The 137,921-nt window shown below is 52.2% G+C and overlaps 6 protein-coding genes and 1 long non-coding RNA gene across 47 annotated transcripts; 1 reads left to right on the forward strand and 6 right to left on the reverse strand.

Moving 5' to 3' along the window:
• Nucleotides 1–1,301: 1,301 nt before the first annotated feature.
• Nucleotides 1,302–12,279, reverse strand: UQCRC1 (ubiquinol-cytochrome c reductase core protein 1). 4 transcript variants are annotated; one of them, XM_031009181.3, is made up of 13 exons: nt 11,901–12,279; nt 11,511–11,651; nt 8,105–8,191; nt 6,959–7,088; nt 6,541–6,739; nt 5,869–5,948; nt 3,655–3,770; nt 3,276–3,419; nt 2,981–3,141; nt 2,779–2,864; nt 2,360–2,448; nt 1,933–2,008; nt 1,302–1,490 (listed from the first exon to the last, which is right to left on the reverse strand). In XM_031009181.3, exons 1-13 carry the CDS (start codon nt 11,967–11,969, stop codon nt 1,426–1,428), a joined length of 1,443 nt encoding a protein of 480 aa, XP_030865041.1. In that variant the 5' UTR covers nt 11,970–12,279; the 3' UTR covers nt 1,302–1,425. The 4 variants fall into 4 exon arrangements, with proteins under 4 accessions (XP_030865041.1, XP_030865040.1, XP_063559832.1 ...); XM_031009180.3 differs by having other exon boundaries at nt 3,655–3,773; nt 11,901–12,278; XM_063703762.1 differs by lacking the exon at nt 11,511–11,651 and having other exon boundaries at nt 11,901–12,043.
• A 10,603-nt stretch (nt 12,280–22,882) lies between these two features.
• On the reverse strand, nt 22,883–24,421 carry TMEM89 (transmembrane protein 89). Its single transcript, XM_004034093.4, has 2 exons — nt 23,509–24,421; nt 22,883–23,073 (listed from the first exon to the last, which is right to left on the reverse strand). The coding sequence occupies exons 1-2, from the start codon at nt 23,800–23,802 to the stop codon at nt 22,897–22,899; spliced, it is 471 nt and encodes a 156-aa protein (XP_004034141.1). The 5' UTR covers nt 23,803–24,421; the 3' UTR covers nt 22,883–22,896.
• A 3,403-nt stretch (nt 24,422–27,824) lies between these two features.
• On the reverse strand, nt 27,825–40,260 carry SLC26A6 (solute carrier family 26 member 6). 18 transcript variants are annotated; one of them, XM_055382388.2, is made up of 22 exons: nt 36,509–40,260; nt 36,355–36,412; nt 35,580–35,738; nt 35,354–35,493; nt 35,077–35,187; nt 34,343–34,494; nt 33,980–34,144; nt 33,749–33,901; nt 33,324–33,406; nt 33,093–33,240; nt 32,707–32,820; nt 32,538–32,615; nt 32,166–32,261; nt 31,976–32,082; nt 31,746–31,815; nt 30,726–30,818; nt 30,538–30,645; nt 30,050–30,142; nt 28,979–29,158; nt 28,734–28,788; nt 28,321–28,457; nt 27,825–28,102 (listed from the first exon to the last, which is right to left on the reverse strand). In XM_055382388.2, exons 3-22 carry the CDS (start codon nt 35,696–35,698, stop codon nt 28,088–28,090), a joined length of 2,217 nt encoding a protein of 738 aa, XP_055238363.1. In that variant the 5' UTR covers nt 35,699–35,738; nt 36,355–36,412; nt 36,509–40,260; the 3' UTR covers nt 27,825–28,087. The 18 variants fall into 18 exon arrangements, with proteins under 18 accessions (XP_055238363.1, XP_063559834.1, XP_063559833.1 ...); XM_063703764.1 differs by having other exon boundaries at nt 37,450–37,468; XM_063703763.1 differs by lacking the exon at nt 36,355–36,412 and having other exon boundaries at nt 36,852–40,260.
• Nucleotides 38,542–65,506, reverse strand: CELSR3 (cadherin EGF LAG seven-pass G-type receptor 3). 5 transcript variants are annotated; one of them, XM_055382341.2, is made up of 36 exons: nt 60,602–65,506; nt 58,406–59,056; nt 57,848–58,073; nt 57,444–57,559; nt 57,014–57,102; nt 56,752–56,909; nt 55,997–56,160; nt 55,573–55,698; nt 55,314–55,483; nt 54,694–54,807; nt 54,129–54,245; nt 53,569–53,740; nt 53,269–53,410; nt 53,051–53,171; nt 52,584–52,767; nt 52,172–52,273; nt 51,939–51,953; nt 50,795–50,889; nt 50,393–50,602; nt 49,940–50,135; nt 49,516–49,671; nt 48,824–48,989; nt 48,151–48,318; nt 47,803–47,929; nt 47,504–47,710; nt 47,096–47,270; nt 46,780–46,892; nt 46,282–46,361; nt 45,620–45,746; nt 45,033–45,149; nt 44,802–44,950; nt 44,424–44,533; nt 43,917–44,075; nt 43,390–43,590; nt 41,738–42,623; nt 38,542–40,288 (listed from the first exon to the last, which is right to left on the reverse strand). In XM_055382341.2, the coding sequence occupies exons 1-36, from the start codon at nt 64,710–64,712 to the stop codon at nt 40,261–40,263; spliced, it is 10,248 nt and encodes a 3,415-aa protein (XP_055238316.2). In that variant the 5' UTR covers nt 64,713–65,506; the 3' UTR covers nt 38,542–40,260. The 5 variants fall into 5 exon arrangements, with proteins under 5 accessions (XP_055238316.2, XP_018878855.3, XP_018878854.3 ...); XM_019023310.3 differs by having other exon boundaries at nt 45,620–45,743; nt 54,694–54,879; XM_019023309.3 differs by having other exon boundaries at nt 54,694–54,879.
• Nucleotides 65,507–65,833: 327 nt separating this feature from the next.
• Nucleotides 65,834–74,417, forward strand: LOC129532565 (uncharacterized). Its single transcript, XR_008678330.2, has 5 exons — nt 65,834–65,980; nt 66,343–66,506; nt 67,336–67,419; nt 70,788–70,834; nt 74,303–74,417. It is a non-coding gene; the product is annotated as an uncharacterized lncRNA (long non-coding RNA).
• A 1,120-nt stretch (nt 74,418–75,537) lies between these two features.
• NCKIPSD (NCK interacting protein with SH3 domain) lies at nt 75,538–88,245 on the reverse strand. 8 transcript variants are annotated; one of them, XM_004034094.4, is made up of 13 exons: nt 87,955–88,245; nt 85,190–85,299; nt 84,635–84,839; nt 84,332–84,422; nt 83,591–84,084; nt 82,363–82,533; nt 82,105–82,191; nt 81,879–82,017; nt 81,682–81,762; nt 81,360–81,488; nt 81,182–81,274; nt 80,869–81,041; nt 75,538–76,441 (listed from the first exon to the last, which is right to left on the reverse strand). In XM_004034094.4, exons 1-13 carry the CDS (start codon nt 88,123–88,125, stop codon nt 76,238–76,240), a joined length of 2,148 nt encoding a protein of 715 aa, XP_004034142.1. In that variant the 5' UTR covers nt 88,126–88,245; the 3' UTR covers nt 75,538–76,237. The 8 variants fall into 8 exon arrangements, with proteins under 8 accessions (XP_004034142.1, XP_004034143.1, XP_055238373.1 ...); XM_004034095.5 differs by having other exon boundaries at nt 84,332–84,443; nt 87,955–88,241; XM_055382398.2 differs by having other exon boundaries at nt 80,869–80,930; nt 87,955–88,227.
• A 2,088-nt stretch (nt 88,246–90,333) lies between these two features.
• IP6K2 (inositol hexakisphosphate kinase 2) lies at nt 90,334–120,049 on the reverse strand. Of its 10 annotated transcripts, none has more exons than XM_055382422.2 (7): nt 119,906–119,985; nt 102,113–102,215; nt 97,442–97,770; nt 95,307–95,532; nt 93,635–93,810; nt 91,868–92,043; nt 90,334–91,104 (listed from the first exon to the last, which is right to left on the reverse strand). In XM_055382422.2, exons 3-7 carry the CDS (start codon nt 97,641–97,643, stop codon nt 90,604–90,606), a joined length of 1,281 nt encoding a protein of 426 aa, XP_055238397.1. In that variant the 5' UTR covers nt 97,644–97,770; nt 102,113–102,215; nt 119,906–119,985; the 3' UTR covers nt 90,334–90,603. The 10 variants fall into 10 exon arrangements, with proteins under 10 accessions (XP_055238397.1, XP_055238396.1, XP_063559851.1 ...); XM_055382421.2 differs by having other exon boundaries at nt 97,442–97,773; XM_063703781.1 differs by lacking the exons at nt 102,113–102,215; nt 119,906–119,985 and adding exons at nt 95,623–96,592; nt 97,046–97,176 and having other exon boundaries at nt 97,442–97,567.
• Between the last annotated feature and the right edge of the window lie 17,872 nt (nt 120,050–137,921).

Raw genomic sequence — 137,921 nt, forward strand, 5'->3', positions numbered from 1 at the left:
GCAAGGTCCCTTAGAACCAGACCACTCCCAGCAACTCAAGCTCTTGTGTCCAGCACACCTGTAGCCTCTAAGGGCCAGGCTGGGCTTAGAAATGAAGCCCCATCCTCCAGAAGCTCAAACTTGGCAACAGACTTGGCACTTGTTCCCCTGTCTGGATGTTGGACCTCCATGAGCACCCAGGGTTGGGCCTGTCAGGGTTGTGCGCTGCCCAGCATCTTCTCTCCAGCCGTTCACAAAGTAGAATGATCTGCGCAGTGCCCCAGTCCCGGGCCGTAGAAGGTGCTTAACAAATGTCTCCGAATTGGCAACATATGGCAACCAATGGTGAGGGAAAGGCAGTGGGGCAGGGTGATAGTGATACAAGGGTTCCTTGGGCTACTTCCAAGCTAGGATGCTGGGGGGACTTCTGAACAGCCCTCTTCTAAAAGACCTTGTCCCAGTACCCTGCTTGTGACTGCCAGGCAGCGACTTCCTCAAAGGAAAATTGGGCCCCTCGCTTTCAACTTCCCCCTGGGATCCCAGAGAACCTGACTGTGGAAGCACTGGGGGGTGCAGGAGGAGCAGCCTACCTGCGTACCCACCATGGGGACCAGAGCTGAAAGAGATAACAGAGGGACTAGGTAGCTAAGAGCTGTACCAGGTCCTGGCTGCCTCAGGAAAATGGGGAGGGGATTGTCAGGCCAGCAGCTCTGGACTTGCCTGGGACAGATGTAGTAGAGGGAGGGGGCTCGGGCCCCACTGAGCTCAGGGCTATTCTTGGAGCCTGAGTCAGCGGAGGCAAAGGATTCCTGCCCTGCTTGTCCAGGCAGCAGTTAGAAACCAAATGGGAACACTATGCCCCAGGCTATCCTCCTCCCAGAATGCAGAGTAAACACACACAAGAGGCATCCTTGGAGACACCCCTTGGCCCCTTCTGGTCCACCAGGGACCACCAGGGGGTGACTTGGCACAAGATCCACAGTGAGGGGTTTCCCACCTGAGCCTGCAGGGATTCCAGGCTGGGACTCCTACAGGGGCAATGGCTGGGTTTACACTTCCTATGGACTCCCACAGCCCAATCTTGGGACCAGCTGGCTGAGGAACTCCCCTAAGTGGCTGAGTGGAAACATCTGGGCTCAGCTCCCTGTAGGCATCAAAGACTTCCGGCCTCTGCTGCAACCCCCACGCTTGCCCCTGGCTGAGGACACATCAGCCTGTGGGAAGGCAGGAGGCTCCAGGAGCTGCAGAACTAGAGGGAAGTCCTTGCTCCCCATCTACTGCCCCATGGACTCCATGCCAATGCCAAAAGAGGGATGACACACTTCTCAGCAGAGGATTTTATTGGTGGTCACCTGTGGCACAGGTTAGAGGAGCCGAAGTGCTGTGTTTGTGGTGGGGGGGACCACGAACCCCGGCCCCGCCCTCTTGCTTACACAGGCTTCCTGCCTAGAAGCGCAGCCAGAACATGCCGCTACGGATCCGGTTGTAGTCTGGGAGCTGCTCAATGGGGCCTGTGGGGATAGGGTGGAGCGTCAGGGTGGGGTACCTGGCCTGCACAGGGACACCTGGCCCTGTGCCGCACCCAGCTCGGAGATGCTGCCCAGAGCAGCACAAGACAGGCTTTGAGTGGAAAGAGGGGAGAGAACATTCCCCCAGGGGTGCTGAGCCTGTCCCTTCATGTTCTGGCCCTTGAAGCCCCACCCCACATGGAGGTGCCCGTTACCTGACGGGTGCAGGGTATTGATGAAGGCACCTTGGCAGGCAGTCAAGGAACTGCCGGGACAGGTTTTCTGAGCAAGAACTCCCTGGCAGCCAGGGGACTGGGGAGAGCTGCTTGGGGCCTTAACTGGCTGCTCTGTAAGCTGAGCAGCAGTGCGGGAGCAGAGGTGGAATGGGAGGCCAAGAGAATGGCCTGAGGAAATAAACAAAGAGCAGACCCCCTAGGCCACTTACCATATCCAGCCACTGCTGGGCACTGGTCATAGATGTACTTGGAGCAGATCTCACGCACCACACTGGCATCCACCTCCTGCAGGGTGAGGCAGAGGGCATACTGGCTAATGGGCACCTAGCCACCACCTCAGCCAGTCTGCATCATCCAACTAGCAGAGATCTCCCACAGGCAGCATGCAGCTGTCCCCAGCCCAAAAGGAGAAAGGCTGAAGGGATCCCTGCTATAGACTTCCATGGGCCCCGCCCATCTCCACAGCCATCAGCACCTCTGCCCTGCCCTCCCACTATGCTACCCCTGCAGGTGACAGCTGCCTAGACACCAGGGATGCCTACAGGAGCAGGCTCCGCTGTGCCAGGCCCCAACCCTACACCTCCCAGGTGTCTGCCAGGCCAAGACTCCAGAACCTCTCCCAGGGGTCCATGTTACCGCAATCCGGCTTTCCCATTCAGCCAGGGGGATGCGGCGGCCATAGGTCAGGAGGCTGCGTCCAATGTCCTCACACACAGGAGTAGTGCCTTTAAGGGTGAGAGAAGGCTCAGAGGTCCACCCAGCCCAATCCTGGACCCACAGGTACACAAACAATCTCCAGCCTCAGGTTGACAAGGACCTCCCTGACCTCATGCTGACTCAGATCACAGCCCTCTCTTCTATGGTCACCTATTATGGTAGTGATGGGCTGTGGACCTGTCTCACACCTGCCTGCATCTCCAAGGGTGGGGTGATGGGGCATGGCGTGGTCTTCAAAGTTTTCCTTTCTAACCTTGGTTAGTTAGGAGCGGTGGCCACCTTGGCGCTGTTGCTGGCAAGATGCACTCTACCCCTCCCCGCTGAGCTGTAGGACTCACCATCTAGATGAGATACCAGGGCATTTCTGAGGATGTTTTTGCCCCGGGCCACTTCACTCTCCGTGGCACTGGTACACAGGCGCATCCTAAAGTGGGGGGGGGGGGGGGTGGTATTCATTCTGAGCCAGTGTGTCATCTCTCAGCCTCCCACTGTGCTGGTTAAAGCCGCCATCCCACCTAGGAATACCAGGCTGCCACTTACCACTGCCCTTGCAGGACGAACATCATGTCATCGATTTTCATTCGGTCACAGACAAAGTGTGCACCCAGCAAGCCCGTCTCTGCATAGCAAATGCTGAAGGTCTGGAAACTCTGGCATAGCTTGTTGGCCACAGCACCTGAAGCCAGTGGGCTGGACAGGTGCTGCCAGGGGGATAGGTGGTCAGCACCCACCCTCTTGTCTTCAACCCACACTGTGACCCCCACGCACAGGAGCACACAGCCCCAGCACCCTCTCTTCCCTGAAGGCGAGGTTCCATGCTCGCTCTGGCACTCACCACGCCACCACCATAAGTGCAGTCATAGTGGCCGATGATGGCATTGGCCACTTGCAAGGCCACATTGTCCGGGCTGGCCCAGCCAGGACCCTCTACTGCAATGGCCACGTGGGCAAAAGGTAGAGCATCGTCACGGTAGCGGATCTGAAATAGTACATGACAAGGCTGAGGGACAGCCAGACTGCCAGGGGAACAGAAAAGGTGGCAGGTGTGGGTAGAGGGTATATGTGTGTGTGAACATGTGTGCCTGTGATGCAGCAGCCACAGAACCCCTTCCCAACTGCTGAGGTATCTCTGGAGTCACCAGGATAACCATGCACATGGGGGTCCTCTCACAGGCCCCCAGCTGAGCACTACTCCTGCCCAACAGGCAGCACACCTCACTGCCAGTGAAGCGGCACGGAGTAAGAGTGGGCACAGCGTCCTCTGCGTACGTCCACGGGATGCCACCGAGGTGCTTCTGGGCGAGGTCTAACAGTTGCTGGTGCTCCACTCCTGCTGAGAAAGACAGTGGCATTACTGACCAGCCAGGGCCCAAGGCACAGCGTGGGGCGATTCACAGACAGGCAGAGGACCCCCATGTTCTGTCTTAGTGGGAGAAACCAGGAGTATGTGATATTAGAACAGGGTGAGGAAAGAAGGTCCTCCTCAGACAGACCCTGCCTTGTGGACAGGACAGGCACCTCAGGGCCAAAGAGCTCCCATGGCCTCAGTCCCAGGAGAGCAGCAGCGTTCAGAGTTTCAAAATGGGCTGCCATGTGATCCAAGTGTGGGTTCTCACTTGAGAAGATGCATTCCACCTACATCAAGGACAAGACTGGTATTCCTGGGCACAAAGCCACCCGGCCTGCCTTTTCCCTCTAGCTCTCCCTCAAGTATTTCTGGCTGCTGGCCCTGCAGGGGGTGGCAAGTGAGGGGGCAGAAAGAGGTGCTATTACAGGGCTGTGATTAGCTCTTGGGTCCCCTGAGAGCTGGGGACATTTGCAAATAATGTTACAAACGTATAGCCTAGGACTCCTTGGATCTTGCCTCCTCACCTCCACAAGAGGAGGGCTCTGTGGTGCCACCAGTTGCAATGGCCTTTTTTTTTTTTTTTTTGAGACGGAGTCTTGCTCTGTTGCCCAGGCTGGAGCACAGTGGTGCGATCTCAGCTCACTGCAAGCTCCACCTCCCGGGTTCACGCCATTCTCCTGCCTCAGCCTCCCGAGTAGCTGGGACTATAGGTGCCCGCCACCACGCCTGGCTAATTTTTTTGTATTTTCAGTAGAGACAGGGTTTCACTGTGTTAGCCAGGATGGCCTCGAGCTCCTGATCTTGTGATCCGCCCGCCTCGGCCTCCCAAAGTGCTGGGATTACAGGCGTGAGCCACCGCGCCCGGCCTGCGTTGGCCTTTCATTCCTTCCTTCCATGAGCTCAAGCCCTGCTAGTCTGACACACACGTCAGATTGCTCTTGCCCCCAGGTTCCCCAGCTCCAAAGCCCCTGGTCATGCTCTTCCTATTGGTCTTTTCTGCACACTCAGCTGCCAAGGTCATAGGCTGGGAAGCATTTTTTTTTTTTTTTTTTTTTTTGAGATGGAGTCTCACTCTGTTGTGCAGGCCGGAGTGCAGTGGTACAATCTCAGCTCGCTGCAACCTCTGTCCCCCGGGTTCAAGGGATTCTCCTGCCTCAGCCTTCCAAGTAGCTGGGATTATAGGCAACTGCCACCAAGCCTGGCTAATTTTTGTATTTTTACTAGAGACGGGGTTTTGTCATGTTGGCTGGGCTGGTCTCGAACTCCTTACCTCAGGTGATTCACCCACCTCGGCCTTCCAAAGTGCTAGGATTACAGGCATGAGCCACCACGACCAGCCAAGATGGGAAGCACCTTGACCTCAGTTCCTTACCCATGTCCAGACCCCAACCAGGTTCCATCTATAAAACCACCTGGAGTCCATCTACTGCTCCCCCTTGCTCCTGCCATCTCCTGCCCAGTCCCTGCTACAGCCCCTCTCTAGCCAGCCTACCTGCACTGTGAACCCACACAGCAGCAGAGCAAACCTTAGACCATGACACTGCTCTTCCGCTGCGCTCAGTTCCCCACACCCCACCTAAATAACACTCACCACCTTTCAGGCTTCTGTTCAAACTATAGGTGCTTTAAAAAGCCCCTCCCCCAAACTCCAACTCTGAGTCCCCAGTGAAATCTCCCCCACCCTTCTGTGCCTTCCTTTCAAGGCACTTCTTGGTTTGTTATCAGGCATGTATCAACACACAACTAATGGCTGGCTCTCCCAAGGGCAAGGCCACAAGGAACAAGGCCAGGGGCTTACATCCCCTACCAGCCCATGAACTCAGTATCCTAGAACCAGGTGGGGCTAAGACAGACCTGTACCAGAGGGACAGCATCCTGTGTAACCAGTCCCAGTGGTGGCAGCAGGGTAGAATCCTATCCCACCTCAGAGAGCACAGGAGGAAGGTCATTCCCCTCAAGGTTAGGGTGGGAGCAGAGTCCCCTGGGGTGAAAGGTCCCCTATGGTGGGAACCAGGACCTCGGCTTTGATAACCAAGGCTGGGACCCCACTACCCAGGACTTCAGCGAGTCCATCACTCACCTCCAGCCGCTGCCAGCACCATTCGAGGGGCCTTGTAATGTGTGCTGAGGTACTCGGTCAAGTCTGCACGAGACAGCTTCCTACAAGACATATGGTCAGTGTGTCAACACCTCTACCACACTGGAGTGAGTTGGGGTGCATGCATGAATGGGACTGAGGAGGCAGACTAGAAGAGGCATGGTTTCTCCGAAGAGTGGGCCCTAGCACACCCCCCGACCCCCTTCCCCTATCTCTGCCACCCACCCCTCCAGGGCCCAGAGGGCAACCCTCGTCTGCCCTTGCCTCATGCCTGACTTCAGGACAGGCTCATAGTCTTCTCTGAGAAGGCATGAGCCAACACTGTGGGACTCTCAAAGGGCAGCATCAAAGCTCCCGGAGCCATCCACAAAGGAGACAAGAGACCACATGGAGGTGACACCCAGACACTTCGCCCTTGGACTGTCAGGACATGCACCAAAACATACCTTAAAACAAAGCCCAAAATTCAAGTGAAGCCCAAAAAGCCATTAAAAAAGACTCACTGGACCACATGGATATAGAAACTGTCTCCAGTTGCATAACTCAGGAAAATAACCCCGACAGACAGCTAGCCAACTAAAAATGTGACCTGGAAAGGGTCTGGCCAGGCCAGAATGGGGCAAGCATCCCACCACAAGGCCAGCCAACTCTCACCTGACATTCTCACTGGGCCCCTCCACAGCCTGGGCTAGAGGCGTGCCCTGGAATGCTGTGGCATGCAGGTAGTTGAAGACCACATCTCGCATAGATGCGTCATTCTCCTGCATCTCCCGCAGGATCACATCACGTTCCTTCTCAATCTGTGAGTCTTCCAGACTACAGTTCTGCACAATGTCACCCAGGAGCTCCACAGCTAGATGCAAGGAGGACATGTTTAGGTGCCAGGTGGACCACTGCAGACCAACGACAGCATAAAATCCCCAGGCCTGGCATCTCCTGCTGCCCACCCCTAGTTGCCCAGCTGCAAAGCCATACGCTAAGGGTAATATGATTCTGTGGTCAGCCAGGGGCTCCTAGGTAGCTGTCCTTTGCTCCCCTGCCCTCTGTCCCCGCCTCTTCCTCCAGGTGTTACCTTTCGGCAGATCCTTGGACAGCGCCTTGATGTAGTAAGCTGTGTGCTCCCGGGTGCTGTAGGCATTAAGATGGGCCCCCATGCTCTCCACCTCCTTCTCCAGGGCACTGCCAGGCCGATTCTTTGTTCCCTGGAACCAGATATCAACCGGAACAATCAGGAGCTACACAGGAACCCAAGAACCCTGTCCTCAGAGGCTAAACACCCAGCAGGACCACTGGTCCACAGGTACCTCCCTCAGCATAGACTCTGGGGACACAGATCCCAGAGTCTGTTTACCAAGCACTAAGCAGGCCTTGTGGTGACCAAAACCATGGCATCATGCACCAACAGAACAGAGATAGCCAGGGCCAGGACTGAAGGGCATGGCCAGAGCAAGTGTTGCCTAAAGCTCCTGTAACAGCTTACCAACAAGCTGTGGAGTCATTACCAGTACACCTCCCCCTTCCTTATTGACAGCCATGGTCATGTAAGCCCACACCTGTGTTCAAGTGATAGAACCCACTCCTCCCATGCCATTCCCATGACTGTATGTTTGTGAATACATGCTAGTGGCCTCTGTGGGACCCAATCCTAGTCCTGTGTGTTGAGAACAGTGGTGCTATCTCTTGGTGTGCACACACACATTAATTCTGCACACATACCTGTGACATTGCAGCTGGCTAGGTTGCCTACTATGGCTCCATGGCCCTGCCCACCCCATAATCCTTCTCCATGTTTTTCATTCCTTTAAAAAACATGGGTCTTTACAACCAAGGGATGCCCAGATATTCCACCAGAGCAGAACATTTCATAAGCAAGCATGCATGCCCATGTCTGTGGGTTTGTTAAAATGCACGTGCATATCTACGTGTGTTCCACAGGCCTCCTGTATGAATACAAATAACACAGGCCTGGCTTCTCTGGTGAAAAGTGGGGCTCCTGTGGTTCCTTGGGTCCTCTTGGCTCTGAGGGCCTCATGCAGGGGCTCATCAGATACATGCCCACTCAGGAGAGGTTAAGCTCATGTGGCTCCTTTTAGGAAAGCCAGCCAGACATCAGCCCCGCAACTGAGGCCCATAATCAGGCTAATTTTTCTGACCTTCATCCTCAAGAGGGACAACAGGCAGCCCTAAGCCCAGAGGAGACAGACTTTAAAAGCCTCACCTTGAAAGCCAGATGCTCCAAGAAGTAGCCTGCCCCATTATTCTTCTCAGTCTCAAAACGGCTGCCAACATCAATCCACACTCCCACCTGGTCAAAAAGCCACCAACAAAGGTTACAAACAAACCACTCCCCAGCCCCCTACTCACACCCCACCTGAGTGACTCAGTACAAGCCCCAGGCAGGGACTTATGAATCCTGGAGTCAGGGAGAGCTGCCCCAGCAGGAACCCTGTGCTTGGGGACACAGTCATGCCTGGAAAACAGAGGGGCAGTCGAATGACTCGTCACACCGCATCATTGCTCTCCTGATTGGCTATCAAGGACCCCCAGGGACACTTCTAACTGTGCACATTTACCTGGTCTCACCAGCATACAAATCCTTAAATTCACTCTCACTTTTCAGTTAATTATTTGTTTTTGTCTAAGCATACAACGTATCATTTGCAAACAACAACTTATTTTTTCCTTTCTAAAAATTACACGCTGCCTTTGTTCTGGCAATGATTTTACCCTTTCATCATTAAGGAAGGGACTATTGGTTTAGACTGTATATTTTATCACACTAAATATTGTTCCTATAATATCTCTTTTGTTGTTGTTTTTAATCAGCTCTGAACACCAAATACAGTGTTGCCTTGGCACCCAATAAGGTAATATTAATTTTCTTGACAGCCTCCTGGTTGCTGTGAAACACGCACCACAGGCCGGGCACGGTGGCTTATACCTGTAATCCCAGCACTTTGGGAGGCTGAGGCAGGTGGATCACGAGGTCAGCAGTTCGAGACCAGCCTGGCCAATATGGTGAAACCCTGTCTCTACTAAAAATACAAAAATTAGCCAGGTGTGGTGGCACGTGCCTGTAGTCCTAGCTACTTGGGAGGCTGAGGCAGAAGAATTGCTTGAACCCAAGAGGCAGAGGATGTAGTGAGCCAAGATCGTGCCACTGCACTCCAGCCTGGGTGACAGAGAGACTCCATCTCAACAACAAAAAAAAAAATGTAAAAGAAACACGTACCACTCACCCCACTTGGTCACACGGTCTAGTCTTTTAATTTACTATTTGTTCACAGCTGATTTAAGTTTTTCACATCTACTTTCCTAAGTACTTTTTTTTTTTTTTTGACATGGAGTCTCACTCTGTCACGAGACAAGTGCAGTGGTGTGATGTCAGCTCACTCAACCTCTGCTTCCTGGGTTCAAGTGATTCTCCCGCCTCAGCCTCCTGAGTAGCTGGAACTACAGGCGTGCACCACCACGCCCAGCTAATTTTTGTTTTTGTGTGTGTGTTTTTTTTTTTTTTTGAGACGGAGTCTCGCTCTGTCACCCAGGCTGGAGTGCAGTGGTGCGATCTTGGCTCACTGCAAGCTCTGCCTCCCAGGTTCATGGCATTCTCCTGCCTCAGCCTCCCGAGTAGCTGGAACTACAGGTGCCCACCACCACGCCCGGCTAATTTTTTGTATTTTTAGTAGAGACGGGGTTTCACCGTGTTAGCCAGGATGGTCTCAATCTCCTGACCTTGTGATTCGCCCGCCTCGGCCTCCCAAAGTGCTGGGATTACAGGCGTGAGCCACCGCGTATAGCCTAATTTTTGTATTTTTAGTAGAGGCAGGGTTTCACCATGTTGGCCAGGATGGTCTCAATCTCTTCACCTCGTGATCCGCCTGCCTCGGTCTCCCAAAGTGCTGGGATTATAGGCATGAGCCACTGTGCCCAGCCAAGACTTTTTTTTATGGTATAAATTTATGGGGTACAAGCACAATTTTTAGAAATTTCTATCCACACCTGAAACTCCATTTTTTTTTTTTTTTTTAAGACAGAGGGCCTTGCCCTGTCACCCAGGCCAGAGTACAGTGACATAATCATGGCTCACTGCAACCTCTTATTCCTGGGCTCAATCGATCCTCCTGCTTTGGCCTCTCAAAGTCCTGGAATTACTGGTTGTAAGCCACTGTGCCCCGCCCACAAGTGTAATGTCATTACATGCACAGAATGCACAAGTAGTCAAATCAGGGATTCTGAATTATCCATCACCAGAATAACACACCTTATACCCATTAAGTAATTTCTTCTTTTTTTTTTTTTTTTTGAGATGGACTCTCGCTCTGTCACCCAGGCTGGAGTGCAGTGGGTCAATCTCGGCTCACTGCAATCTCTGCCTCCCGGGTTCAAGCGATTCTCTTGCCTCAGTCTCCCCAGGAGCTGGGATTATAGGCGTGTGCTGCCATGCGTGGCTAATTTTTGTATTTTTAGTAGAGATGGGGCTTCACTATGTTTGCCAGGCTGGTCTTGAACTCCTGACCTCAGCTGATCCGCCTGCCTTGGTCTCCCAAAGTGCTGAGATTACAGGTGTGAGCCTCCAGGCCCGGACCCATTAAGTAGTTTCTCATCATCCACCCCTTCATCCTTCCAAGTCTTCACTGTCCATCATTTCACTCTCTCCATCTGTACGTACGTATTTTTTAGCTCCCACTGATAAGCGAGAACATGTGATATTTGCTTTCCTAAGAGACGTCAATGCATATACCATATATCACACAATCTTAGATGAACATGTATTTCACATCTAACATCTTGGAATGCAAGAGGCATTTTACAATCTATAGTATCCTTTGATTAAAATTGGCAAGATTCTTGAGATTCTTTCTCTGGCACTGGAGCACAGACAGCTCCTTACAATCTAGCACATTTTAGAGTTCATGTGATATAGCATTCTTTACTATAACAAGTGACATATAACAAGGAAGTTGCAGGCCACCTTTTCCTATGCTTAGTAACAATTTAAATCGCAGGACATTGTTTCTGGAAAACTAAAAGGATGTGTCAATAAAAACATCTGGCCCTGGGGCTGGGGGCTGAAACGAGGAGGAGATAATTATTTCTTGGGAATCTTCTCACCTATTCATATATCTATCTGTGACTCAAGATTTCTTGAGTCAATTTAGAGAATCTGTATTTTTTGGAAAATCACACATTTCATTGTAGTGTTAAAATGCATTTCTTCCTAAAATGTATTTCTGGTCTAGCCTGGAGATTATGACCTTGGGCAGTGAGGCTGACAGACCTGGACTTCTGCAAGTCACCTAAGGTGTCTGAATCCCATTTTCCGCATTATAAGAGGAGACATGATCACTTCCCTTATATGGGCTCCTTAACAAAAGGCTGGAAAAGAATTTGGCCTCCTACTTGATGGGCATTATATGCTAAATAATGTTGGCTTATAGTGAAGATTGTCCCGTGAAGCCAAGGCGTGGCTAGGGTAGGGAATGGGGCCATTCTCGGGGTGAGTGGTCCTGGGTCCGAACCCAAACCACAAACTGGAAGACTCGAGCCCAACGTCACACCCCAACCAGGGAAAAGACGGCAGGCCCAACCTGGAGGCCCTCTCCCCAAAAGCGTCCCCAACTCACCGTGCAAGTGGGCTGAGAGGACTGCTCGGAGGCCACACGCAGGCCGTTGTCCAGCAGGCTAACCTGCGTCTCCGGCACGAACTGGAGCGCCTGAGCGAAGGTTGCCGTACTCCGCAAGGCTGGCGTCCGCAGCACGGCCGGCTGTGTAAGGGAACAGCTGCGAGTGAGGACTCGGTCAGGGGATCGCTCCCCACCTCCCAGGTCCTCAGGAGCACCCCCGAACCCCGCCCCTAGGCAAGCGGCGAGATACCTTTCCCCGCCCTCCGCCGTGACCTTCCCACGGCCCTGACCCCGCGTCCTCCCCACCTCGACCTGCAACTGCTAACAGCCCACACCCGTCCGCTTCCCGAAGCCCTGTCCCGAAGCCCAGCGCTCTCGCCACCACCTCACCGAGCGGCGGGCGCGCAATAGCACTTGTGCCCCGGCGGTAGCGGCCCGACAGACCACAGAAGCCGCCATCTTCCAGCTGCTGTCGGCCCTGTTGCGCCGCGCAAGCGTAGAGTGGGCGCGTTGGCGGTCGCGGCGCAGGCGCAGTACCGTACGGTTGGTGCTCGGCCGCCTCCTGGCGGGAACCGGGACAGTCTATTGTGCTGGCCTGGCTTTGGCTGGCTGGCTCTGACCGCGCTGCCGCCAGTCCCTGCGCACATCAGTCCACCTGCCGTCCATCAGCCCGAGCAGGTCCGCCCGCCGTGCAGTCCATCTCCCCATTCCACGCGTGGAAGTCAGAGTGCATTATGTTTCTCACCAGCCGCGCTGCGTACTCTGAGGTCTGGCGGGCGGGGAGTTGCAGCCACAGCGTGTCCGCAGGTTCGAGCCCAGGGCTAAAGTACCAGCGTGGAAACTTACCTGGGACCACAAGGCGGTGCTGAAAGTCAGTATTTTTTTCTCTTTATTTTTTATTTTCTGAGACAGGGTCTCGCTCTGTCGCCCAGGCTGGAGTGCAATGGCGCGATCTCGGCTCACTGCAACCTCCGCCTCCCGGCTTCAAGCGATTCTCCTGCCTCAGCCTCCCGAGTAGCTGGGATTATGCCCGGTAATTTTTGTTTCTTTAGAAGAGACAAGGTTTCTCCATGTTGGCCAGTTTTGCGCCCTGCCAGTTTTCTCTTTAAAAGAACTAAGTAGAGGCCGGGAGCGGTGGCTCACTCCTGTAATCCCAACACTTTGGGAGGCCGAGGCAGGTGGATCACTTGAGGCGAGGAGTCCAAGACCAGCCTGGCCAACATGGTGAAACCTTTCCTTTTCTGTAAGAGGAAAAAGAATTCTGGCTGGGTGCAGTGGCTCATGCCTGTAATCCCAGCACTTTGGGAGGCCGAGGGGGGCGGATCACCTGAGGTCGGGAATTTGAGACCAGCCTGACCGACATAGAGAAACCCCGTCTCTACTAAAAATACAAAAGTAGACGGGCGTGGTGGCGCATGCCTGTAATCCCAGCTACTCGAGAGGCTGACGCACGAGAATCACTTGAACCCGGGAGGCGGAGGTTGCGGTGAGCCGAGATCGCGCCATTTCCAGCCTGGGCAACAAGAGCGAAACTCCGTCTCAAAAAAAAAAAAAAAAAAGACTTCTAAGGTATGCTTTGTTATGTCAACTAAAGAAAAAAAAATCAAGCTTTTAAATATTTAAAGTTAGTTCTATTCAGAAGTCTTACCAAGAATTGCAACCCGGGAGAGCCTTTCAGGGAGTTTCTGCTAGACTGCTCCAAAGCAGTGTTTCCGACAGTTTATACACTGGTGGTGGCGGCTCTCCATGTGCTCAGAAATTACATCAAATGTGCTCAGAAGTTACATTAGAGCTTAAATCTCATCAAGGTTTGGGTGCAAGAGTACATCTGTTTATAGGTCACAGAAGCATAATCATTAATCCTGTCAGACAGTATCTTAAGTACAGGAAGAGGCAAGGGCTAGGATCATTGCATTTTTTACCATGTTGGCCAGGCTGGTATCAAACTCCTGGCCTCAAGCAATCCACCCACCTCAGCCTCCCAAAGTGCTAGGATTACAGGGGTGAGCCACCACACCTTACCCAAAAACTACTCTTATACTTAAAATAAAACTATCTTTATAAAAATCATGCCAGATGCCATGACCACAGGCTCTCACACCACACCCAGCTAATTTTTTTTTATTTTTTGTGGAGACGGGGGTCTCATTATGTTGCCCAGGCTGATCTTAAACTCCTGAGCTCAAGTGATCCTCCTACCTCAGCCTCCCAAAGTGCTGGGATTACAGTCATGAGCCACCGTGCCAGGCTGACTTTATTTCTTATAAAGGGTTACAACCTGCAGGCTGGGAGGTGGGCCTCTGGTCAAAACCAGAGACAGACCCTTCAAAAGAGGCAGGAGCTTTATGTCGAATGGCTTGGCTAAACATACATATTCGGCCGGGCACGGTGGCTCACACCTGTAATCCCAACCTTTGGGAGGCCGAGGTGGGCGGATCACAAGGTCAGGAGATTGAGACCATCCTGGCTAACATGGTGAAACCCGGTCTCTACTAAAAATACAAAAAATCTGCCAGGCATGATGGCATGTGCCTATAATCCCAGCTACTCGGGAAGCTGAGGCAGAAGAATCGCTTGAACCTGGGAGGCGGAGGTTGTAGTGAGCCGAGATCGCGCCACTGCACTCCAGCCTGGGTGACAGAGCGAGACTCTGTCTCAAAAAAGAAAAAACAAAAACAAAAAATACCATATTCAACAGGTTACAGGAAGAGCTATAGATACTCATGAAGGGGGTCCTAATGCAAGTATACTGAATAAACGTGTGTTGTATATGACCCATGTTCACTTTGGGGTGGAGACTTAACGTTGAAATACATTACAGGCCGGGCGTGGTGGCTCACGCCTATAATCCCAGTGCTTTGGGAAGCCGAGGTGGGTGGCTCACGAGGTCAGAAGATCAAGACCATCCTGGCTAACACAGTAAAATCCCGTCTCTACTAAAAATACAAAAATTAGCTGGGCGTGGTGGCGTATGCCTGTAGTCCCAGCTATTCAGGAGGGTGAGGAAGGAGAATCACTTGAAACCGGGAAGTGGAGGTTGCAGTGAGCCAAGATCGCACCACTGCACTCCAGCCTGGGCTACAGAGGGAGACTCCATCTCAAAAAAATAAATAAATAAGAAAAGAAATACAATTAGCCCTATATGTCAAAATGAAGGATACGAAAGCACTCAGTGCACAGGTTCCATAAACCAACTGAAGCCAGTCCCTGGTCAGTGGTCTCTTATTAGGAAAAAGTCACCAAAATCCATCTCTTGTCCAATCAAAGCTATAGTTATGGCTTGTGGGGTCAATGTCTGGTGATGGATGAACTGCAATTGTTTCTATATTGCTTATCTCAAGGCCAGTGCTTGTTTAGCTGCTGGAGAAAAAGAAAAACCTTGCAGCAGTTAGAACACAGTTTATTCTTTGGTGAACGGCTTAACTCTTGCCTGGCATGGCCTTAATGTCTTGTTTATACTTTGGTATCTTATTGCTACAAAGAGTTCATTATCTCAGTCTTATGATCTCTATTTTTTTCTTTCTTTTTTGAGACAGAGTCTCATTCTGTCACCCAGGCTGGAGTGCAGTGGCAGGATCTCTGCTCACTGCAACCTCCACCTCCCAGGTTCAAGCAATTCTCCTGCCTCGGCCTCCCGAGTAGCTGGAACTGCAGGCACATGCCAACATCGCTAATTTTTGACGGAGTCTCATTCTGTCACCCAGGCTGAAGTGCAGTGGCGTGATCTTGGCTCACTGCACCCTCAGCCTTCTGGATTCAAGCGATTCTCCTGCCTCAGCCTTCCAAGTAGCTGGGATGCCACACGCCACCATGCCCTGGCTCAAGTGATCCTTCTACCTCAAGCTCCTGAGTAGCTGGGACCACAGGTGCACACCATCATACCCAGCTAACTTTTATATTTTTTGTAGAGACAGGATTTCACTATGTGGCCCAGGCTGGCCTCGAACTCCAGGCTCAAGTGAGCCTCCTGCCTTGGCCTCCCAAAGTGCTGGGACTACAGGTGTGAGCCACCACCCCTGGACATGATCTCTATTTTTTTTTTTTTTTTTGAGATGGAGTCTCGCTCTGTTGCCAGGCTGGAGTGCAGTGGCATGATCTCGGCTCACTGCAACATCCGCCTCCTGGGTTCAAGCGATTCTCCTGCCTCAGGCTCCCAAGTAGCTGGGACTAAGGCATGTGCCACCACACCCAGCTAATTTTTGTAGTTTTAGTAGAGACGGGATTTCACCATGTTGGCCAGGATGGTCTCGATCTCTTGACCTCGTGATCTGCCAAAGTGCTGGGATTATAGACATGAGCTACCACACCCGACCTTTTTTATTTTTGAGACCGAGTTTCGCTCTTGTTGCCCAGGTTGGAGTGCAATGGCGCAATCTTAGCAGCAACCTCCGCCTCCCGGGTTCAAGCGATGCTCATGCCTCAGTCTCCCGAGTAGCTGGGACTACAGGCATGTGCCATCACGCCTAGCTAATTTTGTAATTTTAGTAGAGATGGGGTTTCTCCATGTTAGTCAGGCTGGTCTCAAACTCCCAACCTCAGGTGATCGACCCACCTTGGCCTCCCAAAGTGCTGGGATTACAGGTGTGAGCCACCGCACCCGGCCTGCCTGCTTCCTTTCCTTCCTTCCTTCCTTCCCTCCATCCTTCCTTTCCTTCCTTCCTTCCTCCCTTCCTTTCTCTCTCTCTCTTTCTTTTTTTTTTTTGAGAGGGTCTGGCTTTCTGTCACTTAGGCTGGAATGCAGTGGTGTATTCATGGCTCACTGCAGCCTCAACCTTCCAGCTCAAGCCATCCTCCCACTCCAGCCTCCTGAGTAGCTGGAACTATATAGGCATGCACCATCACACCCAGCTAATTTTTAAAACATTTTTCTAGAGATGGGGTCTCACTATATTCCCCAGTCTGGTCTTGAACTCCTAGGCTCAAGTGATGCTCCCACCTCAGCCTCCCAAATGAAATATTTCTAAACCCAGTCACCTAGCCTCCCTCCCTATACCCACTGCTACCCTGGGCTAAGAAGGGAAGGCCATTGAAGTAGGAGACAACTAGGAAGTGTGATGCTGGTTGGGAACGATGCGTTTCAAGGGGTTGGTCAAAACAGGAAATATTACTAAAAGGTTAAGTGCAAGCAGTGATCATTGCAATAATTTTGCAACAGTGTTTGGTGACTCATTGATTCTCTGGAATTTACTTGGTATATGGAGTGAGGTAAGGTCAAAATATCCTCTCTTCCCCTAAAAGGCAAACTAAATTTTGTAACACCATTTCTTGATGAGGCCCTGTTTCCCTACCCATCTCTGATGTTCCCTCTGTCATCCCATAGATTCTCAAACTTGTACCAGGTCCATGCAGGCTGTGTTCTGTAGGGAGGGCTCTGGCACTCAACTTACCCTTCTTACTGTGTTTGATACATTCACCTATTTATTCTTCTAGATGTTTCTTTTTATTTTTTAAATTTACTTTTAATTTTTTTAAATAGAGATGGGATTTTGCCACATTACCCAGCTTGGTCTCGAACTCCTGGGCTCAAGTGATTCTCCTGCCTTGGTCTCACAAAGTGCTGGGATTACAGGCATGAGCCACTGCACGCAGCTTTTTTTTTTTTTTTTTTTTTTTTTGAGACGGAGTTTGCTCTTGTTGCTCAGGTTGGAGTCCAGTGGTGTGATCTCGGCTCACTGCAACCTCCACCTCCTGGTTCAAGCAATTCTCATGCCTCAGCCTCCCGAGTAGCTGGGATTACAGGGGCCTGTCTCCATGCACAGATAGTTTTTGTATTTTTAGTAGAGACAAGGTTTCACCATCTTGACCAGGCTGGTCTTGAACTCCTGACCTCAGGTGATCCGCCCACCTCGGCCTCTCAAAGTCCTGGGATTACAGGCGTGAGCCACCACGCCTGCCTGTTCTATTCATTATTGAAAGTGGGGGGTTGAAATATGAACTATAATTGTAGAGCTGACTACTTTCAATTCTGCTAATTTTTGTTTCATTATTTTTGGGGCTCCGTTAGGCACATAGATGTTTCTAATTGTCATATTGCCTTGTTTTGAAACTTTTATTAGGTGGGTGGATCACCTCAGGTCAGGAGTTCGAGACCAGCCTGACCAACATGGATAAACCCCGTCTCTACTAAAAATACAAAATTAGTAGGGCATGGTGGCGCATGCCTGTAATCCCAACTACTCAGGAGGCTGAGGCAGGAGAATCGCTTGAACCCGGGAGGCAGAGGTTGTGGTGATCCAAGATCATGCCATTGCACTCCAGCCTGGGCAACAAGAGCGAAACTCTGTCTCAAAAAAAAAAAAAAAAAAAAAGGCTGGGCGCAGTGGCTTACGCCTGTAATCCCAGCACTTTGGGAGGCCAAGGCAGGAAGATCACGAGGTCAGGAGACAGAGACCATCCTGGCTAACACAGTGAAACCCCGTCTCTACTAAAAATACAAAAAAACTTAGCTGGGTGTGGTGGCGGACACCTGTAGTCCCAGCTACTCAGGAGGCCGAGGCTGGAGAATGGCATGAACCCAGGAGGCAGAGGTTGCAGTGAGCCGAGATTGCACCACTGCACTCCTGCCTAGGCGACAAAGTGAGACTCCGTCTCAAAAAAAAAAAAAAAAGCAATTTTTATCAATAGATAACGTCCTTCTTTGTCTCTTGTAACCTTTTTGATTTAGAGGCTACTATACCTGACAATAATAAAGCCACCCTGGCTCTCTTCTGGTTGCTATTTGCATGAAGTATTTTTTTTTCTTTTTATTTTTCTTTTTTTCTTTCTTGAGACAGAGAGTCTCACTCTGTTGCCCCAGGCTAGAGTGCAGTGGTGTGATCATGACTCACTGCAGCTTTGACCTTCCTGAGATCAGGTGATCCTCCCACCTCAGCCTCCGGGGTAGCTGGGACTAAAGGTGCACACCACCATGCCCAGCTAATATTTTGTGTTTTTTGTAGAAATGGGGTTTTGCCTTGTTGCCCAGGCTGGTCACAAACTCTTTAAGCAATCCACCTGTCTCAGCCTCCCAAAGTGCTGGGATTACAGGTGTAAGCCACCATGCCTGGCCATAAAATATTTCTTCCATCCTTTTACTTCCGGTGTTTTTATGTTCTTATATCTGAAGTGAGTCTCTGATAGACAACATATAGATTAACCTTTTTTTAAAACCAATCTGAAAATTCATTTATTAATAGGAGAGTTTAATCTATTTATATTTAATGAGATTACTGACAAATGATTTGCTTTCAGGTTCAGAATTTGTTTGGTCCCTTTAAAATTTTTCTCTGTATTAATTTTTTTTTTTTTTTTTGAGACAGAGTCTCGCTCTTTCACCCAGGCCACAGTGCAGTGGCACTCTCGGCTCACTGCAAGGTCTGCCTCCCCAGTTCACACCATTCTCCTGCCTCAGCCTCCCGAGTAGCGGGACTACAGGTGCCCGCCACTGTGCCCGGCTAATTTTTTGTATTTTTAGTAGAGACGGGGTTTCACTGTGTTAGCCAGGATGGTCTTGATCTCCTGACCTCGTGATCCACCCACCTAGGCCTCCCAAAGTGCTGGGATTACAGGCATGAGCCACCGTGCCCGGCCCTCTTTATTAGTATTCTTTATGTTCAGACGTAATTTTCCTAATTTCCTTTAGTTCTTTGTCCATGGCTTCCCTTAGTTCATTGAACATACTAAGACAGTTGATTTATTGTTTTTGATTAATAATTCCAATGCCTGGGCCTTCCTGAGGGATACTTCCCATCACAATCTCTTTTTCAGCCAGGTGCAGTGGCTCATGCCTATGATCTCAGAACTTTGGGAGGCTGAGGTGGGAGAGTCATTTGAGTCCAGGAGTTTGAGACCAGGAGTTTGAGACCAGGGCAACATAGTGAGACCCTGTCTCTCTTTTGACTCCAGCCCACTTCCCCTCACTTGGAGGACATCAGAGAGGCTGTGGCATTTTCGGGGTCCAGCCAAAGGGAAGGTAGGTTGAAGATGGTCCCAGGTTGGGTTCTCTAGGAATCCAACTCCAAGAGGAAGATCAGAGCACAAGACATTTACAAGAGTCCCTTGAGACGAGCACCTCAGGGAAGGAGGGAAAGGGTTGGGCAAGGAAGAAGTCTGGCTATAGGGGCTCTGCCACAGCCAGAGTGGACCTGTCTGCTGGCCGTCCCCCGAGTGGCTGGCAGCAGCTGGCCTTTGTGTGGCACATCTCTGAGTCTACCACAGGGACACACTGGGTGTTATAAGTAAAATGTTTATTCAGAAACAGAATGCTGTTCTTCAGTACCGCAAGGAAAAATTAGCATTGAGACAAAAAGTTTTCTCAGCAAGGCAAATTTACTTTCTGCAGAAAGGGTGCTCCTTGCAGATGAAACAATGGTGAGAGCACACTTGAACAAAGGAGGGAAGCAATTTTTATTCTTTATGCAGCTTGTCCTTGCTACTGTGTCCTGCCTCCATTGGCTGGAGATGGACTGCACAATCTAAGCTAAACTTGACTGGCTAATAACTTAAAATTTTCTTTTATAGGTAAAGGCAAGGGAGAACAAAGGAAAAGAGGAAATTGCTTACGAAAGGACTTAGAAGGACTTAGAAAAGTAATAACATTTCTTTTTTTCTTTTTTTTCTTTTTTGAGATGGAGTCTCACTCTGTCGCCCAGGCTGGAGTGCAATGGCATGATCTCGGCTCACTGCAAGCTCTGCCATGGGTTCACGCTATTCTCCTGCCTCAGCTTCCGGAGTAGCTGGGACTACAGGCACCCACCACCATGCCTGGCTAATCTTTTTTGCATTTTTGGTAGAGGCGGGGTTTCACTGTGTTAACCAGGATGGTCTTGATCTCCTGACCTCGTGATCTGCCCGCCTCAGCCTCCCAAAGTGCTGGGATAACAGGCGTGAGTCACTGCACCCGGCCAAAAGTAATAACATTTTGAAATAAGGAAGGCACATAGGCTGCAAGCTGGAATGTGCCTGTGAGCATGTCCAGCACAAATATTTTGGTTAAAGTACAAGGACACAGAATGTACTTATTTCTTTATATCTAATAGCTACATAAGATAGGGCTTAACAAAGAGTTATTAGCACAAAGTGAGGAGGCTTAAAGGAAGTTAGTCTTTAAAAGAAACTATTATTTGTAACACATAATTTATTCTTTAACAAGAAGGGAAACTTTGAAGAGGAACTTTTTTTTTTTTTACTTTCTACACCAGGTTAAGAGGGACATATTTATGTGGTTTGCTCCACCCTTGTGTAAAGTTAGTTTATTGGTCTTGTTCTAGAATAAACTAGGAATGTGGCTCGTAGGAAAATCCTGCTGGGTAAGGACAGAAGTGCAAAGTCCTATTGCCTTAAGGACATGCCCCACGGCACCCAGTGCTGGGAAAACTGTGAGCCATGGAAGGAAAACAAGGTTTGAAATGCGTGGAGCCAGAACCTCATCTGTGGAAAATTCTTCCAAATTTCATAGTTCCTATATGAAAGAAGGCTGATGACAGTTTCTCAAATTTTACAACAATCCAGATCATTTGTATGGCACCATCAACAACAGATTAGGAAGTTTAACTTTCCTAAACTACCAATAATTAAAACACAAATTTCAACCATGTTAGGAGGAAGACTGAACTATCTTTTCTCTGTATGGAAAATATCTCCCCCAAAAATCACAAAATCCTTGTCCTCTGTAGAGGCCTTCAGAGTAAGAAGCCAGACCACATAGGGGACCAAAGTATTAGAAATATGTCAGGAAGTTGCCACAAGTTATGTTATTTTTCTGGATTTAGTATTGTAGTATTTGTCAATTTAAAAAAAAAAGTTTTCAAAAAAAAGTTTCATCATTTCTTTTCTCATTATTTTAATTCACTTCCATTTTTGAATTCGTAACGTTGTTGCCTTTTTCTAAAACAGGAACCTGGGACAGGCACTGTGGCTCATACCTGTCATCCCAGCACTTTGAGAGGCTGAGGCAAGAGGATCAGTTGAAGCCAGCCTGGGCAAGATAGACTCTATCTCTACAAATATATATATATTTTTTAATTAACTGGGTATGGTGATGTATGCCTGTAGTCTCAGCTACTTGGGAGGCCAAGGCAGGAGGATTGCTTGAGTTCGTCAAAAAAACAAAAAGAAACAATTTTTAAAAAGGGGAAAAAGAAAGAGAAAGGGAGTAAAGAAGTGAGGGTCCCTTCTTTTCCAGGGTCCTTAGAGCAAGGGCCGCTGAGGCACTAGAGCACGTTTGAGACTGCCATAGAAACAAAGGCAGCTAGGGCGGCCTGCCTGACCCCAGGTTGGGGCTGCTGGAGCCAAGAATCTGGGGAGGGGCTGTTATTGGAGACAGAGCAGTGGCCTCTCAAGGGAGGGCCTTGCAGAGCCTGGGAAGAAGGAAACCAGAGCCAGCTGCTGTTTGATGGCAGGACTAAAGTCACCTCCCTGAGGTGGTGACAAGGATGGGTGAAGCCAAAGGGTGTGCGACTCCACAGTGATGGGGGCTTGGGGCTCTCAGTCCCCCATCAGAGATCCTCAGCATCTGGTTCCAGCTTCACCACTGCCCCCACCCCTCTTCTCAGCTGACCAGGTCCCTCCTCAGCTCACCCTGTGCACTGGAGAGGCCCAGTACCCTCACTCAGCACTTGAGGCCCTTTATCATGTGCACTGCCCACCTTGCCCATGTGCAGAGTACCAAACACAGCACGTGGCTTTTGCTCAGAACCAGACCGCCACCTGGATTTCCCTTCCTCACACCCGTTTCCCCTCAGGGCTCAGCCAGGTTGTCGGCTCCTCTGGGCAACCCTTCCTGAGCCACCCAAGTCTGTCCCGATGGTAAGTCCTCTCCCATCACACAGGGAGTCCCCAGGTACTGGTCAGGCCAGAGGAGCAGTTTTTGTTTGTTTTGAGACAAGTTCTTGCTCTGTCACCCAGGCTGGAGTACAGTGGCACAATCTTGGCTCACTGCAACCACTGCCTGCCAGGCTGAAGCCATCCTCCCACCTCAGCTTCCTGAGTAGTTGGTACTACAGGCACACACCACTATGTGTGTGCTCAGCTAATTTTTGTTTGTTTGTATTTTTTGTAGGGATGGGGTTGCCATGTTGCCCAGGCTGGTCTCGAACTCTTGAGCTCAAATGATCCTCCCACCTCGGCCCCTCAAAGCGCTGGGATTACAGGTGTGAGCCACCACGCCCAGCCCAGAGGAGCAGTTGTGTCTCCAGGAGGGATCCTTAGGGAGGAAAGGTCAGTTGGTGAGGGCAATGGAGCAGTGTGAGCCAGCCTGTGCCCCACCTGCCCGCCCGTCCTAGACACCAAGTCAGCTGACTCTAAAAGCTGAAAAGGGACACACAGTCGAGACAGGCCTGGAAAGAGCAGACCTGGCCCAGGACCTCAGGCCGTCAGGCAAAGAGAGGCACATGTTCAGTCACCCACTCTAGGTGGAAGTCCCCTTTATTTGGATTTGCCGCTGGGTGGCTAGATGACATAGGTGGCCTTCGATGTGGACCAGGAGGGCATCCAGCATGTGCAGGACCCCACGGAGCAGGGTGTGGTCTGAGATTGGGGCCCGTCGTTTCCAGGGTCCGCAGGGCTCAGTGGTCACCTGCGGATGCTGAGAACAGGACCAAGAGGCAGGAGTGAGAATGGTGGGCAGAGAGGGAGATGCGACAAGGGGCAGTGATGGAGCTGGGGAGCAGGGAGTAGGGTGTGGGGCAGTGCCCAGATGGGATGGGAGGGAGACTCAGGGTGATAGAGGATCACCAAGGGTCTGTTGTGGGCTACAGTGGTCATGGGGCCCACAGGGGCTGGATGAGAGCAGGGGTACTAAAGGGGAGAGTTGGGGGCAGGGTGCTGGCTGTGGGTGGTGGACATGGGTTCCACGAAGGTGTGTGGACACAGGGACAATGGGCTGTGAGCTGGGGGTGGGGGTGTGGGAGGTCCACAGGCCAGTGTGGACCCATGGGGCAGGGTTGGGTGGAAGACGGGCTCACTGAGCGTACGTATATTGAGGCAGGGGCTGTGGGGGAGAAAGAAGAGCTGTGCTCACCTCACCCTTGGTGGCCTGTGAGCGCCGCCGCCCCTGCAGTATCTTGCGGCAGATCATCAGCATCGTGGTGGTGATCATGACCGCAGCCACGGGGTAGATGCGGCTTGCTCCAGGGCCCAGCCAGTAGCCAGGACAGCTCAGGCCACCCCTACAGCCCTCCACACTCTTTGGCTGACACCCCCAGGGCTGCAAGTCCAGCCCCACCTGGTACCAGAGGGGTCTCGACCAGGCGTGGGTGGAGGCAGACATCACCAGCAGGAGCAGCAAAGGCAGCGAGGCCAGCACATGCAGCATGGCCGCCGCTAGTGCCAGAGCCGGAACCCGGGCACCTGGCAACGGGCAAACGCCCCTCCCCCGGGAAGAGGCCTGGCTCTAAGGCAGCAGGTTCCAGCCAGGCCCATGGCCTTTCATGAGCAGCCTGGCCAGAAACTGGCTGTGGTCCAGGGCTTGAGGACAACGGCAGACCTGGGTTCTGGGTCCTGCTGTCCCAGCGGGCCTGGCTGGCCCCAAACTGAGGGAGCACCTCCTTTTGAAGCTGGGCCCTAGGCTGGGTGTAGTGGCACACACCTAGAATCCCAGCACTTTGGGAGGTTGAGGCAGGTGGATGGCTTGAGCCCAGAAGTTTGAGACCAGCCTGGGCATCACGGCAAAATCCCATCTCCATAAAAAATACAAATAATTAGCTGGGTATAGTGGCACATGCCTGTTGTCCCAGCTACCCAGGAGGCTGAAGTGGGAGGATCACCTAAGCCTGGGAGGTCAAGACTGCAATGAGCTGTGATTGCACCAGTGCACTCCAGCCTGGGCAACAGAGTGAGATTTTTTCTCAAAAAAGATAAAAAAAGAAACTAAGTCCCAAACAGTTAAAGAAACCAGTAACTAACAGAAATTCTTTTTTTTTTTTTTTTTTTTTGAGACGGAGTCTTGCTCTGTCGCCCAGGCTGGAGTGCAGTGGCACGATCTCCGCTCACCGCAAGCTCTGCCTCCCGGGTTCATGCCATTTTCCTGCCTCAGCCTCCTGAGTAGCTGGGACTACAGGCGCCCGCCACCTTGCCCGGCTAATTTTTTGTATTTTTAGTAGAGACGGGGTTTCACCGTGTTAGCCAGGATGGTCTCAATCTTCTGACCTCGTGATCCACCTGCCTTGGCCTCCCAAAGTGCTGGGATTACAGGCGTGAGCCACCGCGCCCGGCAATTTTTCTATTTTTAGTAGAGACAGGGTTTCACCATGTTGGCCAGGCTGGTCTCGAACTCCTGGCCTCAGGTGATCCGCCCGCCTCGGCCTCCCAAAGTGCTGGGATTACAGGTGTGAGCCACCGCACCTGACCTTACAAACTTTTTTTTTTTTTTTAACTAGGCTGGGTGCCATGGCTCAGGCCTGTAATCCCAGCACTTTGGGAGGCCAAGGCAGATGGATCACCCGAGGTCGGGAGCTCGAGACCAGCCTGACCAACATGGAGACCTGCCTCTACTAAAATAGCCGGGCGTGGTGGTGCATGCCTGTAATCCCAGCTACTCAGCAGGCTAAGGCAGGGGAATCACTTGAACCTGGAAGGTGGAGGTTGTGGTGAGCCGAGATCACGCCATTGCATTCCAGCCTGGGCAACAACAGCAAAACTCCATCTCAAAATAAAGAAAAAGGCCGGCTGTGGTGGCTCACACTTCAGGAAGCTGAGGTGGGTGGATCACGACAGCAGGAAATCGAGACCATCCTGGCTAACATGGTGAAACCCCGTCTCTACTAAAAATACAAAAAAAGAAAAAAAAAATTAGCTGGGCGTGCTGGCACACCCCTGTAGTCCCAGCTACTTGGGAAGCTGAGGCAGGAGAATCACTTAAACCCGGGAGGCAGAGTTTGCAGTGAGCTGAGATCATGCCACTGCACTCTGGCCTGGGCGACAGAGCGAGACTCCAACTCAAAATACAGACAAACAAAAACTAGCTGGGGCTGGGTGCGGTGGCTCACCCCTGTAATCCCAACACTTTGGGAGGCCAAGGCAGGAGGATCACTTGAGGTCAGGAGTTCAAAACCAGCCTGGCCAACATGGTGAAACTTCGTCTCTACAAAAATACAAAAATTAGCTGGGCATGATGGTGGGTGCCTGTAATCCCAGCTCTTCAGGAGGCTGAGGTGGGAGAATCACTTGAACCCAGGAGGTGGAGGTTGCAGTGAGCCAAGATCATACCATTGCACTCCAGCCTGGGCGACAAAGCGAGACTCCGTCTTGGGTGGGGGGAGGTGGGGGAACTAGCTGGGTGTGGTGGCATGTACCTGTAGTCCCAGCTACTTAGGAGGCTGAGGCAGGAAGATGGCTTGAGCCCAGGAAGTCAATGCTGTAGTGAGTGGTGATCACAGCACTGCACTCCAGCCCGGGGAACAGAGCAAGAGCCGATTTAAAAAGAAAAAAAAAAAAAATCCACACGGCCCCTAAAACCTTTTGCTTTCCACCAGGGGCATCACCTCTCTAGGCTGACCAAACTCGCAGGTCCCCCACACCCAGCCTCAGCCCCACAGTCCACATCGCAGTTGGGTGAGTGCTCAAAGATGTGGGATCAAAATCCACAGGCAGCTCCCCCGCTGTCAGAACAAAGCCCAAAGTCTCCGCCTGGACTGTGAGGTCCCCCCATCCTCTCACCTCAGCTCATGCTGCCCCTGCCTCCCACAGGCCTGCCTCAATACCCCCACTGCCTCAATACCCCCACTGCCAGCACCACAGCTCCCCAGGCCTAGAAAGTCACCTTCTTATGGCGGGAATTTCAGTTCCAGGGTCACCTGCTGAGTCCCCCTCCCATGAGCATCTTGGGTAACATATGACCTCTTCTATCACGTATCCCTGCTTTATTTTCTTCAAAGCATTTCTAACTACCTGCAATTTCCTGTTTGAGGTCTAAACTGCCCTCTCCAACATATAAGCTTCATTCAAACAATATTTACTGAGCAGCTGCCAGGCACCATTTCTGATGCTAGGACGTGGTGTGACAGAGTAAATAAAAGCTCTATTTCCTGGGGCTGAACTTCTAGGCCATGAGGTTGGGGGGGGGGGGGGGGGGGCGGTGGTGGTGCCAGGCACCAACACAGACCATGACCATGATAAAACAGAGCCAGGCAAGGGTACCTCTGCGATTTGAAGGGCAGGGTGGCCTCTGTCCCTGCTCAGGATGGTGCCCAGACCCCCGCACAGAGCCTGGCACCTGCTCAGCACCTGATGAACAGCAGTGCTCACATGTTTGGAGCAGAGGACCTGAGCCCAGCATTGTTTTCGCATTTCCTGGCATTTCCTCATTTATTTATTTTTGGGACAGGGTCTTGCTCTGTCACACGAGCTGGAGTGCAGCTCCCTCCAGCATGATTTCAGCTCACTGCAACCTCCGCCTCTTGGGTTCAATTGATCCTCCCACCTCAGCCTTCCCAGTAGCTGGGATTACAGGCGTCCAGCACCATGCCCAGCTCATTTTTGTATTTTTAGTAGAGATGGGGTTTCACCTGCCTTGGGCCTCCCAAAGTGCTGGGATTATAGGCCCGGCATCTACTCATTTAATATTCACTGAGCAACCCCTGAAGCAAGAACTGTAGCAACTCACGCTCTACTGATGAACAGCACACTGAGGCCCAGACAGATCCTAAGACCCGGTCCCTCCCCTGCCATCACTGTCAGCTGACCCAACGCCCCACTGCCTGCTGGGTCACATGCCCAGATGTCGGCATTTAATGGCAGAAATCAACACACACTCCTTGGCTGACAGTGTTCTACCATGCCCAGGTGATCTGTCACCCATACAGGGGCATGATCTGGGCTCACTGCAACCTCTGCCTCCCAAGTTCAAGCGATTCTCATGCCTCAGCTTCCCGAGTAGCTGGGATTACAGGCATGTATCACCATGCCCGACTAACTTTTGTATTTTTAGTAGAGGCGGGATTTCACCATGTTGGCCAGGATGTTCTCAAACTCCTGATGTCAAGTGATCCACCTGCCTCTGCTTCCCAAAGTGCTGGCATTACAGGTGTGAACCACTGTGCCCGGCCCGGTCATGCTTATTCTTAAGCATAGAGCAGCAGTGCGGGGGAAGAGCTGCTCCTAGGTGTTCACTCTGTATCCTCCAGGGACTGCCCATTGGCACCCACGCTGCCCTGTACCTTCTCGGGTATTCCTGAGAGCAAATTATTCCTGAGAAGCTCCCCTGCTCTGTACCCTAACCTCCCGAGTCTTTCCTACACCTTCTGCCCCGTCTCACCTTCAGGGCACAGGAAGGGTCAGCAGCCACAGCTGTGGACCACCCACCACCAGGGCCCCACCAAGCCACAGCAGAGCCTGGAGTTGAGCAGAAAAATCTTTATTCCTGAGGCTAAAATATGCACCAGTTCCCTCCCTGTACCACGCCACTGCCAGCCTGACTGCATGCAGGCCCTGTCCCAGACCTGGAGCGCTGAACTTGGAGTCCCAGGACCTCCTTCCCTGAGTTGTGTGTGTGTACATGGAGGGGACTCCTGGGTAGCACCTGGAGACGGCCTAGGGGTGAGGGGCTTCTCAAGGGTGCCCTGCACCTCCAGAGGTGCAGTCTTGGGCAGGATGTAGCATGTTCAGAGTCTGGTGTCCTGAGCGGGCAGAGGAGGGGAGGCTCCAGTCAGTTTCCAAAGGACACAGACCAACCCCCACCCCTAGGAACAGCTTTATCCAAAGACAGCGGAGAAAGCACTGGGCCCACTGGGGACAGAGCCATGGCCACCAGGAAAGACTCCCTGGAGCTGGGGCCAGGGTGGGGACAAGCAATAGATTAACAAAAAAGAGCTCGGCAGGCCAGAGGTCGGCTCACCGAAACAGGGCTGTCGGGGACAGGCCTCGGGTGTTGGAGGGCAAAGGTGACAGCATCATGGACAGAGGCAAAGAGATGCTTCTTGGTGATGGATGCATCGAAGAAGTGCCCAGCCTCAAGCTGGCTGACCACAGGGCCTGTGGGCAAGAAGTAGGCCTCCCCTGACTCTCAGAACCTCTAGGAACTCAACTCCCGGGAGCCAACAGAATGCCCTGACCTCATCACCCCTGACCTCCACCCCTGAGGCTACAGCTGAATCCACATCACTTGTAACCCTGGACTCCTGTCTCCCAGGACACCTCTGACCTCCAGTTCCAGAGAAAGACTTTTTCCTTGTGCTACTTGGAAAACCCCTTGGCCAAAAGTATCCTACCCTCTTCCCAGGTCCCTCCTGCTGTTCCCACCCTACTCACTGTGGCAGGCCGCCATGTACACCTCCACCTCAATCTCCCGGAAGTCATGGAAAATCTGTAGCGGAAAAGGGGGCCAGCCTCAGAGGGAGGCTCAGGGACTTAGAGGGGGGCTCGGGCAGGCTTGGGGAGGGAGTTTAGAGGGGGAGCTTTGAGGGTTTGGGGAGTCAGAGGCTGGGAGTGCTCTCAGGGCAAATTACAGGGTCAGTGTGGAAGCTCGAGGGGCCTTCGCCTGCCCCCGTCCTTACATTCTTCAGGCTCTTGAGGCACACAGTGTCCACAAAGGAGAGGGCACCCAGGTCCAGGATGAGGCTGTGGAAGTCTGGCTGAGGCAGGCCCAGGGCCTTCAGTGTGGACCCATCTGGGGCCTTGGAGTCTTCTTGACCACTGGCTGTTGCATCTTCCATCTTATCTCCTGAGCTCACCTGCTGGGGAGCCAGACATGCTGCCAGGGCCACCCATGAGAGAGTGAAGGCAGGACTGGCTGCACACAGACATGCGGGAACACGCAAGGTCAGATGGGGAGCATGCATGGGACACGTAAGGACACAAACATGCGGGAGTCACATAGGTGTGCAAAGACAGGAATGACAGATGTGTGGGGACATGCAGGAGGGCACACCCAGATGTGCATATACTGCTCTCCTACCTCCTGGGCCGAGGCTGCACAGGGACACGAGAAGGGAGTCCCTGTCCCATTCTCATCAGCCAGGGCTGAGTGGGGAGGGGGCCCAGGAGCAGGCCAGAATAGACACAGGCATCCACATCAAACACATGCAGACACCTCGGCACCCTGCCCTGTCTGAGTCTCTAATTAAGTTTGGCATCCTCTTTGACTCCTCAATTTTTTTTTTTAGAGACGGGGTCTCGCTTCATTGCCCAGGCTGAATGCAGTGGTTATTCACAGGCACCATTAGAGTGCACTGCAGCCCCGAGCTCCTGGGCTCAAATGATTTTCCTGCCTTAGCCTCCCGAAGAGCTGGGACTACAGGCGCGTACCACCACGCCTGCCTTTGACCCCTTGATTTTCTCCCATATACCCAATCCCTTTCCTCTACCCATGAGCAGACTCTGGGGGAAGTCTTGTGGGATCTACAAATTCAAGGTCTTCATCTAGGCCTGAGAATCTAAGCCTAGATTCTGTGGCATATCACGACGCTCCCTGAAGAACATCTGATCCAGCCTCCCCACACCTCCTGCCATCGGTGCAACACCCTCGAGCCCACAGCTGCTGGGTCCATGGCATTCCTCATGAGACATGTGGATCCTGCATCTCTGCAGCTCACAGCTGTCACCTCCTTTCCCACCTCCAGTCTCACCATCATCTTGCAGTCCTCAACGTTGTTGCTCCTCATGTCTTCAAGGCTGGTGTTGACATTAATGGAAACTGAGGTGCCCTTGGAGGAGGCAGCCTACACCAGGGAAGACAGGGAATGGGAAACAGCTAGCCCGGCTGCCATGACAGCCATGTCACATAGGTCTGGTGATGCCCCCTGGTGCTGGGCAGGTGGGTGGGCCAGGACCAGAAGCTGTGGGACCTGCAGCAGCCAGGCTGAAGCTCCTGGAACAGCCATGAAAGGGAAGAGGACTGTGACGGTTCTCACTGTCACTGGTTCAGATGATGGGAGAGAAAATGCTGCCTAGAGCCCGGACCTGCTAGGGGAGTGAAGCAGGGTCCCTGGGAGCATGAGGGAGAAAGGGGAAGGGATGAGGAGTGAGGATGAGGGAGGAGTCAGGGGCCAGGAGAAAGGCTGGGGCAGGGAACAGGGGGCAGGAGATGGGGGTCACCAGACGAAAGGGGCCCTGCCTGTTTCTGAAGCTTCTCCTCTTTCTGCAGTTGCTTCAGCTTCAGCTGCTCCTGCTTCTTGAGCAGTTTCTTCTTCTGGGAGATGAGGAAGTCGACATCCACACCACACTGGAGGCAAACATCAGAGAAGGGTTGGTGAACTCTCTGGGAGCTGGGGCCTGACACCCATCCTGGGGACTCCGTCTCACCCTCTGCTTCAGCGCATCACTGTAGAACTCAGCATTGGCAAAGTACACGGTGGCCGAGGAGCGGAAGACCTTCACCCCCGGGACTTCCTTGGCCTGGGGATGAGGCAGAACTGGTGGTGGCTGAATCTCCTCTCTCCTGGCTGCATCCTGTTCTCCTGCCTTTCCTTCCCTAGTGTGCCCAGTGCCTGCCACCGCCCAGCCCTCTGCTCCCCAGGCTGCAGTCCAGGCCCTCCCAGGGGCTTAGGCCACAAGCCCGACGGTGTCATCCCCATCCCCCCACAGTGCCTCTCCCTCCCCACCTCTCCTGCCGCCACCCAGGCAGGCTTCACAGGCTCTTAACCTTTCTCTTGGGTTTCCAACCCCTGCCTTGTGTTCTGTTTTCTGCACCCAGACAGAGGTCCTCCTAGGCTGTCATATCAATCAGACCTTCCCCGCTCCCACCCCATTCAGGTCACAGCCTGGGTCTCTGCTGGGCTCCAGGCATGCATGGTAAGGGCTGGGCTGCCCCCTCATCCTCTCCCATGTCTCAGACCCCTTAATTCCTCCCCACACTGCCTAATTGCACTGTGCCCATGTTGCAGGGAACAGCCTTGTTTTATTCCAGAGCCCCCCACCTATGTTCCTAGCACTTGGCCCAAGACCTCTCAGGAGATAAATGGATGACTGAGGACTTAGTAACCCCACTGATCAGATCAGGAAATGCCTCCCTTCCAACCTGGCGCCCCAGGGAGCTGCCATTCCGGCTCTCTGACCCACGGCTGCTCTGCAGGTGGAGCTTGTGCTGTTGACTCCACGACAGACCCCTCCCCAGCCCCAGACCCATCTCTGTCCACTCTCCCTCTGTCTCTTCATACCTCTAGAGGGGGTCGTAGACCTAAACTCCTCCCTTGAAATCCCAAAGACCAAAGCCAGGGTATCCTCAGCCCCCAGTTCCCTGGCCAAGTGTGGAACGAATCCACAAAGGCTCATTCTTCCTCCGTCTCCCCATCCACACCACCTCGCTCAGCCCCTGACACTCACCTCTGAGTACTCTGCCACATCTCTGTAAATATCCGTGTCTGGCACCTGCCCCAGGACAGAGTAGTGGGGCCTGTGGAGGAGAGAGAGAATGCACGAAGAGGGGGCAGAAAAAGGGGATAACAGAGGGGTCCGAAGGAGCCTGAAGTCCCCAGAGATGTGGGGAAAGCTGCGGGGAGCCCTGTGGCACTCTCTCACTAGCTGGAATGAGGGGACCAACATGGCGGACTCACATCTGTGTCCGGACCACCACGAGCAGCAGGGAGAAGATGACCGCAACCACCAAGCCAAGGTCCAGGTTCAGCAAGATGGTGGCCGTGAAGGTCACCAGCCAGATAAGCTGAGAACAGAGGGCAGCGGTTGGAGGGTGGCGAGGAGCCATGGGGCTGCCCAGTCCCTGCCCTGGGCTCCCAGCGCACTCACCAGATCCGCCCGATTGGCCTTCCAGAGGGAGCGCATGTCGCTGAGCTGCCGCAGCATGCCCTTCAGGTTCACAATGATGATGGCTGCCAGGACCGCCTGGGGTGGGGACAGTGCCACCAGGGGCCATTGAGGGCACCCGATGCTGACAACCCTCCCCATCGAGGCAAAGCCAGACTAAGCCCAAGCACTCAGGCAGAACCCCAGACACAAACCCCCACCCAGCCCCTGACCCTTGTCTCCAAATCTCACCTTGAAGATCTCAGCCTTGAAAAACAACCTAACCTTGTGTCCCCACCCCTCGCCTGAACCTAGACTGGCTGATTTGAGCCCTGGCCTGGCCAAGACCTGAAGCCTGGCTGGGTGGGGGCTCACCTTGGGCAGGTCATGGAAGAGTTCCCCAAGTTTGACAATGATGAGGAGGATGAAAAGGGAAGAGATGGCTCCAGCAACCTGTTCGGGGAGGGGGTGAGCAGGGGAGAGACCTCCTTCCCCAGGCAAAGCAGTGTGCATGCCCACACCCATGCCCACACCCAAAGCCCACCTGCGAGTTGCCCCCGGTGCTCTCCTGTACCAGGCTCCGAGACATAGAGCAACTCACGGGGAAGCACTGGAAGATGCCTCCGATGAGGTTACTGAGGCCCAGGGCCACCAGCTCCTGACGGGGGACAGTACGGGTGTGAGGAGACTTCCTAGAAGTGGCTGGTCACTGTTCCACTGTATCTAGGCCTGTGCATCCCCAATCTCCATCCCCACCAAGTGGCCCCCAGAGACTGGATGCTGTCCCACACGTCCTGCTCTCCCACCCTCAGACCCCCACGTGGCCTCAGCACATCTGCTGTCTCCCCGTGTCCCACCTGTTCCTCCCCCACCCGTTGCTGGCACCTCCATACACTTGGATGCCTCCTACACATCCCGCATCACCCAGACCTGGTTGCTGTCCACCCGGTAGGCGTGCCTCAGGGCGAAGATCTTCCCCAGTGAGATGGCAATGGCGAACCCAACCACAGCGATGGTGAAGGCGCTGCCCACGAGCTTTGAGAACAGCTGGGTGTTGGGGGCCACTGGGGGCACCAGCCTGTGAGAGGTATCTGTGAGGCCAAAGCAAGGTCCTGGCCTGGCTGCCCAACCCTCCCTGACCTGATGGAGACCAGAGCTCACCCTGCAGGGATGTTGCCCACGACATCTACCTCAAATCTGTGCTTCAGACCCATGCCATAGGAGATGCCTGTGGCCCCGATGAGCTGTGGGAGAGGACAGAGTCAGGGAGGCAGGTGCTGGCATCATGGTCAGGGGGACACATAAACCACTGTGGGGTGAGGAGGGAGATACTGGGCAAAACCTTCTTCGGGGGTGGGAAAAAGTCAAGTAGGGTGAGAGACGGGCAACACCATTTCGGCTATGGGGAGATGCTGTCAGGGGCAGGAAGAAACCAACATAGGGGCTTTCTGCTGTGCCCCCCACAATACCCAAGAACCCTCCCAGCCCCCCTCCAGCTGGCCCTCAAATACAGGAGGCTGCCCATGTGGCAGGGACCCAGCCTGACCTGCCCTTCTCCCCTGCCCTCCACTCCCTGGCCCTCGAACCGTGAGCAGCTCCCCGGGTATCGGCATGGGCAGCTGCTGCTGCAGCTTGTCATTCAACAGCTTCACCACCACGAGCACCACCCCAGCCACAGCTGCAGTGACCACGGTGCCAACCTTGCTCTGGGGCAGCTTCCAGCAGACCTCCAGCACTGTCTGAGGAGAGGCCGGGTCACAGCCAGCACTCAAGGCCATGGGGCACACCTACCCCTCCCTCCCCCCACCCTCACTCACATAGATGAGGGACAGTGGCCCAGAGTGGCTGCTCAGATGGAGGCCAAACACATACTTGAGCTGTGAGACGAAGACCTGCACAGCTGCAGCTGTGGTATAGCCTCGGACAAGAGGCTCTGACAGGTAGGTGACCACGAAGCCGAAGTGGATCAGGCCCAGCCCCACCTGTGGGGCGGCCAGGGGCAGTCAGGAGAGGCAGGGGTCCTGGGGTTGCTGATGAGGAGCGCAGGGCAAGTGGGATGGGAGGGGGATGAGTAGACGGCAAGAGGAGGACGACGATGGTCAGACACTCAGGGGAGTACAGACAGGACAGTGGTGGGAGCAGAAGTGGTGGGGGGGCACATACTCCTGACTGTTCCACACCTGGAAGAGGCCAACCAGGACACTGAGTGTGGAGGCCACCTGTACCCGGGCAGCATCTCTGGCTGTCTCATTGATCATGGAGTCGTTCAAGGCCTGCGGGGCCAGGGATTCTGTCACACTGCCCACCATCACAGACATGACAGCAAAGGTCCCTGTAAGGACAGCACGGGGCAGGTCTGAAGGGGAGAGGACACTGCCCTGCCCTGGAGCCCTGGTCTTAAGAGAGAGGCCAGGAGACTTCCAGTTCTGGACAAATGTACTCAGATTATGGCTGCATGAACAGAGACAGTGCTGGCGGTTCAGGTTTGGCCAGGCCAGGAGTAAACCCTGAGCTCACAGGCCCTTAAGCATGGCTAGAAATGCTGGCCCTGTCTCATCTACCCTGTCCCACCTGTGTCTACTGGTCCAGGGACACAGAGGCTCTCTGTGGAGTAGGGAAGGGGTCAGGGCTTGCCTCAGGCTGCTCAGGCCTCTGCCAAGTTCCAGGCCCCTTGGCTTGGGCTGCCTCACCCACTCACATCTTCCTGGAGCCAGGGCTTTGAGGTCACCTGCCTCTGTGGTCCTACAGTCAGGGGTCTAGTCCTGCCTGGGGATGACTCGTGGGCTAGTCCAGGGATGCAGCACCAATGCTGCCCTCTTCCCCAGCCGCTCCTGCCCTGCTCAGTGCCCCCTCACCCTGCCCTCCATGATGGATGTGGGCATCCTCCTGGAAGGCTAGGCCTGCCTCCACTTACCCACGGAGATGTGCCGGGAAGTGCCAAACAGGAAGTAGATGAAGACAGGGTAGAAGGAGCTATAGAGGCCAAACACGGGGGGCAATCCAGCCAGGAGGGCGTAGGCCAAGCCTAGGGGTAGAATGGTAGCAGTGCGGGCCTGGAGAGCAGATCTTGAAACGATAAGGGAATCCCAGCCCTGGGTTAGGTGCCATAGTTCCAAGGTAGAGGCCATGGCCCCAGTTTTGGGCATCACAGACCACAGGGTTTCCAGGCCGACGCACTGAAGGTGGCTCACCCTGCGGAAGCTGCATGATGGCCACACTCAAGCCGGATAACAGGTCACCCAGGAGCCAGTCACGCACAGGATACCGGGGTAACCAGACCAAAACCGGGAGGTGTTGGAGCAGAAGGGCATAGGCCCGAGCACGGGAGCACCTAGGGACATGATATGAGGGGTAGGTGTCAGGAACAGGGGCTACCTGGGCCCCGCCAGCGCCCCCAGGCCCCAATCTTGGCCTTACTGCAACCAGGTCTGCCACTGGCGGGTCCTAGGTGCTGAGCCCCAGCGCCCCAGCTCCTCCAAATGCTCCTGGTTCAGCAGCGGCCGTTCCATGTGGTAGTCTCGCCTCCGCAGCTCCATTGCTTGTGTTGCAGACAGCAGTGCCTGTGTGTCCCTCGGTCTGGGGTGGCAAGACCAGAGAGACACAGTGAAGGCATCCCTGGCCCAACCTCCCCTACACCTCCACCTAGGACCAGAGAGTTACCTACCTGATTTTTCCAGGCCCTAAGATCAAGGTACAGTATTCCAGCCCCCAGCTGGCATCTGTGGGCCACATGTCCAAACTCAGACAGGGGCAGTACCTGAACTTTGGCTGGTGAGAAAGCCTCTTTCTAGGACAAAGTCCCCCAAGTAGGGACTGCAGGATGAGCACTATCTATACCTCCAGCAGAGATGTGGCAGCCCAGTGCTGAGTGTTCTACCAGTCCAGGTCCCAGGCTGCTCCCTCCCCCACCCAATCCCTCTCCCCTAGCCAATCCCTGTCCAGTCCCCAGGTCCTCCTCCAGCTGCCCCAGGAGCCCACTGCTGGCTGAGAGTACACTCAGGGAAGGGGTCCAGCAAACCAGGGGTCCAGCTCCTCAAGCAACTCCTTTCCCAAGCCTCAGGCCTCAGATGAGACCCTCCCCTCTAAGGGAAGGAAAGTGTTGGGGCCAAGCTTGCCCCTGGGCCTCCAGCCCCAGGGTCCAGGTTGTAGATGGCTCAGGCCTGTTATGGGGAAGCAAAGGACTGGCTCTCACCTGACAAGGAGCTTGCTCTTGGAGTGGCAATCTCTCACCTAGAGGGAGAGGCTCCCACCTGGAAAGGGAAGTACCCACTTGAAGTGGGGGAAAGAGCTCACCTGGGAATAGAAGCTTTCAAGGGGAATCTCTCCTAGAGGGATCTCTGACCTACCAGGGAATCTTTACCAGCCAGGCAAGTTCTGATATAGGGGGAATCTTCCCTCTGCCCAGAGGCACCTACTTGAAGTCAGAGAAAGATCTCACATGGGAAGAAAAGACCTAGAGGGAGAGGGTTCTCACCTGGGGGATACTCTCCCGTGGAGAAAGCTCTGACCTGGGGGGAGGCTCCCACGTGGAATGGGGAAAAGCTGTCACCTGGGAATAGATCTCACAGAAGGATCTTACCTGGGGGAAAACTCTAGCCTGTTGGGGAAGCTTTCACCAGTCAGGAAAGTTCTGATCTAGGAAAAGCCCTGACCTGGGGAGAGGATCCCATTTGAGGGACAGGAACTCACCTGGGAAGCGCCTCTAACCTGGCTGTACTGTTGGAGGAGTGTGGAGTGGGTGCAAGGAAGATCCTCAGAGACTCCTGGGACCGCTATCTCAAGGAGATCGTAGAGCCCCCTCTCCTTTCCTACGTGAGTCACTCAGGTCTTCTTAAAGGGCTCCCTCCCCCGACAACTTGGGACCCGCGTTTGGAGGGCGGAGCCTTGATCATTGGCCCCTCCCTGTAGGAAGGCAACTGGGGCCAGAAAGGCCGGAGCGCTCACTCCGGGGTCAGTGGAGCTGGGTGGACTCGGGACTCAGCTGAAAGCAGCTAGTCCACGGGCCGCTGCCAGGGACTCCCGGCCCCCACGCACCCCCGCCGGCACATCTCCTGGCCGGTCTCCTCCGCACGCAGCTGCCTCCCTGTGGCCCGGGATGGCCCTCGGGCGTCACACCAGCGGCTTTCCGCACAGCCCAAGGGACTGGGGTCGCGCCGGCTCCCGCCCCCACCCCTTGCTGCAGAGGGGCAGCCGCCTGCAGAAAATCGGCAGAGGTAAACCGAGGCGTCGCAAGCGGAGAATGCCTGCTCCAGCGAGGCGCTCGCGCGGGGCTGTGAGCTGAACTCACCCCGACGCATCCGCCAGCCCCATGGCTCGCAAGTTGTCCGGTGCGGGCTGCTCCTGCTGCTCGGGCTAGAGGCCGCTACGCTCCGGAAGGCGGCGCCGGGACCGGGTGAGGCCAGCTGCGCGCTCCCGGGGGCTAATCCCGGGGCAGGACGGGGAGGCTTGGGCCAATCAGCGCGCTGGGGCGGGGCCTAAGTGGCGCGCGCCGGGCGGGGAGAGACTGGAGAAGGAGGATTTAACCGCTTCCTCCCCGGCGACCTGGCCTATGAGGCCTCTCGCTGCTCGCCCGGCCCTCTGCCCGGAGCTGGATGGGACTGCAGAACTGGAACTAAGCACCCGCGCCGGGCTGGCCGTAGTCGCGCCCCCAGGCCCTGAGTAGGTTGGAGCTGATCCCAGGTCCTGGCTCGGCGGAAGGTACTCACGGAGTGGGAAAAGGAAACTCCACTGGCCGGTGACCCCAGCCTTTACTCGTAGGGGATCCAGGTCTGTGGGGCCTCTCTTGCCTTCAGCTGAGAGCGCCACCCGCAGGCTTTCTGAGACTACGCATCTCTTTGAGACCCGGAGCCGACGGTCCCCAAGTCCTCCCCTTTAACTCTGGCCACCCAGGCCAGAAATGGTTGGAGGATCCCCTCCGCTGCACTAAGCACAGCCCGGACGTAGCTCCCAGAAGGTTACTGCGCGGGCCGCCGAGGAGAATGGTGGGGGTCGGTGCTGTTGGGTGGGCGTCAGTGCTGTTGGGTGGGCAAGGCAGGAACTGCAAGAGCAGTTCCTCAGGTTGGTTTCACCGCAGGTGAGGGCAAAAAATGCCGGGTCAGGGCTGCAGACCCTGAAGAATTAGGAAGTCCTGTTGCCGTTGCCTTGACCAACGGGGAGGTTTCCCTTAGCACCTTATTTTCAGCACCTGTGCTCCAACATCAGGCCCCAATCACAAAGTGAGGGGCCAGATTTCAAGGTGAAAGAGAGCTGCCATGAAATGGGCTAAAAATAGCTGGATATTCTTGGGAGGGGCTCAGATTCCTCCCAAAGGTCAGTCTGGCTTGAATCATTCACAGCTTCCATCCTACCTCCCCAGCCCCCAACAGGAAAAGGCAACAACTGTTTTCTATAGAAGTTTATTCCCAAAACAGAGCGCGGCTTCACGGAACAATTTACACAGACAGGAAAGAGGGCCGCTGGGCTGGAGGAGGGGAACCCCAGAGAGGGGCATCTACGAAACCTAGGACATAGTAAAGACACCCTCCCACCCCCAGCAGGCCACTCAGCCCTTCAAGAGCTGGGGTCCTTCTGGGTAAGGAGAGTTTGGGTCCTGGCTGGTGGGATTTAGCTCCAGTCAGGGAAGTAGAATTTCTAATCTCCCAGGAAACTGCTTCCCAAGAGTATGCATGGGGTGGTGGGGAGGAGGTGTCTGCACAGCCACTCTCCCCAGTGGTTAGAGGACGCCTACTCTCAAGGTCTTCTGGGTCTGCTGTTAAACGGGACTCAAGGCTGACCTTCGGCCTGGGAGAGCTGGGGGTTAGAAAACCCCTCAAGATGGCCAGGTCAGGGTCCTCACAGGTGGGTCCTCCAAGTCCCTCTCCCACTTTCCCTACCTTTCACTTGTAAACAAAGGAAAAAAAAGTACCTACTGTAAACAAAGTGTAAAACTCAAAGTTTTGAGTTGTAAACAAAGTAAAAACATTTTTTGAATCTGGACTTGTAAACAGTAACAAAATTTTAAAGTCTTCAGTTCTGGACAGCAGACAAAATAGCAAAAGTAAGAGTTTTGTGAACAGGGTCGTAACAGTCATTTTTCCCTTTTTAAGGGAATAAAGGAGGAGTGGAACGGAGTCACTTCCTGCAGCCCAGGTGCCTAGGGCCACGGAGGATCCTGTAAACATAGGAGGCAGTGGCACCTACATTCTGGGTCTTGAGTTCACTTGTTTCTGCTCCCTTTGCTCACCTTCCCACCCTACCCTTCAGAATCAATTCAAGCAGGGGGCAGTGTCAGGGAATCAAATGGCACCACAGACAACTTTTGCTTGCTGCAGGGGCAGGTGAATGACCCCTCCACCGACCCTCTGCAGGAATGTCTGACTAGAGGCCCGAGCCCTTCCCCGTGGGAGACAGGGAAGCCTTGCTCTGTAAACACGACATCAGCTGCTCCACCAGCACCCCACAGCATCAGTCCTAGGTCATAAGGCAGTAAGTGGCAGGGACTCCACATAATAAACACACACATCCACCAGGAGGGGCGGTATGAGCGAGCCCCCATGAGGAAGTCAGAGGACCCCTGTTTCCAAGACCAACCCCCAGCCCCAGAAGTTTGGCCTTTGGAGCATTCAATAAAAAGCAAAGAACAATTCTGTACTTTGGGCCCCTGACGATACTCAGATCAACTTGGGGGTGGAATAGGGGGAGGAAGGCATGTGTCCCACCCATCTGAGTCCACCCCAGGAAGGAGAGAGAGATGAGCATAGGGTTTGCTCAGGACCCAAATGGGGTCAAACTGCATCTCTCCCTCTATCTCCCTCCCCCTCCCAGCCCAGCCTCAAACCCCCCAGGAGACAGAAAAGCTGAAAAATAACATAAGCATCTCTCTGGTTACAAAGGTACAAAACGTATAAAAGTCTCCCTCCAGTCCCCCGTCTCTGCACCTGTCACACGCATGCTCACAGATGCACATGGAGCCTCAGCCCTGCCACACCAGGTAGAGCTGGGGCACCCACCACTGGGGAGCAGGAGGCTGCCTTGGGATCTGCCCCCACTCCTGGAGTCTCTCCTGTTAGCCTAGATCCTCTGTCGCCCTCAGCTGTTCCTCGTCCACGCCGTCATCCCCTCAGGAGTGACCCTCACTTCTGGGAACTCTGGAGGCACATGAGGAAATCAGAGGTTGATGCCCAGAGGACTCCGAGTCAGGCGGCTCTGGACTCCCCCACCACATTTGGCCTGGCTGCTTCCCTTGCCTCCACCATTGCTCTCGCCTCTTAGCCCCCAGCCCCTTCATGCCCACTCCTGGGTTCTCAGAGTCCTCCATTCCGCGCCCCTAGACTCAGCAAGGCTCCTTGGCTGCCCAGGTGTTTTCTCTAAGTGCTTCAAGAGCACCTACTGTTTACAGATGCTATGCTGAGCACTTGACAGATATTATCTCATAGATTTCCACATCTCAAAGAGTTTGTTACTACAGACTTCTTTACAGATGAGGAAACTGAGGCCCAGAAAGGCTTGCCTCTGCCTAAAGTCACGCAGCTAGTAAGGTAAGACACAGAGCTCAAACTCAAACCTGTGCGACTCCAGAGCCTGGACCCCTGCTCAGTCCCTAGTCTACCTCCCAAACAGCCAGACCCCAAAGCTAGACTGCAGGGGAACCCAGGCCGTGGGTTAGCTCCCTCTGGTCCCCACCCCCCAGCAGCCCTCAGTGCCCAAGCCCCAGGATCCCCAAACCCCTGCTCTTTCCTCCTTCCTTTGTCCTCTCTCTGCCCTGGGTCCTGCTCAGTTCTGTTGATCCCCTGCCCCACCCCTAGGGCCCCCTTCCTCCCCAAGCCATCTCTTACCCCACAAACCCCCAGAGCCTGACCCAGCTGTTTCTCCTCCTTGAAATTCAACTCTCCTCTTGGCTTACAAGAGACTTGGAAGCTCCTGGTTCCTCCCCACTCCCACCAGTCCCTCTCGGACTCCTGTGTATCCAGCTATTTCCTGGGTCTGGGGTCTGTCCGCCATCCCCTTCCCCACAGATGCTTCACACATACCCGAGATGAACCAGGTTCCAACTCAGTTCCTGTGAGCCCGACCCCAAAGTGTCCACAGACAGGAGGAACTCAATATTGACTGAATACATCGATGAATGAATGATTTATCCTCAACAAAGCAAGCCCTTCAGCCTGGTATATCCTGGCACCACTTCCAGCCTCTCCTTGTCCTATATGACCCCCTAGGCGAACCTTCCCAAGCAAGGCCTCCTGCTCTCCTCCCTGCCCCTTGCATATTCCAGGTCATCTCCCACTTCTAGGCCTCAGCTCCTGCCCTCCTGTCTGCTAGCTCAACCCATTGGAAGGCACCTATTTCTCCTTAGCCTGGGAGGTGCTGGGAAGGCTGGCTGGCTCCAGTCACACAGCCAGCAAGTCCCTGCTAGTCACACCCCCATTTCTTGCCAGATTCCTGTCCCCAGCCTGTGGCCCTCTGGCTGTGCTGAGCCTGGGGTAGCCCACACCTGTCTGCCAGCCCTCATCCCCTTCTGTGGCAGAACACAGGGCAGGGCACACAGGAGGTTGCCCTAAGCTGATGAGGGTGCAAGTAGGTGGCTGGACCATACTTACTCTGAGTCTGGCGACAGCTCTGAGATGCTGTGAGATGTGGCAGAACGCGGCGTGGAGGGCCCAAGCACAGAGGCTGTGGCAGAAGGTGTGGCAGTGGTGTGAGGGCCCAAGGGTGTGCTTGAAGATTGCACAGAGGAAAGGGCCGAGGAGTTGAAAGAGGCAAGGATGGAGGAAAGAATGTCCAACTGTTCTGTGGAGGGGCCATGGCTGGGGCCACTGACCGGGTCCTCCCTAGCTCTGAGCAGCTGCGGGGGTGGCCCAAGGGCTTCTCGTGAGGGGTGCCGGCTAGGCACCTGGTCCAGCTGCTCCCGAGAGTTCGAGCTCCTAGACAGAGAGTCCAGCGGCCGGGATGGCAAGAGGGGGTCCCTTGAGAGTTGCCGCTGGGGAGACAGGGGCAGAGGTGGGGGCTGTGGGTCAAGGTCCCGGGTGCGGCGGGGCGGGGGCAGCGTGCTCAACCACTCTCGAGGTGCCCCTAAGTCAAGCGCATCCCGTGACCCGAAGCGGCCAGCCATGGCGCCAGGGTAGTCCCGAGGTGGCTGCCTCCGTGGCAGGGTGCTGCCCCGATCTCTGGGCTCCAGTCGGCCTGGTGCAGCGTCCATGCATTCCTGGGACCCTGGCCGGCTCAGGGGACGTAGAACAGGGGCAGGGGCTTCCTCTAGTCGCTCACGGCTCAGTTGCCGCCGGAGGAGCAGGTCCAGCTGTTCTCTAGAAGAGTAGCGGCTGGCTGGCTGTGAAAGGCTACCCGTGCCCCCGCCAGCATAGATGCGACCGTAAGAGGCAGCTGGCACAGCGCGGTGGCCCAAGGTGGCTGCACGGCACCAGGACAGCTCAGGGGCACCTCGGGTCTGTGGCACCAGTGGGTATTGCAACCGGTTCTTCAGGATGCCTGTGAGAGGAAGAAAATGGGGGGCAGGGTGTATGTGGGAGGGGGAGGGCAGGCAGGAATTGCTGAGTCTAGGGGTGTGGCAGCCCTTGGGATCCTTCCAACAAAGGGATGGGAGCAGGAACCCCTTGGGGAGCAGCAGAGGCAACCCTGGTGGTCCCAGAGAGGCAGCAGGACAGGGGTCAGAGTGGAAGGGCAGTCATCTTCCAGTTGTGGTCCCGGGGCAGGGGGAGGGCGGGCAGGTCTCATGGTGCAGGGGATGGGGCAAACTCCCTGAGGTCAGAAGAGGGGCAGCCCTCAGGTCCTGACAATGCAGGCCTGGCTGAAATGCAGGAACCCCCCGGGTTGGACAGGAGCAGTCCCCAGGGTCCCTGTGATGCAAGGGTGAGGGCAGAAACCTCTTCTCCGGGTCCCCATAAAAGCAGAGTAGGGGGCAGAAATCTTCCAGATCAGAGCAAGGGCTCTGGGATCTGGGTGGGGGGCAGGGGAAAGCAGCTCCTAGGGTCTCTGAAAAAACAGATGGGCTGGGGCAGGAGTGGTCGCCTGTGGTCCCCCTGTGGTGCTGGCCAGGGTAGAGGGGGACAGAGAATTCCCAGGTCAGGACAGGAGCAGTCCCTGAGGACCGTGAAGCAGGCTAGAGAAGCAGAAGCGCCCTAGGTCAGAGTAAGAAGAGCTCTCAGTTTGGGATGAGGAAGCTGCAATCCCTTGGCTCAGGGCATGAGCAGCCCCCAGCGTGTCTGCGGTGTGGGCCAGGGCTCAGGGACTGTACCTTTCCTCTGGCGCTGGGCCCGGCCCAGAGAAGTCTCATCCCCACTGGTCAGGGCTGGGTCTGGCTGGTTGTTGTTAGCTGCATCCTTGCTGGTGTCCAGCCCCAGGCGCCTTTCAGAGCCCCAAGTCTGCAGAGCACAGGGGGCTGCCTCACACTCCCCCAGGGCTGGCCAGTAGGACAGGAGGTCATTGCCATCCACATCTGTGGAGCCAGGGCAGGTTACAGGAGCTTCTGGGTTGATCCCAGTGACTCATGACCCCTGACCCTAATGACCCTTGAAACCCTGGCTGTTCTCATTGAGCAGAGGTGGGAACAGGAGGATATCTCCTCAGAGATCAATGGGTGGGGGTGACTGGTGAGCTCCCTCCCCTTAACTGGAGGTGGACAGAGACTAAAAGTTGGGGAACCTGATGACTGAGGGGTCAGAAAGACCAGGATGAACCCCAACCGCAGGAAAGATGGGGAGCTGGAGGGATAACAAATGGGGCATCCCTTGGTCACCCAAGGGGTCAGAGGGTGCCTGGCACCTTTGGGGTGGGTGAGGAGCCTCTCACTCTGGGCTGCCCGGCAGAGTGGCCGTTGGAAGCGCCCCCGCGTCCGGCCATTGTCCTCGCTTTCTGAAGATGGAATGGAGAGACTCCTCTCCTCCTCCAAGGACAGGTCACTGTCGGAGTCGGAGTCTGCGCCTGGAGTTGGGAAAGTCAGAAGTACTTTCAGAGGTAAGGGACTTGGAGATAAGGGAACTTGGAGTTGAGGGTCTAGAGGTGGGTACGGCAAGGGGGTTAGGGTTGGGGACGGGAACGGGGGCTTGAAGTGGAGGTAGAAGCAGAAGGGCTGGGACTTATCAGAGGGAAGGACGAATCAGGAGTGGACTGGGAGAACCAGGGCTGGAGAGGTAGGTGCCTCCTGAGGCAGGGACCTTGGGGGAGATCGTCCCACCCCAGTCAGCCACTGCTCCCAGTATGGGGTAGAAGAAAAGGGGATGGGGAGAGATCCTCTGCCTCCCTCCTCCCTGCCCCAGGCCCCAACTCCACCAGCATCTCGATGGAACATGGCCACGTCCAGGTCAGTGGGGCCAGCATGAGCCTGGAGGCTGTGGTCAGTGTGGTCAGCGGCTGAGCCATGTCGAACCAGGACATTGTCCCTGGAAAAGCAGGAGCCCCCCCACCATGAAAGAGGGATGTGATGGGGTGCCTTGGAGGCTGGAGTGTCTTTCAGTGCACAGCCAGCTGCGGGTGGAATGGCATCCCTGGGTGTGTGTGGTGGGAAGCATTTAGGGCAGAGGCAGAAGCAGGGCCCCAGATGGCCAAGATGGGTGGAGCCACCCGCCCTAGGACCTGGTCAGCCAAGCCCTGGTAAGGTGGGGCTGGACTAAGCTGAGTGTTCCCTCACAAGGAGGCTCTTCCTCTCACCTGAGGTAGCTGCGGCCCCGCTGGCTGTCCTGGTCCTGGGTCCGGCCGGAGCGGGTGCTGCTCACAGAGGAGACGGTGGAGGCGCCCAGAGTGATGCGGATGAGGCCACTCTCCTCAAAGAGAGCCGTGTTGTTGTAGGCCCCAGGTCCCTGGGGGTGGTGGGGACAGAGTGTGAGCCAACCCTGAAGCAGCCTAAAACTCTGGCTTCTCGGGGCCCCCATCCCGACTCACCATCCCAGGTGCTGGCCTTGCCTCCTCAGGCGCTGCCTTCCTGCCCAGACAGGCTGGCGTCCAGGCAGCCCGAGCATCTGCATTTAGGACACAGAAGAGCAGCAGCACCGCCAGGCCCTGTGGGTCAGCGAGGGTCAAAGCAGGGTCGGCAGGGATCAGTCAGGGACCAGTATAAGTCACTGTGGGTCAGCAGTGGGGTCAGTCACTGTAGGCTAGTGTGGGTCACTGAGGAGCCCATGCGGGACTCAGTAAGGGAGTTGGGGAAGTTCAGCAGGGGAGAGGTTGGAGCAGCAGGAGTGGCTGGAGTCTGTAAGGTCGGTGTGGATCAGCAAGGGGGCGGGAGCCTTGGTGTTGGTGAAGGTCGATCCAAGATCAGCACTCAGTCTGGGATCAGTGCCTAAGTTAGAGTCAGCTCCAGGCCTGGGGGCAGCAGCTAGGGCCAGTGTCTGGTCTGGGGTAGTACCCAGCCTGGCAAAGTTATCCAGTAAGAGTCAGCTCCAGGCCTAGGGTCAACGTCTGCCTAGGGATGGCCCCAGCCTACTGAAGGCCCACCTGGTTCTACGGCAAGGGAGGGGCACCAGAGTCACCTGGAGGCCGCAGAGTCCAGCATGGAGGTAGTGGAAGGCTAGGATGCTGTGGTTGACTGCCAGGAGCCCAAAGAGCCAGGAGGCACTGACCAGCAGAAGCAGCAGGAAGGAGCTGCGAAGGGTCCTGCTGTGGGGACATGGGAAGACACAGGAGGACATGCAAGGCTCATGTAGGACTCATGCAGGGAACACGGGAGGACACACAGGGGCCACACATGAAACGTGAAAAAAAGGAACTCACACGGGAACATGGAGGTCTCTGGAGGACACTGGGGGAGATGGGAGGTCCCACAAAGAAGCAGGAGAGCAGTCAAAGAGCCATGAGGACACGTGGGGAAAACACAGGGGTATGGGAGCCACAAGGGAGGGCATGGAAGACAGGTGGGAACACACAGGGCAGGGGGCAAAGTGAGCCACCCAGGCCATGGGAGACTCTGGGGGGACCCAGAGGACAAGGAGAGACAGCAGGGCAGAAGCACATGTGGGGCCACAGTATAGCGAGGGTGCCAGAGAGGGACCACAGATCAGGGCAGGTGTGACTTCATTCCTTCATCCAGAACTTGGAGCCCAACCTGCACCAGGGAAGATCTGGGGGCCCCAGACCCCACCCAGGAGGGGCCTGCCATCCTGAGAAGCCCCCTTCCTCCAGCCAGCCAACTCACAGTGCAGAGGTCTTCTTGGCCTCCCTCTGCCCTGTGGAGCAGGATGTGCGGGCAGCGAGGAGAAACATGGTCCCGTTCATCTGGACCCACGGCCAGACATGTGGGGCCGGGCAGGGCAGAGAGAGAGAGAGAGAGAGGCAATGAGAGACAGAGAGAGACTAAGATTCACGGAGAGAGGTAGAACCAGTGAGAAATTCACACATATACACCCACTCCAAAGGAGCTTAGCATCACAGAAAAAGAAATTGGGAACCAGAGAGGGACTGAGAGAGAGAAGCAGAGACAGAGGCAGGGACAGGCAACTGAATCTCTGACCCCGTGCCCCCATCTCCATGCCAGTTGAATGGGGGTGGCCACTGACCAGAGGACAGAAAAAATGAAGGCCGAGCCCAGGAAGCCTGCAGAATGCCACCTGACCGCCCTCAGCTGAGTCCACTGCACCTCCTCCCCCCATGAGGGAGGGAAGTACAGAGGGGGCACCAAGTCCAGGGCACTCACCACTATGACCAGGACAACAGGGCCAGCAAAGCTCCAGATAAGGGGCTCGTGGACTGAGATCCAGCAGAAGTCAGGGTTCCCATAGCCCTCAGGGTCCAGGCCCACAGCAAGGCCTTGGGAAGAGAAAGGGTAGGACTGAGGGTGTGTGTTCCAGAGCTGCTGACCAGCCCATGTATGGGAGAAAGCATGGGTGAGGGCAGAGCAGCAACCCCATGAATAGATGGCTTGGGGTTTGAGGTTGGGGGTCATGAGCAGGAGTGGGGACAGGGTCAGGGGTCAGGCCATGTGATTGGAGGTTGGGGGTCACAGCCCTCACCCAGCAGCACAGCAGGGACGCCCCAGCCCAGGGCATGGTAGAAGCGCATGGCGCCGCGGTCCACGTTGCGTGGCTCAACCTGCATGCGGTAGAGGTGCAGCCCCTGCACGAAGAGCCACGCGAAGGTGCTGAGGAAGAAGTAGTGCAGGAGGATGGCGACTGCAGTGCACACCAGCTGAGGGCAGGGGGGCGTGTCAGGACCTCTCCTGCCTCACCCACCTCTGACCCCTACCCCAGGCATCTGCTTCCCACCTCTCACCCCTAAACCACAATATCTTACCCCAGCATCCTGCTGAAAACCCTGGCCCCAACCTGAGCATCCCTGACCTCTGACCCTGAGTTTTGGCCCCAGGCCTCCTGGGCCAGTAGGGTCATCAGGACACAAGTTCCCTGGCCCTGATCCTGCACCTGATTGTGGGTCCTGTGAATCCCCAGCAGGAAGAGGAGCTCTGCCACCCCCAGGGCGGCTGCCACATTGGCATGGATCCCACGCACATTGGACTTGAGGCTGCGCAGGCTCAGCAGGACGGCTGCAGTCAGAACCAGCGCCGCCACAGACACAGCCACGACCACGTGGGTGAACACAGCCAGCAGCTCCAGGTCGCCCTCCAGCCTCTACAGAGACAGGAATGGTTGATGGGTTGTTGGGCAGAATCCCTGTGTCCCTTTGACCCCCCACTTCCTTGGGACACTGAACACAGCCCCACCTCACGGGGAGAGGCATCCATGAGGACCCCAAAGGTCCCTGTCCGGCTGCAGCGACACCGTGCATGGGACCCATTCCTGTGCACCAGCTCGCAGTCCCGTGCTGTCCACACACCATGCTGCTCCGCCCTGCAGCCACAGGGCAGTTAGACACAACTGTGACCCACTGTCAGGCAGGGGTTTGTGAGAGATCATGGGAAGGGCTGAGGGTGCCTGGAGTTGGGGTACAGCATTCCTCATGGTCCAGGTTGCACAACAGCACTAGTGGGGGCCCCAGGGGAAGGCTGGGACTATTAGTTGGCCTCCCAAGGGCTAACGGGACCAAGGGTTTCCAGAATGGGGGTCCTCACAGGCCAGGTGGGTCCCACTGCACACAGATCGCCTTGCTCCGATTTGCTGTCTGTAGCAGGCGAAACTCTAGGCTGATGGGGGACTCCAGGATTCCCCTTAGGAAGTTGCGTCCGTGGAACACAGCCACGCTGACCACCGGGGAGTTCATGACGGGGTTCTGAGGAAGCCTGGGGAGACACCCATCTGGGCTTACACACTGCTGACCTCCCCACGCTCAGCCTGCTTGCCTCACCCCATCTTCATGCCACTCTCCAGGGCTGACCCAGGGTCTGGGATGTCCCCAGAGTGGAAGCTGTTTCTAAGAATCCCTCCAGCTTCTGCCGGGCTGCTGAGGGGCTGAGCAACTCCAGGGGACCTGCAACTGTTTGCCTCTGATTGCCCTCCCTCCCACCCCCATCAGTCAGCCTGTCCTTGTCTGTCTCTGTCAGCCCTTTGGTCTGTCTGTACCTGGCTCATGGATCCCTCCTGTGTGTGGCTCTGTGTCTGTCAGCCTGTGGCTCTGTCACTCTGCACAACTCCAGAGAATAAGATTCACACAGAACCCGGCAAGGATGGGGCTCCCTGGAGCTGTGCTCCTCTCTGTGTGTTGTGAACCTATACATCTACCCACCAAAAAAGGGGCTGCCGGGCTGAGAAGTTCACAGGAAGCTCAGGGGTGAGGGGCCTGAGTACCTGGCACCTCGGCGTTCCGCCTGGAACTGGGCAGGGAGCAGTCCCCCCAAGGTGCGGTAAACAAGGAGAATGATAATGGAGATCCCAGGCTCTGGCTCTGGCGGCGCTGGTGGGGGGACCACACTTGAGGTGGTGGAGTTTTCTGTGCTGCTGCTTGTGGGTAGAACTGTCAGGAGAGAAGGAGGAGCTTCTGTCAGTGACCTTTGACCCAAAGCACCCACCAACCCAGCTCTGAACCCCATCAAGCATGGGGGTCTCTTCCCTGCAGGAGCAGAATTGGGGAGTTCAGGGAGCATGAACCCAGAAAGTAACAGTCAAGGCCTGGGAGGGGTCATTTGTGATGAGGGAGAGGGTCTGACAAAGTGAAGGTGTGGCAAGGTGGACAGTGGAGGGGAGATGTGGGAGGGAGGGTGGAGGGGAGATGTGGGAGGGTGGAGGGTGGAGGGGAGATGTGGGAGGGTGGAGGGGAGATGTGGGAGGGAGGGTGGAGGGGAGATGTGGGAGGGTGGAGGGTGGAGGGGAGATGTGGGAGGGTGGAGGGGAGATGTGGAAGGGAGGGTGGAGGGGAGATGTGGGAGGGTCTGACACTGAGGAGGTCTAGAAAGGGGAAAATTGGCAGGAGGGCAACATAGTATCTGGCTGGGGGGACAGAGAGACAGGACTTGGCCCAGGGGTCTCCCAGGGGCTCTCACCTTCAGATGGGGATGGCCGTGGGGACTGGGAAGGCAGCAGCACATGGGTGTGAGGATCCCAGGCATCCTGGCCTCGAAAGAGGTTGCTATGGTAGCGAGGGTAGCGACGGGCCCCCCGGGGAGAACTGGGGTGCTCCATGCGGTCAATGCTGAGCACTAACCAGGAGAAAGAAAGGGGAGGCCCATCATGGACCTCTTCCCCCTGCCAAGGGTTCTACTCCCTCTTACTCGCATCCCGCACCTGAGTCCCACAATCCGTTTTCCATGCTACCAGCTCGGAGCCTGTCCCTACAAAACGCTGAGGGCGGTGGCTGAGTCTCCTGCCATTAACGTTGGCATCGATAGCCACAGCCCCTCAGACCTTCAGGTATCTGCCCTTTCATGGCCCCCTGCTGTGCCCCACCCTACCCCACCCACAACGCACTGATATTAGGCGTCACCAGCCCCATGGGATTCAGGTATGTGAGTTCCATATTCCTTGCCAGTGTGGCTGCATACTCCTCCAGGTGCCTCACCAGCCCCGCGCTGCCTGGGGAGCCCCCAGGGGCCCGCTGCCCCAGTGCCGCCCACAAGTCCCCTGTCTCTGGGGCAAGCAGTGCAGAGCCGGCCCACAGAAGATTCTGGGAAGATAGAGATAGAATTGGGTTCAGCCAGGTGGTGAGGATGTATGAGGGGATAGGGCAGGCATGAGAGGTCTGGACAGGTGCTCAGAGGGGCTCCAACAGGCAAGGGGGTGGGGCTGGAGAGGACAAGGACAGAGGGAGAGCCCAGGACCTTCACTTCCCAAGAGGACAGCAGGAGCCTGAGCTGGGGATCCAGGGGCAGGAGGCTGGGAGCTGGGGGGCCAAGGCACTGAGAACATAGGGCACAGCCCCACCTCATTGAAGTGGGCATCCTGTGTGGCTGTCAGCCCGAAGCCCTGCTGATGGCTCTCGAAGGCCAGCAGGTGGGCCAGCAGGCGGGCAGTGACTCGAACATCTTGGCTAAAATAGTGGTCAGTGTGGCCAGTCACCTCCCGTAGCCGCTGAGCCAGCTTCTTGGCCTCCATGGTATCCAGTGCCGTCTTGTTCAGCTCTAGGCCATCCAGCTGCCAAGACAAGGAGATGGTTGCTCTGTGGTCCCTTAGGCCTTCCTCCAAAGCTTCACAGGGAGAAAGTCTTGCCAGATTAAAGGGCAACCAGGAAAGGCTCAGGAGTTCAAGGGCTAGGGTGTGGTATCTGGGGCCCACCACAGGCCAAGGAAAGTCTTAGGTTGCAGGAAAAGGTCTGGGCAGTCTCACCAGCAGACTGAGCTCTCGAAAGGCAGGGGAGGTACAGTTGAAGAGGTCGGGCTCCAGCCAACCCTGGGCCTCATCACACAGCCGCACAGCAGCACCTGGAGGCAGGCAACCCCTGGTCAGGCCTGGGGCCTGGATACCTTTGCTGAGGAGATAACCGCAGCACCCTCTCCTATGCTGGGGGAATCCCTGAGGCAGAAGTCAGAGTCATGAGCATACCCCTGGAGGTAGCGGCCCAAGCCCAGGTAGGCCCCAGCTGCTTGTCAGGCAATTACTGAGAGGGCTGTAGACCATTCTCAACCAGCAACCACACAAAGCCCAAGGGTGGGGCTGCACACACTCACCCACGTGGGCCAGGACTGGCTCATAGATGTGCCGGTTCACACAGACACACACCAATGCTCACCAATTACACACAGATGTATGGACCAGACCAGTACGCAGACACACAATGCTCTCTCGCACACACACAGACATGCCAACACAGAAGAGGGCTTCTAGGAACATCCAGTGAAAGTCAGGTGGGAGGATTCTCACACAAGTTTTAACTGCCCCAGTGGTTACTTTGCTGTCATTTCTCTCCCTCGTCTCTGGGGTTGGGATGGAGGTTGAATGAGAATTGACTTGGATCTTAAAAAAGTTTGTAGCTACCAACAAGAGAGAGCCTAACTTAATCACAGAATCCCCTCCCCGCAACAGGTTCACAGACACGTGCACAGGCACAGAGATACACACGTGAGCATGCGTACGCAAACAATCTCTGTCTAGCCACTGCAGAGACCTCAAGCAGCAGGGAGTGTTCTGAGGGGACCTCAGGCAGTGGGGAGGGGCCCCCAAGCAGCAGGAAGGAGCTATAGGGTCCTCAGACTGAGGAGGGATCTTTCGTGACCTCAGGCAGTGGGGAAAGTTCTATGGGGACCCCAGGAACTGAGGAGGGGTCAGCAGGGTCCTCAGGCAATGGGGAGGGTTCTCTGAGGATCTCAGGCATCAGAGAAGGGCCCCTGGGGTACTCAGATAGCCAGAAGGGGCCTGCAGGGATTTTAGGCAGCAGGGAGGGGTCTGCAGGGACCTCAGGCAGCAGGAGGGGTCTGCAAAAGCTCTGGCAGTGGGAGGGGGCAGTGCACCTGAGCAAACACGTACCCCTTACCTGCACCCCGCAATCCTGCCCAGAAGCCAAGAGAAACAGATGGAGGCTCAATGAGGGTGTAGGGAGGGGCCCAGAGCCCCTAATCGGTAGTGAGGGGCCCACATGGACTCCCACCCCACTTCCACCTCTTTGCAGGAACAAAGCCACCCAATTTAGGAAAAGAGATGGCTCTAGCAGTCAGAGTACAGGCCCACCCCCACCCTCAGTGATGTCCTTTCCCCCCACATACTCACCCAGGGCCCCCCGGGGACAGGGCACTGTGGCCAGGATGCCAAACTTTGTCTGGGGCCACCACACACCAGATCTCAGGGACTTAGGGCAGGCATCATAGAGCACTAGAGAGAGAAGAGGTGCTGAGCCAGGCAGTCAGGGTCCAGGGCAGGTGACAGCCACACCCACTGCCCCTCCACCACCCCCCACAAGGCCCACTGCCCGCCACTCCTGCTGGCTTCTCAGGAGCTGACCTGTCAGATTCTGTGACAGGTCAGCAAAGTACTTGGGGCAAAGGTAGGGTTCCCTGGGTGTAAGTGGTCTCCCTCAGGAGAAGCTTCCAGAGTCCCCAAGGAGCCATGTGTGCCACTGACACGTGATGGTGGCACACTGGAACCAGCCCTCTATGGGTGGAGCTGGGTGGAGCCTGCTCACCCCGGCAGCCGCTGGCTGTCACCTCTGCGAAGGGACTGTCACAGCTGTTGCACTGGCGGCCAAGGGCTCCTGGGCGACAGGGGCACTGCCCGCTGTGGGGTGCACATGAGCGCGAGGTGGAGCCCACAGGGTAGCAGTCACATGGGAGGCAAGAGTCACTGCCCCGCGGTCGGTAGTGGAACTCCTGTTTGAGGATGGGCGAGGGGCCTGAAGTCAGAGGTCAGGGCTTGGGGAATGAGTGGAATCAAGGATAAAGGGTCAAGAGAATAGTGCTCATGGGCCAGAGGACACCTGGGTCATGCATGAAGCCAAGGGAGGGGTCACGGGTAAAGGATGAGAGACAGCAACTTGGTCACAGGACACAGGCAAGAGGTTAGGGCCCAAGTCAGGTGGCAGAGGTCAGCAAGCTGGACAGGAATTGCAGATTGCGTCCAAGGAAGGGTTAAAAGGTCAGGGGCCAGGCGCACCTTGCAGTGACACTGCCCATTTGTCTTGTTGCAGTTGGGATCAAAACCTTTGTGAACATCACAGTTGCAGGGGCCACAGGTTGGGCTCCCCCACCAGCCCCGTGGGCACTGCTGGTCCATCCTGGGGGTGCAGAGCCAGGTAAGATGCCTCCATGGTATCCCAGTGACCCTCCCTGTCCCTGCCAGGTCTCCCCATCGCCTCAGCCCCAGCCTCTTACCTGTGCTCACAGTGGTGCCCGAAATAGCCACCCACACAGTCACAGGTATAGCCATGGGGGGCTCCTGGCAGGTGCCGGCATGATCCCTGGTTCTGACAGGGGTTCAGGAGGCAGGCATCCACACAGCCTGGGCCGTAGTAACCTGCATATTGGGTCAGAAAGCTCAGGATCCTGGTCGCAGAGCATGGAAGGAAGCAGGCACCCGTCCCAAGTCCCTGCCTCCTTCAGGTTCCCCAGTCTTCATCATGGGCCCCTAACGCCTGCCCAGGTCACCCTTCCCCCAACCCCCTCAAGGCTCACCTGGCCGGCAGGTGCAAGAAAAGGTCTGCCAGTGGTCCCGGCAGTCTGCGTGAGGTGGGCAGGGCCCAGAGGCACAGGCGTTGGTCACAACACAGCCAGGCTCCACATTCACTCGGTGGCTGGGGGGTAGCAGGGCCGGGGAGCCAGAGGGTGTGGAGCCGAGCCACACCCCCTGTGGACACACAGCCAGCAAGAGGTGAGACCATGTTAAGGCACCTCAGCCTCAAGTACTATAGAGCCAGCCACCCGGTCTGATGATCCCTGACATGCAGTCTTCTGATACCCTCAAAAAACCCAGGCCTCAAAAATATCCCCAATTTGGTACCCCTGTGGGACCCTAATTGTGCTGTTTCTGACACAGATTCCTAAAGGCCCTTGATAATCCAAGCTAGACTCCCGCCTCCAACGCCACAGAAAGGCTTGACCTAGCTCTCAATTCTGGGTCATTCACCCCCTCGCACCAACCCCCACTTGAATGCTGCCTTTCAGGTCCCAAGGAGCCCCTGACTTCTGACCCCTGACCCTAATGCCCCATATCACATTCCCATGCTGACCCCCACCTGGATGCAGCCAACCAGACCCTGAGGAGCCTCCTCTGCACTGCCGGGGGGCAGGCCTCCCACGTGGAGCTGCTTTACCTTCAGGCCCTGCAGCTCACTCCCCACTGCCATGGTGTCCTGGAGGAAGTGGGGCAGTCAGCACTGAGGGAGAGGGGCCTGATGAACCCCTGTCATAGCCCAGAGTCAGTCTTGGCCTTCTTCTAGCCCTTCTAGGCTGCCCCCTCCCTCCTGGACCCACAGCAGACCTTAATATTGCTTGATTTTGACCGGGGGTGGGTAGAGACTGGGGCAGAGACTAGAAGGGGCTTCTAGGAATCAGGCAAAGTGCTGGCTACAGAGGTTCCCCAAGACCAGGCCCCAAATCTGGCACAAAGAGGGCTTGGGAGTGGACCAACTTGGCTGGTGGGTGGGCTCAGTGCAAGGATATATGGTGGGGAACTGGGGGTAGAACATCAGACTCGGTGCAGTGGAGGGAACTGAGAGGAGCTGGACTAGAGGTGGGGTCAAATAAGGCGGATCTGGTTGGAAGGCTGAGAACAGACTACCCCGGGGTCAGAGGCCAGACCTGGAAGAGGCTAAAGTCCAGTGAGACCATAAGGACATGGTGGCCCCGCCGGCCACCTGGTTCCTCCTGCAACTCCAGCCGCAGATCGTGCCACCGGCCATCACTGACAGTCACCTGGTCCAGAAGGAGATGGGAAGCACGGCCCGAGCCCCTGGTCACTGTCACAGACAGTAACCCCCGATCTAGCTGTGGGCAGAGATGCATAGCCCTGGGGTTAGAGCCCCATGTGGGCTGGGACTTGGAGGTGAGATCAGAGGGCTCAGAGGTCAGGAATATCAGAGGTCAGAACAGTGGGGTCAAGGTTATACCTGGCACAAAGGGCACTGTGCCAGGGGACATCATGTTGCTGATATGGGGTCAGGGGGCAGAGGATAGGACCAGGTGTTGTGGGTGGGTTGGTGCAGCTTCCATAAGAGAGAGCTATGCTGGAGCCCTGCACCTGCAGAGGATATAATGATGGAAAGAGAATCAAGGGCTAGGGTCCAGAGCAGGGTCAAGTGTGGTTGGGACACCTGGCAGAAAAGTATGCTGTGTGACCAACCTGAACCCACAAGAATGTCAGTGGTGGCCTAAGAGACTGAGAACTGAGGGTATAGGGAGGGTGAGCAGAGTGGACACACCTGGCAAAGGAGCGTGCTGTGTGGCCCAGCCTGCACTTGCATCAGGACCCCCTGCGTTGCCCGTGTCCGAAATGCCAGCCCCAGGTACCATGGCACAGACACAGCCATGTCACTTCCAAAGTTCCAGCTCAGTGTGCCGTTGCCACGGAAATGGTGGGGATGGGCCATAGCTGAGTGGATAAGAGAAACAGGGTTACAGCCCCTGCCCCAGGAACAGATCTGACCCTGCAGGCCCCCCTGCCCCATGCTGCCCACTTACTAAGCCGACAGTCTTTGCCGCCGAAGCCCACAGGGCAGTCGCAGCTGAAGCCGCCCCAGCGCTCCAAGCAGAAGCCACTGTTCTTGCAGGGGCCTGAGTCACAAAAGTGTAGCTTGGCTTGGCAGCCTGGGAGAGGAAAGCACATGGCAGACATGAGAACAAGGGTTGGGGGGCACAAGTGCTGGACAGGACTTTAGTGTCCAGAGGGGCTGAAAGAGACCAAGATCTCAGCCCCATTTCCCATTTTCTTTCGATGAATGGGGTTGGTAAGAGTCAGGCCCTAAAGTCTGGGCTGTAGCATGCTGCTTGCCACCAAAGGAGACTGGCTTGAAGTCAGGTATGGAGTCACCCCATGGAGTCCTCCACTTCCTCCCTATGATGGGGACAGAGCCATGGGCTAGGCTGGTGGAAGCTTCAGGCCTACCTGCCATGGTGCCATTATTTGCGACAAAAGCCGCCATGTCCACTCGGCGGCCATCAATGTGCAGGTCCCGCATACAGCCGATGAAGTCCTTATGGGATACGGGGAAGTTCTCGGGGAGGTTGGGGACACCTCCCAGAAGAAGAGGGCCCGTCAGGTCCAGGGACCTGGGGATCAGGGGTCTGGGTCATTGGTGGGACTGGGGCCAGAGTAGAGTTGCTCCTGGGGGGCCATGGGAAGCAGGGGGGTAGGACCCAGAGGGTAGGGTGATTGAGGGAGGAAAATAAGGCCGAGCTGTGGAAGGAGTTAGGATCTTACTTCAGTTGGGGTGCAAAGGGGCACCCGTGATGGGCCGATGGTCTGGGGAAAGGTAGGTGAATGGGGGTTGAGAGCTATGATGAAAGAATGAGGCATCTGGCTGGCTGGGGAGGGGATGGAGACGTGAAGACGCTGGGGGACTGGACATGAGATGAAGGGACTCGGAGGGGACGTGGGACATTAGTGAGACTGGGGTGGGGAGGTGGAGGCTTTGGAGGACTGCCTGGGGACTGTGTGTGGGAGGAGGGAGTATGGGGTGGAATACAGGATTGGGGGCTAGGGTGAGTAGGCTTTCAGGGTCTTTGAGAGGAGAGGGAAATCTTGGTGGTTTGGGGGAAAGATGGGAGAGTTTGGCAGGATGGGATGAGGAATGGGATGTGAAGGGTTGGAGTGGGCTTTGGTAGGCAGGGGACAAGGGGACTAGGGGGCAGAGGCCTCACTTCTTGGAGCTTGTTTGCACACCAGCAGCCGCGCATGAGTAGTTGCCAATCTCAGCACCAAACTGCAGAGCCACAGCCACATCACAATCATCCACGCTCAGCACAGCCACCTTGTCCTTGGAGGGGCCCTGTGCACCCCCTAGGGCATCTGTCCGGGGCTGAAGACGCAGGCACACCAGTCAACAGTGCCCCTAGTAACCCGTGAGGAGCAGAAGTCAGCATCCCAACTCCCCTCATACCCGATGCCAGGGATGGCCCCCACCTTGTTGTAGTATCTCAGATGCACTGTATGCCATTGCCCATCACTCAAGCCCCCTGGAACTGTGGGGCTGACCACGGTGTTGGATTCACCTGGAGGGGAGATGCATGTGGAATCATCAGGAGCAGCGGAGTCGCCCCATCCCACCCGTCATATAAGCACAACCATTCCCAGGGCCACCCTGGATGCATCAGATCAGTCCCCCCACTGGTGACCACAATGGCTGGCTCAGAGTGCCTTTGAACAGACAGGAGAAACAGACTTCTTGGAGGGAGGGACCTTCCCACAGGGAATGGCCAAGGAGCTAGGTCTTCACTGCTTGTATGGCGTGGAGTGTGTGCTCAGGTGCACAGTGAAGCAAACCTGAGGGGACTTGGGCCCTGCGTCCTCCAGCACACATGCACCCTTTCGCCGTCACATCCAGGGCACCCACCCGTGGAATATGTGAGCCGCACTTGGCCAGCCACGAGTTCCAGGGCCAGGAAGTCGTGCTTCTCGTTCAGGCGCCCGTTGTAGAAGAGCAGCCCGCTCTGCTGCACTGTCGCGAACCTGGGCGGGGTGGGAGGGGGTTGCGGGGGTGGGAGCGTCAGGAGCAGGGTACCACTTCACACCCACCATCCCTGCGAGGAGAAGGGGCTGGGGCGAGAGAGGAAGCGACGAGGGACGGCGGGACCGACCGGGGGGACGCGGGTGCATCGAGGTCAGGAGACCCCGGGCGGGGCGTCAGGGGAGGGGCGGTGTCTCGTGGGGATGCCAGGACGGGGCAGTCAGGAATCTGGGTGAGGGCCGGTAGGTGGGGGCGGCGTGGAGGCGCTCAGACACGGGGCGGGCACCTACGAGAGGGACAGCGTAAGGTGGAATCGCTGCCGCAGGCCGCGAAACATGACGAACGAACTGGGCGGGAAGGAGCGCGCAGCCACCTCGCAGCGCGGGCCCTCGAAGGCGCCGCCTGCCGGGCACTGGCAGCGAAAGCCGCCGTTGGGCGCGTCGGTGCAGGTGCCCCCGTTGCGGCAGACGCCCGGCACGCAGCGGCCGGCCTCGGTGTCCAGCTCGCAGTCCTCTCCTGGGGGCCAAGCCGCGGTCAGAGGCGGTCACGCCCACGCCCGCCCCTGCTCCGGCCCCTTCAAAGACCGCGCGCCCCGAGGCCGGGTGCCAAGACCCCCGAAAGGGCGTGCTCTTCGGTGGACACGCCCCTTCCGTCTGGCCCCGCCCCCTCCCCAGTCTCATCGCTGCCTCGGCGGCGGCCCCTCCCGGCCACTCTCTACCGCTTCTGGCCTAACCGCGTCCATACCAGGCCGTGGCCTCACAAGTGACTCCCAGTACTCACTCGCATTGTGGTCCCGCCCCCAGCCTTGGCCCGTGCTTCCCCCGGCTCTGGCCCAGCGTCCTGCTCACCGGTGAAGCGCGGGCGGCAGACGCACGTGTAGCCTCCCTCGCGCCGCGCGCAGGCTCCGCCGTTGCGACATGGGTTGGAGTAGCAGAGGTCGAGCTCGGTCTCGCAAAAGTCTCCCGTGAATCCGGGCGGGCAGCGGCAGCGCAGGCCAGCGATGGGCTGGATGGGTCGGAACAGCGTGGAGGCCGAGGCCAGGAAGGGCGCGGACGAGTCAAAGCGGAGCACGGACACGCATTTCATGTAGTTCTCACAGGGCTCTCGCAGGCACACGTTGTCGTCGAAGGGCAATACGTCGAGCAGGGAGCGAGCCGCCAGCGCCGCCCGGCGCACGTACAACTGCTCCTGCAGCTCCTCGGAGCTGAACCAGGGCCCTGCAGCGCCCGCCCCGGCCCCACGTGGAGCCAGCGCCGAGAAACTCACATTGAGCACGGTGCCCCCTACGTCTGTGTCGTTCTGGATGTTGAAGATGAAGACGTCCTCAGCAGGCGTAGCGAGCACCGCAGCCACGCCCTCGAGGAAGCGGCCCAGCAGCGGTGACAGGAAGCGCTCCTGCCACATGTTCTCAAGGCGCACGGTCAGGCTGTTGGCCAGCAACTCCTCCGTGATGATGACCACGCGCAGCACACACTGCGCCGTCACGCTGTGCAGGCCATCTGCAGGCGGGGGCAGGGGCAGTGGTCATCCTGGGGACAGTGGCCACCCCTCCCTGGGACACAAGAGGGCTGGGGCCAGTGATAGCCTAGGCCCCCAGAACCTCTAAGTCAGCAGGCTGACCCCACCAGGACACAAGGGAGTCTGGGGCTAGTGACCACCAGCTCCCCCAGCATCAAGGTGTCAAAAAGCTGCTGCTTCCTCCCCCAATCCCCAATACACGGAGGGGTCTGGGCCAAGGATCAAGCAACCCCACACAGTGGCCATGGGTTAGCAAGTCACTCCCCCAACAGCACTCAAGTACCCTAAGTACTCAGTAACCCACACTTCCCCAAGTTATCATGGTCAGCAGGCCACCCCAACTCAGGACACAGAGAGGAGCTAGGGCCACTGGCCACTCATTCCCAGCCACCTTTCCCTTCTCCCCTCCTCCAGCATAGCAGAACCAGCAAAACATCCCCTCCAGAAAACAAGGGTTCCAGATCAGGGATCACCTATCTCCTATTTTTGGTCAGCAAATTGCTCTTCCATGACACTAGAAGGGGCCCTGGCCCAGTGAAGACTCAATGCCATCCTCCAGAACCCTGGGTTATCAAGCTCCAGGAGGGTCTTGAACCCCGACATACACACACACACACACACACACACACACCAGCATTCTTGAGTTAGCAGCCTGCTTGCCACTCCAGACCTGGGTCCTGTGGTTTCACAGTGACCACCCCAGAGATGAAGGTGAGGTGCTTAGCTGCCTTGTTCGTCTTGTCCCCACACCCTAGCACATACTGGGTGGTCAATAAGGATAGACTGTTGAGTGAGTTGAGGGATAAATGAAGGTTGTGCCTTCTTAGGCAGTGCCAGGAGTCCCTGCTCCAGAACTGAGGAATGAGCACCAGTAAAGCCTATTTCCCAACCTCTGCAGCCTCCAGTAGGCAGGACTTCAAGAGCCTCTCCCACCTGCACTCTCCTATTATGGAGGGGTTTCTGAAAGACTGGAGCAGATGGGGCAGGAAAGAGGCAAGTGGACCTCTGGACATTTTCCCAAAGGTCAGGGTCTCAGGCCCTACGAAGCCACTGTCCACCTGAAGCTTCCATAGTAAGCTGCTGTTCCTGACCACTCAAGTATTGGTCATTTCCTGCACAGATGGGGTAAGCGTCAGACTGGACCCAAAGTAACCCTTCGTCTGAACATGGGCATAGTGTGGACTGACTGGCTCATACTGGCTTTGCCTAGGACCTCCAGAGGATTACCCCAGGACCTCTGACCTTTTATCAGGAGGGGAGATATCCCTAGGTAGCAGACAGTTCTTTACAGGCTTTATGGGGTCTGCTAGATGCCTTGGAATCATTGGGATTCTGTGGAGATTATCCAGGAACCTAAGCAGAGTCCTTGTGAGGTCTATGGCAGATCTTGTAGGGTGCAGGAACCCTACCCTTAAGGGGTTCTTGGAAGGCTTAGAAATCCCTCTTTGGTTTGAGGTGCCCTGTGGAGTCCCTGAGGCCCAACAGGTTGGTGTCACTGGGTCACTTGCCTGCCCCCTGCCCCTCACCTGTGACAGTCACCAACATGGAGGCCACCAGTGGACGGTTATTGTCTAGCTTTCGGCTGAGTCGCAGCTCCCCACTGGTCTGGTTGACCACCAGCAGCTGCAGCTCATTGCCACGCTCAAAGGAGTAGAAGAGGTGGTCGGAGACATCGGGGTCATAAGCTGGGATGCGCCCAATAATGCCCGACGGGAAGGTGTCTGAACGGTTGGATACGTAGTTGTTGAAGAGGATCTGGAAGTTGTTGAGCACAGGGCTGTTGTCATTCTGGTCAACCAGGCGGACGTGCACAGTGGCCCGGCTGACCAAAGGAGCAGATGTGGCCTGCACCACAATCACATATTCTTGGCGAGCCTCATAGTCTAGGTCAATGAGTGCCGTCAGTTCTCCAGAGAAGATGTCCATTTGGAACAGCTCAGGGATGTTCCCCTCCACGATCTGGTACATTATATGGGCATTGGGGCCTTCGTCAGGGTCCACTGCAGTGATCTGGGCCACCACTGAGCCCACAATGCTATTCTCTTTCACCCGTACCTCAAACTCCTCAGCTGGGAAGACAGGTGCATTGTCATTCACATCCTGCACCATCACCTGGAAACTGACTGGAGTCCGGAGTGGGGGCACACCTCTGTCCACTGCGTAGGCAGTCAACTCATACACTGATACTGCCTCCCGGTCTAGCCGCCTTACTGTACGGACAATTCCAGAGGTGGGCTCAATGGTAAAATCTCCATCCCCGTCTTCACCATTCTGGAAAGTGTACTGGACTCGGCCATTGGCATGAGCATCCCGGTCAGTGGCTGAGATCTGCAGGACACTGGTGAAAGGTGGGGCATCCTCAGAGACCAGCCCTGTATAGTGGGAGGCCACAAATTGTGGAGCATTGTCATTCACGTCATTGACCATCACCTCCACATAAGTAGTGTCTGCCTTCTGTGGGATGCCATTGTCCCGAGCTGTGATAGCCAGGGTGTAGGTCACCTGGTCCTCATAGTCTAATGGGGCCTGTAATGTAATGGCTCCTGAGTCTGCATCAATGCGGAACTGGGGCAGGTTGTCCTCCAGGAGATAGGTGATACGAGCATTCTCACCCACGTCATCATCAGAGGCACTGATGACCACTATGGTGCTACCCACTGGCCGATCTTCATTCACACTCACTGAGTAGTGGGCACTTTGAAAGACCGGCCGATGAGTGTTGGCATCTGTGATGTTGATGTGCACATAGCAGTGATCATGAAGGGCACGGTCAGATGCAGTTAGTACCAGCTTGAAGTAGCGTTCCTGCTTGTAGTCCAGTGGCAGAGCCAGAGTCACCAGACCCACACCCCCCTGGGTGCTGATGGCAAAGCGATTCCGGGTGTTGCCGCCTGTGATCTGGTAGCTGATGGCACTGTTGGCATCACGGTCTACTGCGGTCACGCTGACCACACTGGTGCCCACAGCTGCATCCTCATTCAGTCGTAGGTGGTACTCCTTCATTGTGAACTCAGGCCGATTGTCATTAACATCCAGCACAGTCACTGTGACACTGGCTGAGGCAGAGAGTGGGGGTGAGCCATGGTCTCGAGCCTCCACACCAAAGAAGTAATGCTCCACAGACTCACGGTCCAGGGGACCACTCACAGAGACCCAGCCAGTGGCACTGTTTATCACAAAAGGAGTATCAGGTGCCACACCAGTTAGGGAGTACTCCAATCTGGCATTCTCCCCATGGTCTGCATCGACTGCCTGAATGTGGATGACTGAGTGACCCAAGGGAGCATTTTCCAAGACAGAAACTTGGAAGGGCGTGCTGACAAAAATAGGAATGTGGTCATTGATGTCCACCACCTGGATGCTGGCCAGGCCCGTGTTGTTGGACAGCGGTGGCCGGCCAGCATCCTGCGCCCTGATGCGCAAGGCATACTCTCTCTCTGCCTCGAAGTCCAGAGGTGCCACCACCTGGATCTCGCCAGTGAGGCTGTCGATGGCAAAGTGGCCACGGCTATTGCCACTGATGATGTTGTAGTGCACCAATCCGTTGGCGTCCTTGTCCCGGTCAGTGGCCGTGACGCGCAGCACGACTGTGTGGGGGCGCACATCCTCGCGCACCTGCGCCACGTAGCGCTTCTCGCTGAACTGAGGAGCATTGTCGTTCTCGTCTAGCACAGTTATGTGTACACGCACAGTGGCCGAGCGCGGCCCGGGTTCCTGGCCCTGGTCGCTGGCTTCCACCACCAGCTCATAGCTTTCCATGTGCTCGCGGTCCACTTGGCCGCTGGTGCTGATGAGGCCGGAGCGTGGATCAATCTCGAAGGCGGCGGCAGCTGCAGCGCGCGCAGCTGGCGGCCCCACGAAGCGGTAGCGCAGGTTGGCGTTGGGGGGCGCGTCGCCGTCAGTGGCACGCAGCTGCAGGATAGGGTAGCCCTCCTCCACATTCTCGCGAAGCGTCTCCCGGTACTGCGCTTGCTCAAAAACCGGCGAGTGGTCGTTGCGGTCGGCTACTGTCACGGCCACCATCGTGGTGGCCGAGAGGCGCGGCGAGCCGTGGTCCTGCGCGGTCACACGCAGGTAGTGACGCTCCATGCTCTCGCGGTCCAGAGCTGCCGCCGTACGGATAAGGCCGCTCTGCGGGTCGATGCTGAACAGCTCCAGCGAGCGGCTGTTCATGAGTGCCGCCAGCGAGTAGACTAGGCGCCCGGCCTCGCCGGCGTCCGGGTCCTGAGCAACCACGCGTAGCACCGCGGTGCCTGCTGCCTCATTCTCCGGCACCAGCGTCTGGTAGTTGTACTGCGGAAACTGCGGGTGGCGGTTTGCGGCGCGACGAAAGCGTGCCCGGTTCGCCGAGGTTATTTTCCTGGCTTCAGGACGGGCCGGGAGTCCCGGGGGGCGCGGCCCGGGGCGCTGCGGGAGGAAGCGGCGGCGGAAGAGACCCCGGGAGCGCATGCGCTTGGGCGCCGGCTCGGGAGCTGTCCGAGACTCGCGGGGTGCTGAACCTGATGCAGGAGCTGTCCTCGCCGTGCGTGGTGCTGAATCCAGCTCCGGGCCAGATCCCGAGGCCCCTGGAAGACAGTTCCGCCGGGGGGCTGTCCTTTCTGCTCCAGATGTCGTGGCTCTCTCGCCCTGACCCTTGCTCCCTGTTGCCCATAATTCCCCACAGCAGCGCGCGGTGCCCACTCTTTTGCGGGAGCCTGTCCCAGCGTTCCGCTGGGAGGACACCAGCTTGGGACCGTGGTGCCGAACCAAAAAGTCTGAAGGGAGGGGCGAGCTGTTCCCCAAGCCCGGGACCCCTGAGGACAGAGCCCCTGGTGACAGACTACCTCTTTGCAAAGGTCCTGTCCGCCCGCAAGAGGAGACCTCTGAGCGCCAGTATAACACAGACCCTGGTCCCTGTCCTGTCTCTCGTTCGCGGCTGCCCGATGGCTGGACGCCGTGTTCAATCCCCAGCTCCTCGTTCGGCTGCTCAGGGGGCCCTCGACTATTCCGGGCGCTTTGCCTTCTCCCTCGGAGCCCCACGAAGATAGGCTCCCTGACCCCCAGGCCAGGCCCGCCATCCTCCCGGACCCCGGAAGACTCCGGACAAAGAGCTAAGGCTCCGCCACCGATATGCGCCCTTGGCCCCGTAGTGGCAGCTAAGCCTGGGTCCCAGCCCTGGTGCCCACCGCCCCCCAGCTCCTCCTGGCTGAGGGGGAACAAAGAGAGGAGAAGGAGCAGGAGTATGGGGGTCGACCGTCCCCCGAGGCCCCGCCACGGCGGCCGCCTCGCCATCATCCCCCGCCTCCCTGCACGGCCTCCACCGCCCCCCGCCCCGGTCCGGGCCTTGGGCTGGCCCCGCCGCTCGGGCCCCCTCCCGGGCAACTGCCGCCGCCCCGGGCCCCCGCCCCTCCGCCTGTCTCTCCGCACCCCCGCCGCCCTCTGGGCACCATCTACTCCGCGGCCGGAGCCCCTCCGGCGTGCGGCCCTGGCTTTTTCCGCCCCCACCACAGCATCCCCGACGCTGCTGCCGCCTCCCGCCGCTCCAACATGGCTCCCGGCCGCCCCGATGGTTCGCTCCACCTCTGCCCCGGCGCCCGAAACACGGTGGTACAACCCATCGCGCATGGCAGCTCTGAGGACCGAAGCTGTTGCCGCCATCTTTATTGAGGACGTGAGCGTTGCTCCTGGTGCTGAACAGAGCGCGGAGGTTCGCCGTCGTTGGGTCCGCCCTCCCCACTTTCGGTCGCCGCCTTCACCCACCTCCCTCCTTCTAGGGCGCTGTCCCAGCTCCGTCTCCCAGCCTTTTTCTGTCCTTCCAGATCTCTTGTTCCCCCTTCCTGACCACTAGTTCTGAACCGTGTCCCGGATTTTGGTCTGAAATTTTGGTGCCCATGAGCGTTCTCATAGCTCTGGGAGGGGGTACTGTGTGAAATCCTGGGGTAGAGGGGACGATGGCTGGACAGGGGTCTGGGGTGCCAGCACCCCGAACAATAGCTTTAACTATCCCATCAGCTAGTTTTATGAAACATGTCGCGACCACCTGCTTGTTTGGATCGCCCCTGCGGAGCAGGGACCAGAGATGACCCTCCCGAGGCGGGAGCAGAGGCCAAATTCTTCCCTGCCTTGCTGGTCCCCAGCAGTCTCCCGGGCTCGGGGCCCCTTCACTGGAGGCTGCACCCCCTCCCAGGCTGCGAGTCCCGAGTGCTCTGGGATGCCACGTGGAGCCCGGTGTTGCCCCATGGCTGCGGGCCCCGCTTCTTCGGGTCCCCGCCCCTCGTCTGTCACGACCGCATGCCTTAACCCCTTGAAGAGACTGACACAGAAACTCAGTCCTCCCCCCACCCTCGGTGCATTCCAGCTCTCCCTGCGTAACTCCTGGCACGCGCGGGTCTCGCCAGGCCAATGGGTGGACCTGGCGCAACAGACGTCACGAGAGGAGCGGAGGCGAGGGGTGAACGCGGAGCACTCCAATCAGTCAGTCATTGTTTCTATTGGCACAATGGGAGGCCCCGCCCCTCACGGCGGACTCATCGCATGGGGGAGGGGGCTCCGCGGTTGCCAGCTAACCGTGAGAGATAGTCCGGGAGGTACACTATACGGACCGGCCTCCAAAGGCGGAATCGATAACGAGCTGCAGCGCCGGGTGCAGAGGACCCGGGCATCCCGACGCCCAGGAAGAGGTCAGGGCCGGGACCCCAGAACGCTCCACAGGGTGCGGCTCCCGCGATGGGGCGGACCCTGGTTCTAACAGGCGAGGAACTCCTGGCCAAGGCCTATGGCCCGCCCCTAACGGTCCCTATGACATCACCATCAACCAATCAGTCGGCGCATCCTTTCGCCCCTTGACTGCTCCGCTTCCGGGAGGCGGGGCTTCTGCGGGTTCCACCTCCCGAGCGCCCCTTGTGGCTACCAAGGACAGGCAACAGGTGTCCAGTTGTTCCCTCTCCTGTCTACGAATCTGAGGACCTCCCCAGGATCAGAGATCTGGGCCGGATACACGGCCGGGGTTCCTACGGGTTTGTGGGTGGGGGTGGAAGATCTGCAGAGGCACTTAGGGCTGAACTCCTTTGAATGGGAGCCAATCGGTGCAGGGGCTGCAGGAGCGAGTCCCCCAAAGTAGTTTTATTTATCTATTTAGAGACAAGGTCTCACTCTTTCGGAGTGCAGTGGTGATCACAGCTCACCGTAGCCTCGAACTCCCCAGGCGATTCTCTCACCTCGGCCTCCCGAGTAGCTGGGACTACGGGTACATGTCATCACACTTGGCTAATTTTTGCATTTTTTATAGAGACGGGGTCTCACCATGTAGGCCAGATTAGTCTTGAACTCCTGGGCTCAAGCAATCCGCCCATCTTGGCCTCCCAAAGTGCTGGGATTATAGGTGTGAGCCACCGCGCCCGGCAACCCAGAAGTGGTTTTGACAGCACCAGCGCTTTCTGTGTCCACAATCTAGTGAGTAGAGGGCACAAAACCTGACACCACGGAGGCAGACAGGCAGGGGCTCTGCCGGGGAAGGGTGTTGGAGTCCCAAAGGAGGCGTCTGAGTCACCTTCGCAACCTGGGAAGCCTTCTTGCATAAGATGCCTGAGCAGTGCCTTGAATGACCAAGGGGAGGGATAGGGATTGGGGGTGGGCATCCTAGGTCTTGGAGACTGTGTGGACAAATGTGCAGAGGCATAAAGGGACTATGGCTGAGGGAAATCAAGCCCTGCCCTCTCACCAAATAGGGCTGGTGCTGGTCCCAGCTAACACTCCTTTTGGAGAGCAAAGCTCCTCACTTCTGAGTAGTGAGATCGATTGCGGATCGCTCTCCATGTTGCTCCCTGCTGTGTGTCATCCCACTGTCATTCTCCCTTCGTGGCTGTTCTGTGGAGCCCCTCTCCCTCAATCTGCACTCACCTCTATGCCCCAGCCCCAGTGGCAGTTCCTAATGCACTCCCGGTAAAAAAAAAAAAAAAAAAAAAAAAAAAACAGATGTTAGTGATAGTGGTGGTAGTTCTTCTCTCCACCTCCAAATCTTGCCCTTGCCTCCTAATAAGACCCCTATGTGGTTTAACCTCATTCTTTTTTTTTTTTTTTTTTTTGAGATGGAGTTTCACTCTGTCACCCAGGCTGGAGTGAAGTGGTGTGATGGGGCTTCACCATGTGATGGGGCTTCACCATGTTGGCCAGGCTGGTATCAAACTCCTGACCTCTAGTGATCTGCCCGCCTCAGCCTCCCAAAGTGCTGGGATTACCAGCATGAGGCACCGTGCCCAGCCTATCCTCCTTCTCTTATCAGCTCCCAACTAGAGGTCCACCCAGGACCCAGAGACCTGGATTTGAGGCTACTGGGCGGCAGATGGAGCGATCAGAAGACCAGAGGGTAAGGGTGTGGCAGATACTGCCGCTAACACTTCTCAGCCTTTCCTTCTCCTGCCTTTTCCACCCCACCCTGTGTTTGTCTACTCCCAGCCAGCTGTACCTTTCCAGGGGAAGACTTGGCCAACGTGTCCAGCTCAATTATCCAGCAGTTCTTTGACCTCACTGAGATCTCAAGTCCATTGTTCATCACCTCAGCTACTGATCTGTGTCATTAGCCTTATAGAGTTCAGTGCCACGGAAACTCCCTGCCCTGTTCTTTTTCTTTTTCTTTCTTTTTTTTTTTGGAGACAGAGCCTTGCTCTGTCGCCCAGGCTGGAGTGCAGTGGCGTGATCTCGGCTCACTGCAAGCTCTGCCTCCCGGGTTCACGCCATTCTCCTGACTCAGCCTCCCGAGTAGCTGGGACTACAGGCGTCCACCACCATGCCCAGCTAGTTTTTTTTTGTATTTTTAGTAGAGACGGAGTTTCACCGTGTTAGCCAGGCTGGTCTCGATCTCCTGACCTTGTGATACTCCCGCCTCGGCCTCCCAAAGTGCTGGGATTACAGGCGTGAGCCACTGTGCCCGGCCTGCCCTGTTCTTCTTAGACAAACTTGCTGGGCTAAAATCTAACCCCGTTAAAATGGACTATTTATGTATTGTTTGCCTCTAGCGCAGCAGAACATTGCTGGAGGAAAACAAACAACCGTGCTAATTGGTCTCATTTTATATTCATGACCACAAGCCTCAGTATTATATCGGAGGGCCTATCCAGCGCAGTAGGGCAAGAAAAATAATAAGTTATGAAGATTGGAAGGGAAAAAAAACTCATTCACAAGCAGTAGGATTGTATATGTAAAAATTTCAAAGGAACCTATAGGTAAGTTGTTAGAATGAGTTCAGCAAAGTTGTTGGACACAAGATCAATATATAAAAATCAGTTGCAATTTCTATATGTCACCAACAGTTAGAAAATAAATTTCTTGCCTGGGCATGTTGGCTCAAGCCTGTAATCCCAGCACTTTGGGTGGCTAAGGCGGGCAGATCACCTGAGGTCAGGAGTTTGAGGCCAGCTTGGCCAACATGGTGAAATCCCATCTCTACTAAAAATACAGAAATTAGCCGGGCGTGGTGGTGGGCACCTGTAGTCCCAGCTACTGAGGAGGCTGAGGCAGGAGAATCACTTGAACCTGGGAGGCAGAGGTTGCAGTGAACAAGAAAACAAAAATTTTTTTTCTTAAAAACAATGATGTTTACAATAGCATCAAGTAATATCAAATGCTGAGGAATAAACCTAATGAAAGATGTGCAAAGACTACATACACACATACAAAAAAACTATAAAACATTATTGACGGAAATAAAGACATAGGCCTGGCATGGTGGTTCATGCCTGAAATCTCAGCACTTTGGAGGGCCAAGGTGGGTGGATCATTTGAGGTCAGGAGTTAGAGATCAGTCCCGCCAACATGGTGAAACCTCATCTCTACTAAAAATACAAAAAAATTAGCTTGGCCAGGCGCAGTGGCTCACACCTGTAATCCCAGCACTTTGGGAGGCTGAGGCGGGCGGATCATGAGGTCAGGAGATCGAGACCATCCTGGCTAACACGGTGAAACCCTGTCTCTACTAAAAATACAAAAAAAAATTAGCCGGGCCTGAAGGCAGGCGCCCGTAGTCCCAGCTACTCGGGAGGCTGAGGCAGCAGAATGGCGTGAACCTGGGAGGCGGAGCTTGCAGTGAGCCTAAATTGCACCACTGCACTCCAGCCTGGGTGACAGAGCGAGACTCCGTCTCAAAAAAAAAAAAAAAAAAAAATTAGCTGGGCATGCTGTTGTGCACCTGCAATCCCAGCTACTCTGGAGGATGAGGCAGGAGAAGTGCCTGAACCTGGGACGCAGAGGTTGCAGTGAGCCAAGATCATGCCATTGCACTCCAGCCTGGGCAACACAGCCAGACGCTATCTGAAAAAAAAAAAAAAAAAAAGTTAAAAAAATGAGAAATAAAGACAAAAATAAAGTGAAAAATTGTTCCAATATTGGAAAACTCAATATTATAAAGGTGCCAATTTTCCCAAATTGATATATGGATTCGATGCAACTTCAGTTAAAAATCCCACTAAATTTTGGCTGGGTGCAGTGGCTCACACCTGTAATCCCAGCACTTTGGGAGGCTGAGGCGGGCAGATCACAAGGTCAGGAGATCGAGACCATCTTGGCTAACATGGTGAAACCGTCTCTACTAAAAATACAAAAGTTAGCCGGGTGTGGTGGCGGGCACCTGTAGTCCCAGCTACTTGGGAGGCTGAGACAGGAGAATGGCGTGAACCTGGGGAGGCAGAGCTTGCAGTGAGCCGAGTTGACGCCACTGCAGTCCAGCCTGGGCGACAGAGCAAGACTCCGTCTCAAAAAAAAAAAAATCCCACTAGATTTTGTGTGTGTGTAAACTGACAAACTAGATTCAGCAGCCTGAGCAACACAGCAAAACCCCATCTCTACAAAAAATACAAAAATTTTGCACATGCCTGTAGTCCCAGCTGCTTGGGAGGCTGAAGTGGGAGGATCCTGTGAGCTCTGGGGAGGTCAAGGCTGTACTGAGCTATGATCACATGCTGCACTCTAGCCTGGGCAACAGAGCAAGAGACCCTGTATCTAAAAAAAGAATGAAAATTAAAAAATAAAAAGAAACCAAGATTGTGTGGTACTGGTACGAGGATAGGAAGACTAAAGGAACGAAATCCAGAGACAGGCCTGAAGATGTGTGGAAACTTGAATTTTGACAAGGGTGGTTCTTCAGAGCCAACATGAAGAAAGGGTTGTTTTCTTTTTTTTGTTTCCCCAGGAGCAAGTCTATTAACTGAAAGAATAGGCTTTTCAATAAATGATGCTGGGTCAGTTGGATATCCATATAGAAAAAATTAAATGAGATCTCTATTTCATACTGCTTGCATAATCAATTCCATATAAATTTGACATCTGAAAATATACAGTTTCTAGAAAACAGTATTAAGACCTTGTTTTGTTTTTTTGTTGTTTTTTGTTTTGTTTTTTGTTTTTTGAGACAGAGTCTCGCTCTGTCGCCAGGCTGGAATACAGTGGTGCAACCTTGGCTCACTGTAACCTCTGACTCCCTAGTTCAAGCAATTCTCCTGCCTCAGCCTCCCGAGTAGCTGCGATTACAGGCACATGCCACCACGCCCAGCTAATTTTTGTATTTTTAGTAGAGATGGGGGTTTCACCATGTTGGCCAGGATGGTCTCGATCTCCTGACCCTGTAATCCGCCCGCCTCGGCCTCCCAAAGTGCTGGGATTAAAGGCGTGAGCCACTGCACCTGGCCAAGAGAAGATCTTAAAGGTGACTTTAAGCAAACTTTTTTTTTTTTTTTTTTACAGAGACGGGAGCTGGAGTGCAGTGGCTGTTCACAAGCATGAAAGCAAAGGTTAAAAAATTTGTTTTTATATTTAAAAAGTTTTTAGAGATGGGGGTCTCACTTTGTGGCCCAGCCTGCAGTGCAGTGGTGCGATCATAGCTCCCTGCTGCCTCGACTTCCTAGGCTCAAGGGATCCTCCTGTCTTGGCCTCTGAGTAGCTGAGACTACAGGTATGGCTCCACCACACCCGGCTAATTTCTTTAATTTTTTGTAGGGACAGGGTCTCATCATTTTGTCCAGGCTGGTCTGGAACTCTTGAGCTCAAGTGATCCTCCTGCCTTGGCCTCCCAAAGTGCTGGGATTACAGGCATGAGCCACCACAGCCAGTCAAGATTTTTTAACAGGACAGGACTAACAGGATTGTCTAATAGGACATAAAATACACTAACTATAAAGGAAAGTATTGATAAATTGGATTACATAATGATTGAGAACCTTCTTTTATCAAAAGACATTAAAAGTGGGAGAAGATACTCTAAGATAGAACATCCATGGACTCATATCCTGAAATACATACTACAAATCAATAAAATATACACAAACAGATAAATGGGGCAAGAGATTCGAATAGTTACTTCACAAAAGAGAACATTCAAATAATATTGAAAAGGTGCTCAACCTCTTTAGTCATCAGGGAAATGCAAATTGAAAAAAATAAATACTGGCCAGGTGAGGCGACTCACACCTGTAATCCCAGCACCTTGGGAGGCTGAGATGGACAGATCACTTGAGGCCAGGAGTTTGAGACCAGCCTGGCCAGCATGGCAAAACCCTGTCTTTACTCAAAGCACAAAAGTTAGCTGGGCATGTTGGCCCACGCCTGTGGTCCCAGCTACTTGGGAGGCTGAGGCATGAGAATTGCTTGAACCCAGGAGGAGGATGCAGTGAGCTGAGATTGCACCACTGGACTCCATCCTGGGCAACAGAACAAGACTTTACCTCCCAAAAAAAAGGTGGGGAGGGGAGGACTACTGCATTCTACCAGAATAGCGAAAATAAAAATGACTTGACAATACCAAGTTTTGGGAAAGATAGGAGAAGCTTGAACTGTCTGACACTACTGAAGGAGCATACATTGGTACAACTACTTTGGAAACCTATTTGGCAGTATCTGCCTGTGACCCTGAAATTCCACTCTTTATTTGGGAATATACCCTCCAAAAATAATGTGTATGAGCAACATGAAGACATGTACAACAGTGCTCCTGGCAGCAGTATTTGCAATAGACAAAAATTGGAAACAACTGAAAGGTCATCAACAGTGGATGGATATGCTGGGTGTGGTGGCTCATGCCTGTAATCCCAGCACTTTGGGAGGCCAAGGAGGGTGGATCACCCGAAGTCAGGAGTTTGAGACCAGCCTGGCCAACATGGAGAAACCTTGTCTCTACTAAAAATACAAAAATTAGCTGAGTGTGGTGGCGCACGCCTGTAATCCCAGCTACTCGGGAGGCTGAGGCAGAATTACTTGACCCCTCATCCTGGGGTTGGCCTTATGCATGTGCAGCTTATGGCTCAGCACATATGCCAAAGACACGGTGCCAGCACTTCTTTTTTTTTTTTTTTTTTGAGTTGGGGTCTCACTCTCACCCAGGCTGGAGTGCAGTGGTGCAATTGCTCCTGAGCATAAGTGATTCTTCCACCTCAGCCTCCCGAGTAGCTAGGACTACAGGTGCAGGCCACCACGCCCAGCTAATTTTTGTATTTTTTGTAGGGATGGGGTCTTCCTATGCTGCCCAGATTGGTCTCAAACTCCTGGGCTCAAGCGATTTTCCCTCCGCGGCCTCCCAAAGTGCTGGGATTACAGGCGTGAGCCACCCGCACACTTACACACCCATTCCTAGCTGCAGCTTCAGAAACTTCTGACCCAGGAAGTCAGCCCAAACCCCCTCACTGTCCCCCAAAATTTGAGTTCTTCTCAACTCTACCCAAACACTCCCCTTTCTTGGGGTGGCTTAATGCTCTGTCTCATTGCCCTTCCTACTGCCTACCCACATATCACATCTACCAACCTTCGACGCAGCCATAGATGTGTTCTATCAAAGACAGTTCCCTCCCCAAGAGGACTTCTCTGACTAATCATAATCTGCCTTTGGTTGTAATTTTGTGTTATGAGGCCACCACAAGGGTGTTTGCTGAAGAGGTCCTGGAGTCCCCTCAGAGCATGCTGGCTACCAGGAGTCAGCATGTATGTAACTTCATCAGCTGGGGCTTCTGCTTCTCTTACAAACAGGTGCCAGGGCCCACCTTGGGCACTCCTGCAGAAGTGAGCAGAGGCTTCTGCCATGGGGCCATACCTTGTTTGACCTAGGTGCCAGCACTGGGACAGATGGCACAGCACAGTCCTGCCGTTCCCACATGGTTTGTGTGTGCATCATGACAGGAAACACAGCAAGTCACAAAGGCTGTCCGATGTCCCTGCCTCAGCTTCCTGAGGACCTGTGCTTTTTACTGAAATACACTATCTCATAAGAATACTTCCCTGCCTTCCGCACCCCAGTGAGAAAAGAGTTGTGACTGGAAGTCAGTGTCATTGACTTTGGATATGAAAAGGAGGCAGAATGTCTCCAGGGTTAAAAGTAGTAACCAGGCCAGGCGTGGTGGCTTATGCCTGTAATCCCAGCATTTTGGGAGGCGGAGGTGAGTGGGTCACCTGAGGTCAGGAGTTCAAGACCAGCCTGGCCAACATGGCGAAATCCCATCTGTACTGAAAATACAGGAATTAGCCAGGTGTAGTGGCAGGCGCCTGTAATCCCAGCTACTGGGGAGGCTGAGACAGGAAGAATTGCTTGAACCCAGGAGGTTAAGGGTTGCAGCGAGCCAAGATCACACCACTGCACTCCAGCCTGGGTGACAGAGCACGATTCCATCTTAAAAAAAAAAAAAAAGAGGGGCTGGGCGCGGTGGCTCACACCTGTAATCCCAGCACTTTGGGAGCCTGAGACAGGTGGATCGTCTGAGATCAGGAGTTCGAGACCAGCCTGACCAACATGGTGAAACCCCGTCTCTACTAAAAATACAAAAATTAGCTGGATGTGGTGGTGGGCACCTGTAATCCCAGCTATTTGGGAAGCTGAGGCAGAGGAATCATCGCTTGAACCTGGGAGGTAGAGGTTGCAGTGAGCCGAGATCACACCATTACATTCCAGCCTGGGTGACAAGAGCAAAACTCCGTCTCAAAAAGAAAAAAAAAAAAAGAAGTTAGTAACCAGGTTGTGTCCCACAGAGCTTTACTGGGGGCCAAACACTGTCAACCCCTCCTCAGGTCCGAGTGAGTTTGTGCACCTGTCCTTCTGACAGTCAGCGGTGAGCAGGGCATCCCCCACCAGGCCCCCATACTTTCCTCCCATGGGTTTCCTATGGAATGTTGCTGCTTCAACTTCTGAGAGCCTCTTGCCGGGGGGCCCCATCCCTAGCCCTTGCCTCCCTGTGCTGCTTTACCTTCTTTTTGGGAGGATAACTGCCCTCTGTTTTCAGCACCCCAATGAGAAAGAAAAAGTCATGACCAGAAGTCAGTGTCAGTGATTGCTGATGTGTGGAACCATCTGATGAATGAGGAGTTTGGGTAAAAAATAAAGGGAACTGATGAAAACCACTTGTATGTGAAGCCTATATAGTGGTGTGTGCCTGTAGTCCCAGCTACTCGGGAAGCTGAAGTGGGAGGACTGCTTGAGCACAGGAGTTGGACATCAGCCTTGAAAAGACAGTGAGACTCAATCTAGAAAACAGAAACAACACTTCTGACTGGTGTCTGCCTGTGGGTTTCTGACTCTGCTCCCAAACTTACGGTGAGAACTTCTTTGCTAACTTGAGAGTCTGCAAGAGTGAAGTTTTTGCCAAATTTTGGCCTTTAGTTCCTCTAAAACACTAATGGAAACGTAACCCCATGCTTGTTAAGACCCTCCTTCTGCCCTACCATGATTACCAGATCTCTGCTGAGGTTGCAAGATGAGGTGATCTTGCTGGAAACAAGGACAAATGGGGGAAGAAAATAGGGCTGGACAGGCCCAAGCATTCACAGAGGCCAGGGCTGGGGGTAGGTAGGGGCCTGCTTCATTTGAGAACAACTATGAAGGACAATAGGGTTTCAACAGGGGAGAGAGTAGCGGTATTCAAAGCAAAGCAAAAGATGTAAGTGAAAGATGTAAGCGGGCCGGTGCGATGGGTCACGCCTATAATCCCCGTACTTTGGGAGGCCAAGGCAGGAGGATCACCGGAACTGAGGTGTTTGAGACCTGCTTGAGCAACATAGTAGGACCCTGTCTCTACCAAAAAAAAAAAAAAAAAAAAATTAAATTAGCTGGGCATGGTGGCTACTGTAGTTTCAGCTACTCAGGAGGCTAAGGCAGGAGGATCACTTGAGCCTGGGAGGTCAAGGCTACAGTGAGCCTGGGTAACAGAGTGAGACTGTCTCAAAAAATTAAAAAAAAGGAGAAAAAAAAGATGTAAGTGTGTAAGTGAAGCCTGGAGATGCAGACACCTGCAAATGGGCTGCTGGGGGGCACTTGGCTATGGCTGGGGCTCAGGAAAAGTGGAGCTCAGGGAAGAGAGGCTAGAACAGGGCTCAAAGGGCCTCGAAGGCCAGGCCTGTCAGGGTCCATTACCTCCTCAGGCTGGAGAAGTCAGTGCAAGCTGCAGTGATGGGGTCCTGAGGCCCCAGTACTTCTGCCCATCCTCTCCCACTGTCTCCCAAGATCATACAGGGAAGCCTGTTTCCAGATGCCTGTGATTTATTTCCAAAGGAGAGCTACAGCACATAGGAAAATACACATGGCTTTTCGGTCTACATTTTTACAGAGAAAAGAGATTCGGTCATCGGCTTTCTCAGTGCCATCATCCTGTTCCATGAGGCTCCAGGATGGATGGCCTGTCTCCAAGATCCCTCTTTCAAAGCAGCAGCTTGGCCAAGGCCTCTGGGGGTAGGAGTGAAGGGCAGCGACCCCCATGTGTGGGTAGAGGGGAGGACATGAGCAGCACTCACTGCAAAGCTAAGGCAAAGAATAGAGCTGGTGGGAGATGCCTCCCCTCACCCCAGGGGCATGGCTTGCTGAGGCCCAGGATACAGACCAGGAGGGGTGGGGATGGGGGTCTAGTCCAGCCTGGAGCGGCAGCAGGACTCTGAGTGTACACATGGGTGTGGGGTGAAGAGGGGGGCATGCTGAAGAGGAAGCCTACCAGGGTATAGAGGGGCTTTAGCTTGCATATTCCCCCTGCCCCAGAACAGCTCCCAGACCATGGTCCCCAATCCTACACTTGGCCCCTCTCGTAAGTTCTACTTCAGGTGGGGGTCCTGCTCAGGTTCCTTCTGCCACCTTATCCCCTCCCACTGTCAGTGCAAAACATTCTTAGGGCCAAGGCCCTGAGTCCCCTGCACACTGACTGGAGCTGCAGGGAAGGGAGGACAGCAAGGTGCTAGCTGGGAGCCTCCCCCAGCACCGGGAATTCCTTGCACATCTCTCGGACAATCATGCGGTCCATCTGGCACTGGGGTGAGGTCTCCTCCTCATTCAGGATGCGTCGCAGTACGGCCTGCAGGTCGGGTAGCCGGTGGCGGTGCTGCAGGTAGGGTGTGGTGCGGACTATAGCATGCATCAGGGAGAGGTACTCCATGCGCAGCTGTGGGAAGAGCAGGCCAGCTCAGGGACCCCAGGGAGGTACTGCAACCACCACTGGACAGGGACAGGACCCCACTGTCCCACAGACCCCAGGGCTGTGGACCTGAATATCAGGGCTGCATCCCCAGCACCCACAATATACCTGGCACAGAATTGGTCTTCAATAGTTTTTGAGTAAGTGAATAAATGAATCATCCCAGCCACAGACAGCCCCAAGTATGTGGCCTGCCCAGGGAAGTCCTGCCCATCCTTTGAAGCTGGGTCTCTCAAGGTGCCTCTGTCTATCAGTCAGAGGCCCTCTGCTTCTCACCCTATCTTCTCTTACCCTGGAAGATCTCGTGCACATTCACAGCTTCAAATAGTGAACTACTCTCATACCTCTTACCTAGAACTCCCGTGAGCTCCAGACAAGAATATTCAACTGCCCGCTTGACATCTCCTGCACGTGACAGACCTCAAATCCACATATCTACCATCAAACTCATGATCTTTCCCATCCTCCCAGAGTTGAAGGTTTTCTCATGTTCTTACCTTTAGAAAGAGCACTGTTGCCGATTCAAAAGCACAGGCCTGAAATATGGTGTCCTCTTTGCTTCTTGTCTCCCACGTACCTCATATCCAAGCCATGTCTAAGACCTGGCCATCCTACCTCCTACATATGCCCCAAATTCATCTCCAACAGCCTCTCCTCCAACCTATACTCCCAACACCTCTGGCTGAACCAGTTCCAACAGCCCTTATGATCTATATATATGATTCATATATATACGATATATACATCATATATATATGATTCATATATATACGATATATACATCATATATATATATCTATATATATACATCATATATATATCTATATATATACATCATATATATATATCTATATATATACATCATATATATATCTATATATATACATCATATATATATATCTATATATATACATCATATATATATCTATATATATACATCATATATATATCTATATATACATCATATATATATCTATATATATACATCATATATATATCTATATATACATCATATATATATCTATATATATACATCATATATATATATCTATATATATACATCATATATATATCTATATATATACATCATATATATATCTATATATATACATCATATATATATCTATATATATACATCATATATATATATCTATATATATACATCATATATATATATCTATATATATACATCATATATATATATCTATATATATACATCATATATATATATCTATATATATACATCATATATATATATCTATATATATACATCATATATATATATCTATATATATACATCATATATATATATCTATATATATACATCATATATATATCTATATATATACATCATATATATATATCTATATATATATATCTTTTTTTTTTTTTGAGACAGGGTCTCGTGCTGTCACCCAGGCTGGAGTGCAGTGGCATGATCTCGGCTCACTGCAACCTCTGACTCCTGGGTTCAAGTGATTCTCCTGCCTCAGCCTCCCAAATAGCTGGGATTACAGGCATGTGCCAAAATGCCCGACTAATTTTTGTATTTTTTTTTTAGAAGAGACGGGGTTTCGCCATGTTGGCTAGGCTGGTTTCAAACTCCAGACTTCAAGTGATCCACCCACCTCGGCCTCCCAAAGTGCTGGGATTACAGGCGTGAACCACCGCGCCCGGCCAGCCCTTATGACTTGACAGCTTGTTCTCAGAGAGACCCCCAGTCCACTGACCTGATCTAGCACTATGTCTGCTTCCCTCAACATCCCTCATTTCTCTTTTTACCTCTAATTAGAGAAATAATACCAAAACCTCCTTTAGGCAGCACACCCTGCTAAGTCCCAGCCCTGGGAATCATACTGAGGTGCCTGCACATCAAACGCCAGTGTCTAAGCTATAGACAAATGCAGAGCCATGTGCAGGCCTGAATGTCATTCACCACCACAAACCTCAAACGGACACGCAGCACTGCCTGAGCCTCCCGCTGCTTTTCTCTGCTGTGTCACTCTCCCTTAGAGTAGTAATAATGTCCACCTTCTCTGTCTTTGAAACCTACCTACCTTGTCAGCTGGCCTTGTGCTTCATAGAGAATACAGAAGTAATCTTGCAGAAACCCGTCTTTCCCCTCAGTACCCACATCTCACCTGTCCCTACCAGAATGAGCAGCCCTAGTTCCTGTCCATGTGGGCCTGGACCTGGACTCTCCCCTCCTGCCCCATCCACTTGACTCCTGTGGTGGCTCACCATCTCCAACACATCATCCATCTCTCTGTGCTTGCTGGATCATTCCCTCCGGCTCAGAACATGCACCATCATCCCTACCATTTTTGTTTTTGTTTTTTAAAGAGACAAGGTCTGGCTTTGTTGCCCAGGCTGGAGTGCAATGACACAATCGTGGCTCAATGCAGCCTTGACCTCCTGGGCTCAAGTAATCTTTCCACTTCAGCCTCCAAAGTAGTTGGAATTACAGGTGCATACCACCATGCCCAGCTAATTTTATTTTCTACTGTGGTCCATCAGGCTATACAGAGGTCTCACTATGTTGCCCAGGCTGATCTTGAACTCATGGACTCAAGTGGTCCTCCTACTTCGGCCTCCCAAAGTGCTGGGATTATAGGCGCGAGCCACTGCACCTGGCCAACATCCCCCAACTGTCGCCCAAGCTGGAGTGCAGTGGTGTGATCTTGGCTCACAGCAACCTCCACCTCCCGGGTTCAAGCAATTCTCCTGCCTCAGCCTCCCAAGTAGCTGGGATTACAGGCTCCCACCACCATGCCCAGCTAATTTTTGTATTTTTTGTATTTTGTATTTTTAGTAGAGACCATTTTGACCAGGCTGGTCTCGAATTCCTGACCTCAAGTGATCCACCCACCTCAGCCTCCCAAAGTGCTGGGATTACAAGCATGAGCCACCGTGCCTGGCCAACATCCCCCATCTTCAAAACACTCTCCCTGGCCAGGCGCGGTGGCTCACACCTGTAATCCCAACACTTTGGAAGGCTGAGGCAGGTGGATTGCATGAGGTCAGGAGTTCAAGACCAGCCTGGCCAACATGGCAAAACCCTGTCTCTGCTAAAATATAAAAATTAGCTGGGTGTGGTAGTGGGTGACTGTAATCCCAGCAACTTGGGAGGCTGAGGCAGGAGAATCACTTGAACCCAGGAGGCGGAGGTTACAGTGAGCCACGATTGTGCCACTACACTCCAGCCTTGGCAACAGTGGGACACAGACAAACAAACAACAACAAAAACCCCCCCCGCAAAAAAACACTCTCCCTACCCCCAGTCATCTCTCTCCAGCAACCTCCCTCCCATTTTTCTCTTCCCCTTAATAGAAAATTCACAAGAGTTGTCTCCATTTACTGCTTCCAACCCTCCCCTCATTTCTACTCCCCAATAACTTCAAGCTCTCTCAAACTTTCATCTCCTCCTTGCACCCCACTGACACTGCTTGTCAGGCACCACTGACCTCTGTGTGGTGAATCCAATGGCCAACCCCAGTCTCGCTCAGGCTCCTAACGGTATAGAGATGGCTGATTGTCTTCCTCTAAACATGTGGCTTTGGGCTCCTGCTTTCTTGGTTCTCTTCCTGGGTTTCTCCCTAGTTGTTTCAGCTGTGCCCAGGGCTGCAGCCCGAACTTCCCGCTGACCTGCCTGTCTATCTCATTTCTGAGGCAATCACATTGTCACAGGCTTCCCATCATATCGCTGCATAGACCACTCCGAAATGTCTCTCTAGTCTCAACTCATTCCCCACTGCCTCCCTGATGCCCTCGGTACCTGGGTGTCTAGCAGATATCTCCTCATTCTTGACACATTCAAAACACGACTCTCTATTTTCCCCCAAGAAGTTCTCCCAGACTCCCCAACTTCAAAAATCTGCACTTCATCCACCGAGCTGCTCAAGATAAATCAAGTGGCAAGCCCTGCCAGATCCACTTACTAAACACTCCACAGCTGGCCTCTTCTCGCCACTGCCACTGCCACGACCTATCCCATCCCCACCCCATCCATGCCACCTGGACCACTGAGGCTGCTTCCTCCCTGGCTGGCTTCCACTCTGCTGACATGCAGTTGATTCCATGTGGGATGTTAATCACATCACATTCCCCGGTCCTGAGATCACAACCTCTTGCAGCAGCCTCCGAGGCTTTGTGTAAACTCCATCCTCCATGCCTCATCTCCCTCCACTCCTTCCTCTCCAGCCTCCTCCAGCCGCACCACCTCCAGATCACCTCATGGCTGGCTCCTTTGGGTCTTGGTGCACCTATCATGGCCTCCTACACTTACCTGGCTCCAGCAGTGGCCTTGCCCCCTCATCTCCACTCAATGTCATGCCCCCCACCATTTTGTTTCCGTTTCCACAGTGACCCCCGCTGCTGCAGCCACCTCCAGGCACCTTGTCTCCTGGTGACAGGTCTGCGATGTGCCGCACAGTGATGTCAATGAGAGCCATCATGTCTGTGTGGTAGAAGATGGCAGCTGTGGCCGGGCCGCCAAACACGTCCTGCAGGAACTTGAGGACAGAGTGTGGTGGCTGTGGCTCATGTTTGAAGATGCGCACAGGGTCATCTAGGAGGCAGGGGTCATAGTGGTCAGGGTGGACCTTGTGGGGATCCCAGAGTCACCCCAGGGGGTTGCGGGAGTCATTGCAGGGGTCATGGAGTCACAGGGCATGGAAGTGGTACCCGCGCAGATTCCCGGGCCCTCACCCCCTCTGTTCAGGAGCAACAACAGCTTCTCGGAGAAGATCTTGACATTGGCGTGTTTGCTCAGGGCAGCCATGATGACATTCTGGTCAGCAGCTAAGGAAGGACATGGGTATAGACAGGGTGCTGAGCCTGAGAGCCACCATGTGCTCAGCCACCGCCCGGCCAGGCCCCACCCCACCTGGCAGGTGCAGGTTGAGAGCCAGAAGCAGGTTCACGCAGAGGTCCGGCAGCTGCTCTGTGGTGTCCAAGGGCAGCCCATCCTCGACGATGTTCAGTAGGAACTGGGCAAAAGGCGTGCCCAGGTGCTCTGGGAGAGGGGCGCACAGAAGTCTGCAGCCCCATTCCCCTCCGACCCCCGCACCACCCACCCTTCCTGGCTGTCTGTGAGCCTTGGGGATAGCCTCTCCCTGCTAGCCTGTGTAGTCAGCAGGTCCCAGGCCCTCGGGCAATGGGCCCTGGCTTAGGACCTGTAATCAGCTGGTCGGTGACTGCATTCTTACCATAGTGTGCATAGGGCACTGCCTCTCCCATGGAGAAGACCATGGCCAGGATGAGGGCAGAGTAACAGAGTTTCTGGTGGTCTGGGGGGACAAGGCAGGCAGTCAGAGTCCCCAAAGATGGCAGGAAACCCCAGCAGATGGCAGGAACACCCTCCAGATAGCAGGAAGTTCCCTCCTACCCCGCCCTCCAGCCTCACCCTGCGTGTCTGTCTGCATGTCCCTTGCCAGCTCTACAGGCAGCACGGATGACACAAGCGTGGAGATGATGGCTGCGTCCAGGCTGCACATGGCGCCAAAGCACTTGAGGAGCAGCAGCCGCAGTGATGCTCGGTGTTCCTGGCAGGGAACCCTGCGTGCTCAGTGCCTGGAACTCCCCCACTATCTAGGTCTCTCCATTACCCCTCCCCTCCATCCTGCACATACCATTTGGTAATAGGCCACCAAGGCCAGGACAGACTCGAACTCGTTTCTCTTGCACATTTTCTTGCAAACTTCAGGGTCTGCATCAGTCTACAGAAATGAGGAAGTGAGAGCATCAGCCACCATGAGCGGAGCTGTGCAGCCGCACAAGAGAGGGCTGAGCACGTATGTGTAGGGGAGACTCCTAGCACTGTGAGGGATGCTACAGGGTGGGGGCCACTGCTCCCCATGTGGGGTATGTGTGTGGGACCCCACCCTTACCAGAATATGCAGCAGCTCCTCTAGGTAGCAGCGGATGACACCCTCGTCCTCATATAGTGCCCAACTGCGCTGCTGGGCGTCATCCTTCCGTCGAGCCAGGTCTGCAAAGATCACCTCCAGCCTCTGCTGGTCGTGGCAGACCTGCCCTGAGGGCAGGGCCGTGCTGAGGTCCTAGAGGGAGAGGGCAAGGCATGACTCAGCACACTCCCTGCCCTCACCATCTCCAGGGAGCCTCCAAGGCCTGGAGAGTCCATCTGTGGACTTTTACTCCATGAACTCAAGTCCCTCCTGGCCCACACTGGACAGGAGGCTCAACTCCAGTCTTGATGACCTCCCAGGACAGGAGTCAACGGGAGACTCATCTGTAGTGGGTTTTCAACAGCTCGCCTCTCATCCCAGACCTGGATAAACACCTCCAACTAGGAGGGCCATGAACTCTGTCACTGCCAGAATGTGACTCTGAGACCTCACTCTCCCATTCCACACAAAATGGCACAGGCCTGTCATCTACCAACTTGCCACATTTTCCTTGAACCCTGCTGACCAGGCACTAGCTGTTGTGCCCAGCACAGCCAAGCCCATTGGCCCACTCCCCAACACCCAAACCAGAAGTGTAAGAGGAACCATGGAGCACTAAAGAGGGACCTTTGGTCTGTCTGACCCCCATCATGTATGCTGGGCTCACTGCCCCCATCCTGCTCATGAGTGCCAAGGATCCCACCCATCCCATGATGCCCACACACCTCACTCCCTCTCATCCAAGTCAGCACCTAGGACTCCATCACAGCTCTCCCAGCACCCATGTCTCTTACTGCCAAGGTCAGCAAGGCACTACCCTCACCCATGCCGTGTCCATTCCTTCCCTGCAGCCAGATAGAACTCTTGGCTACCCGCATCTGGTCTTATCTGTCACCTGCCCCAGGTCTCAGCTCCTCCTACAGCACCCACTCCCTCACTCCCTGTGTTCCAGTCCTGCAGGCCTTGTTCCACTTCCTCCCACAAGCCAGGCTCAGTCCTGCCTTGTGGCCCTTGTCCAGGCTGCGCATCTGCCTGGAATGCTTGTCCTTCCTTTCTGCTTCAGAAATCAGCTCAACGTCCCCAGTGCCCAGCACAGTAAGAGCTCAGAGCCAGAGCTTGAGAAATACCTGTAATGTACAGGCTGGACAAGTGTGTGACGGTGGGAACAGGGTGGATAGCAGGGTGGCCCTGCTGTGCCGCCCACCCTCACCTTGCCCTCTACAAGTGAGAGGAGGACCTGCTCCATGACTGGTGAGCTGGCCGGCACCGAGGCCTGGATGTGACCCACTATGATGCCGATGGCCACCCGGCATAATTCGTGGCTCAGGCCAGTGTTTCTCCGCACCAGCTCCATCAGCTCGGCCCCAATGGTCCTGGGCACAGCCGCCTCAGCTGCTGCCTTCTCCTCTGTGGTCCCCAGGCTCAGTGTACCCAGGGCTTCCAGGTCATCAGAGGCTGAGGTTGTACCAGTTGCCACTTCTTCTTCTGCAGGGGGTTCAGGTGCTGATGCCTTGGAGGGAGGGGGCTGGACTTGGGACACGGTGGTGTGGGTGCCTCGGCGGGGCACAGGTGGGGGTGTGGGTGAGCAGCTGGAGCCTGGTTCAGATGGGCTGGAGCCGGTATAGAGCGTGTCCAGGGAGGTGCTGCTGACTGAGGAGCCGCTGGACACAGAGTTACCCCCGGAGGGCATGGTGTTGTGGCCACCTGCGAGCAGTGAGTAGAAGCTGGGCCAAAACCATACCCTTCACAGCCCAGATCCCCTGTCCCCTAACACAGGGCCTAGTTTCTCTGCTAGGCACTGCCTCCTCACAAAGCCCAGAGCCTAACTGCCCCAAAATGGGAGTCCTGTCCTCTTCCCCAGCTTAGAGCCTCCATTTCCCTGACACAGGCAGAACAACCATTCCAAGCATAGGGTGCCTCCACCTGAATTCCCCTAACCCTGGCTTCTTACCACTCCCAGAGGCCATCAGGGCCTCGCGGTCTCGGCGCTTCACTGGTGGGGGCGGTGTGGTGGGTGCTGCTCGGCGGGGCTGTGGTGGGATCTGGGAAGATGGAAGTGGGATCTGGAAGATGGAAGTAGGATCTTGGAGGACAGACTGACATCTAGAGCGGCAGCGAGGCTCAGGCCCTGAGCCCTGGCTGTGTGCAGGACTATGGCTCTGGGCTGCATCACTCCTGAGTGGACCCCTTGAGCCTCTGGATGAAGCCTCAAGTTCCACCCACCTCCCTTCTCCACGATGTCCTCACCACACACCTGGTAGAGGCCTCCATCTGCCCCAAGATGCTCAGAACTGGGTAGGCTGTGCTGCCGCTCGAACCCAGCTCGACACACCCCATTGGGCTGCCTGGCTGCAGCAGCATCCAAGTGGTGGTCACTGGTTGATGAGGTCATAACTGCAACACTGGAGGCTGAAGGGCCTCTGCGTGACAGGGTCTCTTTCCGGTGGTGGATCAGCTTCCTGATGGAAGGACAGGAAGACTATTGGGGGGGTGCATCTCACAGCTCAAAGTCCTCATATGCCCCTGTGGGATGCTGGGACCCCATAGCCCAGGCCCCTCAGACATCCCCATCTCCTCCATGCTCCACCCCAGCCTACAGTACCCCATACTATCCTCAGTCCTGTGCTCTGCACACCCCTGGTGCTCACTGAAGGACCCGACCCCACCATGCTCACTGGGAGGTGCCATTCCCCCACCACCCTTGCCAACCCTCGCATTTCCCAGGCCCACCTGCCCCATGACACTCATTGAAGAACCCCACCCCACCATGCTCACCGGGAGGTCCCACTTCACTCCCCTCAACACTCACTGGAGGACTCCACGCTGTTCCAGGCTGTACTTGCCACCATCCCGCATGGCTGTGTTGTGTACAGCCTCGATGGCCCGGTCAATGGCCTGGAGGACATCCTGCTCCAGGCCCTGGGGGGGCAGGGGACAGCAGTTAGACCTGAAGGCCAAACGGAGGTGCTCAGCCCAGGCCCAGCCTGAGATAGAACCCAGGGCAGAGAACCAATATAGCTAAAGCCTGGAATGCTACACATAGCACAGAAAGTTGAACCAAAATATGGAATGGGGTTCTCAAACTGTATCACTCAGGGAGCTGAGGCACAGGGTGACCCCCATGCTGCCACATTACATATTAGGTCCTGATCAGGATTTTACCCCACAGCAAGGCTCTTGGCTAAGATGTTTCTGAAAATCAGAGGTCTAAAGCAAAAACATAGCCCAGGGGCTCCCAGCTTGCAGCCAGGAGTGCATACCTCGTCTATCCCTGGTCTTGGCTCAGAGCCCAGGTTGAGATGCCAAACAGGAAGTCTCCAGTATCTGGAATCCTTAATACATCACTCTGCATCTTGCTGATCTTTCACAAAACCAAGATCATACCCCAGAACAGCCCTGTCCTTGTAAGGGCCCTCTGTAAGCCCTGGGAGCTGAGAATGGGTCAAAGGGACTTGCCCTCCCCAACCCTGCTGCTGGCCCTCATCCCCACAAGGTGTCTCAGTAAGCTTCCAGACCCGCCCTGGGAAGCAGTTCTGTGTTTGTGGCAAAGGATAAACATGAGAGAGGGGCCTAGCCCCTGTTCCAGGCTCTGTACTGCCATCCCCAACATTCCAGGGATCCAGTCTACTCTGCCTATCTGACATGGGGAGTGTAGGGTAGCAGCTATCAAACCAGCTACCCCCAGCCCTCCCCTGGCCCTGGCACACGTAGTCCATCAGGCTACATAGGAGCCCCGGAGCTGAGATGAACTCATTCCACCATGGGTTTGAGAAGCTTCTCTGATGGGGACAGAAAGGTGGGCACAGAGGTCAGCAAAGCCCTCCAGGTGGTATGAGGTGTGCCAGAGTGCAGGGAGAGGAGACAGGGGGATAGAAAGACACGAAGACACACACATACACACACACACACACACACACACACACACACACAGAGACAGAGAGAGAGAAAGAAAGAAAGGAATTGGGAAAGAGAGGAGCTCAGAGAGGAACGGAGAGGCAGACAGAGAGAAACAACGCAGAAAGAAACAGAGCCAGAGCCAGAGTGTGGGGGGAGCCGGAGGAAGAAACAAAAACACACACATGTGGAGTGGAGTCGGAACGACACAGGCAGAGAGGCACAGAGTCGCAGCAATCCAGACAGAAAGAGACACGCAGAAAGAAACAGACAGTGACAGAGAAGATGGTAGCCTCTCTGCCCTCCCCAAACACCTTGCCCCACTGGTCCTGGCTGGGGGCAGGGGACTCACAGGCCCTTGACCTATGCCCAGTAGGGGAAGAGACAGGACTTTTCCTCAGAGGCCTTCAATGAGACCCCATTCCCAAAAAGGTTGGGTCTGACACACAGCAGCCATGGTGTCCACGGCCCCCACTCCCACCCCTGGCACTCCTAGATGGGATCACGCCAAGGGTCTATGAGGAAGCCCCTAGGCCCCCAGGGCCCATCCTTCCTGGTAAGACCAGATGACACTTCCAAATTTATCCCGTTATTTCTGTCCTGAACTGGGCTGGGACAGGATGTTTCCTAAAGGATAAGGACTAGGGCGGGGTGGGGGTGTCTGGCACAGGCCCGGCAGCTCTGGGCCCTTCTTCCCCCTGTGGTCAGAATAGACCAGCTGGAGATACCGCACCCCAACCCCCGCAGCAGGGCTACTCTTAGGGAAACAGGAACTGGGACTGCAGCTTCCACTGGAAGGAAATGGGGCCACGGTCAGACCAGGAGAAGCTATAAGAACTCACTTCGTCACAATGTGAGCAGTCCCCACTCCAGGCTGGGAACAAGTAGGGATGGAGCCCCTCATTTTCAAAGGAAGAAAGTTTGAGAAGTCAGGGTTGGGGAGTGGAGCAGACAGTGTCAGCAGGGGCATGAGTCCTTGGTTCAAATAAGGTTGGGAGAGACTTAAGAAGAGCTTAGAGGGTGGCTGAACACAGGCTAGTGAAAGACACTGAAGTACCAAAGCTTGGGTGTCACATAGGGGTTGGAGGTGTCTATGGCTCTAGGGTCCAAGTTGGGGGGTTGAGGACCTGGAGGATGGCTGGGGAAACACGTGGTGTCCAAGGTGGTCCAGGTCTCAGTGGTGGCTCCAACGGGGGGCAAGGTGCGGGGATGGGGGAAGAAGGAAGGAAGGAAGGAAGGAAGGGAGGGAGGGAGGGAGGGAGGGAGGGAGGGAGGTTGGTTGTGGGGTCCTAGGAATCCAGAGAAGGGGCATATTAAGGATCTGGGGTCTCAGGGATTTGAATAATTGGCCAGGATTCGGTGGGGCTCAGGGTCGCCATTCAGATGGCGGACTCGATACTGAAGGGTCTGGGGTCCTGAGGAGTCTCAGTCCCAGAGTTAGGCTTTTGGTCGATCGGAGTTGGTCTGTCAAGGGCCTGGTCTTTTGTGGGTGATGCTGACTCTTGGGGTCTCAGTCCCCGTGGGTCCGGGGGTCTCAGGGTCAGGTTCTCAAACTCCCTGTCTGATAGAGGTCCTGGCCTCGGGTCCCGGAGAGGGTGGGGTCCCTGGGTCGGTTCCGCGGGGCTGTGAAGGGGTCCTGCCCCAGGGGCGCGGACGCCGGGCGGGAAGGGGCGCACTCACCTGCAGGCGGCGCAGGTAGGCTGGCGGCACGTAGCCCGTCTCACCACTGCGCGCCCGCGCGGCCAGCCACCAGTGCGCGCTGCTTCGCTCTAGCACCAGGAAGGTCTCGCCCGCGGCGAACGCCAGCGCGTTGGGCTCCGCCGAGCGGAACGCGTACAGCGCGCGGTACATGAGGCCGGGCAGGGCAGGTGCAGGGAAGGTGGCAAGGACTGCGGAGCCACAACGCCAGGCCGGGAGCGCCGAGCCGCGCCGCGCTCGCCCCGCCCCGTGACACACTACGCAGGCGCGCGCGCGCCCGCCCGCCGAAGCCCCGCCCCGGGCTGTATCGTTCCACGCATCGGAGAGCAGCGCCCCCGCGCGGCCCCAAGAGGTGCGGCGGGGCTGGGGTCTACAGCTCGCTGTCTCCTCTGGTCCCTCCCGGCTCCAGGCCCCTCATCCCCGGACCCCGCACCCTGACTCCTCACCCCGGCCTCAGCTTCACCCGTCCAGCCCTCTGCTCCCTTTCCCCGCTTAAATCCGAGCGCTGCGTCCCGTCCTACCTCCCGGTGAAAGCGCGCTCCGCTCGTAGCGGGTGCGCCTCTGCCGCCCTGGGGCAGTGGGTCCCATCTACTAATTACAAGGACGGCGACCTCGAAAGGATGATCTTGCTGATCCGACACTTGGAAGCCCCCGCCGGGCCCGGCTCTCGGTGTGTCTAGGCCTCACCACCTCTCTTCACCGAGTGCCGGTGGTGGCCAGCGGGGAGCAAGTGTGGGGAGAAGGGGGCCACAAAAACAGAAACCAGGCGGGGCTATTCCCTGTCTAAAGCCCTCCAATCTTTGCTCCCCACCCCTCCTCCTCCTCTCTCTTAAGCTATGGCTGGTTTTCTCTATATTGGGCCTTTGCATATTCTGTTCCCTCTACCTGGGACAATTTTCCCTTCCCTCTCCTATAGTATTTGTCCGTCAAGCTCCCACCCCCATCAATCGCTATCATCTTGCTGTGTTTTATTGTCTTTATAGGACTTAAGATTTGCGATGCCCCTTTCTGAGAGCATAGAGGAGGGCTGAAAGAGGGAGTGGGGTACCACGGTGGCCTTAAGAGCCTATTTGATCCACCCAGCTTTCCAGTCAGCCCAGATCTCCAGATATATGAAATCCTTGTAATAAGAGTGCCTGGAAGACCCAGGGAAGAGGCCCTCAGGGTCCTGGAGAGACTGTGGCTGAGAATGGTCCAGCTACACTCCACAGGAAGCCCGAGCCCAGGAAGCAGGAGGCGTGTACAGGCCAGTGTGTGCAAGTTTTCTATTTTTATCTGTATTTATTTTTTGAGACAGGGTCTTGCTCTGTCGTCCAGGCTGGAGTGCAGTGGGATGATCAAGCTCATTGCAGCCTTGATCTTCCAGGCTCAAGCCTACTGTCTCTGGGACTACAGGCATGCACCACCACACTCAGCTAATTTTTTTTTTTTTTTTTTTTAGTGGAGACAAGGTCTTGCTATGTTGCTCTGGCTAGTCTCAAATTCCCGGACTCAAGCAGTCCTCCCACCTTGGCCTTCCAGTGTTGGGATTATGGGTGTTATCCCGTAATCTGTCTGACCCAGTTGCCTATTTTTAGGCCTAAAGTACATAGGACTAGTGTGAGGTTCAGGTGAGGGGTAGAACTGCTAGAAACTGACATCCAGACCCTGCCTTCTCTGCACCAGGTCTGGCTCTGCAGTTCAAGACCTCTCTTGGCCCTTCCTCCTCCCAGAAGCCCTCCTGGGGCAGAGCAGAATCTCGGGGTCTGTGCTGTCTGGGACTGCCTGAAGAAGACTGGTGAAATTGCAATGGGGACTAGGGCTGAGCAGGAGTGGTGACAGGTGGTGTGGCCAAGAGGACCACCCTACCTAGCCAAACACGCCTTTTTATGGTACCCGCCATCACCTGGGCCCCTTTACAACACAGTCCATGGCTGCCAACGGACCAGACCCGAGGCTAGAGACCCTAGTATTGCTTCCAGGACATCTATCACAATAGCCAGCAAATTAGCTGCTGCCAGTGGCATAGGAGGGATTAAAATATGGACCCAAGGTTTGGATCACCTGCTATCTAATTGGCTTAAGCTGCATACGGCCCATGAGAAGACCTGTGTCAAGCGTCATGTGGTTTTTGGATAGAGGTGCTGAGACACTTAGCCAGCACAGACCCCAGAAGGTATGTAACTTGGGGATCCTTTCTGGGTAACCTTCAGGATGCTGGGTTGGAGACTGTACACCATGCCAAGAGGCTGTGCTGACTTTAGGATCCATGGGGTAGGGGTGGCAGCCAGGAGAATACTGAGCCAGGGAGGTGGTCACAGCATGTGGTGAGGCTTGGGAGGGGGACTGCCTGCCCTTGGAAAGAATGACAGGAGCACTATATACAATAAACAAAAAGATTTGTATTAGAACATATACACTCAGGGAAGAAAGAGGTATGATCATCAAATGTGGAATGTTGAAGAAATAGTTAAAATAAATAAAGACTCCAAGCACAGCTGGGACTGGCTCAGGCTGGGGCTCACAGAGGCCACTGCACATCAGCTCCAGGCTGCAGGAGCCACCACCTGGCCATACTGGCCTCCTCCCTGACGCAGCACAGCTGTGCCTGGGACACAGAGTCGCTCTCAAGTACTGGAGCAGCTAGCAAGCTCACTCCCCACTCTCCTCACTTATCTCTGTGACAATGTCTATCAGGCTCTGGAGCCCAAAGATATAGCCAGCATCCTGGCCCTCATGCACCACGGTGTCCTCGCCATACAGCCTGCAGGTGGTGTGTGCAAAGTCGATCATGCGCACATCTACAGAGCTGGCGCCGATGGGTTTGTAGGCATAGGCACCAGCAGACTCATCAGCTGATTCCTCTGACAGGTCCTCCAAATCCTCAGCATCTGAGTCCAGGACCACTTCGGGCCGCTCCTTGCCATCATAGATGACCAGTAGGGAGCTTGAGTAGAAGCGGTAGGACTCCTGTCGCTCCAACACTGCCTTGAGCTCAGTCAGCTTCTTGAGCACAGGGCCCAGGAGTTCACGGCGCAGGTACCGCCCATTGTGGAAGAACTGGAAAAGTGCCTCCTTGAAGCCCTGCACCGATAGCTTCCGTCCATGGTACTTGTTCATGAACATGAGCTGCCCACTGCCTGCTTGGTACACCTGTAGGAGAGAGACCAGCAAGTCAGGGGCTGAGGGCCATCTCAAACCCTGGACCCTGGGCGGGGGTGGGGTGGTGTGGTGGTGGCGGCATGTGACAGCCCAGATCAGATAAAGTACACCAGTCGCACATGAGCCACTGTCCACTATGCTCTCTGATCAGCCCCCACTCGGGATGCAGCCATCCAACCTGGGTTTGGTCATTGTGCCCCAGCACCCCACCTCAACATCTGGGTCACTGGAGAGGACCTAACCCTTTTGCCTTCCTCCCTACTACTATCCAGATTCTGGACTCAGCCAACCAGACCAATCTGAGAGAGGATCATGCAGGCATGCATGCTTTCTTTTTTAACCAAAAAGCAACAGACTCATGTAGGGTCAAATCTGGAAACTTTTTATTTTGAGACAGTCTCGCCGTCGCCCAGGCTGGAGTGCAATGGCGTGATCTCAGCTCACTGCAACCTCTGCCTTCTGGGTTCAAGCTGTTTGCATGCCTCAGCCTCCCAAGTAGCTGGTATTACAGCCGTGCACCACCACGCCCAGCCAATTTTTGTATTTTTAGCAGAGACAGGGTTTCGCCATGTTGCCTGGGCTGGTCTCAAACTCCTGACCTCAGGTGATCCACCCACCTTGACCCCCCAAAGTGCTGGGATTACAGGTGTGAGCCACTGCACCTGGCCTGGAATCTTTTGAGCAAACAGGACTATACCAGGGCGGGGAAGTGACAGCCACTGGATGCCCTCGCCAGCCCTAGCATCCCCCTCACCTGCATGCCACACACACGCACACCAATGACTGCAGATGTGCTCTGCTGACATTTTCGGATCTGGTTGGCTGCCTTCTCCTCTGAAGCATCATCACCATGTTGTCGTGTGCCCATCTTGAGGTCAAGGACACAAGGCACCTCGTAGCGGGAAGTCAGGTTTTCCAGTAAGATAAATTCTGAGTAGTTAAGAATAATACCCCCAAAAGGAAGTGCTACTGCATGGGTCCTTGGCACTCTCAAGGTACAGTGCCTAGATGCAGTGACCCAGAGAAGCCTGAACCCACAGGAGACTCCATTAGTCCTGCCATCCCCGACACAGGGAGTCCAGAGCTGACTAGAAAGCTAAGAGACACCTTTACTTCTTGTCAGGGAACTGGCATGGAAGCAGCCTGCACCTAGACTCAACAGAGGCCTAGGCTCTTCCTGCCTGGGAGACACACACGCCATCTTCTTCTTGAACTCTTAGCTAAGTGTAGGACTAGGGTCCAAGAACAAAGTCCTCAATTACAAGTAGAACATCAAGAAAGTTCAGTAAATCCTGTAGCCTTAAATGTGAACTGGAAATATCAGTATAAACTCATGAAAATACTTTGCTCTTTAAACGTCTGCTTCCCAGCTGTGTGCACTAAAAAGGTCTAGAAACAATAACCAGAAATAATGAGTGTCTCTAGTGCACAGACCATTGTCTCATTATTTCCCATTCAAGGAATCAGTGCTCCCAACAGCAGAAACTGGTAAACTATGGCCCAGTGCTTGCTGTTTATGGCCTATAAGCTAGGAATGGTTTTTACATGTTTAAGAGACCAAAAAATAGATAAAAGGCTATGCATGGTGGCTCACGCCTGTTATCCCAACATTTTGGGAGGCTGAGGCAGGAGGATCACTTGAGCCCAGGAGTCTGAGACCAGCCTGGGCAACACAGTGAGACCTTACCTCTACAAAGGGGAGGGGAGGGGAGGGGCAGGGAGGAAGAGGGCTGGGTGTGGTGGTTCATGCCAGTTATCCCAGCACTTTGGGAGGCCAAAGCAGGTGGATCACCTGAGGTCAGGAGTTTGGATCAGCCTGGCCAACATGGTGAAACCCTGTCTCCACTAAAAATACAAAAATGAGCCAGGCGTGGTAGCGGATGCCTGTAATCCCAACTACTTGGGTGGCTAAGGCATGAGAATCGCTTGAACCTGGGAGACGGAGGTTGCAGTGAGCTGAGATCACACCACTGCACTCTAGCCTGGGGGACGAGCAAGACTCTGTCTCAAAAAAAAAAAAAGAAAAAAAAGAGAGAGAGAGGAAAAAAAGAAAAGAGAAAAGAAAAAAGATTTCCTTATGCACAGCTCATGTCCCAGTGGCAGTCTGGTGAACCAGGACTGAAAGGTCAGTCTCCTTACCCAAACACCCCAGCCCTTGGCAGGTGAGCAATGTTTTCAGACTTCTGAAAAGTCTGAAAACAGGGAGCAGCTCCTTGCCCTCTTCCTCTAGGTTACCTAGGCTAAAGCCCACCTGATGCAAGCTGGCCCCTTCATGAGGCACCCCTCACCTCCCAGAAACCCATTATACCCCACTCCTCATCATCTGCACTCCTAGGCCAGTAGCTGCCCTGAGGGAAGTGATTATTTGCCCATAATTATCATACAGGTCCTGGAATAACCCAGGTAGGAGAAACTCAACCATGACTATAAAAACCTAACTTCTCTCTCCAAGCTCCAAGGGACTTCCTCATTTCCTCTCCTCTTACCCTCAAATGCAGAGATGCCCGTGAACAAAGGATACTGTACTGGTTCCGATGCTTTGCATTCTCCTTCATTCTCTGTAACTGTTGCTGGTGACATTTCATGCTCCAAGGGTTATAGTGTTTAAGCTGGGAACTTATATTCCCCTTCTTCTCTACAGTGTAGTACAAGACTTCAGATTTCTTTAGCCACTCAAATTCTTCTTCTAACTTATGGCTATAAAGAGATAAGGACCAATAAATCAGTATGTCTTATCAGAATTCAGAAGGCCGGGCGTGGTGGCTCATGCCTGTAATCCCAGCACTTTGGGAGGCCGAGATGGGCAGATCACTTGAGATCAGGAGTTGGAGACCAGCCTGGCCAACAGGGTGAAACCCTGTCTCTACTAAAAATACAAAAATTAGACAGGCGTGGTGGTGTGCTCGGGAGGCTGAGGCAGGAGAATCACTTGAACCTGGGAGGCAGAGGTTGCAGTGAGCCTAGAAGATCATGCCACTGTACTCCAGAGCCTGGGCAACAGAACAAGCAAGACTCAATAAATAAATAAATAAATAAATAAATAAATAAATAAATAAAATCCAGGGTTAAAGCACAAAGAAACTTTCTTTTTTTTCTTTTTTTGAGATGGAGTTTCACTCTTATTGCCCAGGCTGGAATGCAATGGTGTGATCTCAGCTCACTGCAACCTACGCCTCCCGGTTCTAGAGATTCTCCTGTCTCAGCTGGGACTACAGGCACATGCCACCACACCGGGCTAATTTTTGTATTTTTAGTAGAGACAGGGTTTCATCATATTGGTCAGGCTGGTCTCAAACTCCTGACCTCAGGTGATCCGCCCGCCCTGGCGTCCTGAAGTGCTGGGATTACAGGCATGAGCCACCGCACCCGGCCAGAAACTTTCTAGAGTAATGAAAAGTGACTTCTTGATGTGGTGGTGGCTTACTGTGTAAACATCTGCCAAAACTCTCTGAACACTCCAAATGGGTGCATTTTACCACATGTATACCTCAAGAAAGTTGATTTCAGAAAATAAAATTAAGGGACCTGTCAACCACTATTTTCTACAGCAAAAAGAACCTAAGATCCAAGATCAGCCCCTGCTCCCCAGCCCTGTATGTGGAGAGCCTTCACTGCCCTCTTCTAGGCAGTGGTACCACCTAGCCTCCAGTACAACCAGGTTCCCCTGACTCCAAAAGCTGGCAACTGGGAAAATAGGAACTGAAATTCCATGAGACTAAGTCAACCTACTTAGCTACATTACATGTACTTTAATTTATATATACTATTTATATTTTCACAAGCTTTGCCAAGGTGCAGGGGTAGGATGGCCCTGCTTAGGGGGATTGCTGAGTTTCAGGGATGCCCAACTGCTCATTTCATCCCCCACCACTGGTGAACAACCTGAGGTAAAAGGATGGCTCCTCTCTTAGTCACTGCTACATCTCCAGAACACAGCCTAGCACAGAGCAGTCATAGAAGAGTGAGTGAATCTCTTACAGCTGCCAGTGCAGCTGTTTGCCCAAACTGGCATGATCTAACCAGAGTCAATTAAACAAAGAGAGGTTGAGTATGCCATGTGGGAAATGGCCACTGAATGACAAGGTACCTACTAAATCCACTTCAGTCCTTAGCTCCAGGGAACTGGGCTGTAACCAAAACCCCCAACACTTCCCCTCCCGCATAGCCCAGAGTTGTCCTCTGTCTACACTCACCTCTTCATTTTCTCCTCTTTACGGTGCTGACGCACCCAGTCCTTAGGGGTCTTTTCTGTTTCTAAGACATGATGTTTTTTGTTTGTTGTCCACCTTAGGAGCTTACTTTTTGGTTCACAGTCTGAATTATCTACAATGTCCACAATTCCATGGTCCCCTTTCAATGGATATGCTATTAGACACAAGTTCCTGTCTTCATCTTCTTCAAAGCGCACAGATACCACACCTGGAAGGGGGTGAGGAGCAGAAAGAACTTTTAATTTAGCAGGAAGAAGCGTTGTAAGTGACATGATTGTAACATTTGTTTTTTTCTTACCCAGTTCCTTAGTCTCTATGTTGCCAGAGGCCCCAAACTCATCTGCAAACTTAACAAATATCAAAACAGCTAGAAAAGATGACACCATACAAGACAAGCAATTAGGGAGCAAACATGGCTGAGAGTCTTCCTCTCTGATGTACTCAATGAGGCAAGAGCCAAAGAATTACAAGACACATTTTTCCATCATTGAAAATGTTTATTAATTTTTATGTAATTCTTCTAATCCTAAAAGACTGAAAACATTGCTCTTTATAGTTTGCGGGAATTTTTAATGCCCTAAACAGAAACTCCAACAGCCTCATGGCTTGCTTTAAAGCAGAGCCTGAATACAGGGGGAACACAGGTTTGCCTGAGGGTTAAGAAGCATCCAAGAATAAGGGAAGACTGGGTAAGCAAAGCAAAATAAAGGGGCAAACAAAACAAACCACACAGCACAAGACACCCTAGCAAAGGCTTCCCACAGTGCCCCCACACGGGTAGGCACCCAGGACTTTTGTTCTTATAAAATATGTTTTTATTGGTCTTTGCAGTCTCACGTCACAAAATAACAAAATGAACACAAGGCAGATAGAGCTGGTTGGGGAGCACAGACATGTGGTGGCCTTGAAAGCAGCTTTTCCCCTTAAGTCTCTAGAACCTGCCATGAGTAATTAGACAGTCTTTGAGGATGGGGCTGTCAGGTGGGGGCGTTTCAGCAGGTGCCGACGAGCGCCTTACAAACGACTGGCTGAACACCTTTCCTCCCAGGCCTCTCTGCCCCAGCATCACTCAATCTGCTCAGTCCTCGACTGCTGCAGGGGAATGCGTGCTCAGAGAGAGATGACACTTCTGAGGTGGCCCCCAGCTCTGGGTGCAGAGGAGCCGGGGTGGGGGATTCAGGCCACACTTCCCTGTGGCCACAGGGGAAAGGACCAGGAGAAAAAATGGGGCAGGGATGGCCAGCTAACAAGGGGCCTTTGGCTTTGTCCTGGAAAAAAACAACAGAGAAGGACCAAGTGAGGGCCCCCAACTCCCCCATCCCCACCGCAATACACATGCATATTCAGAGTACAGAGAAAGGCACCCAGTACATTCTGTCCTTAAAGACAATGTTTCAACAGTCCCAAAAGAACCTAAGTTGTTCTAGAGTCCTTTATGTAACCAGGTAATGCACATTTAAAATTAATTTCTTTAATGGATTCTTACTTGATTTACAAAAGACTCCCCCACTCCCCAACAAAGACCCCACCATGCTGGTGGCTGCTGATATCCCCTATAAAATACATTATAAAAAGAAATAAAAAATTATCATATGTGAATCGAAGGGTTGCTTTCATATAGCAATTTTGGGGACATTCTGTAACAGCAAAGGGCTTGGGCTAATCAGCACAGGCCTCCCACTCCTGCATTCCATCTGACTCAACCCTGCTCCCCGGCCTACCTAATCACCCGGGCTTCTGGTTTCCTGGAGGACAAAAAGCAGGCGGCAAGTATTCTGGGTAAAATCCTCCCAAAGTCTTCCCCCACCGTCCCCCCAATGGGGGACTATGGGTTACTGTGATCAAGAGACACCTGAACATAAAACACAACTACACTTCTACCAAAATCAAACTCAAATCCACAAAACAAAACAGAATTGAGCAATCTTACCAGGGCTTGAAAACTGAGAGTGTGAGATGCTGGGCTGAGGGCCAGGAGGAGGAGAAGGAGGAGAGGGAGGGAAAGCACAGAGTGGGAGGGAGTGAGGGCTCCAGGGATGGCTGCCAGGGCCTTCCATGGCCACGATCTCTCACATCTCCTCACCAGTGTGGCAACCCCTCCAGCAGCTGGGACTTACCTTTGTACTGGGGAGTGAATTTGCGCATCTCAGCAGGAAGGGTCTCGTAGAACTGATGTTCCCTTGGGACCAGGGGCTTGCACAGGGTTGTCTCATTGAAGCGGAGCACGCATGAGTGCCCCCCGACCTGGTGGACAAAGGGCTCCAGAAGGACGCCTTTGGCGCGGGGCTCCACATCCATGGCCCTGAAGGCTGGGCTCATCCTCCGGGCGCAGATGGCGGGGAGATGGGGGAGGCAGCGGAGTCCAGCGGCCAGTACGTCTTCTGTCTGTTGTTTGTCTGTGTGTCCCTCTCGTCTTGGCTCCTTGGCTTGTTCTGGCCAGGACGCTCTGCTGGAAGCAAACACAATGATGACATGGGGGTTCGAAGCAGCGTGGGAAGTGCCTTAGAGCTGCTCACCCTGCTCCTTCAGCAGAAAGACAAAGACAAACAGTCTGAGCTCTTGCGGGACTCCGCCCATGCCACCCACCTTGGCCCCGCCTTCTCCCGCAGAAAAACAAAAACACTATGAGCTCATGGGGCGGGGTTAGATGCAGACAGGCAGGGAATGGGTTCAGGGGCCCTAAAAAGGCAGAGGTCCCACTACGGTGTTAGAAAGCCACTGCCGCAGGCAAAACTGATGCCATGGTGAGGTGAAATCACAATTTCAAGCCTAATATTTGGATTAAATCTTACCATTTTCTAATAAGAGTGTCAAGCTTTAAGTGGATGATGCCCAGGTCTCCCATTAATTTTATATATTATATATAATATATATTTTATATATAATATATATATATTATATATAATATATATTTTATATATAATAAATATATATATTATATATAATATATATATTATATATAATTTTTTAATATATATAATTTTTTTTTTGAGATGGAGTCTCACTCTATCGCCAGGCGGGAGTGCAACGGCACAATCTGGACTCACTGCAACCTCCACCTCTCAGGGTTCAAGCCATTTTCCTGCCTCAGCCTCCCGAGTAGCTGGGATTACAGGTGCGCACCACCACGCCCAGCTAATTTTTGTATTTTTAGTAGAGACGGGGTTTCACCACGTTGGCTGGCATGGTCTTGATCTCTTGACCTCATGATCTGCCCACTCGGTCTCCCAAAGTGCTGGGATTACAGGCGTGAGCGACCGCACCCAGCCCCATTAATTATATTTTTATAAAATGCATTTAAATATAGGGAAAACCTGCTTACTCATTATCTAGTAAGACTCATTATTTACTTGTCCAGGTTGTCTACCCACACTGCTCCTGCCCAAGGCCAAAGACGAGCCCCATTAACCTTGTTAGCAATGGAGCTTGGGTCTAGCTTTAATGATTAACATCTGTATCTAAAAACAACTGATCAAGGCTGGTTAACTCCATTTAAAAAGATACACAGTGTTCTAGGTCACTATTTTTATCAGTTCTATCCTGATCACCAAAAGCTGGTACACACCTTTAAACCAAAGTTATGCTCTTGGGGCAATCAGAGCTCGCATCCACTCACTCAGCCACGCACTGGATGCCGCATCAACGAAGCACGTTTCTGGATGCACCCTGTTAACCGGTTCAGGCCATGTCACACTCATCCTCTGTTTTGTCTAATTTACAAATTAGACAGTCTCTACTAGCATTACTTACAGGGCTTGAGTTACATTTCAGTATCTGTACAGGGATTTTACTGGGAACTCCTTCAGTTCCCATGACTCCAACTGAGAGAGGAGTGAGGATGGATCTGGAGGAGATGTGCCCTCTGTCCTCTAATATAGGGAAAGCACCTATTATGTATCAGGCTCATGACAGGAATTTCTTATGTCATTTGGTCCTGACACTTTCTTTGAGGTAGATACTACTCTCCCTGTTGCAAACAATGAAGGTGATTAGAGATGGTTAGGAAATTCACCCAGGGCCAGAGACAATAAGCCACTTCTCCCAAGTGAACCCCATACAGCTGCCTCTAGGGCACATGATATCTGGCACTGCCCAGCTGAATTTTTATTTTTATTTTTATTTTTTTTTGAGATGGAGTCTCGCCTGTCACCCAGACTGGAGTGCAGTGGCAAGATCTCGGCTCACTGCAAGCTCCGCCTCCCAGGTTCACACCATTCTCCTGCCTCAGCCTCCCGAGTAGCTGGGACTACAGGCGCCCGCCACCACGCCCGGCTAATTTTTTGTATTTTTAGTAGAGACGGGGTTTCACCATGTTAGCCAGGATGGTCTTGATCTCCTGACCTCGTGATCCGCCCACCTCGGCATCCCAAAGTGCTGGATTACAGGCGTGAGCCACCGCGCCCAGCCATTTGTTTTTTCGTTTTGTTTTGTTTTTTTTTTAGATGGAGTCTTGCTCTGTCGCCCAGGCTGAAGTGTGTCTCGGTTCACCGCAACCTCTGTCTCCCAGTCTCATGCGATTCTCCTGCCACAACCTCCCAAGTAGCTGGGACTACAGGCACCCACCATGCCTGGCATTTTTTTTTTTTTTTTTTTGTATTTTTAGTAGAGACAGGGTTTCACCATGTTGGCCAGACTGGTCTTGAACTCCTAACCTCAGGTGATCTGCTCACCCTGGCCTCCCAAAGTGCTGGGACTATGGATGTGAGCTACTGCACTTGGCCAATTTTTAATCTTTTCTTAAAAAAATTAAACGTTTTACTGTTTTCTTAAAAAAAGTAAACAGGGTCTCACTCTGTCGTCCAGGCTGGAGTGCAATGACACGATCATAGCTCAAAACACCCTCAAACTCCTGGGCTCAAGGGATCTGCCTGTCTCAGCCTCCCAAGCAGCTAGGACTACAGGTGCATGCCACCACGCCTAACTAATATTTTCTATTTATAAAGCAGCCTCTTTTAAAGAGTTTAAACTGGTGTTAATCTCTTCCTTTTAGAGAGTACCCGACTATGGGCCTCAACTGAACTCAACGGCTAGGAATCAGTAAGTTTTCGCATATGCAAAGAGCAGAGAATCTAAACCTAAGGTTCTGATTACTTGGCACTACCTTCTCATCACCACAAAAGCCTCCAGGAAGGCACGTATTGAGAAGAGTCCAGAAACTCAACACAGGCAATGGGACTGTAAATATGAGTACATTCTAACCATTCCAGGCTCTATCCAGAAGATGGAGCTCTGAGAAGTCTGGCCACACAAGCCTTTTCTCTAGGTCTATGCAGACTGGTTGACACTAGTCTACTGAAAAGACCTTTTGAATAAGAGTAATACCAAAAGAAGCTACTGATTCATGGTCCGCCGGCCAGTACTAAAGCACATGTCAGGTACCATAATTATGAATTGTTAAAGCACAAGATGCTCCTCATGGGCCAGGCTTTAGAAACACAATCCAGGCCAGGTATGGTGGCTCACGCCTATAATCCCAGCACTTTGGGAGACCAAGGTAGGAGATCACTTGAGACTAGGAGTTGACAACATAGTAAGCCCCATCTCTACGATTTTTTTGTTTTTTAATTGAGATGGAGTCTTGCTCTGTTGCCCAGGCTGGAGTGCAGTGGCGCGATCTTGGCTCACTGCAACCTCTGCCGCTCAGGTTCAAGCGATTCTCGTGCCTCAGCCTCCCGAGAAGCTGGGACTATAGGCACACGCCACCACGCCTGGCTGATTTTTTTGTATTTTTAGTAGAGATGGGGTTTCGCCATGTTGGCCAGGCTGGTCTCGAAATCCTGACCTCAACTGATCTGCCCACCTTGGCCTCCCAAAGTGCTGGGATTATGGGCATGAGCCACCGTGCCCAGCGCAAAATTTTTTAAAAACTCAGCTAGGTGTAGTGGTGCATGCCTGGAGTCCCAGCTATTCAGGAGGTTGAAACAAGAGGATCACTTGAGCCCAGGACATAGAGGCTGCAGTGAGCCATGACTGAGCCACTGCACTCCAGACTGGGTGACAGAGTAAGACCCTGTCTTTTGCTATCACAGCAATGCTAACAACAATGCAAATCCCATATCAACTCTGCTCAGGATTCCTTAAATGTACTCAGTTACGTAGAAAAATAACTCTGTGTAGGTATGTCTTACCCATCCCCACCTCCAATGAAAATAAACAAAAACAGTCCTTCATGGCGTCTCTAGAATGAGGCTCAAGAGCATAGCTGGGGCCTGGTGTGGTGGCTCACACCTATAATTCCAGCACTCTGGGAGGCCTAAGCGGGTGGAATCACCTGAGGTCTGGAGTTCGAGACCAGCCTGACCAACATAGAGAAATGCTGTCTCTACTAAAAATACAAAATCAGCTGGATGTGGTGGCGCATGCCTGTAATCCTAGCTACTCGGGAGGCTGAGGCAGGAGAATCACTTGAATCTGGGGGGCAGAGGTTACAGTGAGCCACTGCACTCCAGCCTGGGCAACAAGAGCAAAACTCCATCTCAAAAACAAAAAACAAAAAACAAAAAACAAAAAACAAAAAGCAACAACAAAAAAAAACGTAGCTGGAGGCCAAAAGGCCCAGTGAGGGTCTCCAACTTCTCTTCTCCAGAGTGTTAATTAGCTGCTGGGCATGATGTGCCACCTTATCACCCTTCCTCTTGCATCCATCTCTGGCGGTCCATAGGATGCTGCTCTTGGGAAAATCATCATCATTTTGGGTAGAAAGATAGGAAAAATCAGGCTCATCCTTGCCTGAGCCAAGTCTGATAAGAAACTTCCAAATGTGAGGCAGAATTAGGGAAACAACTGACCATCCTGTAGTGAGGTGGAGCCACATTTTAGTACCAGTTCTGCTACTCAATAGCGTGGATAAAGACTCCAAGTCCGTGGCTCCCTTTGGGTTCGTTTTACGGTCTGTAAAATGGGAAAAGAGAGGCTTAGAGTAGATCTCTACTCTGTGGGTTGTGTAAGCAAGTTAGTGAGTGGTAACTAGTAGTTTTTTTAAAAAATTAAACAGAATACAACAAAATATGGCTGGGCACAGTGGCTCACTCCTTGTAATCCTAGCACTTTGGGAGGCCAAGATGGGAAGATTGCTTGAGTTCAGGAATTCGAGACTAGCCTGGGCAATGTAGTGAGACCTCAACTCTATAAAATAATAATAATAAACAATATCAATGCATTGCACATAGTAAGTCTTGCTTTTTGATCCTTTTGTTTTAATTATGTTCAATCTCTCAATATGAACATAAGTATGGTTTTACTGTAAAACATACTTCTCACATTTGGAGTTGCAAAGAAGTGGCACTTCTGTTCTAGGGTCCCTCACAGCCCCTATCTCTGCAAGGAAATGAAGGATCAATTTTCCAAAGATTACAAAGCAAATCAGCTTCCTCCCTAGGAGCCTCAACTACACCAGAAGAAAGAAAAGCCCCAAAGCACCAATCTCCATGTCACCTGTTTCTCTCTCTCTCTTTTTGAGCAGTGTGATCTCTAAGGTCTAAAGCTGTTTCCCTGGAAGGCTGGAAAATTAATGGTTACGATAAAGCCCATGCAATGTGTGGGCCCAGTACCTAGAAAGACAGGAAATAACTGCAAAATACTGGCTTCAGATTTAGCATCGATTTTAGCTTTCCACATTGCCTCACATTTGTCCATGAAACTATGAACAGGTAAGAAACACAGAACATCCATCCTACCACAGCATACAGTTTTCCCACTCAGTCCCTCCCCCAAATCTATCAAATTGGTTTAAGGATCTGTTGGAAACAATGCCTTAATATTCTTAACTTTTAAAGTAATGCAAATAAAATGGCTATGACTCATGAAAGCCCCTGGGTCCTTAGTTCACTCATCCAGAATTTAGTTGAAGAGGCTACAAAATGGGATCCACTGGGGCTACTTACTCTGGCTCAAGAAAAGCCCCAGGGTCAGGCAGTCACAGAGGGGTGGCGTAAGGCACACTATACTGATGGTGGAAAAACAACCCTTACCACCCATACCTCCTCCCTGTGTGTTCCAGAGCCACCACCCAGCATCTGCCTGGTACACATTCATATACAAGCCAGGGTTAATTATGCAATGCCTCATACATTGCTGGTAGCAATGCAAAGCCACTTTGGAAAACAGTCTGGCAGTTTCTTATAAAGTTAAACATATACTTATATACATAGCAATCCCACTCCTAGGTGTTTAACTAAGTGGAATGACAACGTGGCTGGGCGCGGTGGCTCACGCCTGTAGCCCTGGCACTTTGGGAGGCCGAGGCGGGTGGATTACTTGAGGTCAGGAGTTTGAAACCAGCCTGGTCAACATGGTGAAACCCCATCTCTACTAACAATACAAAAAATTACAGGCCACTGCGCCTGGCCCATAAGTATGTATTATTTTAATAATCAGAAAAAGATTATGCTGGCCAGGAGTGGTGGCTCACGCCTATAGTCCTAGCACCCTGGGAGGCTGAGGCGGGCGGATTGCCTGAGCTCAGAAGTTCGAGACCAGCCTGAGCAACACGGTGAAACCCCATCTCTACTAAAATACAAAAAATTAGCCAGGCATGGCGGCATGTGCCTGTAATCCCAGCTACTCAGAAAGCTGAGGCAGAAGAGTTGCTTGAACCCAGGAGGCGGAGGTTGCTGTGACCTGAGATCATGCCGCTTCACTCCAGCCTGGTGACAGATTGAGACTCCATCTCAAAAAAAAAAAAAAAAAAAAAAAGGCCGGGCACAGTGGCTCACGCCTGTAATCCCAGCACTTTGGGAGGCCGAGGTGGGCCGATCACCAGAGGTCAGGAGTTCGAGACCAGCCTGGCCAACATGGCGAAACCCTGTCTCTCCTAAAAATACAAAAAGTAGCTGGGCGTGGTGGCAGGCGCCTGTAATCCCAGCTACTCGGGAGGCTGAGGTAGGAGAATCACTTGAACCCAGGAGGTGGAGGCTGCAGTGAGCCAAGATCGTGCCATTTCACTCCAGCCTGGGCGACAAGAGCAAGACTCCGTCTCAAATTAAAAAAAAAAAAAAAAAGATTATACTTAAAAAGATCCTGCTGGGTGCGCTGACTCATACCTGTAATTCCAGCACTTTGGGAGGCCGAGGCAGGTGATCACTTGAGGTCAGGAGTTCGAGACTAGCCTGGCCAACATGGTGAAACCCCGTCTCTACTAATAATACAAAAAATTAGCTAGGCGTGGTGGCAGGCGCCTGTAGTCCCACCTACTTGAGAGGCTGAGGCACAAGAATCGCTTGAGCACGGGAGGCGGAGGTTGCAGTGAGCTGAGATCGCACCACTGTACTCCAGCCTGGGCAACAGAGCGAGACTTCGTCTAAAAAGTAAATAAATAAAAATAAATCCTACTCATTGTCCAATAGTTTCTACATACAAACTCATTGGCTGAAATTTCCTTTTGCATCCATTCTATTTGGACTCATCTGCCTCACTTTGAGTATCTTGAATCACTCATGCTAAGGTCAGCCTTGACCTCTACTAAAATAAATAAATTTTTAAAAAATGAGCTGGGCATGGTGGTGGACACCTGTAATCCCAGCTACTTGGGAGGCTGAGGCAGAAGAATTGCTTGAACCCAGGAGGCAGAGGTTGCAGTGAACCAAGATTGCACCACTGCACTCCAGCCTGGGCAAAAGAGCAAGACTCCATCTCAAAAAAAATAAAGCAACCATAGAGGAAAAAATATCAACATCAAATGTGGCCCAATTATACTGGCTTCCTTATTTCTCAAATATGCCTGATATACACGTACCTCAGGGCCTTTGTACTTGCTATTCCCTTTGCTTGATATGTTCTTCCCCCAGATATCCCCCTTGGCTCACTCTCTCAACCTCCTTCAGCCCTTTGTGCAAATGGCAAATGTCGCCCCCCCCCCTTTTTTTTTTTTGAGATAGAGTCTTGCTCTGTTGCCCAGGCTAAAAGTGCAGTGGCATAATCACGGCTCACTGCAGCCTCAAACTCCTGGGCTCAAGTGATCCTCTCACCTCAGCCTCCTGAGTAGCTCTGACTACAGGCGTGCACCACCACAGCTAGCTAAGCAAATGTCATCTCTTTAATGGGATCTTCAGCCACTCTATCTAAAAGTGAGTGCCACTCCCTGGGGCACCCCTGCTTTATTTTCTCCTCAGCACTTATCACCATCTGACATACTCTACGTTTCTTACTTATCTTGTTAATTGTCTCCTCCCACCCAATTTCCACTTGAAAACAAGTTTCCATAAGGTCAGATTTTTGACTGCAGTGTTCACTGCTGAATCTCCAGGATCTACAAGAGCAGCAGCATAAAGTAGGCACTCCACAAAATGTGCCTCAAATCACTACTGTGTCATGAATACCTAACGCATACAGATCAGCAGAGAACTCATAAGGCACCCACTGCAATCATCATCCAAATCCACACCAATCATATGGTGAGTACAATTATTAAAATGTGGCCTGCTGCACACTTTACAAAATGCATTCCAAGCACTGGCTAATATTAGTTTACTTTGCATTTATTATTTTCCACCTTATAAGTCTGCATTAACTGGGGAGTATAAATTAAGGACCCACGCCTGAACATTCATCTGAGACCTGCTGGTGTAGAAACATCTCATGTCAAACAAAACCCAAGTTCTTAATGTAACGACAACTAACCTTTTGGAAAATTCTCTCTTGTAGAAAATCAGGTGAGAAAAGACTAGTTAATGAAGAATAAACTTTCAAAATGTGGCTGCAAGATTTCAATTCTATCATAGTTTAAAACAAATATATTAACCAGCATTCAAATATTCTGTGTTGATACCGAGGTCATATCCCAAAGACCCAAGGTTTTCAGGTTGCTAAATCGTCACTAAAAAGTAATTATCTCGGCCAGGCACGGTGGCTCACGCCTGTAATCCCAGCACTTTGGGAGGCCGAGGCGGGTGGATCACGAGGTCAGGAGATCAAGACCAACCTGGCTAACACGGTGAAACCCCATCTCTACTAAAAATACAAAAAAAAAAAAAAAAAAATTAGCCAGGCATGGTGGCAGGCGCCTATAGTCCCAGCAACTCAGGAGGCTGAGGCAGGAGAATGGCGTGAACCCGGGAAGCAGAGCTTGCAGTGAGCCAAGACTGCACCACTGCACTCCAGCCTGGGACACAGAGCTAGACTCTGTCTCAAAAAACAAAACAAAACAAAAATATCTCTTGCTAACCATGGAGATGAGGAAATAAATATAAAAATATTTTTTAAAATAAAAACTATCAGCCAGGAGCAGTGGCTCACGCCTGTAATCCCAGCACCTTGGGAGGCCGAGGCGGGCAGATCACTTGAGGCCAGGAGTTCAAGACCAGCCTGGCCAACGTGGTGAAACTCGGTCTCTACTAAAAAATACAAAAATTAGCCAGGCATGGTGGCACATGCCTGTGATCCCAGCTACTTGGGAGGCTGAGGTAGGAGAATTGCTTGAACCCAGGAGGCGGAGGCTGCAGTGACCGGAGATTGCGCCACTGCACTCTAGCCTGGCAACAGAGTGAGACTCCATCTCAAAAAAGAAAAGAAAAGAAAAGAAAAAAACAAACAATAAAAAACTAAAAAGCATTTTTAGTAAAATAAAGCCAGGAAGGAAACAGTCGATGTCTGACTCTGAAAGGATGTCTTGTGGGGAACACCAAATTGACCTGTCTGGGTACATGGCATCAAACTACCATCGACCTCAGGAAAACTCCATAAAAATCAAGTCCACTGCTCCATAAAATCAGGACATCTATCATCCTTGATGATGAACACATTCGCCTCCACATCCAGCAATAGGAGATGAATGAAACAAAAATATTTTTTTCATTCAATTGTATGACGGACTATTAGGATAGCATGAAGAGCTTTCTTACCAATTTTATATTTTTTAAGCAGGAGAAAATGCTTATGATACACTTTTTTTTTTTTTTTGAGACAGGGTCTCCATTGTTAAGGCTGCAGTGCAGTGGAGTAATCTCAGCTCACCACAGCCTTGTCCACCCAGGCTCAAGTGATCCTCCCACCTCAGCTTCCCAAGTTGCTGGGACAGCTATAGGCACACGCCACCATATCTGGCTAATTTTTGTATTTCTGTGTAGAGACGGGGTTTTGCTATGTTGCTCAGGCTGGTCTTGAACTCTTGAGTTCAAGTGATCCTCCTGCCTTGGCCTCCCAAAGTGCTGGGATTAGAGGCGTGTGCCACCGCACCGGGCCGTTATGATACACTTTTTTTTTTTCTCTGAGAGTCTTGCTCTATTGCCCAGGCTAGAGTGCATGATCTCACCTCACGGCAACCTCTGCCTCCCAGGTTCAAGCAATTCTCATGCCTCAGCCTCCCGAGTAGCTGAGATTACAAGCACACACCACTGTGCCCGGCTAATTTTTCTAATTTTTTTTTTTGAGACGGAGTCTCACTCTGTCGCCCAGGCTGGAGTGCAGTGGCGCATTCTCAGCTCACTGCAAGCTCCGCCTCCCTGGTTCACGCCATTCTCCTGCCTCAGCCTCCCGAGTAGCTGGGTCTACAGGCGTCTGCCACCACACCTGGCTAATTTTTTGTATTTTTTTAGTAGAGATGCGGTTTCACCGTGTTAGCCAGGATGGTCTCAATCTCTTGACCTCGTGATCCGCTGCCTCAGCCTCCCAAAGTGCTGGGATTACAGGCGTGAATCACCCCACCCAGTAGAGACTGGGTTCAGTGTGTTGGTCAAGATGGTCTCAAACTACTGGCCTCAAGTGATCTGCCCGCGTCAGCCTCCCAAAGTGCTGGGATTACAGGCATGAGCCACTGCGCCAGGCCTCACTTATGATAAACTTTTAAGTTATAAGAAGGAAGATGGGGCCGGGCGCGGTGGCTCACATCTGTAATCCCAGCACTTTGGGAGGCCGAGGCGGCTGGATCACGAGGTCAAGAGATCGAGACCAGACTGGGCAAGCTGCACAGTGACAGCCAGTCTCTAAATAATTTTTTAATTAGTCAGGCATGGTGGGGAGACTGAGGTGGGAGGATCACTGGAGTGCAGGAGTTCCAGAATTCTGTGAGGTATGATCATGCCACTGCACTCCAGCCTGGATGACAGAGCAGGACCCTGTCTATTAAAAAAAAAAAAAAAAAAAGGCTATTCACAAGCCTTCTCTAAAAGAATTATTCAAGGATATACTACAGCTTGGCCAAGTGTGGTGGCTCACGCCTGTTATCCCAACATTTTGAGAGGCTGAGGTAGGTAGATCCATTGAGCCCAGGAGTTCGAGACCAGCCTAGGCAACATGGCAAAAACCCCTCTCTACCAAAAAATAAAAATAAAAAATAAAAAAATAAAAAAAATAAAAAAAAAAAACAGAAGGACAGGCACAGTGGCTCACGCCTGTAATCCCAGCACTTTGGGAGGCCAAGGCAGGTGGATCACCTGAGGTCAGGAGTTTGAGACCAGACTGCCCAACATGGTGAAACCCTGTCTCTACTAAAAATACAAAAAATTAGCCGTGCGTGGTGGTGGGCGCCTGTATTCCAAGCTACTCGGGAGGCTGAGGCAGGAGAATCACTTGAACCCGGGAGGCGGAGGTTGCAGTGAGCCGAGACTATGCCATTGCACTCCAGCCTGAGCAACAAGAGTGAAACTCTATCTCAAAAAAAAAGAGGCCAAGGCAGTAGGATCACTTGAGGCCAGAAGTTCAAGACCAGCCTCGGCAACACAGCAAGACCCTATCTCTACAAAAAAATTAGCAAGTTGTGGTAGTGCACATCTGTAGCCCTAGCTACTCAGGAGGCTGAGGCAGGAGGATCTCTTGAGCCCAGGAGTCTGAGGCTGCAGTGATCTCTAATCATACCACTGAGCTTCAGCCTGCATGACTGAGTGAGACCCTATGTCAAACAAACATAAAGAAATAAAAGATGGGATCAATTACCCTTGAGGAGTGACTATGGCGACCCTTCTGTTCTCTCTACAGAAAGTTGTAATATTGCTATTATAGAAAGAGGTGGTCAGGCCAGGTGCGGTGGCTCAGGCTTGTAAAAGTAGCACTTTGGGAGGCAGATCACTTAAGCTCAAGAGTTCAAGACCAGCCTGAGCAACATGACAAAACCCCATCTCCACTAAAAATACAAAAACTAGCTGGGCGTGGTGGCACGGGCCCATAGTCCCAGCTACTTGGGGGGCTGAAGCAGGAGAATAGCTTGAACCTGGGAGGCTGAGGCTGCAGTGAACCTGGGTGACAAAATGAGACCCTGTCCCCAAAAAAATAAAAAAGAAAGAAAGCGGTGGTCAAAATGCTGCCCCAAAATGTAGGGAGGTAAGTACTATAGAACTTTCTTCTGCATTTTTAAATGTGTAACTTTTTGTGATTTTTTTCAATCTAAACATTCACTTTCTTACCTAATTTTGTTTTCATATTTGTACATTATTTTGTTTAAAGATGGCATTTATAATTACATGTATAATTACAAATTATGTATTTATGTTACACATATTTATATTATTTTATATAAGCTTCAGACACCACAAAACCTGCCCTATACTAGGTGGTAAGATCATGATTGCCCGCTTTTCAGTTTTCTGAATGTTTCAAACTTATAATATCCTCCAACTCTGAGCACACATTACCTTTATAACTGAGAGAGAAAATACTGGGGGAAGAGGAGGATTCAAGATTGAAACAGGAAAACACAGATGGCTGCCTGGCTCTTGATGGTTTTAAATCCACCTAGAAACAAACACTGATCCAGCCCACCCTTCGTACTCAGAGTTTCACTCCAAGTGAGAATAACAACCACAACACCACAACACACACTGTCCTTAAGATGTATACAAGGTGCTAGAAGGTCAGAGCCCTCAATAGCATCTCATTCTGGTTTTATTTTATCTTTTGAGACGGAGTTTCGCTCTTGTTGCCCAGGCTGGAGTGCAATGGCCTGATCTCGGCTCACCACAACCTCCGCCTCCCGGGTTCAAGTGATTCTCCTGCCTCAGACTTCCAAGTAGCTGGGATTACAGGCATGCGCCACCATGCCCGGCTAATTTTTATATATTTTTCAGTAAAGACAGCGTTTTTCCATGTTGGACAGGCTGGTCTCAAACTCCCAGCCTCAGGTGATCCGCCCCCCCTTGGCCTCCCAAAGTGCTGGGATTACAGGTGTGAGCCACTGCACCCAGGCTCATTCTGGTTTTAATAAAGAAGAAACCACAGATTTTAACTGGAGTGATTACATGAAAGTCATACAATAATGTAGCTTCTTCCCCCAAAACAGCAGATTGTTCCAAAAATCTGGACAAATCTCAGGTTTTCCATAAGGGACACAGTAGCCTCTCAGCTGCTTCTCCTTTCTAGAACCACCAGCACAACTAGCTGCCCTATCTCTTTGCCTCGTCTGACCAGGTTTCTGGAATGACAGACTGGAGGGCTCCAAGGTAAGGGGAACAGGAAGAAGGAACTTTCAGTCTACCGAGAAATATGTTTATCACCAGCCTGGGCAAGATGGGGACACCCTGTCTCTACCAAATATAAAAAAAAAAAAAATAGCCAGGTGCAATGGCGCATACCTGTGGTCCCAGCTACTTGGGAGGCTGAGATGGAAGGGTCACTGGAGCCTGGGAGGTCAAGGCTGCAGTGAGCCGTGATCACGTGACTGTACTCCAGCCTGGGTGACAGAGTGAGACCCTGTCTCAAAAAATAATAATACATAAATAAATAATAAAAAGAAATATGTTTATCAGAATAACCTGCTAGAATTATAAAGAATTTAAGCAATTTTAAAAGCTTCTCGCTAAAACAATGATTGATTCTAAGGTCTCATATGTCCCCTTTATCAATATATCAAACTTTATTTTGAGATGGGGGCTCACTATGTTGCCCAGGCTGGCCTCGAACTCCTGGCCTCAAGTGATCCTTCCGCCTTAGCCTCTCCAAGTGCTAGGATTACAAGGCATTAGTCAACTGGCCAAATTTTCTTACAAATAGCTGAATGTATTCTATACACATACCAGGAATTTTCAGTTCTGTTGTAAAAGCCAGTTACCCCTTTTCCAAGAACAATTCTCAGTCTCCAGTCTCCCACCACATTGTAAGAAATGTAACTCAACAGGAACACAGAGAAGCAACTCTCAGACTAAAGCCAAAATTGCTTACAGGTCTCAATCTATGAGGAATTTTTGCAATCCTCAAGTCATGGTTCTTTCATATGCCAATAAGTAATGGTTCCATAGGGCCCGTGTGGTGGCTCACACACGTGTAATCCTAGCACTTTGGAGGCCAAGGCAGGATGACTGTTTGAGCCCAGGAGTTTGAGAACAATCCTGGCAAAATAGTGAGACCTTGTCTCTACAAAAAATAACTAGCCAGGTGTGGTGGTACATGCCTGTTGTCCCAGCTACTCGGGAGGCAGAGGTGGAGGGATCACTTGAGCCTGGAAAGCTCAAGGTTATAGTGAGCAGAGATTGTACCACCATACTCCAGCCCGGTGACAGAGTGAGACACTGTCTCAAACAACCAAAAAAGTAACAGTCCATTAGCTTCAGACAAGATTATATGTTTCCTGCCAGTGGGCAATGTTTACCCCATTTAGCTCTTAGCTCACTGCCAAACCCAAATGACACATGAATTCATCCTCTGAAATAAGGGATGCCAACAGCGATTCAGTCCCAATGGGCAGCCACAGAGGCAGGGCATCCCAGACCTGCCCAGGCAAGCACCTGAGTGCTGCATTTGCTGGAGCAGGAACGAAAGTGTACCCTATGCAGCACTAGTTCCTGCGACCAAGGGAACTCTGACAATTTCCTCTGGGTCCTTTCAACATCTCACTTAGACAAATACTCCTCGCAAGGGTCTGCAAACTATTCCAGGTTCGTGGCAGCAATCTGGCAGCTTGTATCACCCAACCCACTTGGCCTGAGTGCAGTCAGTGTTCTTCCAGACCAGCCCAGAAAAAAATGAGATACGATTTTGAGAAAAGTCTTAAGACTACACCAGTCAGGCTGGGCGCGGTGGCTCACACCTGTAATCCCAGCACTTTGGGAGGCCAAGGCAGGCAGATCACGAGGTCAGGAGATCGAGACCATCCTGGCTAACATGGTGAAACCCCGTCTCTACTAAAAATAAAAAAATTAGCCGGGCGTGGTGGCAGGTGCCTGTAGTCTCAGCTACTGGGGAGGCTGAGGCAGCAGAATCACTTGAACCTAGGAGGCGGAGCTTGCAGTGAGCCGAGATCGCGCCACTGCACTCCAGCCTGGGCAACAGAGCGAGACTCCATCTCAAAAAAAAAAAAAAATTAATTAATTAAAAAAAAAAGATTGCACCAGTCACAGCACTATGTCCTAATAAAGAGACACCTGCCAATTATCCTTCAGAAGTCCTGAGTTAGCTCTCCAAAATAAGATCCAGCAAAATATTTTAAAATTTTTGTTACGGAAATCAAGTTCAATTGCATTCACAGTTCCAAAGCAAAGGTCACACTGATCTCTTCAGAATCACCCAGTTTGTGAGGAAAGCAGTGGATTCAGTCAATCAAGATCGCACGCATTTGAGGCCAGGCACGGAGGCTCACACCTATAATCTCAGCAGTTTGGGAAGCTGAGGCGGGAGGATTGCTTGAGCTCAGAAGTTTGAGACCAGCCTGGGCAACACAGTGAGACCCTGTCTTCACAAAAAATGTTTTAAAAATTAGCCAGGCTTGGTGGCATGCACCTGTAGTCCTAGCTACTCAGAAGGCTGAGGCAGGAGGATCACTTTAGCCCAGAAGGTTGAGGTTATTGTGAGCTATGAGATTGTGCCACTGCACTCTAGCCTGGGTGACAGAGTGAGACCCTGTCTCTAAAAAAAGTAAAAATAAGATTGCATTTCAGGACCAGCAGTGAAGGCCAACAAGGTACTTCCAGTTTTAACATCTTACTCTTCTCTTGCTCATTACAAGGAGCTTAAGTTATTTTCCAAAGTAAAAACGGTCTTTGAGCGTGAGATAAATCATCCTAGGGGTCCTGTCCCTTACCTTTCCCAGGCCTCACCTGCCCCAGTCCTGCTGTTCATGTTCATTAGTTTAGTTTTTTTTTTTTTTTTTGAGATGGAGTCTCACTCTGTCGCCCAGGCTGGAGTGCAGTGGCGGGATCTCGGCTCACTGCAAGCTCTGCCTCCCGGGTTCACGCCATTCTCCTGCCTCAGCCTTCCGAGCAGCTGGAACTACAGGTGGCCACCACCACGCCCGGCTAATTTTTTGTATTTTTAGTAGAGACAGGGTTTCACCGTGTTAGCCAGGATGGTCTCGATCTCCTGACCTCGTGATCCATCCGCCTCGGCCTCCCAAAGTGCTGGGATTACAGGCGTGAGCCACTGCATCTGGCCTTGTTTTTGTTTTTTTAACACAGGGTCTCACTCACGTCTCCCAGGCTGAAGCGCAGTTGGTGTAATCACAGCTCACTGCAGCCTTGCCTTCCTGGTTCAAGTAATTCTCCCATCTCAGCCTCCCAAGTAGCTGGGACTACAGGCACATGCCACCACGTCGAGCTAATTTTTTGTTATTTTTAGTAGAGACAAGGTTTCGCCACGTTGCCCAGGCTGGTCTCGAACTCCTGGGATTAAATGATCCACCTACCTCGGCCTCCTGAAGTGCCAGGATTACGGGCATGAACCACTGAACCAGGCCACACATCTATTAGTTTTTAAGCCCCAGAATCTAAACCTGTCAGCTGCCAACTGGCACCCCTGTAAGTTCTACCCTCCCAAATCCCCCAGGACCTTGTATCCTGGATTTACATTCCTCCTCTGGCCTTCCCAGTGTAAATGCAGCATTCTGACTAACCCATAAAGTCTTCAACATGAGACCCTGGAAGTTGCTGTGTTAGTTCCAAAGGCCCAGCAGAGAATCTACGAAGGGCAGAGGCAGCCCAAAGACCTGAGGAAGAGACAGACACTTTTATCCTCATGCTCAGATACAAACACAAAGCAAGAAAAACCCAAGCCCTTCAGTAGTGGGTTTGTAATCAACTGGGCTCTCTCTCCTTCAGAGGCACTTGCCTGGAAGAACAGATACTGTTCAAGCAATGACACCTTTTACTGCCTTACAAGTAAAACTTCTATTCATAATAGATGAAAAATTGAAAATGTTTAATAAGAATTAACTAATTTAGGAAGATCATAATCTCAGCAACGTGCAAAAAGATGGTTTAACAAGTTATTTGTTATTGTTTTTCTTGTCAGGTTGTTCAAGCTCATAAAAACATACATTCCTCGGTCAAGTATACTACAATCAGCCCTCCTCTTTCTTCCTTGCGTAACTAGGCAAGTTCTCAAGAAATATGATGACTCTTCAGCACCAGAGCCAAGCAGATAACTCCACGGGGCACCCCATAAAAGCACGTAAACTGAACTTACCACCACCCCCTGCTGATGAGGAGGAAGGAACCATGGCACAGTCCACAGACACCAAGTTTAAAGCACATCTAAACAAATGGGCATCAGAGTGAAAGTGGGCAGGCTTGGAGTTAGGTTAATCCCCAAACAAATGTGGCTGCAGCCTCAGCAATACCATGTAGAAAAGGGATCTCTGCCAAATGCAGTGGCTCACACCTGTAATCCCGGTGCTTTTGGATGCTGAAGCAGGAGGATTGCTTAATGCCAGGAGTTCAAGACCAGCCTGGGTAAAAAAAAAGCGAGACCCTGTCTCTACAAAAAAAATTTTTTTTTTTTTTTTTTTTTTTTGAGACGGAGTCTTGCTCTATCCCCCAGGCTAGAGTGCAGTGGCGCGATCTCGGCTCACTGCAAGCTCCGCTTCCCAGGTTCACACCATTCTCCTGCCTCAGCCTCCCGAGTAGCTGGGACTACAGGCACCCACCACCACACCCGGCTAATTTTTTGTATTTTTTTTTAGTAGAGACAGGGTTTCACCGTGTTAGCCAGGATGGTCTCAATCTCCTGACCTCATGATCCGCCTGCCTTCACCTCCCAAAGTGCTGGGATTACAGGCGTGAGCCACCGTGCCCGGCCTACAATAAAATTTTTAAAATGAGCTGCGCCCAGTGACATGTGCCTGTAGCCCCAACTGCTTGGGAGCCTGAGGCAAGAGGATCACTTAAGCCCAAGAGGTTGAGGCCATAGCGAGCTATGATCGCTGCACTGCCTTCCAGCCTGGGCAACTGAGTGAGACTATCTTTATTTAAAATTTGTATGTGTCAACCAACCAAGAATGATCAATAAAAAAAAAAAAAAAAAAAATTTGTATGTGCAGGCCGGGCGCAGTGGCTCACACCTGTAATCCCAGCACTTTGGAAGGCCAGAGTGGGCGGATCACTTGATGTCAGTAGTTCGAGACCAGCCTGGACAACATGGTGAAAACCCATCACTACAAAAATACAACAATTACCCAGGCGTGGTGGCAGATGCCTGTAGGCCCAGCTACTTAGGAGGCTGAGGCAAGACAATCGCTTAAACCCAGGAGGCAGAGGTTGCAGTGAGCCGAGATCGCGCCACTGCACTCCAACCTGGGCAACAGAGTGAGACTCCGTCTCCAAAAACAATAATAATAATAATAATAAATATATAAATCTAAGACACTAGGGCACATAAAAATCTGAATGGGCAGGTGAGTAGTTATACCAAAAAGCCATATCCAATGTTAGTTTCACACTTGCAAAGCAAAAATAACCTACTATTCTTATAAAACAAATACTGAAGGGGGATGCGAGATTTTTGCAATCCCCATGAAAGCTGAGACAAGCTCACACAGCCCATGGGGCATCTCATTTGAGTGTGCAGCTTCAGTTACGAAGGCCTATTGGCCCCGAAGCAGCCCAAACTAAAAGAGCAAGACAAGGTTCAAGGCAAGGAGCCATAACCGGTGGGCTCTTCTAACAGGTGGGGTTTTAAGGTAGAGTAATATGGCCTGGGGAACTTGGGCCACAGCACCCCAGGGCCAGAGCAGGCAACGTGGCAGCCTTCCACAAACCCAGACTTAGGAGATCTAGCCCAGGTTCCAACTGGGCACATTCTCACAAACTAAGTGCAAAAGCAACACTAGAGCCAGATGTCTGCTTCTTGGTAACTAACATGTTTTATTCCATTAAAAGAAGTTTTACTCTTCCTTAGGTTTGGGATTAGACACTCAATTTCGAAAACACATAGGAATGTCTCAAGTAAGATAGGTGGATACATAGAGAAAGCAAACAACATTAATTAGCCGGGCATGGTGCCACGCGCCTGTAATCCCAGCTACTCGGGAGGCTGAGGTTGCAGTGAGCCGAGATCACACCACTGCACTCCAGCCTGGGTGATAGAGTGACATTGTTTCAAAAAAAAATATAATAGTAATACAAAAAAGAAAGAAAAAGGCCAGGTGCGGTGCAGTGGCTCACGCCTGTAATCCCAACACTTTGGGAGGCCGAGGTGGGTGGATCACCTAAGGTCAGGAGTTCGAGGCCAGACTGGCCAACATGGTGAAACCCCGTCTCTACTAAAAATACAAAAATTAGCCAGGTGCGGTGGCACATGCCTGTAGTCCCAGCTACTAGGGAGGCTGAGGCAGGAGAATCGCTTGAACCTGGGAGGCGAAGGTTGTAGTGAGCTGAGATCTGGCCACTGCACTCCAGCCTGGGTGACAGAGCGAGACGCCGTCTCATTAAAACAAAACAAAACAAAACAAAAAAACCCTGAATCTTAAAGGGAGCATATCCCAGAAATTTGTTTAGTTTTGTTTTTTTGAGACAGAGGATCCTGCCACCACACCCAGCTAATTTTTGTATTTTTAGTAGAGACAGGGTTTCACCATGTTGGCCAGACTGGTCTCAAACTCCTGACCTCAAGTGATCTGCCCACCTCGGCCTCCCGAAGTGTTGGTGTTACTGGCGTGAGCCACCACGCTCGGCCCTTTCTTTTTCCTTTTGTGTGTGTGTGTGTGTGTGTGTGTGTGTGTGTTTGAGATGGAGTCTCACTCTGTCGCCCAGGCGGGAGTGCAGTGGTGCGATTTTGGCTCACTGCAATCTCCACCCCCTGGGTTCAAATGATTCTCTTGCTTCAGCCTCCTGAGTAGCTAGGATTCCAGGCACCTGCCACAGAGGCTGGCTAGTTTTTGTATTTTTAGTAAAGACGGGGTTTCACCAGGTTGCCCAGGCTGGTCTTGAACTCCTGACCTCATGATCCAACCGCCTTGGCCTCCCAAAGTGCTGGGATTATATGCATGAGCCACCAAGCCTGGCCCTGGCCCTTTCTTTCTTTAAAAGGTAGGGCAGGCCAGGCGCAGAGGCTGAGGCAGGAGAATGGCGTGAACCCGGGAGGCGGAGCTTGCAGTGAGCCGAGATCGCACCACTGCACTTCAGCCTGGGCGACAGAGCGAGACTCCGTCTCAAAAAAAAAAAAAGGTAGGGCAGTGATGGGGATAGGCACAGTGTAGATGAAACAAGATTGGCCAGGAATTAGTAACTACTGAAGCTGGTTATGGATGACAGACCCAAATCAACTGTGCATCATCTCGGCAAACTGACTTCTCCAAATCCTGAGGTGGGCTCTGAACTCAATTTTTGGAGAGAAGGACATTTCCTTGCCACCAGAATATACTGTAAAACACAACTACTTCTTATTACTTTTATTATATGGTACACAAATAGGCAAAAACATAATTTATTTAAAAAAACATGCTTTAAAATGTAATAACATGAGAATAATCATCTGCTTACTTTCTAATGTACAAGAGTGTGTTCAATTTGTTACCTAAGATTATCCCACTAGGTGAAATAACTTCACTTAAAGGGAAAATTCTTCCCCAGTGCATCCTCTTTATGAGCCAAACAATGGAAAATTTTCACCTCAGCAAGCTGGCCTCAGGGAGGTTCAGGCTCATCCCTGTTGCCTAGATACCAGTGACATCTCAGGAGCTTACAGAAGGCTCTGGCATCCCTCTTGGAAGGGAGACTGGCAAAGGTTCATCAGTCAGTGGTTGCTCCTTCTTTCCTGGCACATTCCACTGCTCAGACAGATACAGGGCTAGCATACAGTGTACCTGTCTGTCACCTAGGAAGCTTTGAAGCACAAAAGAAGTCTATTATATCTGTTACACTGATTTCTAGATCTCCCAGGTCCCTGCCTTGCTCCCTCCCTACCCAGGCCCTGCATAAAAAACAAACCAAACAAACAAAAAGCTAGTTTCTACAATTGTATTAACTCTAGTCAGTGTTCTTATCCATTTGATTTCTTTCTCTCTCTCTTTTTTTTTTTTTTTTGTAGAGACAGGGTGTTGCTATGTTGCCCAGGTTGATCTTGAACTGCTGGGCTCAAGTGATTCTCCATTTGATTTCTAACAATGCCTGTGAATTCTAAAGTCACAAAGCAGGTAAATCTATCGAAATGACAATGTCAGACAAGACCACAGAAAATAGAAAAAAAATTTTAAATGACAGTTAACAGTTTAACTTTTTCTCAAAAAAAAAAAAAAAAGTTACTAGGCCATGAATTTGCCTATTATGTCAAATGTGATAAAGTATTCATTTGGCCCTTTCTAACTCTGATAGTGGCTAAAGTTAAAACAACACCCTGAAGCTTCTCTTTAAATACTTAACACCCAAGTTACACGATGCAATTATACAAACCCCACAGCAACAACCTATATAAATAAGCATCTTAGTTCACTTAAAATATTACCTGGCTACAACTGCAAATACAGCAAACATTTTCAACACTAGAATTCAACAAAATTACTGTAATCATGGTCCTTTATTAAAAATATCATAGAACCGATGATCTACAACATTTTTGTTACCACGTTCCAAAGTGCCAGTACTTTTTCTTAAAACTATTCAAGATGATTTTTTGTTCTGTGTACATTCTGCTACGGAAATGTTTAATTCCAAGCAGTGACTAGTTCTGTTTTCCCTGGTATTTAAGAGCACTGGATTTTACTGGTTTCTACATTTTATTTTCACTCACTTTTCTGCTAGTGTAGCTTAGTTGATATATGAGACCGAATACAATCCTAAAATGAAATAAGCCATTAGGATGCAAAAGACAAAAGCGGTCTGTAATCAAACGTAAAGAGTGGAAATATCACTATAAAGGTGTCCTCTTATCCATTTAAAGGCGTTTCTTCTATAATAAGGTTAAGTGTGTAGATTCCCTCATCGAACACCATCTGACGGGCCCAAATGGCATTCAACACTCAAAATGGCTGCACATCTGCCGACCCCAGGTAACAGTACCTGAGGCGCTGAGCTGACTCCCTATCCAAAGATCCGGGAAGACCCCTCCACCCGCCAAATATCTGGGGAGATCGTGGCCGCCAATGACCTGGGGAGACCCCTCAATGACACCGTAGATCTTGCGCTTCCCAAGACCCGGGGAGATCTCCTCAATGACCAGGAAAAATCCTGCCCCCCCAAACCCGGGAGACCCCTCCAATGACCGGGGAGGATTCTGCACCCCCAAAACCACGGAAATCTCTCCCCCAATGATCAGAAGAAAAACCCTCCTCCCAAATGACCCAGGGAAATCGAAGCCACAGGGACCCCGGGAGATTTCCCCTACAATGACCACTGAAGAAGTCTTTCCCAAATAACCTGGGAGACTCCAATGATCAGAGATCCCGTTTCCCAGTAGCCTGAAAAAATCTCCCTCAAAGCTCCTCGGGCACTAGGGCCATAGGACGCGAGCTTTACCTGCCGCCTCAGCCGGGTTCCTCGGCGTTTCCGTCCTATTGTTTCTCTCGCACCAAAATGGCTGCGGCCAGCCCGAGCCCCGCCCCCTTCACCTCGCTCCCGGTGCCCCTCACTATTGGCTCGTCCTAGGAGCTGCGCACGCGGACTGGACAGCCTGAAAGGCGCTGTTGCTAGGGTGCCAGGATTCGCTGCAGCAGCTTCCGGAAAAGGCGGTGACTGGGGGCGGGGCCAGAGAGGGCGGAGCATTGTCCTCCGTCTGGGAGGGTAGCCCGGAGGTCTGATGGGCGGTTGGGTGGATGGACTAGCTGCGGGCCGATGGACAGCAGGATACCTGGGAAACAGATGGATTGACCAACAGTCTTGGTTTGTTCAGTACTGAGCGATTTCGCAGGATGCAGGAATTTCAATGCTAACACAGAGACAGTCCACTACAAACTGGGAAGTTGGTCACTCTAGCAGATGGACAGAAGACTGGATGTGAATAGACGGAAAGAGGGACAAAAGAGTGCCTGTAGACGGTGGACAAAGAAATGGTTATAGATACAGACAGACAGATTATTAGATATGGAAGGGTGGACAGAGAAGTGGCCATAGAGTTTTCTGGGGACTGGTGGATGACCCAGTGCCCAACCCAGCTCCCACCAAGCTCCACATCACAGGGCTTGTCTGAGGCTCATTTGTCTTGGGCCTGTGTTGGACAGAAGGGCTCTCACCTGAGTGAATGTCAGCGTAGCTGTGAAAGGCAAAGGAGAGGGTTAGTGCCACTGAGAATAGGCAGAGCCCCCTACCTGATCTCTGCTCTTTCTGTAAAGGAGAACAATGTTGCAGCCCTGTGTACTGGGCATTTGCAAAGGTGTAAATTCACTCATACACTTTTCAATTCAACAAGTATTTATTAAGCACTTACACTCGGTATTGGAAATACAGCAGTGAACAAAAAAGGAAAATAAATAAATATCCCTGACCTTATAACAGTGGATAGGAGAGACTTCTGTGAGCAGCTCCTCTCACCTTAGCATGTGGTTTCCAGGGCTCCATGTCCTCCTGGTTTCCTCCTGTCTCACCAGTTTCTCATCTGTGTGTTTTCTCTTTGTCTACACTCACTCTTCCAAAATCTTATCCAGGCTCATGACTTCAAATGCCACCTACATGTCAATCACTCCTAAAAGTGTTTGTCCCGTCCAGATCCTTCCTGAGTGGCAGATTCTCTAGTCCCACTGTCAACTAGACGTCTGCACTCTGACTTCCAGTCGCTGGCATCTCAAACGCAACTTGTGCTACCCTAACACTGGCTCATCCGCCAAACCTACTTCACCCCACTTTCCCCAAATTGAGTGATAGCATCTCAGCCCTTCTTATTGCTCAAGTCAAACACCTCAAAGTACCCCTTGACTACTCTCTTTCCCATCTATATCCAGTGCACCAGGAAGGTCTGCTGTCTCCATCAGCATCATCTACCCAGAATGAAATCACTTCTTGCCACGTCCATACCTTTCACTGAGTCCAAACTGCCACCATTTCTCTTGAGTGCAATGTCACAGCTGCCTCCTGGTCTCCTCTTGCTGCCCCTGATGCCTTCGGTCTGTTCTGCACACATCAGCCTGTGAATACATGAGTCAGATCCTCCCATTCCCTGCTCAGAACCCTGGAGTACTTCCTCCCCAAGGGAAAACCAGAGACAGCAGGACCTTCATAATTCCCTATTACCCCCCTGACTGTATCTTCCCGGCCAGCTTTTGGCCTTGCTGCTCAATCTCCCAGTGTTCCTCACACATCACACCCCATGCACTCTCCTGCACAGTGTATGAGTTATGGTTGTTCCCATGCCTGGATTGCACAGATTTCCAAAGAGCTGCACCCCAGCTCTCAGAGCCCCTCATTTCAGACTGTAACCTGCCCCACTCTGCCCCCAGCACTCAGTATCACCTTTATCCCCTCATCCTGGCTCTAAATGTTTCCATAGCAGTTACCACCTTCTCAGAATTTTTTTTTTTTTTTTTGAGACATAATCTTGCTCTGTCACCCAGGCTGCAGTGCTATGACATTGCAACCTCCACTTCCAGGGTTGAAGCGATTCTCATGCCTCAGCCTCCCAAGTAGCTGGGATTGCAGGCGTGTGCCACCACACCCGGCTAATTTTTCTATTTTTCAATAGAGACGGGGTTTCACCATGTTATCCAGGCCAGGCTGGTCTCAAACTCTTGGCCTCAAGTGATACACACTCCTTGACCCCCCAAAGTGCTGGGATAACAGGCATTAGGCACCGCACCCGGCCGCTTCATAGCAGTTACCACCTTCTCATACACTTTTTTTTTTTTTCTTTGAGACAGGGTCTAGCCGTGTCACCCAGGCTTTAGTGCAGTGGTTCTATCACGGCTCATAGCAACCTCAAACTCCCAGACTCCCAAGTAGCTAGGACTACAGGCACACATGACACCATGCCTGGCTATTTTTTTATTTTTTTGAGACACAGTTTTACTTTGTCGCCCAGGCTGGAGTGCAGTGGCGTGATCTCAGCTCACTGCAACCTCCACCTCCCAGGATCAAGCGATTCTCCTGCCTCAGCCTCCCGAGTAGCTAGGGTTATAGGCACGCACCACTACAACCAGTGAATTTTTTTTTGTTTTTTTGTGTTTTTTTGAGATGGAGTATCTCTCTGTCGCCTAGGCTGGAGTGCAGTGGTGCACTCTTGGCTCACTGCAAACTCCGCCTCCCGGGTTCAAGCGATTCTCTTGCCTCAGCCTCCCGAGAAGCTGGGATTACAGGCATGCGCCACCACGCCCTGCTAAGTTTGTATTTTTAGTAGAGACGGAGTTTCTCCATGTTGGTCAGGCTGGTCTCAAACTCCAGACCTCAGGTGATCCACCCGCCTTGGCCTCCCAAAGTGCTGGGATTACAGGTGTAAGCCACCACACCTGGCCTATTGTTGTATTTTTAGTAGAGATGAGGTTTCTTCGCCATGTTGGCCAGGCTGGTTTCAAACTCCTGACCTCCAGTGATCCGCCTACCTTGGCTTCCCAAAGTGCTGGGACTACAGGCATGAGCCAGTGAGCTTGGCCCTCTATTTTTTTAATTTTTAGTAGAGACAAGGCCTCGCTATATTGCCCAGGCTGGTCTTGAACTACTGAGCTCAAGCAATCCTCCTGCTTCAGCCTCCTAAACTGCTGGGATTACAAGTGTGAGCCACTGCACTCGGCTTCATGCACTTTTAAAGTAAATGCTTATTATCCTTATATGGCATTGCCTGGCTTCTCCCACAAGAAAGAGAGGTCTGTGAAGTGAGAGTCTCCCTTTTATTCATGGATGTATCCTGAGCAACTCAAATACCAATTAAGCTCCAGATATACCAGTTGACAGATTGAATAAATTGAGTACCGCATGGTGTTAAGTGGTGAGTGCTATGGAGAAAAATAAAATGGGGCAGCTAGAGGTTGGGAAAAAGTGAGAATCCCGCAGGTTAAGGTCAGGCCCAGAAGGCACCTCACATCAGCAGAATTGCTGGGAAGCCTGGCCCAGTTCCTGTTCCTGTTCCATGCCTGTGGCTTCAGCACCTACAGTGGCTGCTGAATAAAGGCTTAAAAGGCACCAATTATTTTAAACTGCCTTTGCAAAAATTACAACTGAGGAAATTATGACAGTGAAAGAGATCAAACCTAACTGACTCCATCTTGCTTGTAACCTTTAAACTGTCCTTGTTCATTCCTGGGCATAGGCCGAACTAACCTTGGGAAGGAATTTAGTTTATGATTTGACTCTGAATCAAAATTGGTAATAGCCCTTTCCCAAAAGACCCCCTTCTTGCCTGGGGACCAGTCTGCCTTTGTAGGACTAACAAATTAGCTACAAATTAGAAATTACAGTTTAGTGGGGTCATGCAGCCTTTGGCTGCAAGAGTCTGAACCTCCTCAAACTGCTCCTGGGGATAACAACACTATTGTAAAACCTAAGATCAGTGTTTGAGATATTTTGCAGACCCTGCACTCGATGGATCAGCTGACACCACCCAGACCAGTAATCTGCCATCCCAGCCAGGTACAGAAGACAGCAAGAAAACCTCACTTCGACACCCCTGTGATTCCATCTCCAACCTGACCAATCAGCACTCCCCACTTCCTGAGCCCCTACCAGCCAAATTATCTTTAAAAACTCTGATCCCTGAACGCTCTGGAGACTGATTTGAGTAATAATAAAACTCTGATCTCCCACACAGCCAGCTGTGGGTGAATTACTCTTTCTCCATTGCAGTTCCCCTGCCTTGATAAATTGGCTCTGTCTAGTCAGCGGGCAAGGTGAACCCGTTGGGCGGTTACACATTCAGGTCCTTAACATATAGACCAGTGCTCCACCCTCTCCCCAGCCCATCTCCCATTCCAGTGCTCCTCTGTGTGGGGTATAAGACTGGGCACGGGAGAGTCTCCTTGGGGCCGCCCTAGCATTAATTCACTCTTCCATTCCTTTCACAAGTGCTTATCAAGGTCTGACTTAGATTAGACACCAGGGATGCAGCGTGAATAAACACAGCAAGAATTCAAATGATTTATTTGTCTGGAGGTGGGTGAGAGGCAACAGACAGTAAAAGAACAAATAACATAATTATAGGCAGAGTGACTACAATGGAGAAAAGGAACCAAGCAAAAGTGCAGAGTATGGTGTTTATGTCTAAGGCAGCAGGAGAGGTAGATCTGAGAAGGGAACATCTGAGCTAAGATCAGCCCAAAGGCACTGGCTGAGCATGGAAAGATCTAGAGGAAGCCATTTCTGACAAAAGCACAGCAAGTACAAAGACCCCGAGGAAAGAAGAAGTTTGATATTTTGAGGGAATATGAAAAGGCCACTTGGGTCTAATGGAAGAAATAGCTCGGAACTTAAGGGAAAGATGCACAGAGCTGAAAACGATGAAGGAATAGACCACAGATCTGGGGGGCAAATCCAAGAATTCTGATGTGCAGACAGCAGGAGTCCTAAAAGGAGAAAAAGGGACAGCTGAAATGGAGGCACCAGCTAGTCAAATTACAGAAGAAAACTTTCATGACATGAAGAAAACTTGTGTCAGCCGGGCGCAGTGGCTCACACTTGTAATCCCAGCACTTTGGGAGGCTGAGGCAGGCAGATCACTTGAGGTTAGGAGTTTGAAACCAGCCCGGCCACCATGATGAAACCCTGTCTCTACTAAAAAATACAAAAATCAGCTGGGCGTGGTGTAGTCCCAACTACACCTGTAGTCCCAGGTGTAGTGTGGTGTAGTCCCAGCGCGCCTGTAGTCCCAGCTATTCCAGAAGCTGAGACAGGAGAATCACTTGAACCCAGGAGGTAGAGGTTGCAGTGAGCCAAGATCACGCTACTGCACTACAGCCTGGGTGACAGAGCAAGACTCCCTCTCAAAAAAAAAAAAAAAAAAAGAAAGAGAAAAGAAAAAAGAAAAAGCTGTGTGTAGATGGGAGGGGTTGGCCACATTCCCAAGCAGGATGAAAGAGAAAGACTACAGTAAAATTCTTAAACTCCAAGGAGAAAGAGACCATTATACAAGCTTCTAGATAGATAAAACAAATTACATACCAAGGAAGAAGGGCCAGCTGGCCTCAAACTCTTACCCGTAACACAGGTGCACTATCTGCCCACCTAGACCCAGCTAAAGGACAGTTGTCATGCCTGGAGAGGAACAATAACCATAAATGGAATGAGGAAAAAATAGTAGAATGTCCAAATTACCAAGGGGAAACATTAAATGAATGACAGTTTAATCAAAGAGAGCAAAGAGAAAGAGGAAAATATTAGGTTGACCCTGTGAAACTGCTAATATTCAACTGTTTTAACCTACAAAAACAGTAGTTTCATATAGGTCAACTAAATAAAAATATAAAACTACAAAGTAAAAAATAATAAACCTAGTCCAGGCGTGGTTGCACACACTTGTGAGCCCAACACTTTGAGAGGCCGAGGCGGTCGGATCACGAGGTCAGGAGATCGAGACCATCCTGGCTAACACGGTGAAACCCGGTCTCTACTAAAAAAATACAAAAAAATTAGCTGGGCGTGGTGGCAGGCGCCTGTAGTCCCAGCTATTCAGGAGGCTGAGGCAGGAGGATGGTGTGAACCTGGGAGGCAGAGCTTGCAGTGAGCTGAGATCGTGCCACTGCACTCCAGCCTGGGCAACAGAGCGAGACTCCATCTCAAAATAATAATAATAATAATAATAAACCTAAATTATGGGGCTGGGCACTATGGCTGTCACCTTTAATCCCAGCTACTCTGGAGGCTGAGGCAGGAGGATCACTTGAGCCCAGGACCTGAAGTCCAGCCTGGGCAACATAGCGAGATCCTGTGTCTTTAAAAAGAAAAAAGGAATTTATGGAATGAGCAAAACTAAACATCTTTATCACAGTAAATAAATCCTGAACTCCCTTTAAAGGCATAGAGACTGGATTAGAGAGACAAAACCCAGCCACATGCTATTTATAGGATATTTGAGACCACACAAACAGAAAAGGCTGAAAAATAAAGGAGTGGGCAGAGAGATCAGGCCAGCACAAACTAGAAGAGAACAGGAGTACATGACATGAGAAAAGGTAGGATTTAAGGTGATAGGCATTGAGCAAAATAAACAGGGCCACTGTCTAACATAGAAACAGACAATTTATGAAACAGACATGGCCAGGCACTATGGCTCACACCTGTAATCCCACCATTTTGAGAGGCCAAGGCGGGCAGATCACTTGAGACCAGGAGTTCAAGACAAGCCCGGCCAACATGGTGAAACCCCATCTCTACCAAAAATACAAAATTAGCCAAGCGTGGTGGTGCATGCCTATAGTCCTAGCTACTTGGGTGGCTGAGGCACGAGAATTACTTGAACCCAGGAGGTGGAGGTTGCAGTGAGCTGAGATCACACCCCTGCACTCCTAGGTGACAAAGCAAGACTCTGTCTCCAAAAAAAAGAAAAGAAAAAAGAAACAGATATAAACTATACATAAACGATATAATAATAAGTTCAGGTACACCAGATATGCAAAACATTTTTTTAAATCAGGAACTAGACAGGGATGATGGCAATAGTATTATAACACATTGCCTTAGAATTCTAGCAAATATTTCTAAAGTATTTGGCTTTGGAGGGAAAAAAAGAATCCTAACGAATATAATAAGAAAAGAAAATGGCATGTTATAAATATTGGAGAGAAAGACATTAAACTATCTCTTTAGTTAATGCCATGGTTACAAATCTAGAAAATCCAAAGGACTTTTTGAAAATTATTACAATTAATAAGATAAAATGTTAAGGTGATAAATACAAGAAAAATACATTAAAAATAATAACATTTGCTACAAATTGGCCCCTAGAAATGAATAAAAATGAGAAAAATATTTAATTTACAAACATTTAAGAACAAAAATATAAAATATTGTTTTTGTTTTTGTTTTCGAGACAGAGTCTTGCTCTGTCGCCCAGGCTGGAGTGCAGTGGCATGATCTCGGCTCACTGCAACCTCCTCTTCCCAAGTTCAACCGATTCTCCTGCCTCAGCCTCCTGAGTAGCTGGGACTACAGGCGTGCACCACCACTAATTTTTGTATTTTATGTAGAGACGGGGTTTCACCATGTTGGTTAGGCTGGTCTCATACTCCTGACCTCAGGTGATCCACCCACCTCAGCCTCCCAAAGTGGTGGGATTACAGGCGTGAGCCACCGTGCCTGGCCAAATGTTCTTTTACATGTCTTTTGGTGGACACACCATTTGTTTCTGTTGCATATAACTCAGGCCATTTGGATACTTCCACCATCATCCTTGATGTGTTGGATTCTGTCCTCAGGCTTATGGCCCTTGCATTGAAAGATAGCTGCATCCTTTCCAAACATCGTATCAGTATTCAAAGTAGGAGGTAGGCTGGCACCAGCCACATCTATCCCCTTTATCAGGTAAGCAAATGCTTTCCCAGAAGCCCCAGCAGACTTCCATTTATTGTTCATTGACCAATGACTCAGGCTTCTCAGGCTCACAAGGAGGCTGAGAAGTCAGAGAATGGGTCAGGATTTCTCCATTACTTGGGACTGGACACTTACCCTCCTGGACAAAATTGAGGTTTGTTAGCAAAGAAGGAGAAAAGGGTATTAAGAGGCAATGGACAGAACCTCACAACATGAAAAGATGTTGAAACTCATCAGAAGGCAAGGAATGGTCATCAAAGTAAGCAATATAGCAACGACAAAACTATGGAGAGAATAGGACTTCATCAGGGTGAAAGTATTGGAGTGTACCTTGCCACTGAAGATCTTTTATTTACTTCAAGAGAGATTTAAGGGTGGCAGTTTGAGATAAAACCAGGAGATATCAGTTATGATGGTTTGGAGGAAAAGTGTAAACTGGCAGTGTAAACAAGGGCAGGGCATTTACGAGTAGTTGAGAATGGTGAATAGGAGTATGACTACACAGAAGATAGTAGGGATGACAAGTTTTTGGGGCATAGTCCAAGTAGTGGGGGTGACTGCGTATAGCCCTGTTGCAAAAAGTAGGGTAAGGATGAATAGACTTAATAGAATGAAGGGATGTATTAGGCTCATAAGGGTTATTATGTTTTTCAGAAATGCGAGTGAATTTAAGGGAAGTAGGGGAGAGTACTTCCGACTTCCAGGAGGAAGAAGAGAGATCAGGCTGGCTGGCTGACAGACACAGCTTTATTCTGGAATGGTGAACCCAATGGGGAGGGTCCTGCAGGCGGATGGCAGTTGGGGTGCTATAGATGACTAAGTAGGGTCCAGTCCATCGAGGTTGTAGAGTTTGAGGGGTCAGATTTTTAATAAGAACTGATCGTCCAGCTAGGGTGTCTTTATATGTCTGGGAATCTGAAGTAGGCAAGAGAAGATTAGCAGCCTGGCGAATTTCCTGTCTAGCCTGCTTGAGGACTGGAAGATAGTCACCTAGAGGGCTGGTGTCTGGGACGAGGCTGGGGCTGAACAAGAAAGTACGTCCATATAAAAGTTTAAATGGACTGTGCCCTGTAGCATCTCGAGAACAGGCTCTAATTCTGAGAAGGGCAACAGGTAAAAGTACTGTCCAGTCCTTTTTAAGTTGAAGGATGAGCTTAGTGAGGTGTGTCTTTAAAATACCATTAGTCTGGCCAGGCGCGGTGGCTCACACCTGTAATCCCAGCACTTTGGGAGGCCGAGGCGGGTGGATCATGAGGTCAGGAGATCGAGACCATCCTGGCTAACATGGTGAAACCCTGTCTCTACTAAAAAAAATACAAAAAACTAGCCGGGTGTGGTGGCGGGTGCCTGTAGTCCCAGCTACATGGGAGGCTGAGGCAGGAGAATGGTGTGAACCCGGGAGGCAGAGCTTGCAGTGAGCAGAGATTGGGCCATTGCACTCCAGCCTGGGAGACAGAACAAGACTCTGTCTCAAAAAAAAAAAAAATACCATTAGTCCATTTTACCTTTCCTGAAGATTGAGGACGGTAAGGGGTATGAAGGTTTTGCTGAATATCAAGAGTCTGAGAAACTGCTTGGGTGATTTGACTAATAAAGGCCAGTCTGTTATCGGACTGTATAGAGATGGAAAGGCCAAACCGAGGAATTATGTCTGACAGAAGGGAAGAAATGACTGCGGTGGCCTTTTCAGACCCTGTGGGAAAGGCTTCCACCCATCCAGTGAAAGTGTCTACCCAGACCAAGAGGTATTTTAGTTTTTTGACTCAGGGCATGTGAGTAAGTCAATTTGCCAGTCCTGGGCAGGGGCAAATCCCTGAGCTTGATGTGTAGGGAAGGGAGGGGGCCCGAACAATCCCTGAGGAGTAGTAGAATAGGAGATAGAACACTGAGAAGTGACTTTTTTGAGGATAGATTTCCACAATGGAAACAAAATAAGAGGTTTTAAGAGACGGGCTAGGGCCAGGCGTGGTGGCTCACACCTGTAATCCCAGCACTTTGGGAGGCCGAGGTAGGCAGATCACAAGGTCAGGAGATTGAGACCGTCCTGGCTAACACGGTGAAACCCCATCTCTACTAAAAACACAAAAAAATTAGCTGAGCGTGGTGGCGGGTGCCTGTAGTCCCAGCTACTGGGGAGGCAGAGGCGGGAGAATGGCGTGAACCCGGGAGGCGGAGCTTGCAGTGAGCCAAGATCGTGTCACTGCACTCCAGCCTAGCCAACAGAGCGAGACTCTGTCTCAAAAACAAAAACAAAAACAAAAGAGATGGGCTAGCGGCTTGTAACCTACATTAAAGAGGTTATGAAATGATGACAGAATAGAATGGGCCTGTGAGGCTGGAAGGAGATATTCTTCTTGGTCTAAGAACCATTTGCCTTGTGTGGGAAGAGATTGACAGCTGGAAGTTTTAGTGGGAGAGTAGGTGGGAGTGACTGATAAGAGGCAGAAAAACTGGCCACGAAGGACAGAAGTTAGAATGCTAGCTGCTTGTTTAGCTGTCTTATCAGCATAACTGTTGCCTTGAGCGATGGGATCTGATGCCTTTTGATGGCCCTTGCAGTGAATGACTCTTTGGAAGTAAAGCAGCCTTGAGAAGAGTTTTTATTAAAGAGGCGTTAATGATGGAGGACCCTTGCGTAGTGAGGAAACCTCTTTCAGCCCATATAATAGCATGGTGGTGCAGGATATGGAAGGCATATTTAGAGTCAGTATAAATATTGACGTGTAGTCCTTTTGCAAGAGTGAGGGCCCGAGTTAAGGCAATGAGTTCGGATTGCTGAGAGGTAGTGGAGCGGGGCAGAGTGGTAGCCTCAATGATAGATGTGGAAGATACTGTAGCATAGCCTGCCTTTGCTGGTGAGTGGCAATTAGGCCTGGTGGAACTGCCATCAATAAACCAAGTATGACCAGGGTGAGGAACAGGAAAGAAGGAAATACGGGTAAATGGAGTGAATGTCAGGTGGATCAGAGAGATACAGTCATGGGGGTCAGAGTGGTATCCGGAATAATGTGGGAGGCCAGATTGAAGTCCGGACCAGGAACAGTGGTAATTGTGGGAGACTCAACAAAGAGTGAGTATAGCTGAAGGAGCCAGGGAGCAGAAAGTATATGCGTCAGGTGTGAGGAAGAAAATAGATTTTGAAAGTTATGAGAACTGTAGAGAGTGAGTTGAGCATAGTTTGTGAATTTGAGGGCCTGTAAAACTATTGGGGTGGTGGCAGCCACCGCACAGAGGCATGATGGCCAGCTTAAAATAGTAAGGTCAATTTGTTTGGACAAAAAGCCCACAGGGCGCAGTCCCGGTCCTTGTGTAAGAATTTTGACTGCACAGCCCTGCACTTCAGCTGTGTGTAATGAAAAGGGTTGGGATGAGTCAGGGAGAGCTAGTGTGGGAGCAGTCTCTAGAGCTGTCTTTAAGGAATGGAAACAGGAGTGGGGAAAGGATTTAGGATCCATGGGGTCAGCTAGGTTTTTCTTTGTCAGTTTATATAATGGTTTTGTTAGGATGGCAAAACCACGTATCCAAAAGTGAAAGTATCCAACCATGCCCAGAAAGGAAAGGAGTTGTTGTTTTGTAGAAGGGGTTGGGGTTTGGGAGATTAGCCAGACATAATCACCAGACATAAACACCACGTGTGTTTTTATGAAAAATTATGCCAGGATAGGTAATTGGGTGAGGAAGAAATTTGGGCTTGACTGAAGTAATGGGGGCTGTCCCTGAAGCCTTGCGGCAGTATAGCCCAGGTAAGTTGCTGAGGCTGATGGGTGTCAGGGTCAGTCCAGGTAAAAGCAAAGAGGGCCTGGGACGAGGGGTGCAGGGGAATAGTGAAAAAGTGTTTCTAAGATCAAGAACGGAATAGTGGGTTGTGGAGGAAGGTATTGAGGACAAAAGAGTGTATGGGTTGGGCACCACAGGGTGGATAGGCAAAACAATTTGGTTGATAAGGCGCAGATCCTGAGCTAACCTGTAAGACTTGTCTGGTTTTTGGACAGGTAAAATGGGGGAATTGTAAGGAGAGTTTATAGACTTTAGGAGCCCATGCTGTAGCAGGTGAGTGATAACAGGCTTTAACCTTTTTAAAGCCTGCTGTGAGATGGGATATTAGCATTGAGTGGGGTAAGGGTGATTAGGTTTTAATGGGATCATAAGGGGTGCATGATTGGTCACCAAGGTAGGAGTAGAGGGATCTTATACTTGTGGATTAAGGTAGGGAGACACAAGGGGAGGATGTGAAGGAGGCTTTGAATTGGGGAAAAGGGCGGCAATGAGGTGTGGCTCTAGCCCAGGAATAGTCAGGGAAGTAGATAATTTAGTTAGAATGTCTTGACATAATAAGGAAAGTGAGCAGGTGGAAATAAATAAAAAGGAGTGCATAAAAGAATGTTGTCCATGTTGGCACCAGAGTGGGGGAGTTTTAAGGGGTTTTGAAGCTTGGCCATCAATACCCACAACAGTTATGGGGGCAAGGGAAACAGGCCCTTGAAAAGAAGGTAACGTGGAGTGGGTAGCCCTTGTATCGATTAAATAGGGGATGGACTTAGCCTTCACTGTGAGAGTTACCCGAAGCTCGGCATCCGTGATGGTCCAGGGGCTTCTGAAGTGATCGGGCAGCATCAGTTTTCAGCCACTAAGCCGAGCAGATCTGGGAAGGAGTCAGTCAGAGAGCCTTGGCCCAGAGCTTTAGGGACTCTAGGAGTGGCTGCCAGGCAAGCTGGGCAGTCTGATTTCCAGTTGGTCCCTGCACAGATGGGACACGGCTTGGGAGTAATCCCAGGCTGCGGGCACTCCTTGGCCCAGTGGCCAGACTTCTGGCATTTGAAGCAAGATCCTGATGGAGGACGTTCTGTAGGAATGCCTGACCACTGTGGTTTAGGCATTTTGAAGTTCTTATGTGCTGGAGGTGCGGCTGGATTTTGTCTCACAGCACAGGCAAGTAATCGTAACTCAGAAATGTGTTGCCGTCTGGCTGCCTCCTCTCTATTACTGTACACTTTGAAGGTGAGATTGATTAATTCCTGTTGTGGGGTTTGAGGGCCAGATTCCAATTTTTGAAGCTTTTTTTTTTTTTTTCACGTCAGGAGCTGACTGGGTGATAAAATGTATATTGAGAATGTGACGGCCTTCTGACCCTTCAGGGTCTAGGGCTGTAAAGTGTCTCAGGGTTGCTGCCAAATGAGCCATGAACTGGGCTGGGTTTTCGTCTTTACCTTGGGTAGGTTTTTTTTTTAAGTTTATCGTAATTAACAGCTTTGTATGCTGCCTTTTTAAGCCCTTCAACTAGGCAGGAAACCATGTAATCTTGCCTACCTATACCTGGGGAATCTGCCTGATCGTTTCATTGGGGATCCGCTTAGAGAACTGCTCTACTGCCTTCTTGGAGGTCTGGCTCGTGACGCCAGCAGTTGTCAGCATGAGACTGGGCTAGAGAAAAAACTCTTTCCTGTTCATGTGGGGAGAGGGTAGAAGTTAGGATGACATTTAAGTCACTCCAGGTTCAATTGTACGACAGAGTTAGATATCGGAATTCCTGTATATATTTAGTGAGGTCTGATGAGAAAGAGCCTAAACGCTGGCTGATTTGGGAAAGGTCTGATAGAGAAAAAGGCACATGTACCCTGACTATGCCTTCAGCTCCAGCCACCTCTCTAAGAGGAAATTGTTGGGCAGGTGGGGAAGAGCTAGTCACAGAATGAAACTGTAAGCCAGACCAGGTATCAGGAGGGGAGGTGATAGAACAGTTGTAGGGTGGAGGAGCAGAGGCTGAGGAAGAATTTGAGCCTGATTCAGACTGGCGGAGAGCGACCTGAAGAGGAGCAGTCTGGGGAGGAGGGGAGAGGTCAGATGGGTTGGTAGAAAAGGAAGATTGAAAGGACTCAAGAGCTTGGGGTGGAGACTGAAGGAACAGACAGGAGAAAAAGAAGAAAGATTTGGGACGAGTCACATTGGGAGCAGAGACCAGGGAGGGAACAAAGTGTGAAAAATGCCTGGATGTAAGGCACCTCAGGCCATTTGCCCATTTTTTGACAAAAATTATCTAGATCTTGTAGGATGGAGAAATCAAAAGTGCCGGGTTTTTTTTGTTTTTGTTTTTTTTTTTTGCCATTTAGAGCCATTATCAAGTTTGTATTTGGGCCAAGCCATGTTGCAGAAGAAAATAAGACACTTAGGTTTTAGGTCAGGCGAGAGTTGAAGAGGTTTTAAGTTCTTGAGAACACAGGCTAAGGGGGAAGAAGGAGGAATGAAGGGTGGAAGGTTGCCCATAGTGAAGGAGGCAAGCCTAGAGAAAAGAGAGGGTAGAGACACTTCGGGGGGTGGGGGGGTGGTACTTGCCACCCAGAGGAGGTGGTACTTGCCACCAAGGTGAAGGATCAAGGCAGGCATCCCCGCGGTGATCAGACACCTCTGAAACGTGGGTGAATAATCAGGCAGGCATCCCTGCTGTGATTAGACACCTAGACAACGAGGGAAGACTGTCTTCCCGAGTCCTTGACCGGTGCTGGAGTTTTGGGTTCACAGATAAAACACATCTCCTCTGTTTCTACCAGAAAAGGAAATGAACTGAAATTGAGGGAAGGGAGAGATTGAAGGGTAGCGCAGAAATTGAAAGGAGAAAGAAGTTGAGGGATAGCGAGAGAGGTTGGAGAAGAGGGTAAAAAGAGGCCGCTTACCCGATTTAAAATCGGTGAGATGTTCCTTGGGCTGGTTGGTTTGAGGACTGGAGGTCGTAGGTGGATCATTCTCATGGAGCAAAGAGCAGGAGGACAGGGGATTGATCTCCCAAGGGAGGTACCCTGATCCGAGTCACAGCACCAAAATGTCACACGTGTCCATGTGAAGAGACCACCAAAAGGCTTTGTGTGAGCAACAAGGCTATTTATTCACTTGGGTGCAAGTGGACTGAGTCTGAGAAAGGAGTCAGCAAAGGGAGTTAGGGATGGGGCAGTTTTATAGGACTGGGGTAAGCAGTGGAAAGTTACAATTAAAGGGGGTTTTTCTCTTGCGGGCAGGGGCGGGGATCACGAAGTGCATGGTGGGGAGATCATAAGTCTCATTGTCCAGAAGCATGTCACGAGGTCGATCTATCGATCAGTTGGGACAGGGCAGAAACAAGTCATAATGGAATGTCATAAGGTTGGTTAATCAGTTAAGACAGAAGCTGGAGGCTGGGTGTGGTGGCTCACACCTGTAATCCCAGCACTTTGGGAGGCCGAGGTGGGCAGATCACGAGGTCAGGAGATCGAGACCATCCTGGCTAACATGGTGAAACCCTGTCTCTACTAAAAATGCAAAAAATTTGCCAGGTGTGGTGACGGGCGCCTGTAGTCCCAGCTACTCAGGAGGCTGAGGCAGGAGAATGGCATAAACCCAGGAGGTGGAGCTTGCAGTGAGCCGAGATCACGTCACTGCACTCCAGCTTGGGCGACAGAACAAGACTCTGTCTCATTAAAAAAAAAAAAAAAAAAAAAAAAAAGCAGCTGGCTGTTTCACTTCTTTTGTACTTTTTGGTTGCCTCAGGCCATCTGGATGTATACCTGTAGGCTTGGGCTGAGAGGCCTGATACCCAGGAGATGGAGGTTGCAGTGAGCTGAGATCACGCCACTGCACTCCAGCCTGGGTGACAGAGTGAGACACTGTCTCAAAAAAAAAAAAAAAAAAAAAAGAGAAGAGTAACAGGGCGGGGTGCAGGGCTCACGCCTGTAACCCCAGCACTTTGGGAGGCTGAGGCGGCCAGATCACCTGAGGTCGTCGGGAGTTTGCAACCAGCCTGACCAACATAGAGAAACCCCATTTCTACTAAAAATACAAAATTAGCCAGGTATGGTGGTGCATGCCTGTAGTCCCAGCTACTCAGGAGGCTGAGGCAGGAGAATCGCTTGAACCCGGTTGCAGTGACCCGAGATCATGCCATCGCACTTCAGCCTGGACAACAAGAGCAAAACTCCATCTCAAAAAAAAAAAAAAAAAGGCCAGGCTTGGTGCCTCATGCCTGTAATCCCAGTAATCCCAGTATTCCCAGCACTTTCGGAGGCCGAGGTGGGCAGATCACGAGGTCAGGAGATCAAGACCATCCTGGCTAACACGGTGAAATCCTGTCTCTACTAAAAATACAAAAAAAAAAAAAAAAATTAGCCGGGTGTGGTGGCGCGCACCTTTAATCCCAGCTACTCGGGAGGCTGAGGCGGGAGAATTGCTTGAACTTGGGAGGAGGAGGTTGCAGTGAGCCAAGATCACACCACTGCACTCCAGCCTGGGCGACAGAGCGAGACTCTGTCTTAAAAAACAAAAGAATAACAGTTGCCAGGCATTTTGGGAGGCCAAGGCGGGTGGATCACTAGGCCTGGAGTGTGAGTGCAGCCTGGCCAACATGGCAAAACCCTGGCTCTACTAAAAAATACAGCTTGGCATGGTGGCTCACGCCTGTAATCCCAACTCTTAGGGAGGCAGAGGCGGGAGGATAGCTTGAGCCCAGGGGTTCAAGACTTGCCTGGGCAATATAGCGAGACACCATTCTCCACAAAAAGGGGGAAAAAAACTGTAAAAATTACAAAAATTGGCTGGGCACAGTGGCTCACGCCTGTATTCCCAGCACTTTGGGAGGCCAAGGCAGGTGGATCATGAGGTCAGGAGTTCAAGACCAGCCTGGTCAACATAGTGAAACCCTGTCTCTACTAAAAATACAAAAAATTAGCCAGGTGTGGTGGCAGGCACTTGTAATCCCAGCTACTCGGGAGGCTGCAGCAGGAGAATTGCTTGAATCCAGGGGACAGAGGTTGCATTGAGTGGAGATCGCGCCACTGCACTCCAGCCTGGGTGACAGTGCAAGACTCCCTCTCAAAAAAAAAAGAATTAGCTTTGTGGTGGCACATGCCTGTAATCTCAGCTACTGGGCTGAGGCACAAGAATTGCTTGAACCCGGGAGGCAGAGGTTGCAGTGAGCCAAGATCATGCCTCTGCACTCCAGCCTGGGTGACAGAGCAAGACTATCTTTCTCTCTCTCTCTCTCTCTATATATATGTATATATATACATATATATGTATATTTGTATATATATGTATATATGTACATATATATGTATATTTGTACATAGATACACACACATATATATATATGACATAATATATAAGTCGCTTTATTACCAACAGACTAGCAAAAATCAAAAAGAGCTGCACCAGGCTGGGCGTGGTGGCTCACGCCTATAATCCCAGCACTTTGGGAGGCTGAGGCGGGTGGATTGCCTGAGGTCAGGAGTTCGTGATCAGCCTGGCCAACATGGTGAAACCCCGTCTCTACTAAAACTACAAACATTAGCTGGGCATGGTGGTGTACGCCTGTAGTCCCAGCTACTCAGGAGGCTGAGGCAGGAGAATTGCTTGAACCCAGGAGGTAGAGGTTACAATGAGCCGAGATCGCACCACTGCACTCCAGCCTGCAGCCTGGGTGGGTGACAGAGCAAGACTCTGTCTCAAAAAAAAAAAAAAAACAAACAAACAAACAAAAAAAACAGAGCTGCACCAACTCTTGCTTTCAGGGATGTGAGAAAAAGGATGCTTCCAAACATTGTTGACAGAGGTAAGACTGGCTACAGCCTTTTTGGAAAGCAATTTGGCAAACTCCAGTAAAATAAAAATGCATATACTTCTGGGTCCTGTAATTCCAGTCTTGGGATTCTCACTTATAGAAATAAAAGCACTGAGATGGCCGGGTGCGGTGGCTCACGACCGTAATCCCAGCACTTTGGGAGGCCAAGGTGGGCAGATCACGATGTCAGGAGATCGAGACCATCCTAGCTAACACGGTGAAACCTCATCTTTACTAAAAATACAAAAAATTAGCCAGGCGTGGTGGTGGGCGCCTGTAGTCCCAGCTACTTGGGAGGCTGAGGCAGGAGAATAGGGTGAACCCAGGAGGCGGAGCTTGCAGTAAGCTGAGATTGCGCCACTGCACTCCAGCCTGGGCAACACAGCAAGACTCCGTCTCAAAAAAAGAAAAAAAAAAGCACTGAGATATGAGCAATATAGTCAGGGATATTTATTGCTATATCACATGTAGTGAGAGAAAAAGCCTGCAAAGTGATGGCCCATCCACAAGGGC

The sequence above is a fragment of the Gorilla gorilla genome, chromosome 2, assembly GCF_029281585.2.
Source record: "Gorilla gorilla gorilla isolate KB3781 chromosome 2, NHGRI_mGorGor1-v2.1_pri, whole genome shotgun sequence".
Lineage (NCBI taxonomy): Eukaryota > Metazoa > Chordata > Mammalia > Primates > Hominidae > Gorilla > Gorilla gorilla.

Bases quoted from the DNA above. Each gene is read 5' to 3' on its own strand.
- UQCRC1 (XM_031009180.3), bottom strand. From the start codon at position 11,969: ATGGCGGCTTCTGTGGTCTGTCGGGCCGCTACCGCCGGGGCACAAGTG. The intron at 7,089-8,104 runs GTGAGGCTTTTA...ATCTGGTTCCAG, and splicing joins TGGAGCATCTGGCTTTCAAG to GGAACAAAGAATCGGCCTGG. The intron at 2,009-2,359 runs GTAACATGGACC...CTCACCCTGCAG, and splicing joins AATGGGAAAGCCGGATTGCG to GAGGTGGATGCCAGTGTGGT.
- TMEM89 (XM_004034093.4), bottom strand. From the start codon at position 23,802: ATGCTGCATGTGCTGGCCTCGCTGCCTTTGCTGCTCCTGCTGGTGATG. The intron at 23,074-23,508 runs GTGAGCACAGCT...TCCTGTTCTCAG, and splicing joins CACAGGCCACCAAGGGTGAG to CATCCGCAGGTGACCACTGA.
- SLC26A6 (XM_055382383.2), bottom strand. From the start codon at position 35,894: ATGTGGCCCACAGATGCCAGCTGGGGGCTGGAATACTGTACCTTGATC. The intron at 29,159-30,049 runs GTGAGACTGGAG...CTGGCTCCCCAG, and splicing joins TTGAGGACTGCAAGATGATG to CAGGTGAGCTCAGGAGATAA. The intron at 28,789-28,978 runs GTAAGGACGGGG...TTTCCGCTACAG, and splicing joins GCCTCAAGAGCCTGAAGAAT to ATTTTCCATGACTTCCGGGA.
- CELSR3 (XM_019023309.3), bottom strand. From the start codon at position 64,712: ATGGCGGCAACAGCTTCGGTCCTCAGAGCTGCCATGCGCGATGGGTTG. The intron at 54,880-55,313 runs GTGTGTCCACTC...CTCTGCCCACAG, and splicing joins ACAGCACGCTCCTTTGCCAG to CTAGATCGGGGGTTACTGTC. The intron at 43,591-43,916 runs GTGCCAGGCACC...CTGGCTCCACAG, and splicing joins GCTCCTCACCCACCCCAAAG to ATGTGGATGGCAATGACCTC.
- NCKIPSD (XM_004034095.5), bottom strand. From the start codon at position 88,125: ATGTACCGCGCGCTGTACGCGTTCCGCTCGGCGGAGCCCAACGCGCTG. The intron at 81,489-81,681 runs GTAAGAATGCAG...CCCCTCTCCCAG, and splicing joins AGTGCCCTATGCACACTATG to AGCACCTGGGCACGCCTTTT. The intron at 81,042-81,181 runs GTGAGGGCCCGG...CCTGCCTCCTAG, and splicing joins GTTGCTCCTGAACAGAGGGG to ATGACCCTGTGCGCATCTTC.
- IP6K2 (XM_055382421.2), bottom strand. From the start codon at position 102,138: ATGTGGCTCCACCTCACTACAGGATG. The intron at 97,774-102,112 runs GTCAGTTGTTTC...GTTTGCTTCCAG, and splicing joins CTCCACCTCACTACAGGATG to CAGAGCGTCCTGGCCAGAAC. The intron at 95,533-97,441 runs GTAAGTCCCAGC...ACCCCCTTCCAG, and splicing joins ATTCACTCCCCAGTACAAAG to GTGTGGTATCTGTGCGCTTT.